We start from the raw sequence: 144,179 nt of genomic DNA, 5'->3' as shown, positions 1-144,179 counted from the left end.
CTTGGACTTTCTAGGTTAACGAACGGGCACTTGGAGTATGTAGGTTAACTAGCGGACACTTCGACTATCTAGGTTAGCTAACGGGCAATTGGACTATCTAGGTTACCTAGCGGGCACTTGGACTATGTAGGTTCCCTAGCGGGCACTTGGACTATTTAGGTTACCTAGCAGGCACTTTGACTATCTAGGTTAACTAACGGGCACTTGGACTATGTAGGTTGCCTAGCGAGCACTTGGAGTATGTAGGTTCCCTAGCGGGCAATTGGACTATGTAGGTTCCCAATCGGGTACTTGGACTGTCTCGGTTAACTAGCGGGCAATTGGACTGTCTAGGTTACCTAGTGGGCACTTGGAGTATGTACGTTCCCTAGCGGGCACTTGGGCTTTCTACGTTACCTAGCGGGCACTTGGACTATGTAGGTTAACGAACGGGCACTTGGACTATGTAGGTTAACGAACGGGCACTTGGATTATGTAGTTTACCTAGCAGGTACTTGGACTATGTAGATTAACTAGAGGGCACTTGGACTATCTAGGTTACCTACGGGCACTTGGAATATGTACCTTACCTAGCGGGCACTTGGGGAATCTACGTTACCTAGCGGGCACTTGGACTATATAGGTTAACGAACGGGCACTTGGACTATGTAGGTAACCTAGTGGTCACTTGGACTATGTAGGTAATCTAGCGGACACTTGGACTATCTGGGTTACCTAGCAGGCACTTTGACTATCTAGGTTAACTAACGGGCACTTGGACTATGTAGGGTAACTAGCGGGCACTTGGACTGTCTAGGTTACCTAACGGGCACTTGGATTATCTAGGTTAACGAACGTGCACTTGGACTATGTAGGTAACCTACGGGCAATTGGACTGTCTAGGTTACCTAGCGGGCACTTGGACTATCTAGGTTAACGAACGGGCACTTGGACTATGTAGGTTAACTAGCGGACACTTCGACTATCTAGGTTAGCTAACGGGCAATTGGACAATCTAGGTTAACTAACGGGCACTTGGACTATGTAGGTTGCCTAGCGAGCACTTGGACTATGTAGGTTCCCTAGAGGGCACTTGGACTATGTAGGTTCCCTATCGGGTACTTGGACTGTCTAGGTTAACTAGGGGGCAATTGGACTGTCTAGGTTACCTAGTGGGCACTTGGAGTATGTACGTTCCCTAGCGGGCACTTGGACTGTCTAGGTTACCTATCGGGCACTTGGACTTTCTAGGTTAACGAACGGGCACTTGGAGTATGTAGGTTAACTAGCGGACACTTCGACTATCTAGGTTAGCTAACGGGCAATTGGACTATCTAGGTTACCTAGCGGGCACATCGACTATGTAGGTTCCCTAGCGGGCACTTGGACTATTTAGGTTACCTAGCAGGCACTTTGACTATCTAGGTTAACTAACGGGCACTTGGACTATGTAGGTTGCCTAGCGAGCACTTGGAGTATGTAGGTTCCCTAGCGGGCAATTGGACTATGTAGGTTCCCAATCGGGTACTTGGACTGTCTCGGTTAACTAGCGGGCAATTGGACTGTCTAGGTTACCTAGTGGGCACTTGGAGTATGTACGTTCCCTAGCGGGCACTTGGGCTTTCTACGTTACCTAGCGGGCACTTGGACTATGTAGGTTAACGAACGGGCACTTGGACTATGTAGGTTAACGAACGGGCACTTGGATTATGTAGTTTACCTAGCAGGTACTTGGACTATGTAGGTTAACTAGCGGGCACTTGGACTATCTAGGTTACCTACGGGCACTTGGAATATGTACCTTACCTAGCGGGCACTTGGGGAATCTACGTTACCTAGCGGGCACTTGACTATATAGGTTAACGAACGGGCACTTGGACTATGTAGGTAACCTAGTGGTCACTTGGACTATGTAGGTTATCTAGCGGACACTTGGACTATCTAGGTTACCTAGCAGGCACTTTGACTATCTAGGTTAACTAACGGGCACTTGGACTATGTAGGGTAACTAGCGGGCACTTGGACTGTCTAGGTTACCTAACGGGCACTTGGATTATCTAGGTTAACGAACGTGCACTTGGACTATGTAGGTAACCTACGGGCAATTGGACTGTCTAGGTTACCTAGCGGGCACTTGGACTATCTAGGTTAACGAACGGGCACTTGGACTATGTAGGTTAACTAGCGGACACTTCGACTATCTAGGTTAGCTAACGGGCAATTGGACAATCTAGGTTAACTAACGGGCACTTGGACTATGTAGGTTGCCTAGCGAGCACTTGGACTATGTAGGTTCCCTAGAGGGCACTTGGACTATGTAGGTTCCCTATCGGGTACTTGGACTGTCTAGGTTAACTAGGGGGCAATTGGACTGTCTAGGTTACCTAGTGGGCACTTGGACTATGTACGTTCCCTAGCGGGCACTTGGGATATCTACGTTACCTAGCAGGCACTTGGACAATGTAAGTTAACGAACGGGCACTTGGACTATGTAGGTTAAATAGCGGACATTTGGACTATCTAGGATAGCTAACGGGCAATTGGACTATCAAGGTTACCTAACGGGCACTTGGACTATGAAGGTTACCTAGCGGGTACTTGGACTATCTAGGTTACCTAGCAGGCACTTTGACTATCTAGGTTAACTAACGGGCACTTGGACTATGTAGGTTGCCTAGCGAGCCCCTGGACTATGTAGGTTCCCTAGTGGGCGCTTGGACTATGTAGTTTACCTAGCAGGAACTTGGACTATGTAGGTTTACTACCAGGCACTTTAACTATCCAGGTTACCTAGCGGGCACTTGGACTATGTAAGTTCCCTAGCGGGCACTTGGGCTATCTACGTTACCTAGCGGGCACTTGGACTATGTAGGTTAACGAATGGGCACTTGGACTATGTAGGTAACCTAGTGTTCACTTGGACTGTCTAGGTTACCTAGCGGGCACTTGGACTATGTAGGTTAACTAGCGGGCACTTGGACTATCTAGGTTAACTAGCGGGCACTAGGACTATCTAGGTTAACTAGCGGGCACTTGGACTATCTAGGTTAACTAGCGGACCCTTGCACTATGTAGGTTAACTAGCGGGCCCATGGATTATGTAGATTTAATAGGGGGCACTTGGACTATCTAGGTTAACTAGCGGGCACTTGGACTATGTAGTTTCCCTAGCGGACATTTGGACTATTTAGGTTACCTAGCGGGCACTTGGACTATGTAGGTTATGTAGCGGGCACTTGGAGTATCTAGGTTACCTAGCAGGCACTTTGACTATCTAGGTTAACTAACGGGCACTTGGACTATGTAGGGCAACTAGCGGGCACTTGGACTGTCTAGGTTACCTAACGGGCACTTGGATTATCTAGGTTAACGGACGGGCACTTGGACTATGTAGGTTACCTAGCCACCACTTGGACTATCTAGGTTAGCTAACAGGCACTTGGACTATCTAGGTTCCCAAGGGGGCACTTGTACTATCTAGGTTACCTAGCTGGCACTTGGACTATTTAGGTCAACTAGCGGGCCCTTGGACTATCTAGGTTAGCTAATGGGCACGTGGACTATGTATGTTCCAGAGTGGGCACTTGGATTATGTAGGTTGCCTAGCGGACATTTAGACTATATAGGTTTCCTTGCGGGCATTTGGACTCTGTAGGTTACCAGCGGGCACTTGGAAAATCTAGGTTAATGAACGTGCACTTGGACTATGTAGGTAACCTAGCAGGCACTTGGACTGTCTAGGTTACCTAGCGGGCACTTGGACTTTCTAGGTTAACGAACGGGCACTTGGACTATGTAGGTTAACTTGCGGACACTTCGACTATCTAGATTAGCTATCGGGCAATTGGACTATCTAGGTTACCTATCGGGCACTTGGACTTTGTAGGTTCCCTAGCGGGCACTTGTACTATTTAGGTTACCTAGCAGGCACTTTGACTATCTAGGTTAACTAACGGGCACTTGGACTATGTAGGTTGCCTAGCGAGCACTTGGAGTATGTAGGTTCCCTAGCGGGCAATTGGACTATGTAGGTTCCCTATCGGGTACTTGGACTGTCTAGGTTAACTAGCGGCAATTGGACTCACTAGATTACCTATTGGGCACTTGGAGTATGTACGTTCCCTAGCGGGCACTTGGGCTTTCTATGTTACCTAGCGGGCACTTGGACTATGTAGGTTAACGAACGGGCACCTTGACTATGTAGGTTAACGAACGGGCACTTGGATTATGTAGTTTACCTAGCAGGTATTTGGACAATGTAGGTTAACTAGCGGGCACTTGGACTATCTAGGTTACCTACGGGCACTTGGACTATGTACCTTCCCTAGCGGGCACTTGGGCTATCTACGTTACCTAGCGGGCACTTGGACTATGTAGGTTAACGAACGGGCACTTGGACTATGTAGGTAACCTAGTGGTCACTTGGACTATGTAGGTTATCTAGCGGACACTTGGACTATCTAGGTTACCTAGCAGGCACTTTGACTATCTAGGTTAACTAACGGGCACTTGGACTATGTAGGGTAACTAGCGGGCACTTGGACTGTCTAGGTTACCTAACGGGCACTTGGATTATCTAGGTTAACGAATATGCACTTGGACTATGTAGGTAACCTAGCGGGCACTTCGACTATCTAGGTTAGCTAACGGACAATTGGACAATCTAGGTTAACGAACGGGCACTTGGACTATGTAGGTTGCCTAGCGAGCACTTGGACTATGTAGGTTCCCTAGAAGGCACTTGGACTATGTAGGTTCCCTATCGGGTACTTGGACTGTCTAGGTTAACTAGGGAGCAATTGGACTGTCTAGGTTACCTAGTGGGCACTTGGACTATGTACGTTCCCTAGCGGGCACTTGGGCTATCTACGTTACCTAGCGGGCACTTGGACAATGTAAGTTAACGAACGGGCACTTGGACTATGTAGGTTAACTAGCGGACACTTGGACTATCTAGGATAGCTAACGGGCAATTGGACTATCAAGGTTACCTAACGGGCACTTGGACTATGAAGGGTACCTAGCGGGCACTTGTACTATCTAGGTTACCTAGCAGGCACTTTGACTATCTAGGTTAACTAACGGGCACTTGGACTATGTAGGTTGCCTAGCGAGCACCTGGACTATGTAGGTTCCCTAGCGCGCGCTTGGACTATGTACATTCCCTAGCGGTACTTGGACTGTCTAGGTTAACTAGCGGGCAATTGGACTGTCTAGGTTACCTAGTGGGCACTTGGACAATGTAGTTTACCTAGCAGGCACTTGGACTATGTAGGTTTACTACCAGGCACTTAGACTATCCAGGTTACCTAGCGGGCACTTGGACTATGTACGTTCCCTAGCGGACACTTGGGCTATCTACGTTACCTAGCGGGCACTTGTACTATGTAGGTTAATGAATGGGCACTTGTACTATGTAGGTAACCTAGTGGTCACTTGGACTGTCCAGGTTACCTAGCGGGCACTTGGACTATGTAGGTTAACTAGCGGGCACTTGGACTATCTAGGTTAACTAGCGGGCACTTGGACTATCTAGGTTACCTACGGGCACTTGGAATATGTACCTTAACTAGCGGGCACTTGGGGTATCTACGTTACCTAGCGGGCACTTGGACTATATAGGTTAACGAACGGGCACTTGGACTATGTAGGTAACCTAGTGGTCACTTGGACTATGTAGGTTATCTAGCGGACACTTGGACTATCTAGGTTACCTAGCAGGCACTTTGACTATCTAGGTTAACTAACGGGCACTTGGACTATGTAGGGTAACTAGCGGGCACTTGGACTGTCTAGGTTACCTAACGGGCACTTGGATTATCTAGGTTAACGAACGTGCACTTGGACTATTTAGGTAACCTACGGGCAATTGGACTGTCTAGGTTACCTAGCGGGCACTTGGACTATCTAGGTTAACGAACGGGCACATGGACTATGTAGGTTAACTAGCGGACACTTCGACTATCTAGGTTAGCTAAAGGGCAATTGGACAATCTAGGTTAACTAACGGGCACTTGGACTATGTAGGTTGCCTAGCGAGCACTTGGACTATGTAGGTTCCCTAGAGGGCACTTGGACTATGTAGGTTCCCTATCGGGTACTTGGACTGTCTAGGTTAACTAGGGGGCAATTGGACTGTCTAGGTTACCTAGTGGGCACTTGGACTATGTACGTTCCCTAGCGGGCACTTGGGATATCTACGTTACCTAGCGGGCACTTGGACAATGTAAGTTAACGAACGGGCACTTGGACTATGTAGGTTAACTAGCGGACACTTGGACTATCTAGGATAGCTAACGGGCAATTGGACTATCAAGGTTACCTAACGGGCACTTGGACTATGAAGGGTACCTAGCGGGCACTTGTACTATCTAGGTTACCTAGCAGGCACTTTGACTATCTAGGTTAACTAACGGGCACTTGGACTATGTAGGTTCCCTAGCGGGCGCTTGGACTATGTACATTCCCTAGCGGTACTTGGACTGTCTAGGTTAACTAGCGGGCAATTGGACTGTCTAGGTTACCTAGTGGGCACTTGGAGTATGTACGTTCCCTAGCGGGCACTTGGACTGTCTAGGTTACCTATCGGGCACTTGGACTTTCTAGGTTAACGAACGGGCACTTGGAGTATGTAGGTTAACTAGCGGACACTTCGACTATCTAGGTTAGCTAACGGGCAATTGGACTATCTAGGTTACCTAGCGGGCACATCGACTATGTAGGTTCCCTAGCGGGCACTTGGACTATTTAGGTTACCTAGCAGGCACTTTGACTATCTAGGTTAACTAACGGGCACTTGGACTATGTAGGTTGCCTAGCGAGCACTTGGAGTATGTAGGTTCCCTAGCGGGCAATTGGACTATGTAGGTTCCCAATCGGGTACTTGGACTGTCTCGGTTAACTAGCGGGCAATTGGACTGTCTAGGTTACCTAGTGGGCACTTGGAGTATGTACGTTCCCTAGCGGGCACTTGGGCTTTCTACGTTACCTAGCGGGCACTTGGACTATGTAGGTTAACGAACGGGCACTTGGACTATGTAGGTTAACGAACGGGCACTTGGATTATGTAGTTTACCTAGCAGGTACTTGGACTATGTAGGTTAACTAGCGGGCACTTGGACTATCTAGGTTACCTACGGGCACTTGGAATATGTACCTTACCTAGCGGGCACTTGGGGAATCTACGTTACCTAGCGGGCACTTGGACTATATAGGTTAACGAACGGGCACTTGGACTATGTAGGTAACCTAGTGGTCACTTGGACTATGTAGGTTATCTAGCGGACACTTGGACTATCTAGGTTACCTAGCAGGCACTTTGACTATCTAGGTTAACTAACGGGCACTTGGACTATGTAGGGTAACTAGCGGGCACTTGGACTGTCTAGGTTACCTAACGGGCACTTGGATTATCTAGGTTAACGAACGTGCACTTGGACTATGTAGGTAACCTACGGGCAATTGGACTGTCTAGGTTACCTAGCGGGCACTTGGACTATCTAGGTTAACGAACGGGCACTTGGACTATGTAGGTTAACTAGCGGACACTTCGACTATCTAGGTTAGCTAACGGGCAATTGGACAATCTAGGTTAACTAACGGGCACTTGGACTATGTAGGTTGCCTAGCGAGCACTTGGACTATGTAGGTTCCCTAGAGGGCACTTGGACTATGTAGGTTCCCTATCGGGTACTTGGACTGTCTAGGTTAACTAGGGGGCAATTGGACTGTCTAGGTTACCTAGTGGGCACTTGGACTATGTACGTTCCCTAGCGGGCACTTGGGATATCTACGTTACCTAGCAGGCACTTGGACAATGTAAGTTAACGAACGGGCACTTGGACTATGTAGGTTAACTAGCGGACATTTGGACTATCTAGGATAGCTAACGGGCAATTGGGCTATCAAGGTTACCTAACGGGCACTTGGACTATGAAGGTTACCTAGCGGGTACTTGGACTATCTAGGTTACCTAGCAGGCACTTTGACTATCTAGGTTAACTAACGGGCACTTGGACTATGTAGGTTGCCTAGCGAGCCCCTGGACTATGTAGGTTCCCTAGTGGGCGCTTGGACTATGTAGTTTACCTAGCAGGAACTTGGACTATGTAGGTTTACTACCAGGCACTTTAACTATCCAGGTTACCTAGCGGGCACTTGGACTATGTAAGTTCCCTAGCGGGCACTTGGGCTATCTACGTTACCTAGCGGGCACTTGGACTATGTAGGTTAACGAATGGGCACTTGGACTATGTAGGTAACCTAGTGTTCACTTGGACTGTCTAGGTTACCTAGCGGGCACTTGGACTATGTAGGTTAACTAGCGGGCACTTGGACTATCTAGGTTAACTAGCGGGCACTAGGACTATCTAGGTTAACTAGCGGGCACTTGGACTATCTAGGTTAACTAGCGGACCCTTGCACTATGTAGGTTAACTAGCGGGCCCATGGATTATGTAGATTTAATAGGGGGCACTTGGACTATCTAGGTTAACTAGCGGGCACTTGGACTATGTAGTTTCCCTAGCGGACATTTGGACTATTTAGGTTACCTAGCGGGCACTTGGACTATGTAGGTTATCTAGCGGGCACTTGGAGTATCTAGGTTACCTAGCAGGCACTTTGACTATCTAGGTTAACTAACGGGCACTTGGACTATGTAGGGCAACTAGCGGGCACTTGGACTGTCTAGGTTACCTAACGGGCACTTGGATTATCTAGGTTAACGGACGGGCACTTGGACTATGTAGGTTACCTAGCCACCACTTGGACTATCTAGGTTAGCTAACAGGCACTTGGACTATCTAGGTTCCCAAGGGGGCACTTGTACTATCTAGGTTACCTAGCTGGCACTTGGACTATTTAGGTCAACTAGCGGGCCCTTGGACTATCTAGGTTAGCTAATGGGCACGTGGACTATGTATGTTCCAGAGTGGGCACTTGGATTATGTAGGTTGCCTAGCGGACATTTAGACTATATAGGTTTCCTTGCGGGCATTTGGACTCTGTAGGTTACCAGCGGGCACTTGGAAAATCTAGGTTAATGAACGTGCACTTGGACTATGTAGGTAACCTAGCAGGCACTTGGACTGTCTAGGTTACCTAGCGGGCACTTGGACTTTCTAGGTTAACGAACGGGCACTTGGACTATGTAGGTTAACTTGCGGACACTTCGACTATCTAGATTAGCTATCGGGCAATTGGACTATCTAGGTTACCTATCGGGCACTTGGACTTTGTAGGTTCCCTAGCGGGCACTTGTACTATTTAGGTTACCTAGCAGGCACTTTGACTATCTAGGTTAACTAACGGGCACTTGGACTATGTAGGTTGCCTAGCGAGCACTTGGAGTATGTAGGTTCCCTAGCGGGCAATTGGACTATGTAGGTTCCCTATCGGGTACTTGGACTGTCTAGGTTAACTAGCGGCAATTGGACTCACTAGATTACCTATTGGGCACTTGGAGTATGTACGTTCCCTAGCGGGCACTTGGGCTTTCTATGTTACCTAGCGGGCACTTGGACTATGTAGGTTAACGAACGGGCACCTTGACTATGTAGGTTAACGAACGGGCACTTGGATTATGTAGTTTACCTAGCAGGTATTTGGACAATGTAGGTTAACTAGCGGGCACTTGGATTATCTAGGTTACCTACGGGCACTTGGACTATGTACCTTCCCTAGCGGGCACTTGGGCTATCTACGTTACCTAGCGGGCACTTGGACTATGTAGGTTAACGAACGGGCACTTGGACTATGTAGGTAACCTAGTGGTCACTTGGACTATGTAGGTTATCTAGCGGACACTTGGACTATCTAGGTTACCTAGCAGGCACTTTGACTATCTAGGTTAACTAACGGGCACTTGGACTATGTAGGGTAACTAGCGGTCACTTGGACTGTCTAGGTTACCTAACGGGCACTTTGATTATCTAGGTTAACGAATGTGCACTTGGACTATGTAGGTAACCTAGCGGGCACTTCGACTATCTAGGTTAGCTAACGGACAATTGGACAATCTAGGTTAACGAACGGGCACTTGGACTATGTAGGTTGCCTAGCGAGCACTTGGACTATGTAGGTTCCCTAGAGGGCACTTGGACTATGTAGGTTCCCTATCGGGTACTTGGACTGTCTAGGTTAACTAGGGAGCAATTGGACTGTCTAGGTTACCTAGTGGGCACTTGGACTATGTACGTTCCCTAGCGGGCACTTGGGCTATCTACGTTACCTAGCGGGCACTTGGACAATGTAAGTTAACGAACGGGCACTTGGACTATGTAGGTTAACTAGCGGACACTTGGACTATCTAGGATAGCTAACGGGCAATTGGACTATCAAGGTTACCTAACGGGCACTTGGACTATGAAGGGTACCTAGCGGGCACTTGTACTATCTAGGTTACCTAGCAGGCACTTTGACTATCTAGGTTAACTAACGGGCACTTGGACTATGTAGGTTGCCTAGCGAGCACCTGGACTATGTAGGTTCCCTAGCGCGCGCTTGGACTATGTACATTCCCTAGCGGTACTTGGACTGTCTAGGTTAACTAGCGGGCAATTGGACTGTCTAGGTTACCTAGTGGGCACTTGGACAATGTAGTTTACCTAGCAGGCACTTGGACTATGTAGGTTTACTACCAGGCACTTAGACTATCCAGGTTACCTAGCGGGCACTTGGACTATGTACGTTCCCTAGCGGGCACTTGGGCTATCTACGTTACCTAGCGGGCACTTGTACTATGTAGGTTAATGAATGGGCACTTGTACTATGTAGGTAACCTAGTGGTCACTTGGACTGTCCAGGTTACCTAGCGGGCACTTGGACTATGTAGGTTAACTAGCGGGCACTTGGACTATCTAGGTTAACTAGCGGGCACTTGGACTATCTAGGTTACCTACGGGCACTTGGAATATGTACCTTAACTAGCGGGCACTTGGGGTATCTACGTTACCTAGCGGGCACTTGGACTATATAGGTTAACGAACGGGCACTTGGACTATGTAGGTAACCTAGTGGTCACTTGGACTATGTAGGTTATCTAGCGGACACTTGGACTATCTAGGTTACCTAGCAGGCACTTTGACTATCTAGGTTAACTAACGGGCACTTGGACTATGTAGGGTAACTAGCGGGCACTTGGACTGTCTAGGTTACCTAACGGGCACTTGGATTATCTAGGTTAACGAACGTGCACTTGGACTATTTAGGTAACCTACGGGCAATTGGACTGTCTAGGTTACCTAGCGGGCACTTGGACTATCTAGGTTAACGAACGGGCACTTGGACTATGTAGGTTAACTAGCGGACACTTCGACTATCTAGGTTAGCTAAAGGGCAATTGGACAATCTAGGTTAACTAACGGGCACTTGGACTATGTAGGTTGCCTAGCGAGCACTTGGACTATGTAGGTTCCCTAGAGGGCACTTGGACTATGTAGGTTCCCTATCGGGTACTTGGACTGTCTAGGTTAACTAGGGGGCAATTGGACTGTCTAGGTTACCTAGTGGGCACTTGGACTATGTACGTTCCCTAGCGGGCACTTGGGATATCTACGTTACCTAGCGGGCACTTGGACAATGTAAGTTAACGAACGGGCACTTGGACAATGTAGGTTAACTAGCGGACACTTGGACTATCTAGGATAGCTAACGGGCAATTGGACTATCAAGGTTACCTAACGGGCACTTGGACTATGAAGGTTGCCTAGCGAGCACTTGGACTATGTAGGTTCCCTAGAGGGCACTTGGACTATGTAGGTTCCCTATTGGGTACTTGGACTGTCTAGGTTAACTAGGGAGCAATTGGACTGTCTAGGTTACCTAGTGGGCACTTGGACTATGTACGTTCCCTAGCGGGCACTTGGGCTATCTACGTTACCTAGCGGGCACTTGGACAATGTAAGTTAACGAACGGGCACTTGGACTATGTAGGTTAACTAGCGGACACTTGGACTATCTAGGATAGCTACCGGGCAATTGGACTATCAAGGTTACCTAACGGGCACTTGGACTATGAAGGGTACCTAGCGGGCACTTGTACTATCTAGGTTACCTAGCAGGCACTTTGACTATCTAGGTTAACTAACGGGCACTTGGACTATGTAGGTTCCCTAGCGGGCGCTTGGACTATGTACATTCCCTAGCGGTACTTGGACTGTCTAGGTTAACTAGCGGGCAATTGGACTGTCTAGGTTACCTAGTGGGCACTTGGACAATGTAGTTTACCTAGCAGGCACTTGGACTATGTAGATTTACTACCAGGCACTTAGACTATCCAGGTTACCTAGCGGGCACTTGGACTATGTACGTTCCCTAGCGGGCACTTGGGCTATCTACGTTACCTAGCGGGCACTTGGACTATGTAGGTTAATGAATGGGCACTTGGACTATGTAGGTAACCTAGTGGTCACTTGGACTGTCCAGGTTACCTAGCGGGCACTTGGACTATGTAGGTTAACTAGCGGGCACTTGGACTATCTAGGTTAACTAGCGGGCACTTGGACTATCTAGGTTAACTAGCGGGCACTTGGACTATCTAGGTTAACTAGCGGGCCCTTGCACTATGTAGGTTAACTAGCGGGCCCATGGATTATGTAGGTTTACTAGGGGGCCCTTGGACTATCTAGGTTAACTAGCGGGCACTTGGACTATGTAGTTTCCCTAGCGGACATTTGGACTATTTAGGTTACGTAGCAGGCACTTGGACTATGTAGGTTATCTAGCGGGCACTTGGACTATCTAGGTTACCTAGCAGGCACTTTGACTATCTAGGTTAACTAACGGGCACTTAGACTATGTAGGGCAACTAGCGGGCACTTGGACTGTCTAGGTTACCTAACGGGCACTTGGATTATCTAGGTTAACGAATGGGCACTTGGACTATGTAGGTTACCTAGCCACCACTTGGACTATCTAGGTTAGCTAACAGGCACTTGGACTATCTAAGTTCCCTAGCGGGCACTTGTACTATCTAGGTTACCTAGCTGGCACTTGGACTATGTAGGTCAACTAGCGGGCCCTTGGACTGTCTAGGTTAGCTAACGGGCACTTGGACTATGTATGTTTCAGAGTGGGTACTTGGATTATGTAGGTTGCCTAGCGGACATTTAGACTATGTAGGTTTCCTTGCGGGCATTTGGACTATGTAGGTTACCAGCGGGCACTTGGACAATCTAGGTTAACGAACGTGTACTTGGACTATGTAGGTAACCTAACGGGCACTTGGACTGTCTAGGTTACCTAGCGGGCACTTGGACTTTCTAGGTTAACGAACGGGCACTTGGACTATGTATTTTAACTATCGGACACTTCGACTATCTCGTTTAGCTAACGGGCAATTGGACTATCTAGGTTACCTAGCGGGCACTTGGACTTTGTAGGTTCCCTAGCGGGCAGTTGGACTATTTAGGTTACCTAGCAGGCACTTTGACTATCTAGGTTAACTAACGGGCACTTGGACTATGTAGGTTGCCTAGCGAGCACTTGGAGTATGTAGGTTCCCTAGCGGGCAATTGGACTATGTAGGTTCCCTATCGGGTACTTGGAATGTCTAGGTTAACTAGCGGGCAATTGGACTGTCTAGGTTACCTAGTGGGCACTTGGAGTATGTACGTTCCCTAGCGGGCACTTGGGCTTTCTACGTTACCTAGCGGGCACTTGGACTATGTAGGTTAACGAACGGGCACTTGGACTATGTAGGTTAACGAACGGGCACTTGGATTATGTAGTTTACCTAGCAGGTACTTGGACTATATAGGTTAACTAGCGGGCACTTGGACTATCTAGGTTACCTACGGGCACTTGGAATATGTACCTTCCCTAGCGGGCACTTGGGCTATCTACGTTACCTAGTGGGCACTTGGACAATGTAGTTTAACGAACGGGCACTTGGACTATGTAGGTAACCTAGTGGTCACTTGGACTATGTAGGTTATCTAGCGGACACTTGGACTATCTAGGTTACCTAGCAGGCACTTTGACTATCTAGGTTAACTAACGGGCACTTGGACTATGTAGGGTAACTAGCGGGCACTTGGACTGTCTAGGTTACCTAACTGGCACTTGGATTATCTAGGTTAACTAACGCGCACTTGGACTATGTAAGTAACCTAGCGGGCACTTGGACTGTCTAGGTTACCTAGCGGGCACTTGGACTATCTAGATTAACGAACGGGCACTTGGACTATGTATGTTAACTAGCGGACACTTCGACTATCTAGGTTAGCTAACGGGAATTGGACAATCTAGGTTAACTAACGGGCACTTGGACTATGTAGGTTGCCTAGCGAGCACTTGGACTATGTAGGTTCCCTAGTGGGCACTTGGACTATGTAGGTTCCCTATCGGGTACTTGGACTGTCTAGGTTAACTAGGGGGCAATTGGACTGTCTAGGTTACCTAGTGGGCACTTGGACTATGTACGTTCCCTAGCGGGCACTTGGGCTATCTACGTTACCTAGCGGGCACTTGGACAATGTAAGTTAACGAACGGGCACTTTGACTATGTAGGTTAACTAGCGGACACTTGGACTATCTAGGATAGCTAACGGGCAATTGGACTATCAAGGTTACCTAACGGGCACTTGGACTATGAAGGGTACCTAGCGGGCACTTGGACTATCTAGGTTACCTAGCAGGCACTTTGACTATCTAGGTTAACTATTGGCACTTGGACTATGTAGGTTGCCTAGCAAGCACCTGGACTATGTAGGTCCCCTAGCGGGCGCTTGGACTATATAGATTCCCTAGCGGTACTTGGACTGTCTAGGTTAACTAGCGGGCAATTGGACTGTCTAGGTTACCTAGTGGGCACTTGGACTATGTAGTTTACCTAGCAGGCACTTGGACTATGTAGGTTTACTAGCAGGGACTTAGGCTATCTAGGTTACCTAGCGGGCACTTGGACTATGTACGTTCCGTAGCGGGCACTTGGGCTATCTACGTTACCTAGCGGGCACTAGACTATGTAGGTTAACGAATGGGCACTTGGACTATGTAGGTAACCTAGTGGTCACTTGGACTGTCTAGGTTACCTAGCGAGCACTTGGACTATGTAGGTTAACTAGCGGGCACTTGGACTATCTAGGTTAACTAGCGGGCCCTTGCACTATGTATGTTAACTAGCGGACATTTGGACTATTTAGGATACCTAGCGGGCACATGGACTATGTAGGTAACCTAGTGGTCACTTGGACTGTCTAGGTTACCTAGCGGGCACTTGGACTATGTAGGTTAACTAGCGGGCACTTGGACTATCTAGGTTAACTAGCGGGCACTTGGACTATCTAGGCTAACTAGCGGGCACTTGGACTATCTAGGTTAACTACCGGGCCCTTGCACTATGTAGGTTAACTAGCGGGCCCATGGATTATGTAGGTTTACTAGGGGGAACTTGGACTATCTAGGTTAACTAGCGGGCACTTGGACTATGTAGTTTCCCTAGCGGACATTTGGACTATTTAGGTTACGTAGCAGGCACTTGGACTATGTAGGTTATCTAGCGGGCACTTGGACTATATAGGTTACCTAGCAGGCACTTTGACTATCTAGGTTAACTAACGGGCACTTAGACTATGTAGGGCAACTAGCGGGCACTTGGACTGTCTAGGTTACCTAACGGGCACTTGGATTATCTAGGTTAACGAACGGGCACTTGGACTATGTAGGTTACCTAGCCACCACTTGGACTATCTAGGTTAGCTAACAGGCACTTGGACTATCTAGATTCCCTAGCGGGCACTTGTACTATCTAGGTTACCTAGCTGGCACTTGGACTATGTAGGTCAACTAGCGGGCCCTTGGACTATCTAGGTTAGCTAACGGGCACTTGGACTATGTATGTTCCAGAGTGGGCACTTGGAGTATGTAGGTTGCCTAGCGGACATTTAGACTATGTAGGTTTCCTTGCGGGCATTTGGACTATGTAGGTTACCAGCGGGCACTTGGAAAATCTAGGTTAACGAACGTGCACTTGGACTATGTAGGTAACCTAGCGGGCACTTGGACTGTCTAGGTTACCTAACGGGCACTTGGATTATCTAGGTTAACGAACGGGCACTTGGACTATGTAGGTTACCTAGCCACCACTTGGACTATCTAGGTTAGCTAACAGGCATTTGGACTATCGAGGTTCCCTAGCGGGCACTTGTACTATCTAGGTTACCTAGCTGGCACTTGGACCATTTAGGTCAACTAGCGGGCCCTTGGACTATCTAGGTTAGCTAACGGGCACTTGGACTATGTATGTTCCAGAGTGGGCACTTGGATTATGTAGGTTGCCTAGCGGACATTTAGACTATGTAGGTTTCCTTGTGGGCATTTGGACTATGTAGGTTACCAGCGGGCACTTGGACAATCTAGGTTAACGAACGTGCACGTGGACTATGTAGGTAACCTAGCGGGCACTTGGACTGTCTAGGTTACCTAGCGGGCACTTGGACTATGTACGTTCCCTAGCGGGCACTTGGGCTATCTCGTTACCTAGCGGGCACTTGGACTATGTAGGTTAACGAATGGGCACTTGGACTATGTAGGTAACCTAGTGGTCACATGGACTGTCTAGGTTAGCTAGCGGGCACTTGGACTATGTAGGTTAACTAGCGGGCACTTGGACTATATAGGTTAACTAGCGGGCACTTGGACTATCTAGGCTAACTAGCGGGCACTTGGACTATCTAGGTTAACTAGCGGGCCCTTGCACTATGTAGGTTAACTAGCGGGCCCATGTATTATGTAGGTTTACTAGGGGGCACTTGGACTATCTAGGTTAACTAGCGGGCACTTGAACTATGTAGTTTCCCTAGCGGACATTTGGACTATTTAGGTTACGTAGCGGGCACTTGGACTATGTAGGTTATCTAGCGGGCACTTGGATTATCTAGGTTACCTAGCAGGCACTTTGACTATCTAGGTTAACTAACGGGCACTTGGACTATGTAGGCCAACTAGCGGGCACTTGGACTGTCTAGGTTACCTAACGGGCACTTTGACTATCTAGGTTAACTAACGGGCACTTGGACTATGTAGGTTGCCTAGCGAGCCCCTGGACTATGTAGGTTCCCTAGTGGGCGCTTGGACTATGTAGTTTACCTAGCAGGAACTTGGACTATGTAGGTTTACTACCAGGCACTTTAACTATCCAGGTTACCTAGCGGGCACTTGGACTATGTAAGTTCCCTAGCGGGCACTTGGGCTATCTACGTTACCTAGCGGGCACTTGGACTATGTAGGTTAACGAATGGGCACTTGGACTATGTAGGTAACCTAGTGTTCACTTGGACTGTCTAGGTTACCTAGCGGGCACTTGGACTATGTAGGTTAACTAGCGGGCACTTGGACTATCTAGGTTAACTAGCGGGCACTAGGACTATCTAGGTTAACTAGCGGGCACTTGGACTATCTAGGTTAACTAGCGGACCCTTGCACTATGTAGGTTAACTAGCGGGCCCATGGATTATGTAGATTTAATAGGGGGCACTTGGACTATCTAGGTTAACTAGCGGGCACTTGGACTATGTAGTTTCCCTAGCGGACATTTGGACTATTTAGGTTACCTAGCGGGCACTTGGACTATGTAGGTTATCTAGCGGGCACTTGGAGTATCTAGGTTACCTAGCAGGCACTTTGACTATCTAGGTTAACTAACGGGCACTTGGACTATGTAGGGCAACTAGCGGGCACTTGGACTGTCTAGGTTACCTAACGGGCACTTGGATTATCTAGGTTAACGGACGGGCACTTGGACTATGTAGGTTACCTAGCCACCACTTGGACTATCTAGGTTAGCTAACAGGCACTTGGACTATCTAGGTTCCCAAGGGGGCACTTGTACTATCTAGGTTACCTAGCTGGCACTTGGACTATTTAGGTCAACTAGCGGGCCCTTGGACTATCTAGGTTAGCTAATGGGCACGTGGACTATGTATGTTCCAGAGTGGGCACTTGGATTATGTAGGTTGCCTAGCGGACATTTAGACTATATAGGTTTCCTTGCGGGCATTTGGACTCTGTAGGTTACCAGCGGGCACTTGGAAAATCTAGGTTAATGAACGTGCACTTGGACTATGTAGGTAACCTAGCAGGCACTTGGACTGTCTAGGTTACCTAGCGGGCACTTGGACTTTCTAGGTTAACGAACGGGCACTTGGACTATGTAGGTTAACTTGCGGACACTTCGACTATCTAGATTAGCTATCGGGCAATTGGACTATCTAGGTTACCTATCGGGCACTTGGACTTTGTAGGTTCCCTAGCGGGCACTTGTACTATTTAGGTTACCTAGCAGGCACTTTGACTATCTAGGTTAACTAACGGGCACTTGGACTATGTAGGTTGCCTAGCGAGCACTTGGAGTATGTAGGTTCCCTAGCGGGCAATTGGACTATGTAGGTTCCCTATCGGGTACTTGGACTGTCTAGGTTAACTAGCGGCAATTGGACTCACTAGATTACCTATTGGGCACTTGGAGTATGTACGTTCCCTAGCGGGCACTTGGGCTTTCTATGTTACCTAGCGGGCACTTGGACTATGTAGGTTAACGAACGGGCACCTTGACTATGTAGGTTAACGAACGGGCACTTGGATTATGTAGTTTACCTAGCAGGTATTTGGACAATGTAGGTTAACTAGCGGGCACTTGGATTATCTAGGTTACCTACGGGCACTTGGACTATGTACCTTCCCTAGCGGGCACTTGGGCTATCTACGTTACCTAGCGGGCACTTGGACTATGTAGGTTAACGAACGGGCACTTGGACTATGTAGGTAACCTAGTGGTCACTTGGACTATGTAGGTTATCTAGCGGACACTTGGACTATCTAGGTTACCTAGCAGGCACTTTGACTATCTAGGTTAACTAACGGGCACTTGGACTATGTAGGGTAACTAGCGGTCACTTGGACTGTCTAGGTTACCTAACGGGCACTTTGATTATCTAGGTTAACGAATGTGCACTTGGACTATGTAGGTAACCTAGCGGGCACTTCGACTATCTAGGTTAGCTAACGGACAATTGGACAATCTAGGTTAACGAACGGGCACTTGGACTATGTAGGTTGCCTAGCGAGCACTTGGACTATGTAGGTTCCCTAGAGGGCACTTGGACTATGTAGGTTCCCTATCGGGTACTTGGACTGTCTAGGTTAACTAGGGAGCAATTGGACTGTCTAGGTTACCTAGTGGGCACTTGGACTATGTACGTTCCCTAGCGGGCACTTGGGCTATCTACGTTACCTAGCGGGCACTTGGACAATGTAAGTTAACGAACGGGCACTTGGACTATGTAGGTTAACTAGCGGACACTTGGACTATCTAGGATAGCTAACGGGCAATTGGACTATCAAGGTTACCTAACGGGCACTTGGACTATGAAGGGTACCTAGCGGGCACTTGTACTATCTAGGTTACCTAGCAGGCACTTTGACTATCTAGGTTAACTAACGGGCACTTGGACTATGTAGGTTGCCTAGCGAGCACCTGGACTATGTAGGTTCCCTAGCGCGCGCTTGGACTATGTACATTCCCTAGCGGTACTTGGACTGTCTAGGTTAACTAGCGGGCAATTGGACTGTCTAGGTTACCTAGTGGGCACTTGGACAATGTAGTTTACCTAGCAGGCACTTGGACTATGTAGGTTTACTACCAGGCACTTAGACTATCCAGGTTACCTAGCGGGCACTTGGACTATGTACGTTCCCTAGCGGGCACTTGGGCTATCTACGTTACCTAGCGGGCACTTGTACTATGTAGGTTAATGAATGGGCACTTGTACTATGTAGGTAACCTAGTGGTCACTTGGACTGTCCAGGTTACCTAGCGGGCACTTGGACTATGTAGGTTAACTAGCGGGCACTTGGACTATCTAGGTTAACTAGCGGGCACTTGGACTATCTAGGTTACCTACGGGCACTTGGAATATGTACCTTAACTAGCGGGCACTTGGGGTATCTACGTTACCTAGCGGGCACTTGGACTATATAGGTTAACGAACGGGCACTTGGACTATGTAGGTAACCTAGTGGTCACTTGGACTATGTAGGTTATCTAGCGGACACTTGGACTATCTAGGTTACCTAGCAGGCACTTTGACTATCTAGGTTAACTAACGGGCACTTGGACTATGTAGGGTAACTAGCGGGCACTTGGACTGTCTAGGTTACCTAACGGGCACTTGGATTATCTAGGTTAACGAACGTGCACTTGGACTATTTAGGTAACCTACGGGCAATTGGACTGTCTAGGTTACCTAGCGGGCACTTGGACTATCTAGGTTAACGAACGGGCACTTGGACTATGTAGGTTAACTAGCGGACACTTCGACTATCTAGGTTAGCTAAAGGGCAATTGGACAATCTAGGTTAACTAACGGGCACTTGGACTATGTAGGTTGCCTAGCGAGCACTTGGACTATGTAGGTTCCCTAGAGGGCACTTGGACTATGTAGGTTCCCTATCGGGTACTTGGACTGTCTAGGTTAACTAGGGGGCAATTGGACTGTCTAGGTTACCTAGTGGGCACTTGGACTATGTACGTTCCCTAGCGGGCACTTGGGATATCTACGTTACCTAGCGGGCACTTGGACAATGTAAGTTAACGAACGGGCACTTGGACAATGTAGGTTAACTAGCGGACACTTGGACTATCTAGGATAGCTAACGGGCAATTGGACTATCAAGGTTACCTAACGGGCACTTGGACTATGAAGGTTGCCTAGCGAGCACTTGGACTATGTAGGTTCCCTAGAGGGCACTTGGACTATGTAGGTTCCCTATTGGGTACTTGGACTGTCTAGGTTAACTAGGGAGCAATTGGACTGTCTAGGTTACCTAGTGGGCACTTGGACTATGTACGTTCCCTAGCGGGCACTTGGGCTATCTACGTTACCTAGCGGGCACTTGGACAATGTAAGTTAACGAACGGGCACTTGGACTATGTAGGTTAACTAGCGGACACTTGGACTATCTAGGATAGCTACCGGGCAATTGGACTATCAAGGTTACCTAACGGGCACTTGGACTATGAAGGGTACCTAGCGGGCACTTGTACTATCTAGGTTACCTAGCAGGCACTTTGACTATCTAGGTTAACTAACGGGCACTTGGACTATGTAGGTTCCCTAGCGGGCGCTTGGACTATGTACATTCCCTAGCGGTACTTGGACTGTCTAGGTTAACTAGCGGGCAATTGGACTGTCTAGGTTACCTAGTGGGCACTTGGACAATGTAGTTTACCTAGCAGGCACTTGGACTATGTAGATTTACTACCAGGCACTTAGACTATCCAGGTTACCTAGCGGGCACTTGGACTATGTACGTTCCCTAGCGGGCACTTGGGCTATCTACGTTACCTAGCGGGCACTTGGACTATGTAGGTTAATGAATGGGCACTTGGACTATGTAGGTAACCTAGTGGTCACTTGGACTGTCCAGGTTACCTAGCGGGCACTTGGACTATGTAGGTTAACTAGCGGGCACTTGGACTATCTAGGTTAACTAGCGGGCACTTGGACTATCTAGGTTAACTAGCGGGCACTTGGACTATCTAGGTTAACTAGCGGGCCCTTGCACTATGTAGGTTAACTAGCGGGCCCATGGATTATGTAGGTTTACTAGGGGGCCCTTGGACTATCTAGGTTAACTAGCGGGCACTTGGACTATGTAGTTTCCCTAGCGGACATTTGGACTATTTAGGTTACGTAGCAGGCACTTGGACTATGTAGGTTATCTAGCGGGCACTTGGACTATCTAGGTTACCTAGCAGGCACTTTGACTATCTAGGTTAACTAACGGGCACTTAGACTATGTAGGGCAACTAGCGGGCACTTGGACTGTCTAGGTTACCTAACGGGCACTTGGATTATCTAGGTTAACGAATGGGCACTTGGACTATGTAGGTTACCTAGCCACCACTTGGACTATCTAGGTTAGCTAACAGGCACTTGGACTATCTAGGTTCCCTAGCGGGCACTTGTACTATCTAGGTTACCTAGCTGGCACTTGGACTATGTAGGTCAACTAGCGGGCCCTTGGACTGTCTAGGTTAGCTAACGGGCACTTGGACTATGTATGTTTCAGAGTGGGTACTTGGATTATGTAGGTTGCCTAGCGGACATTTAGACTATGTAGGTTTCCTTGCGGGCATTTGGACTATGTAGGTTACCAGCGGGCACTTGGACAATCTAGGTTAACGAACGTGTACTTGGACTATGTAGGTAACCTAACGGGCACTTGGACTGTCTAGGTTACCTAGCGGGCACTTGGACTTTCTAGGTTAACGAACGGGCACTTGGACTATGTATTTTAACTATCGGACACTTCGACTATCTCGTTTAGCTAACGGGCAATTGGACTATCTAGGTTACCTAGCGGGCACTTGGACTTTGTAGGTTCCCTAGCGGGCAGTTGGACTATTTAGGTTACCTAGCAGGCACTTTGACTATCTAGGTTAACTAACGGGCACTTGGACTATGTAGGTTGCCTAGCGAGCACTTGGAGTATGTAGGTTCCCTAGCGGGCAATTGGACTATGTAGGTTCCCTATCGGGTACTTGGAATGTCTAGGTTAACTAGCGGGCAATTGGACTGTCTAGGTTACCTAGTGGGCACTTGGAGTATGTACGTTCCCTAGCGGGCACTTGGGCTTTCTACGTTACCTAGCGGGCACTTGGACTATGTAGGTTAACGAACGGGCACTTGGACTATGTAGGTTAACGAACGGGCACTTGGATTATGTAGTTTACCTAGCAGGTACTTGGACTATATAGGTTAACTAGCGGGCACTTGGACTATCTAGGTTACCTACGGGCACTTGGAATATGTACCTTCCCTAGCGGGCACTTGGGCTATCTACGTTACCTAGTGGGCACTTGGACAATGTAGGTTAACGAACGGGCACTTGGACTATGTAGGTAACCTAGTGGTCACTTGGACTATGTAGGTTATCTAGCGGACACTTGGACTATCTAGGTTACCTAGCAGGCACTTTGACTATCTAGGTTAACTAACGGGCACTTGGACTATGTAGGGTAACTAGCGGGCACTTGGACTGTCTAGGTTACCTAACTGGCACTTGGATTATCTAGGTTAACTAACGCGCACTTGGACTATGTAAGTAACCTAGCGGGCACTTGGACTGTCTAGGTTACCTAGCGGGCACTTGGACTATCTAGATTAACGAACGGGCACTTGGACTATGTATGTTAACTAGCGGACACTTCGACTATCTAGGTTAGCTAACGGGAATTGGACAATCTAGGTTAACTAACGGGCACTTGGACTATGTAGGTTGCCTAGCGAGCACTTGGACTATGTAGGTTCCCTAGTGGGCACTTGGACTATGTAGGTTCCCTATCGGGTACTTGGACTGTCTAGGTTAACTAGGGGGCAATTGGACTGTCTAGGTTACCTAGTGGGCACTTGGACTATGTACGTTCCCTAGCGGGCACTTGGGCTATCTACGTTACCTAGCGGGCACTTGGACAATGTAAGTTAACGAACGGGCACTTTGACTATGTAGGTTAACTAGCGGACACTTGGACTATCTAGGATAGCTAACGGGCAATTGGACTATCAAGGTTACCTAACGGGCACTTGGACTATGAAGGGTACCTAGCGGGCACTTGGACTATCTAGGTTACCTAGCAGGCACTTTGACTATCTAGGTTAACTATTGGCACTTGGACTATGTAGGTTGCCTAGCAAGCACCTGGACTATGTAGGTCCCCTAGCGGGCGCTTGGACTATATAGATTCCCTAGCGGTACTTGGACTGTCTAGGTTAACTAGCGGGCAATTGGACTGTCTAGGTTACCTAGTGGGCACTTGGACTATGTAGTTTACCTAGCAGGCACTTGGACTATGTAGGTTTACTAGCAGGGACTTAGGCTATCTAGGTTACCTAGCGGGCACTTGGACTATGTACGTTCCGTAGCGGGCACTTGGGCTATCTACGTTACCTAGCGGGCACTAGACTATGTAGGTTAACGAATGGGCACTTGGACTATGTAGGTAACCTAGTGGTCACTTGGACTGTCTAGGTTACCTAGCGAGCACTTGGACTATGTAGGTTAACTAGCGGGCACTTGGACTATCTAGGTTAACTAGCGGGCCCTTGCACTATGTATGTTAACTAGCGGACATTTGGACTATTTAGGATACCTAGCGGGCACATGGACTATGTAGGTAACCTAGTGGTCACTTGGACTGTCTAGGTTACCTAGCGGGCACTTGGACTATGTAGGTTAACTAGCGGGCACTTGGACTATCTAGGTTAACTAGCGGGCACTTGGACTATCTAGGCTAACTAGCGGGCACTTGGACTATCTAGGTTAACTACCGGGCCCTTGCACTATGTAGGTTAACTAGCGGGCCCATGGATTATGTAGGTTTACTAGGGGGAACTTGGACTATCTAGGTTAACTAGCGGGCACTTGGACTATGTAGTTTCCCTAGCGGACATTTGGACTATTTAGGTTACGTAGCAGGCACTTGGACTATGTAGGTTATCTAGCGGGCACTTGGACTATATAGGTTACCTAGCAGGCACTTTGACTATCTAGGTTAACTAACGGGCACTTAGACTATGTAGGGCAACTAGCGGGCACTTGGACTGTCTAGGTTACCTAACGGGCACTTGGATTATCTAGGTTAACGAACGGGCACTTGGACTATGTAGGTTACCTAGCCACCACTTGGACTATCTAGGTTAGCTAACAGGCACTTGGACTATCTAGATTCCCTAGCGGGCACTTGTACTATCTAGGTTACCTAGCTGGCACTTGGACTATGTAGGTCAACTAGCGGGCCCTTGGACTGTCTAGGTTAGCTAACGGGCACTTGGACTATGTATGTTCCAGAGTGGGCACTTGGAGTATGTAGGTTGCCTAGCGGACATTTAGACTATGTAGGTTTCCTTGCGGGCATTTGGACTATGTAGGTTACCAGCGGGCACTTGGAAAATCTAGGTTAACGAACGTGCACTTGGACTATGTAGGTAACCTAGCGGGCACTTGGACTGTCTAGGTTACCTAACGGGCACTTGGATTATCTAGGTTAACGAACGGGCACTTGGACTATGTAGGTTACCTAGCCACCACTTGGACTATCTAGGTTAGCTAACAGGCATTTGGACTATCGAGGTTCCCTAGCGGGCACTTGTACTATCTAGGTTACCTAGCTGGCACTTGGACCATTTAGGTCAACTAGCGGGCCCTTGGACTATCTAGGTTAGCTAACGGGCACTTGGACTATGTATGTTCCAGAGTGGGCACTTGGATTATGTAGGTTGCCTAGCGGACATTTAGACTATGTAGGTTTCCTTGTGGGCATTTGGACTATGTAGGTTACCAGCGGGCACTTGGACAATCTAGGTTAACGAACGTGCACGTGGACTATGTAGGTAACCTAGCGGGCACTTGGACTGTCTAGGTTACCTAGCGGGCACTTGGACTATGTACGTTCCCTAGCGGGCACTTGGGCTATCTCGTTACCTAGCGGGCACTTGGACTATGTAGGTTAACGAATGGGCACTTGGACTATGTAGGTAACCTAGTGGTCACATGGACTGTCTAGGTTAGCTAGCGGGCACTTGGACTATGTAGGTTAACTAGCGGGCACTTGGACTATATAGGTTAACTAGCGGGCACTTGGACTATCTAGGCTAACTAGCGGGCACTTGGACTATCTAGGTTAACTAGCGGGCCCTTGCACTATGTAGGTTAACTAGCGGGCCCATGTATTATGTAGGTTTACTAGGGGGCACTTGGACTATCTAGGTTAACTAGCGGGCACTTGAACTATGTAGTTTCCCTAGCGGACATTTGGACTATTTAGGTTACGTAGCGGGCACTTGGACTATGTAGGTTATCTAGCGGGCACTTGGATTATCTAGGTTACCTAGCAGGCACTTTGACTATCTAGGTTAACTAACGGGCACTTGGACTATGTAGGCCAACTAGCGGGCACTTGGACTGTCTAGGTTACCTAACGGGCACTTGGATTATCTAGGTTAACGAACGGGCACTTGGACTATGTAGGTTACCTAGCCACCACTTGGACTATCTAGGGTAGCTAACAGGCACTTGGACTATCTAGGTTCCCTAGCGGGCACTTGTAATCTCTAGGTTACCTAGCTGGCACTTGGACTATGTAGGTCAACTAGCGGGCCCTTTGACTATCTAGGTTAGCTAACGGGCACTTGGACTATGTATGTTCCAGTGTGGGCACTTGGATTATGTAGGTTGCCTAGCGGACATTTAGACTATGTAGGTTTCCTTTCGGGCATTTGGACTATGTAGGTTACCAGCGGGCACTTGGACAATCTAGGTTAACGAACGTGCACTTGGACTATGTAGGTAACCTAGCGGGCACTTGGACTGTCTAGGTTACCTAACGGGCACTTGGATTATCTAGGTTAACGAACGGGAACTTGGACTATGTAGGTTAACTAGCGGACACTTCGACTATCTAGGTTAGCTAATGGGCAATTGGACTATCTAGGTTACCTAGCGGGCACTTGGACTATGTAGGTTCCCTAACGGGCACTTGGACTATTTAGGTTACCTAGCAGGCACTTTGACTATCTAGGTTAACTAACGGGCACTTGGACTATGTAGGTTGCCTCGCGAGCACTTGGAGTATGTAGGTTCCCCAGCGGGCAATTGGACTATGTAGGTTCCCTATCGGGTACTTGGACTGTCTAGGTTAACTAGCGGGCAATTGGACTGTCTAGGTTACCTAGTGGGCACTTGGAGTATGTACGTTCCCTAGCGGGCACTTGGGCTTTCTACGTTACCTAGCGGGCACTTGGACTATGTAGGTTAACGAACGGGTACTTGGACTATGTAGGTTAACGAACGGGCACTTGGATTATGTAGTTTACCTAGCAGGTACTTGGACTATGTAGGTTAACTAGCGGGCACTTGGACTATCTAGGTTACCTACGGGTACTTGGATTATGTACCTTCCCTAACGGGCACTTGGGCTATCTACGTTACCTAGCGGGCACTTGGACTATGTAGGTTAACGAACGGGCACTTGGACTATGTAGGTAACCTAGTGGTCACTTGGACTATGTAGGTTATCTAGCGGACACTTGGACTATCTAGGTTACCTAGCAGGCACTTTGACTATCTAGGTTAACTAACGGGCACTTGGACTATGTAGGGTAACTAGCGGGCACTTGGACTGTCTAGGTTACCTAACGGGCACTTGGATTATCTAGGTTAACGAACGTGCACATGGACTATGTAGGTAACCTAGCGGGCACTTGGACTGTCTAGGTTACCTAGCGGGCACTTGGACTATCTAGGTTAACGAACGGGCACTTGGACTATGTAGGTTAACTAGCGGACACTTCGACTATCTAGGTTAGCTAACGGGCAATTGGACAATCTAGGTTAACTAACGGGCACTTGGACTATGTAGGTTGCCTAGCGAGCACTTGGACTATGTAGGTCGCTAGTGGGCACTTGGACTATGTAGGTTCCCTATCAGGTACTTGGACTGTCTAGGTTAACTAGGGGGCAATTGGACTGTCTAGGTTACCTGGTGGGCACTTGGACTATGTACGTTCCCTAGCGGGCACTTGGGCTATCTACGTTACCTAGCGGGCACTTGGAGAATGTAAGTTAACGAACGGGCACTTGGACTATGTAGGTTAACTAGCGGACACTAGGACTATCTAGGATAGCTAATGGGCAATTGGACTATCAAGGTTACCTAACGGGCACTTGGACTATGTAGGTTACCTAGCGGGCACTTGGACTATCTAGGTTACCTAGCCACCACTTGGACTATCTAGGGTAGCTAACAGGCACTTGGACTATCTAGGTTCCCTAGCGGGCACTTGTACTATCTAGGTTACCTAGCTGGCACTTGGACAATGTAGGTCAACTAGCGGGCCCTTGGACTATCTAGGTTAGCTAACGGGCACTTGGACTATGTATGTTCCAGGGTGGGCACTTGTATTATGTAGGTTGCCTAGCGGACATTTAGACTATGTAGGTTTCCTTGCGGGCATTAGGACTATGTAGGTTACCTAGCGGTCCCTTGGACTATGTAGGTTCCCTAGCGGTCACGTGGACTATGTAGGCTCTCTAGAAGGCACTTGGACTATGTAGGTTAACTAGCGGGCACTTGGACTAACCAGGTTACCAGGCGGGCACTTGGACTATGTAGGTTACCCAATGGGCACTTGGACTATCTAGGTTAACGAACGGACACTTGGACTATGTAGGTTAGGTATCAGGCACTTGGACTATCTAGGTTACCTAGCAGGCACTTGGACTATGTAGGTTACCTAGCGGACATTTGGACGTTTTAGGTTAACTAGCGGGCACTTGGACTATCTAGGTTAACTAGCAGGCCCTTGGACTATCTAGGTTTAGTAGCGGGCACTTGGACTATGTAGGTTAACTAGCGGGCACTTGAACTCTCTAGGTTACCTAGCGGACACTTGGACTATGTACCTTCCCTAGCGGGCACTTGGACTATCTAGGTTACCTAGCAGGCACTTGGATTATGAAGAATCCCTAGCGGGCAATTGGACTGTCTAGGTTACCTAGCTGGCACTTGGACTATCTAGGTTAACTAACGGGCACTTGGACTATGTAGGGTAACTAGCGGGCACTTGGACTGTCTAGGTTACCTAACGGGCACTTGGATTATCTAGGTTAACGAACGTGCAGTTGGACTATGTAGGTAACCTAGCGGGCACTTGGACTGTCTAAGTTACCTAGCGGGCACTTGGACTATCTAGGTTAACGAACGGGCACTTGGACTATGTAGGTTAACTAGCGGACACTTCGAATATCTAGGTTAGCGAACGGGCAATTGGACAATCTAGGTTAACTAGCGGGCACTTGGACTATGTAGGTTGCCTAGCGAGCACTTGGACTATGTAGGTTCGCTAGTGGGCACTTGGACTATGTAGGTTCCAGATCGGGTACTTGGACTGTCTAGGTTAACTAGGGGGCAATTGTACTGTCTAGGTTACCTAGTGGGCACTTGGACTATGTACGTTCCCTAGCGGGCACTTGGGCTATCTACGTTACCTAGCGGGCACTTGGACAATGTAAGTTAACGAACGGGCACTTGGACAATGTAGGTTACCTAGTGGACACTTGGACGATTTAGGTTAACTAGCGGGCACTTTGACTATCTAGGTTAACTAGCAGGCCCTTGGACTATCTAGGCTTACTAGCGGGCACTTGGACTATCTAGGTTAACTAGCGGGCACTTGGACTATGTTGGTTAACTAGCGGGCACTTGAACTCTCTAGGTTACCTAGCGGACACTTGGACTATGTACCTTCCCTAGCGGGCACTTGGACTATCTAGGTTACCTAGCAGGCACTTCGATTATGAAGGATCCCTAGCGGGCAATTGGACTATCTAGGTTACCTAGCTGGCACTTTGACTATCTAGGTTAACTAACGGGCACTTGGACTATGTAGGGTAACTAGCGGGCACTTGGACTGTCTAGGATACCTAACGGGCACTTGGATTATCTAGGTTAACGAACGTGCACTTGGACTATGTAGGTAACCTAGCGGGCACTTGGACTGTCTAGGTTACCTAGCGGGCACTTGGACTATCTAGGTTAACGAACGGGCACTTGGACTATGTAGGTTAACTAGCGGGCCCTTGGACTATCTACGTTAGCTAACGGGCACTTGGACTATGTATGTTCCAGAGTGGGCACTTGTATTATGTAGGTTGCCTAGCGGACACTTAGACTATGTATGTTTCCTTGCGGGCATTTGGACTATGTAGGTTACCTAGCGGGCACTTGGACAATGTAGGTTCCCTAGCGGTCACGTGGACTATGTAGGCTCCCTAGAAGGCATTTGGACTATGTAGGTTAACTAGCGGGCACTTGGACTAACCAGGTTACCAGGCGGGCACTAGGACTATCTAGGTTAACGAACGGACACTTGGACTATGTAGGTTAGGTATCAGGCACTTGGACTATCTAGGTTACCTAGCAGGCACTTGGACTATGTAGGTTACCTAGCGGACACTTGGACGATTTAGGTTAACTAGCGGGCACTTGGACTATCTAGGTTAACTAGCAGGCCCTTGGACTATCTAGGTTTACTAGTGGGCACTTGGACTATATAGGTTAACTAGCGGGCACTTGAACTCTCTAGGTTACCTAGCGGACACTTGGACTATGTACCTTCCCTAGCGGGCACTTGGACTATCTAGGTTACCTAGCAGGCACTTGAATTATGAAGGATCCCTAGCGGGCAATTGGACTCTCTAGGTTACCTAGCTGGCACTTGGACTATGTAGGTTAACTAGCGGACACTTGCACGATCTAGGTTAACTAGCGGGCCCTTGCACTATGTAGGTTAACTAGCGCGCCCATGGATTATGTAGGTTTACTAGGGGGCACTTGGGACATCTAGGTTAACTAGCGGGCACTTGGACTATGTAGTTTCCCTAGCGGGAATTTGGACTATTTAGGTTGCCTAGCGGGCACTTGGACTATGTAGGTTAACTAGCGGGAACTTGGACTATCTAGGTTAACTAACGGGCACTTGGACTATATAGGGTAACTAGCGGGCACTTGGACTGTCTAGGTTACCTAACGGGCACTTGGATTATCTAGGTTAACGAACGGGCACTTGGACTATGTAGGTTACCTAGCCACCACTTGGACTATCTAGGTTCCCTAGCGGGCACTTGTACTATCTAGGTTACCTAGCTGGCACTTGGACTATGTAGGTCAACTAGCGGGCCCTTGGACTATCTAGGTTAGCTAACGGGCACTTGGACTATGTATGTTCCAGAGCGGGCACTTGGATTATGTAGGTTGCCTAGCGGACATTTAGACTATGTAGGTTTCCTTGCGGGCATTTGGACTATGTAGGTTACCTAGCGGGCACTTGGACTATGTAGGTTCCCTAACGGGCACTTGGACTATGTAGGTTCCCTAGGGGTCACGTGGACTATGTAGGCTCCCTAGAAGGCACTTGGACTATGTAGGTCAACTAGCGGGCACTTGGACTATGTAGGTTACCCAATGGGAACTTGGACTATCTAGGTTAACGAACGGACACTTGGACTATGTAGGTTAGCTATCAGGCACTTGGATTATCTAGGTTACCTAGCGGACACTTGGATGATTTAGGATAACTAGCGGGCACTTGGACTATCTAGGTTAACTAGCAGGCCCTTGGACTATCTAGATTTACTAGCGGGCACTTGGACTATCTAGGTTAACTAACGGGCACTTGGACTATGTAGTTTCCCTAGCGGGCATTTGGATTATTTAGGTTACCTAGTGGGCACTTGGACTATGTAGGTTATCTAGCGGGCACTTGGACTACGTAGGTTAACTAGAAGGCACTTGGACTATCAAGGTTACCTAGCGGGCCCTTGGACTATGTAGGTTACCAGCGGGCACATGGACTATCTAGGTTAACGAACGTGCACTTGGACTATGTAGGTAACCTAGCGGGCACTTGGACTGTCTAGGTTACCTAGCGGGCACTTGGACTATCTAGGTTAACGAACGGGCACTTGGACTATGTAGGTTAACTAGCGGACACTTCGACTATCTAGGTTAGCTAACGGGCAATTTGACAATCTAGGTTAACTAACGGGCACTTGGACTATGTAGGTTGCCTAGCGAGCACTTGGACTATGTAGGTTCCCTATTGGGTACTTGGACTGTCTAGGTTAACTAGGGGGCAATTGGACTGTCTAGGTTACCTAGTGGGCACTTGGACTATGTACGTTCCCTAGCGGGCACTTGGGTTATCTACGTTACCTAGCGGGCACTTGGAGAATGTAAGTTAACGAACGGGCACTTGGACTATGTAGGTTAACTAGCGGACACTTGGACTATCTAGGATAGCTAACGGGCAATTGGACTATTAAGGTTACCTAACGGGCACTTCGATTATGTAGGTTACCTAGCGGGCACTTGGACTATCTAGGTTACCTAGCAGGCACTTTGACTATCTAGGTTAACTAACGGGCACGTGGACTATGTAGGTTGCCTAGCGTGCACCTGGAATATGTAGGTTCCCTAGCGGTACTTGGACTGTCTAGGTTAACTAGCGGGCAATTGGACTGTCTAGGTTACCTAGTGGGCACTTGGACTATGTAGTTTACCTAGCAGGCACTTGGACTATGTAGGTTTACTAGCGGGCACTTAGACTATCTAGGTTACCTAGCGGGCACTTGGATTATGTACGTTCCCTAGCGGGCACTTGGGCTATCTACGTTACCTAGCGGGCACTTGGACTATGTAGGTTAACGAATGGGCACTTGGACTATGTAGGTAACCTAGTGGTCACTTGGACTGTCTAGGTTACCTAGCGGGCACTTGGACTATGTAGGTTAACTAGCGGGCACTTGGACTATCTAGGTTAACTAGCGGGCACTTGGCCTATCTAGGTTAACTTGCGAGTACTTGGACTATGTAGTTTCCCTAGTGGACATTTGGACTATTTAGGTTACCTAGCGGGCACTTGGATATGTAGGTTATCTAGCGGGCACTTGGACTATCTAGGTTACGTAGCAGGCACTTTGACAATCTAGGTTAACTAACGGGCATTTGGACTATGTAGGGCAACTAGCGGGCACTTGGACTGTCTAGGTTACCTAACGGGCACTTGGATTATCTAGGTTACCTAGCAGGCACTATGACTATCTAGGTTAACTAACGGGCATTTGGACTATGTAGGGCAACTAGCAGGCACTTGGACTGTCTAGGTTACCTAACGGGCACTTGGATTATCTAGGTTAACGAACGGGCACTTGGACTATGTAGGTTACCTAGCCACCACTTGGACTATCTAGGTTAGCTAACAGGCACTTGGACTATCTAGGTTCCCTAGCGGGCACTTGTACTATCTAGGTTACCTAGCTGGCACTTGGACTATGTAGGTCAACTAGCGGGCCCTTGGACTATCTAGGTTAGCTAACGGGCACTTGGACTATGTATGTTCCAGAGTGGGCACTTGGAGTATGTAGGTTGCCTAGCGGACATTTAGACTATGTAGGTTTCCTTGCGGGCATTTGGACTATGTAGATTACCAGCGGGCACTTGGACAATCTAGGTTAACGAACGTGCACTTGGACTATGTAGGTAACCTAGCGGGCACTTGGACTGTCTAGGTTACCTAGCGGGCACTTGGACTTTCTAGGTTAACGAACGGGCACTTGGACTATGTAGGTTAACTAGCGGACACTTCGAGTATCTAGGTTAGCTAACGGGCAATTGGACTATCTAGGTTACCTAGCGGGCACTTGGACTATGTAGGTTCCCTAGCGGGCACTTGGACTATTTAGGTTACCTAGCAGGCACTTTGAATATCTAGGTTAACTAACGGGCACTTGGACTCTGTAGGATGCCTAGCGAGCACTTGGAGTATGTAGGTTCCCTAGCGGGCAATTGGACTATGTAGGTTCCCTATCGGGTACTTGGACTGTCTAGGTTAACTAGCGGGCAATTGGACTGTCTAGGTTACCTAGTGGGCACTTGGAGTATGTACGTTCCCTAGCGGGCACTTGGGCTTTCTACGTTACTTAACGGGCACTTGGACTATATAGGTTAACGAACGGGCACTTGGACTATGTAGGTTAACGAACGGGCACTTGGATTATGTAGTTTACCTAGCAGGTACTTGGACTATGTAGGTTAACTAGCGGGCACTTGGACTATCTAGGTTACCTACGGGCACTTGGACTATGTACCTTCCCAGCGGGCACTTGGGCTATCTACGTTACCTAGCTGGCACTTGGACTATGTAGGTTAACGAACGGGCATATGGACTATGTAGGTAACCTAGTGGTCACTTGGACTATGTAGGTTATCTAGCGGACACTTGGACTCTCTAGGTTACCTAGCAGGCACTTTGACTATCTAGGTTAACTAACGGGCACTTGGACTATGTAGGGTAACTAGCGGGCACTTGGACTATGTAGGTTACCCAATGGGCACTTGGACTATCTAGGTTAACGAACGGACACTTGGACTATGTAGGTTAGGTATCAGGCACTTGGATTATCTAGGTTACCTAGCAGGCACTTGGACTATGTAGGTTACCTAGCGGACACTTGGACTATTTAGGTTAACTAGCGGGCACTTGGACTATCTAGGTTAACTAGCAGGCCCTTGGACTATCTAGGTTTACTAGCGGGCACTTGGACTATCTAGGTTAACTAGCGGGCACTTGGACTATATAGGTTAACTAGCGGGCACTTGAACTCTCTAGGTTACCTAGCGGACACTTGGACTATGTACCTTCCCTAGCGGGCACTTGGACTATCTAGGTTACCTAGCAGGCACGTGGATTATGAAGGATCCCTAGCGGGCAATTGGACTCTTAGGTTACCTAGCTGGCACTTGGACTATGTAGGTTAACTAGCGGACACTTGCACGATCTAGGTTAACTAGCGGGCCCTTGCACTATGTAGGTTAACTAGCGGGCCCATGGATTATGTAGGTTTACTAGGGGGCACTTGGGACATCTAGGTTAACTAGCGGGCACTTGGACTATGTAGTTTCCCTAGCGGGCATTTGGACTATTTAGGTTGCCAAGCGGGCACTTGGACTATGTAGGTTAACTAGCGGGAACTTGGACTATCTAGGTTAACTAACGGGCACTTGGACTATGTAGGGTAACTAGCGGGCACTTGGACTGTCTAGGTTACCTAACGGGCACTTGGATTATCTAGGTTAACGAACGGGCACATGGACTATGTAGGTTACCTAGCCACCACTTGGACTATCTAGGTTCCCTAGCGGGCACTTGTACTATCTAGGTTACCTAGCTGGCACTTGGACTATGTAGGTCAACTAGCGGGCCCTTGGACTATCTAGGTTAGCTAACGGGCACTTGGACTATGTATGTTCCAGAGCGGGCACTTGGATTATGTAGGTTGCCTAGCGGACATTTAGACTATGTAGGTTTCCTTGCGGGCATTTGGACTATGTAGGTTACCTAGCGGGCACTTGGACTATGTAGGTTCCCTAACGGGCACTTGGACTACGTAGGTTCCCTAGGGGTCACGTGGACTATGTAGGCACCCTAGAAGGCACTTGGACTATGTAGGTCAACTAGCGGGCACTTGGACTATGTAGGTTACCCAATGGGCACTTGGACTATCTAGGTTAACGAACGGACACTTGGACTATGTAGGTTAGCTATCAGGCACTTGGATTATCTAGGTTACCTAGCGGACACTTGGACGATTTAGGATAACTAGCGGGCACTTGGACTATCTAGGTTAACTAGCAGGCCCTTGGACTATCTAGGTTTACTAGCGGGCACTTGGACTATCTAGGTTAACTAAAGGGCACTTGGACTATGTAGTTTCCCTAGCGGGCATTTGGATTATTTAGGTTACCTAGTGGGCACTTGGACTATGTAGGTTATCTAGCGGGCACTTGGACTACGTAGGTTAACTAGAAGGCACTTGGACTATCAAGGTTACCTAGCGGGCCCTTGGACTATGTAGGTTACCAGCGGGCACATGGACTATCTAGGTTAACGAACGTGCACTTGGACTATGTAGGTAACCTAGCGGGCACTTGGACTGTCTAGGTTACCTAGCGGGCACTTGGACTATCTAGGTTAACGAACGGGCACTTGGACTATGTAGGTTAACTAGCGGACACTTCGACTATCTAGGTTAGCTAACGGGCAATTGGACAATCTAGGTTAACTAACGGGCACTTGGACTATGTAGGTTGCCTAGCGAGCACTTGGACTATGTAGGTTCCCTATTGGGTACTTGGACTGCCTAGGTTAACTAGGGGGAAATTGGACTGTCTAGGTTACCTAGTGGGCACTTGGACTATGTACGTTCCCTAGCGGGCACTTGGGTTATCTACGTTACCTAGCGGGCACTTGGACAATGTAAGTTAACGAACGGGCACTTGGACTATGTAGGTTAACTAGCGGACACTTGGACTATCTAGGATAGCTAACGGGCAATTGGACTATCAAGGTTACCTAACGGGCACTTCGATTATGTAGGTTACCTAGCGGGCACTTGGACTATCTAGGTTACCTAGCAGGCACTTTGACTATCTAGGTTAACTAACGGGCACGTGGACTATGTAGGTTGCCTAGCGAGCACCTGGACTATGTAGGTTCCCTAGCGGTACTTGGACTGTCTAGGTTAACTAGCGGGCAATTGGACTGTCTAGGTTACCTAGTGGGCACTTGGACTATGTAGTTTACCTAGCAGGCACTTGGACTATGTAGGTTTACTAGCAGGCACTTAGACTATCTAGGTTACCTAGCGGGCACTTGGATTATGTACGTTCCCTAGCGGGCACTTGGGCTATCTACGTTACCTAGCGGGCACTTGGACTATGTAGGTTAACGAATGGGCACTTGGACTATGTAGGTAACCTAGTGGTCACTTGGACTGTCTAGGTTACCTAGCGGGCACTTGGACTATGTAGGTTAACTAGCAGGCACTTGGACTATCTAGGTTAACTAGCGGGCACTTGGCCAATCTAGGTTAACTTGCGAGCACTTGGACTATGTAGTTTCCCTAGTGGACATTTGGACTATTTAGGTTACCTAGCGGGCACTTGGATATGTAGGTTATCTAGCGGGCACTTGGTCTATCTAGGTTACCTAGCAGGCACTTTGACTATCTAGGTTAACTAACGGGCATTTGGACTATGTAGGGCAACTAGCGGGCACTTGGACTGTCTAGGTTACCTAACGGGCACTTGGATTATCTAGGTTAACGAACGGGCACTTGGACTATGTAGGTTACCTAGCCACCACTTGGACTATCTAGGTTAGCTAACAGGCACTTGGACTATCTAGGTTCCCTAGCGGGCACTTGTACTATCTAGGTTACCTAGCTGGCACTTGGACTATGTAGGTCAACTAGCGGGCCCTTGGACTATCTAGGTTAGCTAACGGGCACTTGGACTATGTATTTTCCAGAGTGGGCACTTGGAGTATGTAGGTTGCCTAGCGGACATTTAGACTATGTAGGTTTCCTTGCGGGCATTTGGACTATGTAGGTTACCAGCGGGCACTTAGACAATCTAGGTTAACGAACGTGCACTTGGACTATGTAGGTACCCTAGCGGGCACTTGGACTGTCTAGGTTACCTAGCGGGCACTTGGACTTTCTAGGTTAACGAACGGGCACTTGGACTATGTAGGTTAACTAGCGGACACTTCGACTATCTAGGTTAGCTAACGGGCAATTGGACTATGTAGGTTCCCTAGCGGGCACATGGACTATTTAGGTTACCTAGCAGGCACTTTGAATATCTAGGTTAACTAACGGGCACTTGGACTCTGTAGGATGCCTAGCGAGCACTTGTAGTATGTAGGTTCCCTAGCGGGCAATTGGACTATGTAGGTTCCCTATCGGGTATTTGGACTGTCTAGGTTAACTAGCGGGCAATTGGACTGTCTAGGTTACCTAGTGGGCACTTGGAGTATGTACGTTCCCTAGCGGGCACTTGTGCTTTCTACGTTACTTAACGGGCACTTGGACTATGTAGGTTAACGAACGGGCACTTGGACTATGTAGGTTAACGAACGGGCACTTGGATTATGTAGTTTACCTAGCAGGTACTTGGACTATGTAGGTTAACTAGCGGGCACTTGGACTATCTAGGTTACCTACGGGCACTTGGACTATGTACTTTCCCAGCGGGCACTTGGGCTATCTACGTTACCTAGCTGGCACTTGGACTATGTAGGTTAACGAACGGGCATATGGACTATGTAGGTAACCTAGTGGTCACTTGGACTATGTAGGTTATCTAGCGGACACTTGGACTCTCTAGGTTACCTAGCAGGCACTTTGACTATCTAGGTTAACTAACGGGCACTTGGACTATATAGGGTAACTAGCGGGCACTTGGACTGTCTAGGTTACCTAACGGGCACTTGGATTATCTAGGTTAACGAACGTGCACTTGGACTATGTAGGTAACCTAGCGGGCACTTGGACTGTCTAGGTTACCTAGCGGGCACTTGGACTATCTAGGTTAACGAACGGGCACTTGGACTATGTAGGTTAACTAGCGGACACTTCGACTATCTAGGTTTGCTAATGGGCAGTTGGACAATCTAGGTTAACTAACGGGCACTTGGACTATGTAGGTTGCCTAGCGAGCACTTGGACTATGTAGGTTCCCTAGTGGGCACTTGGACTATGTAGGTTCCCTATCGGGTACTTGGACTGTCTAGGTTAACTAGGGGGCAATTGGACTGTCTAGGTTACCTAGTGGGCACTTGGACTATGTATGTTCCCTAGCGGGCACTTGGTCTATCTACGTTACCTAGCGGGCACTTGGACAATGTAAGTTAACGAACGGGCACTTGGACTATGTAGGTTAACTAGCGGACACTTGGACTATCTAGGATAGCTAACGGGCAATTGGACTATCAAAGTTACCTAACGGGCCCTTGGACTATGTAGGTTACCTAGCGGGCACTTGGACTATCTAGGTTACCTAGCAGGCACTTTGACTATCTAGGTTAACTAACGGGCACTTGGACTATGTAGGTTGCCTATCGAGCACCTGGACTATATAGGTTCCCTAGCGGGCGCTTGGACTATATAGATTCCCTAGCGGTACTTGGACTGTCTAGGTTAACTAGCGGGCAATTGGACTGTCTAGGTTACCTAGTGGGCACTTGGACTATGTAGTTTACCTAGCAGGCACTTGGACTATGTAGGTTTACTAGCAGGCACTTAGACTATCTAGGTTACCTAGCGGGCACTTGGACTATGTACGTTCCCTAGCGGGCACTTGGGCTATCTTCGTTACCTAGCGGGCACTTGGACTATGTAGGTTAACGAATGGGCACTTGGACTATGTAGGTAACCTAGTGGTCACTTGGACTGTCTAGGTTACCTAGCGGGCACTTGGGCTATGTAGGTTAACTAGCGGGCACTTGGACTATCTAGGTTAACTAGCAGGCACTTGGACTATCTAGGTTAACTAGCGGGCCCTTGCACTATGTAGGTTAATTAGCGGGGCCATGGATTATGTAAGTTTACTAGGGGGCACTTGGACTATCTAGGTTAACTAGCGGGCACTTGGACTATGTAGTTTCCCTAGCGGACATTTGGACTATTTAGGTTACCTAGCGGGCACTTGGACTATGTAGGTTATCTAGCGGGCACTTGGACTATCTAGGTTACCTAGCAGGCACTTTGACTATCAAGGTTAACTAACGGGCACTTGGACTATGTAGGGCAACTAGCGGGCACTTGGACTGTGTAGGTTACCTAACGGGCACTTGGATTATCTAGGTTAACGAACGGGCACTTGGACTATCTAGGTTCCCTAGCGGGCACTTGTACTATCTAGGTTACCTAGCTGGCACTTGGACTATGTAGGTCAACTAGCGGGCCCTTTGACTATATAGGTTAGCTAATGGGCACGTGGACTATGTATGTTCCAGAGTGGGCACTTGGATTATGTAGGTTGCCTAGCGGACATTTAGACTATGTAGGTTTCCTTACGGGCATTTGGACTATGAAGGTTACCAGCGGGCACTTGGACAATCTAGGTTAATGAACGTGCACTTGGACTATGTAGGTAACCTAACGGGCACTTGGACTGTCTAGGTTATCTAGCGGGCACTTGGACATTCTAGGTTAACGAACGGGCACTTAGACTATATAGGTTAACTAGCGGACACTTCGACTATCTAGGTTAGCTAAGGGGCAATTGGACTATCTAGGTTACCTAGCGGGCACTTGGACTATGTAGGTTCCAGAGTGGGCACTTGGATTATGTAGGTTGCCTAGCGGACATTTAGACTATGTAGGTTTCCTTGCGGGCATTTGGACTATGTAGGTTACCAGCGGGCACTTGGACAATCTAGGTTAACGAACGTGCACTTGGACTATGTAGGTAAACTAGCGGGCACTTGGACTGTCTAGGTTACCTAGCGGGCACTTGGACTTTCTAGGTTAACGAACGGGAACTTGGACTATGTAGGTTAATTAGCGGACACTTCGACTATATAGGTTAGCTAACGGGCAATTGGACTATCCAGGTTACCTAGCGGGCACTTGGACTATGTAGGTTACCTAGCGGGCACTTGGACTATGTACGTTCCTTAGCGGGCACTTGGGCTATCTACTTTCACTAGCGGGCACTTGGACTATGTAGGTTAACGAATGGGCACTTGGACTATGTAGGTAACCTAGTGGTCACTTGGACTGTCTAGGTTACCTAGCGGGCACTTGGACTATGTAGGTTTACTAGCGGGCACTTGGACTATGTACGTTCCCTAGCGGGCACTTGGGCTATCTACGTTACCTAGCGGGCACCTGGGCTGTCTACGTTACCTAGCGGGCACTTGGACTATGTAGGTTAACGAATTGGCACTTGGACTATGTAGGTAACCTAGTGGTCACTTGGACTGTCTAGGTTACCTAGAGGGCACTTGGACTATGTAGGTTAACTAGCGGGAACTGGACTATCTAGGTTTACTAGCAGGCACTTAGACTATCTAGGTTATCTAGCGGGCACTTGGACTATGTACGTTCCCTAGCGGGCACTTGGGCTATCTACGTTACCTAGCGGGCACTTGGACTATGTAGGTCAACTAGCGGGCCCTTGGACTATCTAGGTTAGCTAACGGGCACTTGGACTATGTATGTTCCAGAGTGGGCACTTGGAGTATGTAGGTTGCCTAGCGGACATTTAGACTATGTAGGTCTCCTTGCGGGCATTTGGACTATGTAGGTTACCAGCGGGCACTTGGACAATCTAGGTTAACGAACGTGCACTTGGACTATGTAGGTAACCTAGCGGGCACTTGGACTGTCTAGGTTACCTAGCGGGCACTTGGACTTTCTAGGTTAACGAACGGGCACTTGTACTATGTAGGTTAACTAGCGGACACTTCGACTATCTAGGTTAGCTAACGGGCAATTGGACTATGTAGGTTCCCTAGTGGGCTCATGGACTATTTAGGTTACCTAGCAGGCACTTTGAATATCTAGGTTAACTAACGGGCACTTGGACTCTGTAGGATGCCTAGCGAGCACTTGTAGTATGTAGGTTCCCTAGCGGGCAATTGGACTATGTAGGTTCCCTATCGGGTACTTGGACTGTCTAGGTTAACTAGCGGGCAATTGGACTGTCTAGGTTACCTAGTGGGCACTTGGAGTATGTACGTTCCCTAACGGGCACTTGGGCTTTCTACGTTACTTAACGGGCACTTGGACTATGTAGGTTAACGAACGGGCACTTGGACTATGTAGGTTAACGAACGGGCACTTGGATTATGTAGTTTACCTAGCAGGTACTTGGACTATGTAGGTTAACTAGCGGGCACTTGGACTATCTAGGTTACCTACGGGCACTTGGACTATGTACTTTCCCAGCGGGCACTTGGGCTATCTACGTTACCTAGCTGGCACTTGGACTATGTAGGTTAACGAACGGGCATATGGACTATGTAGGTAACCTAGTGGTCACTTGGACTATGTAGGTTATCTAGCGGACACTTGGACTCTCTAGGTTACCTAGCAGGCACTTTGACTATCTAGGTTAACTAACGGGCACTTGGACTATGTAGGGTAACTAGCGGGCACTTGGACTGTCTAGGTTACCTAACGGGCACTTGGATTATCTAGGTTAACGAACGTGCACTTGGACTATGTAGGTAACCTAGCGGGCACTTGGACTGTCTAGGTTACCTAGCGGGCACTTGGACTATCTAGGTTAACGAACGGGCACTTGGACTATGTAGGTTAACTAGCGGACACTTCGACTATCTAGGTTTGCTAACGGGCAATTGGACAATCTAGGTTAACTAACGGGCACTTGGACTATGTAGGTTGCCTAGCGAGCACTTGGACTATGTAGGTTCCCTAGTGGGCACTTGGACTATGTAGGTTCCCTATCGGGTACTTGGACTGTCTAGGTTAACTAGGGGGCAATTGGACTGTCTAGGTTAACTAGTGGGCACTTGGACTATGTATGTTCCCTAGCGGGCACTTGGTCTATCTACGTTACCTAGCGGGCACTTGGACAATGTAAGTTAACGAACGGGCACTTGGACTATGTAGGTTAACTAGCGGACACTTGGACTATCTAGGATAGCTAACGGGCAATTGGACTATCAAAGTTACCTAACGGGCACTTGGACTATGTAGGTTACCTAGCGGGCACTTGGACTATCTAGGTTACCTAGCAGGCACTTTGACTATCTAGGTTAACTAACGGGCACTTGGACTATGTAGGTTGCCTATCGAGCACCTGGACTATATAGGTTCCCTAGCGGGCGCTTGGACTATGTAGATTCCCTAGCGGTACTTGGACTGTCTAGGTTAACTAGCGGGCAATTGGACTGTCTAGGTTACCTAGTGGGAACTTGGACTATGTAGTTTACCTAGCAGGCACTTGGACTATGTAGGTTTACTAGCAGGCACTTAGACTATCTAGGTTACCTAGCGGGCACTTGGACTATGTACGTTCCCTAGCGGGCACTTGGGCTATCTTCGTTACCTAGCGGGCACTTGGACTATGTAGGTTAACGAATGGGCACTTGGACTATGTAGGTAACCTAGTGGTCACTTGGACTGTCTAGGTTACCTAGCGGGCACTTGGGCTATGTAGGTTAACTAGCGGGCACTTGGACTATCTAGGTTAACTAGCAGGCATTTGGACTATCTAGGTTAACTAGCGGGCCCTTGCACTATGTAGGTTAATTAGCGGGGCCATGGATTATGTAAGTTAACTAGGGGGCACTTGGACTATCTAAGTTAACTAGCGGGCACTTGGACTATGTAGTTTCCCTAGCGGACATTTGGACTATTTAGGTTACCTAGCGGGCACTTGGACTATGTAGGTTATCTAGCGGGCACTTGGACTATCTAGGTTACCTAGCAGGCACTTTGACTATCAAGGTTAACTAACGGGCACTGGGACTATGTAGGGCAACTAGCGGGCACTTGGACTGTGTAGGTTACCTAACGGGCACTTGGATTATCTAGGTTAACGAACGGGCACTTGGACTATCTAGGTTCCCTAGCGGGCACTTGTACTATCTAGGTTACCTAGCTGGCACTTGGACTATGTAGGTCAACTAGCGGGCCCTTTGACTATCTAGGTTAGCTAACGGGCACTTGGACTATGTATGTTCCATAGTGGGCACTTGGATTATGTAGGTTGCCTAGCGGACATTTAGACTATGTGGGTTTCCTTACGGGCATTTGGACTATGAAGGTTACCAGAGGGCACTTGGACAATCTAGGTTAACGAACGTGCACTTGGACTATGTAGGTAACCTAACGGGCACTTGGACTGTCTAGGTTATCTAGCGGGCACTTGGACATTCTAGGTTAACGAACGGGCACTTAGACTATGTAGGTTAACTAGCGGACACTTCGACTATCTAGGTTAGCTAACGGGCAATTGGACTATCTAGGTTACCTAGCGGGCACTTGGACTATGTAGGTTCCAGAGTGGGCACTTGGATTATGTAGGTTGCCTAGCGGACATTTAGACTATGTAGGTTTCCTTGCGGGCATTTGGACTATGTAGGTTACCAGCGGGCACTTGGACAATCTAGGTTAACGAACGTGCACTTGGACTATGTAGGTAAACTAGCGGGCACTTGGACTGTCTAGGTTACCTAGCGGGCACTTGGACTTTCTAGGTTAACGAACGGGAACTTGGACTATGTAGGTTAATTAGCGGACACTTCGACTATATAGGTTAGCTAACGGGCAATTGGACTATCCAGGTTACCTAGCGGGCACTTGGACTATGTAGGTTACCTAGCGGGCACTTGGACTATGTACGTTCCTTAGCGGGCACTTGGGCTATCTACTTTCACTAGCGGGCACTTGGACTATGTAGGTTAACGAATGGGCACTTGGACTATGTAGGTAACCTAGTGGTCACTTGGACTGTCTAGGTTACCTAGCGGGCACTTGGACTATGTAGGTTTACTAGCGGGCACTTGGACTATGTACGTTCCCTAGCGGGCACTTGGGCTATCTACGTTACCTAGCGGGCACCTGGGCTGTCTACGTTACCTAGCGGGCACTTGGACTATGTAGGTTAACGAATTGGTACTTGGACTATGTAGGTAACCTAGTGGTCACTTGGACTGTCTAGGTTACCTAGCGGGCACTTGGACTATGTAGGTTAACTAGCGGGAACTGGACTATCTAGGTTTACTAGCAGGCACTTAGACTATCTAGGTTATCTAGCGGGCACTTGGACTATGTACGTTCCCTAGCGGGCACTTGGGCTATCTACGTTACCTAGCGGGCACTTGGACTATGTAGGTTAACGAATGGGCACTTGGACTATGTAGGAAACCTAGTGGTCACTTGGACTGTCTAGGTTACCTAGCGGGTACTTGGACTATGTAGGTTAACTAGCGGGCACTTGGACTATCTAGGTTAACTAGCGGGCACTTGGACTATCTAGGTTAACTAGAGGGCACTTGGACTATCTAGGTTAACTAGCGGGCCCTTGCCCTATGTAGGTTAACTAGCGGGCCCATGGATTATGTAGCTTTACTAGGGGGCACTTGGACTATCTAGGTTAACTAACGGGTACTTGGACTATGTAGGTTGCCTAGCGAGCACTTGGACTATGTAGGTTCCCTAGTGGGCACTTGGACTATGTAGGTTCCCTATCGGGTACTTGGACTATCTAGGTTAACTAGGGGGCAATTGGACTGTCTAGGTTACCTAGTGGGCACTTGGACTATGTACATTCCCTAGCGGGCACTTGGGCTATCTACGTTACCTAGCGGGCACTTGGACAATGTAAGTTAACGAACGGGCACTTGGACTATGTAGGTTAACTTGCGGACACTTGGACTATCTAGGATAGCTAACGGGCAATTGGACTATCTAGGTTACCTAGCAGGCACTTTGACTATCTAGGTTAACTAACGGGCACTTGGACTATGTAGTTTGCCTAGCGAGCACCTGGACTATGTAGGTCCCCTAGCGGGCGCTTGGACTATGTAGATTCCCTAGCGGTACTTGGACTGTCTAGGTTAACTAGCGGGCAATTGGACTGTCTAGGTTACCTAGTGGGCACTTGGACTATGTAGTTTACGTAGCAGGCACGTGGAGTATGTAGGTTTACTAGCAGGCACTTAGACTATCTAGGTTACCTAGCGGGCACTTGGACTATGTACGTTCCCTAGCGGGCACTTGGGCTATCTACGTTACCTAGCGGGCACTTGGACTATGTAGGTTAACGAATGGGCACTTGGATTATGTAGGTAACCTAGTGGTCACTTGGACTGTCTAGTTTACCTAGCGGGCACTTGGATTATGTAGGTTAACTAGGGGGCACTTGGACTATCTAGGTTAACTCGCGGGCACGTGGACTATCTAGGTTAACTAGCGGGCACTTGGACTATCTAGGTTAACTAGCGGGCCCTTGCACTATGTAGGTTAACTAGCGGACATTTGGACTATTTAGGATACCTAGCGGGCACTTGGACTATGTAGGTTATCTAGCGGGCACTTGGACTATCTAGGTTACCTAGCAGGCACTTTGACTATCTAAGTTAACTAACGGGCACTTGGACTATGTAGGGCAACTAGCGGGCACTTGGACTGACTAGGTTACCTCACGGGCACTTGGATTATCTAGGTTAACGAACGGGCACTTGGACTATGTAGGTTACCTAGCCACCACTTGGACTATCTACGTTAGCTAACAGGCACTCGGACTATCTAGGTTCCCTAGCCGGCACTTGTACTATCTAGGTTACCTCGCTGGCCCTTGGACTATGTAGGTCAACTAGCGGGCCCTTGCACTATCTAGGTTAGCTAACGGGCACTTGGACTATGTATGTTCCAGTGTGGGCACTTGTATTATGTAGGTTGCCTAGCGGACATTTAGACTATGTAGTTTTCCTTGCGGGCATTTGGATTATGTAGGTTACCTAGCGGGCACTTGGACTATGTAGGTTCCCTAGCGGTCACGTGGACTATGTAGGCTCCCTAGAAGGCACTTGCACTATGTAGGTTAACTAGCGGGCACTTGGACTAACCAGGTTACCAGGCGGGCACATGGACTATGTAGGTGACTCAATGGGCACTTGGACTATCTAGGTTAACGAACGGACACTTGGACTATGTAGGTTAGGTATCAGGCACTTGGACTATCTAGGATACCTAGCAGGCACTTGGACTATGTAGGTTACCTAGCGGACACTTGGACGATTTAGGTTAACTAGCGGGCACTTGGACTATCTAGTTTAACTAGCAGGCCCTTGGACTATCTAGGTTTACTAGCGGGCACTTGGACTATCTAGGTTAACTAGCGGGCACTTGGACTATTTAGGTTAACTAGCGGGCACTTGAACTCTCTAGGTTACCTAGCGGACACTTGGACTATGTACCTTCCCTAGCGGGCACTTGGACTATCTAGGTTACCTAGCAGGCACTTGGATTATGAAGGATCCCTAGCGGGCAATTGGACTATCTAGGTTACCTAGCTGGCACTTGGACTATGTAGGTTAACTAGCGGACACTTGCACGATCTAGGTTAACTAGCGGGCCCTTGCACAATGTAGGTTAACTAGCGGGCCCATGGATTATGTAGGTTTACTAGGGGGCACTTGGGACATCTAGGTTAACTAGCGGGCTCTTGGACTATGTAGTTTCCCTAGCGGGCATTTGGACTATTTAGGTTGCCTAGCGGGCACTTGGACTATGTAGGTTACCTAGCAGGCACTTTGACTATCTAGGTTAACTAACGGGCACTTGGACTATGTAGGGTAACTAGCGGGCACTTGGACTGTCTAGGTTACCTAGCCACCACTTGGACTATCTAGGATCCCTAGCGGGCACTTGTACTATCTAGGTTACCTAGCTGGAACTTGGACTATGTAGGTCAACTAGCGGGCCCTTGGACTATCTAGGTTAGCTAACGGGCACTTGGATTATGTAGGTTGCCTAGCGGACATTTAGACTATGTAGGTTTCCTTGCGGGCATTTGGACTATGTAGGTACCCTAGCGGGCACTTGGACTATGTAGGCTCCCTAGAAGGCACTTGGACTATGTAGGTTAACTAGCGGGCACTTGGACTATGTAGGTTACCCAATGGGCACTGGGACTATGTAGGTTAACGAACGGACACTTGGACTATGTAGGTTAGCTATCAGTCACTTGGACTATCTAGGTTACCTAGCGGACACTTGGACGATTTAGGATAACTAGCGGGCACTTGGACTATCTAGGTTAACTAGCAGGCCCTTGGACTATCTAGGTTTACTAGCGGGCACTTGGACTATCTAGGTTAACTAACGGGCACTTGGACTATGTAGGTTAACTAGAAGGCACTTGGACTATCAAGGTTACCTAGCGGGCCCTTGGACTATGTAGGTTACCAGCGGGCACTTGGACTATCTAGGTTAACGACCGTGCACTTGGACTATGTAGGTAACCTAGCGGGCACTTGGACTGTCTAGGTTACCTAGCGGGCACTTGGACTATCTAGGTTAACGAACGGGCACTTGGACTATGTAGGTTAACTAGCGGACACTTCGACTATCTAGGTTAGCTAACGGGCAATTGGACAATCTAGGTTAACTAACGGGCACTTGGACTATGTAGGTTGCCTAGCGAGCACTTGGACTATGTAGGTTCCCTAGGGGGCACTTGGACTATGTAGGTTCCCTATCGGGTACTTGGACTGTCTAGGTTAACTAGGGGGCAATTGGACTGTCTAGGTTACCTAGTGGGCACTTGGACTATGTACGTTCCCTAGCGGGCACTTGGGATATCTACGTTACCTAGCGGGCACTTGGACAATGTAAGTTAACGAACGGGCACTTGGACTATGTAGGTTAACTAGCGGACACTTGGACTATCTAGGATAGCTAACGGGCAATTGGACTATCAAGGTTACCTAACGGGCACTTGGACTATGTAGGTTACCTAGCGGGCACTTGGATTATCTAGGTTACCTAGCAGGCACTTTGATTTTCTAGGTTAACTAACGGGCATTTGGACTATGTAGGGCAACTAGCGGGCACTTGGACTGTCTAGGTTATCTAGCGGGCACTTGGACTTTCTAGGTTCCCTAGCGGGCACTTGTACTATCTAGGTTACCTCGCTGGCACTTGGACTATGTAGGTCAACTAGCGGGCCCTTGCACTATCTAGGTTAGCTAACGGGCACTTGGACTATGTATGTTCCAGAGTGGGCACTTGTATTATGTAGGTTGCCTAGCGGACATTTAGACTATGTAGGTTTCCTTGCGGGCATTTGGATTATGTAGGTTACCTAGCGGGCACTTGGACTATGTAGGTTCCCTAGCGGTCACGTGGATTATCTAGGCTCCCTAGAAGGCACTTGGACTATGTAGGTTAACTAGCGGGCACTTGGACTAACCAGGTTACCAGGCGGGCACATGGACTATGTAGGTTACTCAATGGGCACTTGGACTATCTAGGTTAACGAACGGACACTTGGACTATGTAGGTTAGGTATCAGGCACTTGGACTATCTAGGATACCTAGCAGGCACTTGGACTATGTAGGTTACCTAGCGGACACTTGGACGATTTAGGTTAACTAGCGGGCACTTGGACTATCTAGTTTAACTAGCAGGCCCTTGGACTATCTAGGTTTACTAGCGGGCACTTGGACTATCTAGGTTAACTAGCGGGCACTTGGACTATTTAGGTTAACTAGCGGGCACTTGAACTCTCTAGGTTACCTAGCGGACACTTGGACTATGTACCTTCCCTAGCGGGCACTTGGACTATCTAGGTTACCTAGCAGGCACTTGGATTATGAAGGATCCCTAGCGGGCAATTGGACTATCTAGGTTACCTAGCTGGCACTTGGACTATGTAGGTTAACTAGCGGACACTTGCACGATCTAGGTTAACTAGCGGGCCCTTGCACTATGTAGGTTAACTAGCGGGCCAATGGATTATGTAGGTTTACTAGGGGGCACTTGAGACATCTAGGTTAACTAGCGGGCACTTGGACTATGTAGTTTCCCTAGCGGGCATTTGGACTATTTAGGTTGCCTAGCGGGCACTTGGACTATGTAGGTTACCTAGCAGGCACTTTGACTATCTAGGTTAACTAACGGGCACTTGGACTATGTAGGGTAACTAGCGGGCACTTGGACTGTCTAGGTTACCTAACGGGCACTTGGATTATCTAGGTTAACGAACGGGCACTTGGACTATGTAGGTTACCTAGCCACCACTTGGACTATCTAGGATCCCTAGCGGGCACTTGTACTATCTAGGTTACCTAGCTGGAACTTGGACTATGTAGGTCAACTAGCGGGCCCTTGGACTATCTAGGTTAGCTAACGGGCAATTGGACTATGTATGTTCCAGAGCGGGCACTTGGATTATGTAGGTTGCCTAGCGGACATTTAGACTATGTAGGTTTCCTTGCGGGCATTTGGACTATGTAGGTTCCCTAGCGGGCACTTGGACTATGTAGGCTCCCTAGAAGGCACTTGGACTATGTAGGTTAACTAGCGGGCACTTGGACTATGTAGGTTACCCAATGGGCACTGGGACTATGTAGGTTAACGAACGGACACTTGGACTATGTAGGTTAGCTATCAGTCACTTGGACTATCTAGGTTACCTAGCGGACACTTGGACGATTTAGGATAACTAGCGGGCACTTGGACTATCTAGGTTAACTAGCAGGCCCTTGGACTATCTAGGTTTACCAGCGGGCACTTGGACTATCTAGGTTAACTAACGGGCACTTGGACTATGTAGATTAATTAGAAGGCACTTGGACTATCAAGGTTACCTAGCGGGCTCTTGGACTATATAGGTTACCAGCGGGCACTTGGACTATCTCGGTTAACGACCGTGCACTTGGACTATGTAGGTAACCTAGCGGGCACTTGGACTGTCTAGGTTACCTAGCGGGCACTTGGACTATCTAGGTTAACGAACGGGCACTTGGACTATGTAGGTTAACTAGCGGACACTTCGACTATCTAGGTTAGCTAACGGGCAATTGGACAATCTAGGTTAACTAACGGGCACTTGGACTATGTAGGTTGTCTAGCGAGCACTTGGACTATGTAGGTTCCCTAGTGGGCACTTGGACTATGTAGGTTCCCTATCGGGTACTTGGACTATCTAGGTTAACTAGGGGGCAATTGGACTGTCTAGGTTACCTGGTGGGCACTTGGACTATGTACGTTCCCTAGCGGGCACTTGGGTTATCTACGTTACCTAGCGGGCACTTGGACAATGTAAGTTAACGAACGGGCACTTGGACTATGTAGGTTAACTAGCGGACACTTGGACTATCTAGGATAGCTAACGGGCAATTGGACTATCAAGGTTACCTAACGGGCACTTGGACTATGTAGGTTACCTAGCGGGCACTTGGACTATCTAGGTTACCTAGCAGGCACTTTGACTATTTAGGTTACCTAGCGAGCAATTGGACTATGTAGGTTGCCTAGCGAGCACCTGGACTATGTAGGTTCCATAGCGGGCGCTTGGACTATGTAGATTCCCTAGCGGTACTTGGACTGTCTAGGTTAACTAGCGGGCAATTGGACTGTCTAGGTTACCTAGTGGGCACTTGGACTATGTAGTTTACCTAGCAGGCACTTGCACTATGTAGGTTTACTAGCAGGCACTTAGACTATCTAGGTTACCTAGCGGGCACTTGGACTATGTAGGTTAACTAGCGGGCACTTGGACTATCTAGGTTTACTAGCAGGCACGTAGACTATCTAGGTTACCTAGCGGGCACTTGGACTATGTACGTTCCCTAGCGGGCACTTGGGCTATCTACGTTACCTAGCGGGCACTTGGACTATGTAGGTTAATGAATGGGCACTTGGACTATGTAGGTAACCTAGTGGTCACTTGGAATGTCTAGGTTACCTAGCGGGCACTTGGACTATGTAGGTTAACTAGCGGGCACTTGGACTATCTAGGTCAACTAGCGGGCACTTGGACTATCTAGGTTAACTAGCGGGCCCTTGCACTATGTAGGTTAACTAGCGGGCCCATGGATTATGTAGGTTTACTAGGGGGCACTTGGACTATCTAGGTTAACTTGCGGGCACTTGGACTATGTAGTTTCCCTAGCGGACATTTGGACTATTTAGGTTACCTAGCGGGCACTTAGACTATGTAGGTTATCTAGCGGGCACTTGGACTATCTATGTTACCTAGCAGGCACTTTGATTTTCTAGGTTAACTAACGGGCATTTGGACTATGTAGGGCAACTAGCGGGCACTTGGACTGTCTAGGTTATCTAGCGGGCACTTGGACTTTCTTGGTTAACGAACGGGCACTTGGACTATGTAGGTTAACTAGCGGACACTTCGACTATCTAGGTTAGCTAACGGGCAATTGGACTATCTAGGTTACCTAGCGGGCACTTGGACTATGTAGGTTCCCTATCGGGCACTTGGACTATTTAGGTTACCTAGCAGACACTTTGACTATCTAGGTTAACTAACGGGCACTTGGACTATGTAGGTTTCCTAGCGAGCACTTTGAGTATGTAGGTTCCCTATCGGGTACTTGGACTGTCTAGGTTAACTAGCGGGCAATTGGACTGTCTAGGTTACCTAGTGGGCATTTGGAGTATGTACGTTTCCTAGCGGGCACTTGGGCTTTCTACGTTACTTAGCGGGCACTTGGACTATGTAGGTTAACGAACGGGCACTTGGACTATGTAGGTTAACGAACGGGCACTTGGATTATGTAGTTTACCTAGCAGGTACTTGGACTATGTAGGTTAACTAGCGGGCACTTGGACTATCTAGGTTACCTACGGGCACTTGGACTATGTACCTTCCCTAGCGGGCACTTGGGCTATCTACGTTACCTAGCTGGCACTTGGACTATGTAGGTTAACGAACGGGCACTTGGACTATGTAGGTAACCTAGTCGTCACTTGGACTATGTAGGTTATCTAGCGGACACTTGGACTCTCTAGGTTACCTAGCAGGCACTTTTACTATCTAGGTTAACTAACGGGCACTTGGACTATGTAGGGTAACTAGCGGGCACTTGGACTGTCTAGGTTACCTAACGGGCACTTGGATTATCTAGGTTAACGAACGTGCACTTGGACTATGTAGGTAACCTAGCGGGCACTTGGACTGTCTAGGTTACCTAGCGGGCACTTGGACTATCTAGGTTAACGAACGGGCACTTGGACTATGTAGGTTAACTAGCGGACACTTCGACTATCTAGGTTAGCTAACGGGCAATTGGACAATCTAGGTTAAATAACGGGCACTTGGACTATGTAGGTTGCCTAGCGAACACTTGGACTATGTAGGTTCCCTAGTGGGCACTTGGACTATGTAGGTTCCCTATCGGGTACTTGGACTGTCTAGGTTAACTAGGGGGCAATTGGACTGTCTAGGTTACCTAGTGGGCACTTGGACTATGTACGTTCCCTAGCGGGCACTTGGGTTATCTACGTTACCTAGCGGGCACTTGGACAATGTAAGTTAACGAACGGGCACTTGGACTATGTAGGTTAACTAGCGGACACTTGGACTATCTAGGGTAGCTAACGGGCAATTGGACTATCAAGGTTACCTAACGGGCACTTGGACTATCTAGGTTACCTAGCTGGCACTTTGACTATCTAGGTTAACTAACGGGCACGTGGACTATGTAGGTTGCCTAGCGAGCACCTGGACTATGTAGGTTCCCAAGCGGGCGCTTGGAATATGTAGTTTCCCTAGCGGTACTTGGACTGTCTAGGTTAACTGGCGGGCAATTGGACTGTCTAGGTTACCTAGTGGGCACTTGGACTATGTAGTTTACCTAGCAGGCACTTGGACTATGTAGGTTTACTAGCAGGCACTTAGACTATCTAGGTTACCTAGCGGGCACTTGGACTATGTATGTTCCCTAGCGGGCACTTGAGCTATCTACATTACCTAGCGGGCACTTGGACTATGTAGGTTAACGAATGGGCACTTGGACTATGTAGGTAACCTAGTGGTCACTTGGACTGTCTAGGTTACCTAGCGGGCACTTGGACTATGTAGGTTACCTAGCGGGCACTTGGACTATCTAGGTTAACTAGCGGGCACTTGGACTATCTAGGTTAACTAGTGGGCCCTTGCACTATGTAGGTTAACTAGCGGGCCCATGGATTATGTAGGTTTACTAGGGGGCACTTGGACTCTCTAGGTTAACTTGCGGGCACTTGGACTATGTAGTTTCCCTAGCGGACATTTGAGCTATTTAGGTTACCTAGCGGGCACTTGGACTATGTAGGTTATCTAGCGGGCACTTGGACTATCTAGGTTACCTAGCAGGCACTTTGACTATATAGGTTAACTAACGGGCATTTGGACTATGTAGGGCAACTAGCGGGCACTTGGACTGTCTAGGTTACCTAACGGGCACTTGGATTATCTTGGTTACCTAGCAGGCACTATGACTATCTAGGTTAACTAACGGGCATTTGGACTATGTAGGGCAACTAGCGGGCACTTGGACTGTCTAGGTTACCTAACGGGCACTTGGATTATCTAGGTTAACGAACGGGCACTTGGACTATGTAGGTTACCTAGCCACCACTTGGACTATCTAGGTTAGCTAAAAGGCACTTGGACTATCTAGGTTCCATAGCGGGCAAATGTACTATCTAGGTTACCTAGCTGGCACTTGGACTATGTAGGTCAACTAGCGGGGCATTGGACTATCTAGGTTAACTAGCGGGCACTTGGACTATGTAGGTTAACGAAGGGGAACTTGGACTATGTAGGTTAACGAATGGGCATTTGGATTATGTAGTTTACCTAGCAGGTACTTGGACTATATAGGTTAACTAGCGGGCACTTGGACTATCTAGGTTACCTACGGGCACTTGGACTATATACCTTCCCTAGCGGGCACTTGGCCTATCTACGTTACCTAGCGGGCACTTGGACTATGTAGGTTAACGAACGGGCACTTGGACTATGTAGGTTATCTAGCGGACACTTGGACTCTCTAGGTTACCTAGCAGGCACTTTGACTATCTAGGTTAACTAACGGGCACTTGGACTATGTAGGGTAACTTGCGGGCACTTGGACTGTCTAGGTTACCTAACGGGCACTTGGATTATCTAGGTTAACGAACGTGCACTTGGACTATGTAGGTTACCTAGCCACCACTTGGACTATCTACGTTAGCTAACAGGCACTCGGACTATCTAGGTTCCCTAGCCGGCACTTGTACTATCTAGGTTACCTCGCTGGCCCTTGGACTATGTAGGTCAACTAGCGGGCCCTTGCACTATCTAGGTTAGCTAACGGGCACTTGGACTATGTATGTTCCAGTGTGGGCACTTGTATTATGTAGGTTGCCTAGCGGACATTTAGACTATGTAGTTTTCCTTGCGGGCATTTGGATTATGTAGGTTACCTAGCGGGCACTTGGACTATGTAGGTTCCCTAGCGGTCACGTGGACTATGTAGGCTCCCTAGAAGGCACTTGCACTATGTAGGTTAACTAGCGGGCACTTGGACTAACCAGGTTACCAGGCGGGCACATGGACTATGTAGGTGACTCAATGGGCACTTGGACTATCTAGGTTAACGAACGGACACTTGGACTATGTAGGTTAGGTATCAGGCACTTGGACTATCTAGGATACCTAGCAGGCACTTGGACTATGTAGGTTACCTAGCGGACACTTGGACGATTTAGGTTAACTAGCGGGCACTTGGACTATCTAGTTTAACTAGCAGGCCCTTGGACTATCTAGGTTTACTAGCGCGCACTTGGACTATCTAGGTTAACTAGCGGGCACTTGGACTATTTAGGTTAACTAGCGGGCACTTGAACTCTCTAGGTTACCTAGCGGACACTTGGACTATGTACCTTCCCTAGCGGGCACTTGGACTATCTAGGTTACCTAGCAGGCACTTGGATTATGAAGGATCCCTAGCGGGCAATTGGACTATCTAGGTTACCTAGCTGGCACTTGGACTATGTAGGTTAACTAGCGGACACTTGCACGATCTAGGTTAACTAGCGGGCCCTTGCACAATGTAGGTTAACTAGCGGGCCCATGGATTATGTAGGTTTACTAGGGGGCACTTGGGACATCTAGGTTAACTAGCGGGCTCTTGGACTATGTAGTTTCCCTAGCGGGCATTTGGACTATTTAGGTTGCCTAGCGGGCACTTGGACTATGTAGGTTACCTAGCAGGCACTTTGACTATCTAGGTTAACTAACGGGCACTTGGACTATGTAGGGTAACTAGCGGGCACTTGGACTGTCTAGGTTACCTAGCCACCACTTGGACTATCTAGGATCCCTAGCGGGCACTTGTACTATCTAGGTTACCTAGCTGGAACTTGGACTATGTAGGTCAACTAGCGGGCCCTTGGACTATCTAGGTTAGCTAACGGGCACTTGGATTATGTAGGTTGCCTAGCGGACATTTAGACTATGTAGGTTTCCTTGCGGGCATTTGGACTATGTAGGTTCCCTAGCGGGCACTTGGACTATGTAGGCTCCCTAGAAGGCACTTGGACTATGTAGGTTAACTAGCGGGCACTTGGACTATGTAGGTTACCCAATGGGCACTGGGACTATGTAGGTTAACGAACGGACACTTGGACTATGTAGGTTAGCTATCAGTCACTTGGACTATCTAGGTTACCTAGCGGACACTTGGACGATTTAGGATAACTAGCGGGCACTTGGACTATCTAGGTTAACTAGCAGGCCCTTGGACTATCTAGGTTTACTAGCGGGCACTTGGACTATCTAGGTTAACTAACGGGCACTTGGACTATGTAGGTTAACTAGAAGGCACTTGGACTATCAAGGTTACCTAGCGGGCCCTTGGACTATGTAGGTTACCAGCGGGCACTTGGACTATCTAGGTTAACGACCGTGCACTTGGACTATGTAGGTAACCTAGCGGGCACTTGGACTGTCTAGGTTACCTAGCGGGCACTTGGACTATCTAGGTTAACGAACGGGCACTTGGACTATGTAGGTTAACTAGCGGACACTTCGACTATCTAGGTTAGCTAACGGGCAATTGGACAATCTAGGTTAACTAACGGGCACTTGGACTATGTAGGTTGCCTAGCGAGCACTTGGACTATGTAGGTTCCCTAGGGGGCACTTGGACTATGTAGGTTCCCTATCGGGTACTTGGACTGTCTAGGTTAACTAGGGGGCAATTGGACTGTCTAGGTTACCTAGTGGGCACTTGGACTATGTACGTTCCCTAGCGGGCACTTGGGATATCTACGTTACCTAGCGGGCACTTGGACAATGTAAGTTAACGAACGGGCACTTGGACTATGTAGGTTAACTAGCGGACACTTGGACTATCTAGGATAGCTAACGGGCAATTGGACTATCAAGGTTACCTAACGGGCACTTGGACTATGTAGGTTACCTAGCGGGCACTTGGACTATCTAGGTTACCTAGCAGGCACTTTGATTTTCTAGGTTAACTAACGGGCATTTGGACTATGTAGGGCAACTAGCGGGCACTTGGACTGTCTAGGTTATCTAGCGGGCACTTGGACTTTCTAGGTTCCCTAGCGGGCACTTGTACTATCTAGGTTACCTCGCTGGCACTTGGACTATGTAGGTCAACTAGCGGGCCCTTGCACTATCTAGGTTAGCTAACGGGCACTTGGACTATGTATGTTCCAGAGTGGGCACTTGTATTATGTAGGTTGCCTAGCGGACATTTAGACTATGTAGGTTTCCTTGCGGGCATTTGGATTATGTAGGTTACCTAGCGGGCACTTGGACTATGTAGGTTCCCTAGCGGTCACGTGGATTATCTAGGCTCCCTAGAAGGCACTTGGACTATGTAGGTTAACTAGCGGGCACTTGGACTAACCAGGTTACCAGGCGGGCACATGGACTATGTAGGTTACTCAATGGGCACTTGGACTATCTAGGTTAACGAACGGACACTTGGACTATGTAGGTTAGGTATCAGGCACTTGGACTATCTAGGATACCTAGCAGGCACTTGGACTATGTAGGTTACCTAGCGGACACTTGGACGATTTAGGTTAACTAGCGGGCACTTGGACTATCTAGTTTAACTAGCAGGCCCTTGGACTATCTAGGTTTACTAGCGGGCACTTGGACTATCTAGGTTAACTAGCGGGCACTTGGACTATTTAGGTTAACTAGCGGGCACTTGAACTCTCTAGGTTACCTAGCGGACACTTGGACTATGTACCTTCCCTAGCGGGCACTTGGACTATCTAGGTTACCTAGCAGGCACTTGGATTATGAAGGATCCCTAGCGGGCAATTGGACTATCTAGGTTACCTAGCTGGCACTTGGACTATGTAGGTTAACTAGCGGACACTTGCACGATCTAGGTTAACTAGCGGGCCCTTGCACTATGTAGGTTAACTAGCGGGCCCATGGATTATGTAGGTTTACTAGGGGGCACTTGAGACATCTAGGTTAACTAGCGGGCACTTGGACTATGTAGTTTCCCTAGCGGGCATTTGGACTATTTAGGTTGCCTAGCGGGCACTTGGACTATGTAGGTTACCTAGCAGGCACTTTGACTATCTAGGTTAACTAACGGGCACTTGGACTATGTAGGGTAACTAGCGGGCACTTGGACTGTCTAGGTTACCTAACGGGCACTTGGATTATCTAGGTTAACGAACGGGCACTTGGACTATGTAGGTTACCTAGCCACCACTTGGACTATCTAGGATCCCTAGCGGGCACTTGTACTATCTAGGTTACCTAGCTGGAACTTGGACTATGTAGGTCAACTAGCGGGCCCTTGGACTATCTAGGTTAGCTAACGGGCAATTGGACTATGTATGTTCCAGAGCGGGCACTTGGATTATGTAGGTTGCCTAGCGGACATTTAGACTATGTAGGTTTCCTTGCGGGCATTTGGACTATGTAGGTTCCCTAGCGGGCACTTGGACTATGTAGGCTCCCTAGAAGGCACTTGGACTATGTAGGTTAACTAGCGGGCACTTGGACTATGTAGGTTACCCAATGGGCACTGGGACTATGTAGGTTAACGAACGGACACTTGGACTATGTAGGTTAGCTATCAGTCACTTGGACTATCTAGGTTACCTAGCGGACACTTGGACGATTTAGGATAACTAGCGGGCACTTGGACTATCTAGGTTAACTAGCAGGCCCTTGGACTATCTAGGTTTACTAGCGGGCACTTGGACTATCTAGGTTAACTAACGGGCACTTGGACTATGTAGGTTAATTAGAAGGCACTTGGACTATCAAGGTTACCTAGCGGGCCCTTGGACTATGTAGGTTACCAGCGGGCACTTGGACTATCTAGGTTAACGACCGTGCACTTGGACTATGTAGGTAACCTAGCGGGCACTTGGACTGTCTAGGTTACCTAGCGGGCACTTGGACTATCTAGGTTAACGAACGGGCACTTGGACTATGTAGGTTAACTAGCGGACACTTCGACTATCTAGGTTAGCTAACGGGCAATTGGACAATCTAGGTTAACTAACGGGCACTTGGACTATGTAGGTTGCCTAGCGAGCACTTGGACTATGTAGGTTCCCTAGTGGGCACTTGGACTATGTAGGTTCCCTATCGGGTACTTGGACTATCTAGGTTAACTAGGGGGCAATTGGACTGTCTAGGTTACCTGGTGGGCACTTGGACTATGTACGTTCCCTAGCGGGCACTTGGGTTATCTACGTTACCTAGCGGGCACTTGGACAATGTAAGTTAACGAACGGGCACTTGGACTATGTAGGTTAACTAGCGGACACTTGGACTATCTAGGATAGCTAACGGGCAATTGGACTATCAAGGTTACCTAACGGGCACTTGGACTATGTAGGTTACCTAGCGGGCACTTGGACTATCTAGGTTACCTAGCAGGCACTTTGACTATTTAGGTTACCTAGCGAGCAATTGGACTATGTAGGTTGCCTAGCGAGCACCTGGACTATGTAGGTTCCATAGCGGGCGCTTGGACTATGTAGATTCCCTAGCGGTACTTGGACTGTCTAGGTTAACTAGCGGGCAATTGGACTGTCTAGGTTACCTAGTGGGCACTTGGACTATGTAGTTTACCTAGCAGGCACTTGCACTATGTAGGTTTACTAGCAGGCACTTAGACTATCTAGGTTACCTAGCGGGCACTTGGACTATGTAGGTTAACTAGCGGGCACTTGGACTATCTAGGTTTACTAGCAGGCACGTAGACTATCTAGGTTACCTAGCGGGCACTTGGACTATGTACGTTCCCTAGCGGGCACTTGGGCTATCTACGTTACATAGCGGGCACTTGGACTATGTAGGTTAATGAATGGGCACTTGGACTATGTAGGTAACCTAGTGGTCACTTGGAATGTCTAGGTTACCTAGCGGGCACTTGGACTATGTAGGTTAACTAGCGGGCACTTGGACTATCTAGGTCAACTAGCGGGCACTTGGACTATCTAGGTTAACTAGCGGGCCCTTGCACTATGTAGGTTAACTAGCGGGCCCATGGATTATGTAGGTTTACTAGGGGGCACTTGGACTATCTAGGTTAACTTGCGGGCACTTGGACTATGTAGTTTCCCTAGCGGACATTTGGACTATTTAGGTTACCTAGCGGGCACTTAGACTATGTAGGTTATCTAGCGGGCACTTGGACTATCTATGTTACCTAGCAGGCACTTTGATTTTCTAGGTTAACTAACGGGCATTTGGACTATGTAGGGCAACTAGCGGGCACTTGGACTGTCTAGGTTATCTAGCGGGCACTTGGACTTTCTTGGTTAACGAACGGGCACTTGGACTATGTAGGTTAACTAGCGGACACTTCGACTATCTAGGTTAGCTAACGGGCAATTGGACTATCTAGGTTACCTAGCGGGCACTTGGACTATGTAGGTTCCCTATCGGGCACTTGGACTATTTAGGTTACCTAGCAGACACTTTGACTATCTAGGTTAACTAACGGGCACTTGGACTATGTAGGTTTCCTAGCGAGCACTTGGAGTATGTAGGTTCCCTATCGGGTACTTGGACTGTCTAGGTTAACTAGCGGGCAATTGGACTGTCTAGGTTACCTAGTGGGCATTTGGAGTATGTACGTTTCCTAGCGGGCACTTGGGCTTTCTACGTTACTTAGCGGGCACTTGGACTATGTAGGTTAACGAACGGGCACTTGGACTATGTAGGTTAACGAACGGGCACTTGGATTATGTAGTTTACCTAGCAGGTACTTGGACTATGTAGGTTAACTAGCGGGCACTTGGACTATCTAGGTTACCTACGGGCACTTGGACTATGTACCTTCCCTAGCGGGCACTTGGGCTATCTACGTTACCTAGCTGGCACTTGGACTATGTAGGTTAACGAACGGGCACTTGGACTATGTAGGTAACCTAGTCGTCACTTGGACTATGTAGGTTATCTAGCGGACACTTGGACTCTCTAGGTTACCTAGCAGGCACTTTGACTATCTAGGTTAACTAACGGGCACTTGGACTATGTAGGGTAACTAGCGGGCACTTGGACTGTCTAGGTTACCTAACGGGCACTTGGATTATCTAGGTTAACGAACGTGCACTTGGACTATGTAGGTAACCTAGCGGGCACTTGGACTGTCTAGGTTACCTAGCGGGCACTTGGACTATCTAGGTTAACGAACGGGCACTTGGACTATGTAGGTTAACTAGCGGACACTTCGACTATCTAGGTTAGCTAACGGGCAATTGGACAATCTAGGTTAAATAACGGGCACTTGGACTATGTAGGTTGCCTAGCGAACACTTGGACTATGTAGGTTCCCTAGTGGGCACTTGGACTATGTAGGTTCCCTATCGGGTACTTGGACTGTCTAGGTTAACTAGGGGGCAATTGGACTGTCTAGGTTACCTAGTGGGCACTTGGACTATGTACGTTCCCTAGCGGGCACTTGGGTTATCTACGTTACCTAGCGGGCACTTGGACAATGTAAGTTAACGAACGGGCACTTGGACTATGTAGGTTAACTAGCGGACACTTGGACTATCTAGGGTAGCTAACGGGCAATTGGACTATCAAGGTTACCTAACGGGCACTTGGACTATCTAGGTTACCTAGCTGGCACTTTGACTATCTAGGTTAACTAACGGGCACGTGGACTATGTAGGTTGCCTAGCGAGCACCTGGACTATGTAGGTTCCCAAGCGGGCGCTTGGAATATGTAGTTTCCCTAGCGGTACTTGGACTGTCTAGGTTAACTGGCGGGCAATTGGACTGTCTAGGTTACCTAGTGGGCACTTGGACTATGTAGTTTACCTAGCAGGCACTTGGACTATGTAGGTTTACTAGCAGGCACTTAGACTATCTAGGTTACCTAGCGGGCACTTGGACTATGTATGTTCCCTAGCGGGCACTTGAGCTATCTACATTACCTAGCGGGCACTTGGACTATGTAGGTTAACGAATGGGCACTTGGACTATGTAGGTAACCTAGTGGTCACTTGGACTGTCTAGGTTACCTAGCGGGCACTTGGACTATGTAGGTTACCTAGCGGGCACTTGGACTATCTAGGTTAACTAGCGGGCACTTGGACTATCTAGGTTAACTAGTGGGCCCTTGCACTATGTAGGTTAACTAGCGGGCCCATGGATTATGTAGGTTTACTAGGGGGCACTTGGACTCTCTAGGTTAACTTGCGGGCACTTGGACTATGTAGTTTCCCTAGCGGACATTTGAGCTATTTAGGTTACCTAGCGGGCACTTGGACTATGTAGGTTATCTAGCGGGCACTTGGACTATCTAGGTTACCTAGCAGGCACTTTGACTATATAGGTTAACTAACGGGCATTTGGACTATGTAGGGCAACTAGCGGGCACTTGGACTGTCTAGGTTACCTAACGGGCACTTGGATTATCTTGGTTACCTAGCAGGCACTATGACTATCTAGGTTAACTAACGGGCATTTGGACTATGTAGGGCAACTAGCGGGCACTTGGACTGTCTAGGTTACCTAACGGGCACTTGGATTATCTAGGTTAACGAACGGGCACTTGGACTATGTAGGTTACCTAGCCACCACTTGGACTATCTAGGTTAGCTAAAAGGCACTTGGACTATCTAGGTTCCATAGCGGGCAAATGTACTATCTAGGTTACCTAGCTGGCACTTGGACTATGTAGGTCAACTAGCGGGGCATTGGACTATCTAGGTTAACTAGCGGGCACTTGGACTATGTAGGTTAACGAAGGGGAACTTGGACTATGTAGGTTAACGAATGGGCATTTGGATTATGTAGTTTACCTAGCAGGTACTTGGACTATATAGGTTAACTAGCGGGCACTTGGACTATCTAGGTTACCTACGGGCACTTGGACTATATACCTTCCCTAGCGGGCACTTGGCCTATCTACGTTACCTAGCGGGCACTTGGACTATGTAGGTTAACGAACGGGCACTTGGACTATGTAGGTTATCTAGCGGACACTTGGACTCTCTAGGTTACCTAGCAGGCACTTTGACTATCTAGGTTAACTAACGGGCACTTGGACTATGTAGGGTAACTTGCGGGCACTTGGACTGTCTAGGTTACCTAACGGGCACTTGGATTATCTAGGTTAACGAACGTGCACTTGGACTATGTAGGTAACCTATCGGGCACTTGGACTGTCTAGGTTACCTAGCGGGCACTTGGACTATCTAGGTTAACGAACGGGCACTTGGACTATGTAGGTTAACTAGCGGACACTTCGACTATCTAGGTTAGCTAACGGGCAATTGGACAATCTAGGTTAACTAACGGGCACGTGGACTATGTAGGTTGCCTAGCGAGCGCTTGGTCTATGTAGGTTCCCTAGTGGGCACTTGGACTATGTAGGTTCCCTATCGGGTACTTGGACTGTCTAGGTTAACTAGGGGACAATTGGACTGTCTAGGTTACCTAGTGGGCACTTGGCCTATGTACGTTCCCTAGCGGGCACTTGGGCTATCTACGTTACCTAGCGGGCACTTGGACAATGTAAGTTAACGAACGGGCACTTGGACTATGTAGGTTAACTAGCGGACACTTGGACTATCTATGATAGCTAACGGGCAATTGGACTATCAAGGTTACCTAACGGGCACTTGGACTATGTAGGTTACCTAGCGGGCACTTGGACTATCTAGGTTACCTAGCAGGCACTTTGACTATCTAGGTTAACTAACGGGCACTTGGACTATGTAGGTTGCCTATCGAGCACCTGGACTATGTAGGTTCCCTAGCGGGCGCTTGGACTATATAGATTCCCTAGCGGTACTTGGACTGTCTAGGTTAACTAGCGGGCAATTGGACTGTCTAGGTTACCTAGTGGGCACTTGGACTATGTAGTTTACCTAGCAGGCACTTGGACTATGTAGGTTTACTAGCAGGCACTTAGACTATCTAGGTTACCTAGCGGGCACTTGGACTATGTACGTTCCCTAGCGGGCACTTGGGCTATCTACGTTACCTAGCGGGCACTTGGACTATGTAGGTTAACGAATGGGCACTTGGACTATGTAGGTAACCTAGTGGTCACTTGGACTGTCTAGGTTACCTAGCGGGCACTTGGACTGTCTAGGTTACCTAACGGGCACTTGGATTATCTAGGTTAACGAACGGGCACTTGGACTATGTAGGTTACCTAGCCACCACTTGGACTATCTAGGTTAGCTAACAGGCACTTGGACTATCTAGGTTCCCTAGCGGGCACTTGTACTATCTAGGTTACCTACCTAACACTTGGACTATGTAGGTCAACTAGCGGGCCCTTGGACTATCTAGGTTAGCTAACGGGCACTTGGACAATGTATGTTCCAGAGTGGGCACTTGGAGTCTATAGGTTGCCTAGCGGACATTTAGACTATGTAGGTTTCCTTGCGGGCATTTGGACTATGTAGGTTACCAGCGGGCACTTGGACAATCTAGGTTAACGAACGTGCACTTGGACTATGTAGGTAACCTAGCGGGCACTTGGACTGTCTAGGTTACCTAGAGGGCACTTGGACTTTCTAGGTTAACGAACGGGCACTTGGACTATGTAGGTTAACTAGCGGACACTTAGACTATCTAGGTTAGCTAACGGGCAATTGAACTATCTAGGTTACCTAGCGGGCACTTGGACTATGTAGGTTCCCTAGCTGGCACTTGGACTATTTAGGTTACCTAGCAGGCACTTTGACTATCTAGGTTAACTAACGGGCACTTGGACTATGTAGGTTGCCTAGCGAGCACTTGGAGTATGTAGGTTCCCTAGCGGGCAATTGGACTATGTAGGTTCCCTATCGGGTACTTGGACTGTCTAGGTTAACTAGCGGGCAATTGGACTGTCTAGATTACCTAGTGGGCACTTGGAGTATGTACGTTCCCTAGCGGGCACTTGGGCTTTCTACGTTACCTAGCGGGCACTAGGACTATGTAGGTTAACGAACGGGCACTTGGACTATGTAGGTTAACGAACGGGCACTTGGATTATGTAGTTTACCTAGCAGGTACTTGGACTATGTAGGTTAACTAGCGAGCACTTGGAGTATGTAGGTTCCCTAGCGGGCAATTGGACTATGTAGGTTCCCTATCGGGTACTTGGACTGTCTAGGTTAACTAGCGGGCAATTGGACTGTCTAGGTTACCTAGTGGGCACTTGGACTATGTAGTTTACCTAGCAGGCACTTGGACTATGTAGGTTTACTAGCAGGCACTTAGACTATCTAGGTTACCTAGCGGGCACTTGGACTATGTATGTTCCCTAGCGGGCACTTGGGCTATCTTCGTTACCTAGCGGGCACTTGGACTATGTAGGTTAACGAATGGGCACTTGGACTATGTAGGTAACCTAGTGGTCACTTGGACTGTCTAGGTTACCTAGCGGGCACTTGGACTATGTAGGTTAACTAGCGGGCACTTGGACTATCTAGGTTAACTAGCGGGCACTTGGACTATCTAGGTTAACTAGAGGGGCCTTGCACTATTTAGGTTAACTAGCGGGCCCATGGATTATGTAGGTTTACTAGGGGGCACTTGGACTATATTAGGTTAACTTGCGGGCACTTGGACTATGTAGTTTCCCTAGCGGACATTTGGACTATTTAGGTTACCTAGCGGGCACTTGGACTATCTAGGTTATCTAGCGGGCACTTGGACTATCTAGGTTACCTAGCAGGCACTTTGACTATCTAGGTTAACTAACGGGCATTTGGACTATGTAGGGCAACTAGCGGGCACTTGGACTGTCTAGGTTACCTAACGGGCACTTGGATTATCTAGGTTACCTAGCAGGCACTATGACTATCTAGGTTAACTAACGGGCATTTGGACTATGTAGGGCAACTAGCGAGCACTAGGACTGTCTAGGTTACCTAACGGGCACTTGGATTATCTAGGTTAACGAACGGGCACTTGGACTATGTAGGTTACCTAGCCACCACTAGGACTATCTAGGTTAGCTAAAAGGCACTTGGACTATCTAGGTTCCCTAGCGGGCACTTGTACTATCTAGGTTACCTAGCTGGCACTTGGACTATGTAGGTCAACTAGCGGGGCCTTGGACTATCTAGGTTACCTAGCGGGCACTTGGACTATGTAGGTTAACGAAGGGGAACTTGGACTATGTAGGTTAACGAATGGGCACTTGGATTATGTAGTTTACCTAGCAGGTACTTGGACTATGTAGGTTAACTAGCGGGCACTTGGACTATCTAGGTTACCTACGGGCACTTGGACTATATACATTCCCTAGCGGGCACTTGGGCTATCTACGTTACCTAGCGGGCACTTGGACTATGTAGGGTAACTAGCGGGCACTTGGACGGTCTAGGTTACCTAACGGGCACTTGGACTATCTAGGTTAACGAACGGGCACTTGGACTATGTAGGTTAACTAGCGGACACTTCGACTATCTAGGTTAGCTAACGGGCAATTGGACAATCTAGGTTAACTAACGGGCACTTGGACTATGTAGGTTGCCTAGTGGGCACTTGGACTATGTAGGTTCCCTATCGGGTACTTGGACTGTCTAGGTTAACTAGGGGACAATTGGACTGTCTAGGTTACCTAGTGGGCACTTGGACTATGTACGTTCCCTAGCGGGCACTTGGGCTATCTACGTTACCTAGCGGGCACTTGGACAATGTAAGTGAAAGAACGGGCACTTGGACTATGTAGGTTAACTAGCGGACCCTTGGACTATCTAGGATAGCTAACGGGCAATTGGACTATCAAGGTTACCTAACGGGCACTTGGACTATGTAGGTTACCTAGCGGGCACTTGGACTATCTAGGTTACCTAGCAGGCACTTTCACTATCTAGGCTAACTAACGGGCACTTGGACTATGTAGGTTGCCTATCGAGCACCTGGACTATGTAGGTTCCCTAGCGGGCGCTTGGACTATGTAGATTCCCTAGCGGTACTTGGACTGTCTAGGTTAACTAGCGGGCAATTGGACTGTCTAGGTTACCTAGTGGGCACTTGGACTATGTAGTTTACCTAGCAGGCAGTTGGACTATGTAGGTTTACTAGCAGGCACTTAGACTATCTAGGTTACCTAGCGGGCACTTGGACTATGTACGTTCCCTAGCGGGCACTTGGGCTATCTACGTTACCTAGCGGGCACTTGGACTATATAGGTTAACGAATGGGCAATTGGACTATGTAGGTAACCTAGTGGTCACTTGGACTGTCTAGGTTACCTAGCGGGCACTTGGACTGTCTAGGTTACCTAACGGGCACTTGGATTATCTAGGTTAACGAACGGGCACTTGGACTATGTAGGTTACCTAGCCACCACTTGGACTATCTAGGTTAGCTAACAGGCACTTGGACTATCTAGGTTCCCTAGCGGGTACTTGTACTATCTAGGTTACCTAGCTGGCACTTGGACTATGTAGGTCAACTAGCGGGCCCTTGGACTATCTAGGTTAGCTAACGGGCACTTGGACTATGTATGTTCCAGAGTGGGCACTTGGAGTATGTAGTTTGCCTAGCGGACATTTAGACTATGTAGGTTTCCTTGCGGGCATTTGGACTATGTAGGTTACCAGCGGGCACTTGGACAATCTAGGTTAACGAACATGCACTTGGACTATGTAGGTAACCTAGCGGGCACTTGGACTGTCTAGGTTACCTAGCGGGCACTTGGACTTTCTAGGTTAACGAATGGGCACTTGGACTATGTAGGTTAACTAGCGGACACTTCGACTATCTAGGTTAGCTAACGGGCAATTGGACTATCTAGGTTACCTAGCGGGCACTTGGACTATGTAGGTTCCCTAGCGGGCACTTGGACTATTTCGGTTACCTAGCAGGCACTTTGACTATCTAGGTTAACTAACGGGCACTTGGACTATGTAGGTTGCCTAGCGAGCACTTGGAGTATGTAGGTTCCCTAGCGGGCAATTGGACTATGTAGGTTCCCTATCGGGTACTTGGACTGTCTAGGTTAACTAGCGGGCAATTGGACTGTGCAGGTTACCTAGTGGGCACTTGGAGTATGTACGTTCCCTAGCTTGCACTTGGGCTTTTTACGTTACCTAGCGGGCACTAGGACTATGTAGGTTAACGAACGGGCCCTTGGATTATGTAGTTTACCTAGCAGGTACTTGGACTATGTAGGTTAACTAGCGGGCACTTGGACTATCTAGGTTACCTACGGGCACTTGGACTATGTACCTTCCCTAGCGGGCACTTGGGCTATCTACGTTACCTAGCGGGCACTTGGACTATGTAGGTTAACGAACGGACACTTGGACTATGTAGGTAACCTAGTGGTCACTTGGACTATGTAGGTTATCTAGCAGACACTTGGACTATCTAGGTTACCTAGCAGGCACTTTGACTATCTGGGTTAACTAACGGGCACTTGGACTATGTAGGGTAACTAGCGGGCACTTGGACTGTCTAGGTTTACTAGCGGGCACTTGGACTATCTAGGTTAACTAGCGGTCACTTGGACTATGTAGGTTAACTCGCGGGCACTTGAACTCTCTAGGTTCCCTAGCGGACACTTGGACTATGTACCTTCCCTAGCGGGCACTTGGACTATCTAGGTTACCTAGCAGGCACTTGGATTATGAAGGATCCCTAGCGGGCAATTGGACTATCTAGGTTACCTAGCTGGCACTTGGACTATGTAGGTTAACTAGCGGACACTTGCACGATCTAGGTTAACTAGCGGGCCCTTGCACTATGTAGGTTAACTAGCGGGCCCATGGATTATGTAGGTTTACTAGGGGGCACTTGGGACATCTAGGTTAACTAGCGGGCACTTGGACTATGTAGTTTCCCTAGCGGGCATTTGGACTATTTAGGTTGCCTAGCGGGCACTTGGACTATGTAGGTTACCTAGCAGGCACTTTGACTATCTAGGTTAACTAACGGGCACTTGGACTATGTAGGGTAACTAGCGGGCACTTGGACTGTCTAGGTTACCTAACGGGCACTTGGATTATCTAGGTTAACGAACGGGCACTTGGACTATGTAGGTTTCCTAGCCACCACTTGGAGTATCTAGGTTCCCTAGCGGGCACTTGTACTATCTAGGTTACCTAGCTGGCACTTGGACTATGTAGGTCAACTAGCGGGCCCTTGGACTATCTAGGTTAGCTAACGGGCATTTGGACTATGTATGTTCCAGAGCGGGCACTTGGATTATGTAGGTTGCCTAGCGGACATTTAGACTATGTAGGTTTCCTTGCGGGCATTTGGACTATGTAGGTTCCCTAGCGGGCACTTGGACTATATAGGTTCCCTAACGGGCACTTGGACTATGTAGGTTCCCTAGGTGTCACGTGGACTATGTAGGCTCCCTAGAAGGCACTTGGACTATGTAGGTTAACTAGCGGGCACTTGGACTATGTAGGTTACCCAATGGGCACTTGGACTATCTAGGTTAACGAACGGACACTTGGACTATGTAGGTTAGCTATCAGGCACTTGGATTATCTAGGTTACCTAGCGGACACTTGGACGATTTAGGATAACTAGCGGGCACTTGGACTATCTAGGTTAACTAGCAGGCCCATGGACTATCTAGGTTTACTAGCGGGCACTTGGACTATCTAGGTTAACTAACGGGCACTTGGACTGTGTAGTTTCCCTAGCGGGCATTAGGATTATTTAGGTTACCTAGTGGGCACTTGGACTATGTAGGTTATCTAGCGGGCACTTGGACTACGTAGGTTAACCAGAAGGCACTTGGACTATCAAGGTTACCTAGCGGGCCCTTGGACTATGTAGGTTACCAGCGGGCACTTGGACTATCTAGGTTAACGAACGGGCACTTGGACTATGTACGTTCCCTAGCGGGCACTTGGGCTATCTACGTTACCTAGCGGGCACTTGGACAATGTAAGTTAACGAACGGGCACTTGGACTATGTAGGTTAACTAGCGGACACTTGGACTATCTAGGATAGCTAACGGGCAATTGGATTATCAAGGTTACCTAACGGGCACTTGGACTATGGAGGTTACCTAGCGGGCACTTGGACTATCTAGGTTACCTAGCAGGCACTTTCACTATCTAGGCTAACTAACGGGCACTTGGACTATGTAGGTTGCCTATCGAGCACCTGGACTATGTAGGTTCCCTAGCGGGCGCTTGGACTATGTAGATTCCCTAGCGGTACTTGGACTGTCTAGGTTAACTAGCGGGCAATTGGACTGTCTAGGTTACCTAGTGGGCACTTGGACTATGTAGTTTACCTAGCAGGCAGTTGGACTATGTAGGTTTACTAGCAGGCACTTAGACTATCTAGGTTACCTAGCGGGCACTTGGACTATGTACGTTCCCTAGCGGGCACTTGGGCTATCTACGTTACCTAGCGGGCACTTGGACTATGTAGGTTAACGAATGGGCAATTGGACTATGTAGGTAACCTAGTGGTCACTTGGACTGTCTAGGTTACCTAGCGGGCACTTGGACTGTCTAGGTTACCTAACGGGCACTTGGATTATCTAGGTTAACGAACGGGTACTTGGACTATGTAGGTTACCTAGCCACCACTTGGACTATCTAGGTTAGCTAACAGGCACTTGGACTATCTAGGTTCCCTAGCGGGCACTTGTACTATCTAGGTTACCTAGCTGGCACTTGGACTATGTAGGTCAACTAGCGGGCCCTTGGACTATCTAGGTTAGCTAACGGGCACTTGGACTATGTATGTTCCTGAGTGGGCACTTGGAGTATATAGGTTGCCTAGCGGACATTTAGACTATGTAGGTTTCCTTGCGGGCATTTGGACTATGTAGGTTACCAGCGGGCACTTGGACAATCTAGGTTAACGAACGTGCACTTGGACTATGTAGGTAACCTAGCGGGCACTTGGACTGTCTAGGTTACCTAGCGGGCACTTGGACTTTCTAGGTTAACGAACGGGCACTTGGACTATGTAGGTTAACTAGCGGACACTTTGACTATCTAGGTTAGCTAACGGGCAATTGAACTATCTAGGTTACCTAGCGGGCACATGGACTATGTAGGTTCCCTAGCGGGCACTTGGACTATTTAGGTTACCTAGCAGGCACTTTGACTATCTAGGTTAACTAACGGGCACTTGGACTATGTAGGTTGCCTAGCGAGCACTTGGAGTATGTAGGTTCCCTAGCGGGCAATTGGACTATGTAGGTTCCCTATCGGGTACTTGGACTGTCTAGGTTAACTAGCGGGCAATTGGACTGTCTAGGTTACCTAGTGGGCACTTGGAGTATGTACGTTCCCTAGCGGGCACTTGGGCTTTCTACGTTACCTAGCGGCCACTAGGACTATGTAGGTTAACGAACGGGCACTTGTACTATGTAGTTTAACGAACGGGCACATGGATTATGTAGTTTACCTAGCAGGTACTTGGACTATGTAGGTTAACTAGCGAGCACTTGGACTATGTAGGTTCCCTAGTGGGCACTTGGACTATGTAGGTTCCCTATCGGGTACTTGGACTGTCTAGGTTAACTAGGGGGCAATTGGACAGTCTAGGTTACCTAGTGGGCACTTGGACTATGTACGTTCCCTAGCGGGCACTTGGGTTATCTACGTTACCTAGTGGGCACTTGGACAATGTAAGTTAACGAACGGGCACTTGGACTATGTAGGTTAACTAGCGGACACTTGGACTATCTATGTTACCTAGCAGGCACTTTGACCATCTAGGTTAACTAACGGGAACGTGGACTATGTAGGTTGCCTAGCGAGCACCTGGACTATGTAGGTTCCCTAGCGGGCGCTTGGACTATGTAGATTCCCTAGCGGTACTTGGACTGTCTAGGTTAACTAGCGGGCAATTGGACTGTCTAGGTTACCTAGTGGGCACTTGGACTATGTAGTTTACCTTGCAGGCACTTGGACTATGTAGGTTTACTAGCAGGCACTTAGACTATCTAGGTTACCTAGCGGGCACTTGGACTATGTATGTTCCCTAGCGGGCACTTGGGCTATCTACGTTACCTAGCGGGCACTTGGACTATGTAGGTTAACGAATGGGCACTTGGACTATGTAGGTAACCTAGTGGTAACTTGGACTGTCTAGGTTACCTAGCGGGCACTTGGACTATGTAGGTTAACTAGCGGGCACTTGGACTATCTAGGTTAACTAGCGGGCACTTGGACTATCTAGGTTAACTAGCGGGCACTTGTACTATCTAGGTTACCTAGCTGGCACTTGGACTATGTAGGTCAACTAGCGGGCCCTTGGACTATCTAGGTTAGCTAACGGGCACTTGGACTATGTATGTTCCAGAGCGGGCACTTGGATTATGTAGGTTGTCTAGCGGACATTTAGACTATGTAGGTTTCCTTGCGGGCATTTGGACTATGTAGGTTCCCTAGCGGGCACTTGGACTATGTAGGTTTCCTAACGGGCACTTGGACTATGTAGGTTCCCTAGGGGTCACGTGGACTATGTAGGCTCCCTAGAAGGCACTTGGACTATGTAGGTTAACTGGCGGGCACTTGGACTATGTAGGTTACCCGATGGGCACTTGGACTATCTAGGTTAACGAACGGACACTTGGACTATGTAGGTTAGCTATTAGGCACTTGGACTATCTAGGTTACCTAGCGGACACTTGGACGATTTAGGATAACTAGCGGGCACTTGGACTATCTAGGTTAACTAGCAGGCCCTTGGACTATCTAGGTTTACTAGCGGGCACTTGGACTATCTAGGTTAACTAACGGGCACTTGGACTATGTAGTTTCCTTAGCGGGCATTTGGATTATTTAGGTTACCTAGTGGGCACTTGGACTATGTAGGTTATCTAGCGGGCACTTGGACTACGTAGGTTAACTAGAAGGCACTTGGACTATCAAGGTTACCTAGCGGGCCCTTGGACTATGTAGGTTACCAGCGGGCACATGGACTATCTAGGTTAACGAACGTGCACTTGGACTATGTAGGTAACCTAGCGGGCACTTGGACTGTCTAGGTTACGTAGCGGGCACTTGGAATATCTAGGTTAACGAACGGGCACTTGGACTATGTAGGTTAACTAGCGGACACTTCGACTATCTAGGTTAGCTAACGGGCAATTGGACAATCTAGGTTAACTAACGGGCACGTGGACTATGTAGGTTGCCTAGCGAGCACCTGGACTATGTAGGTTCCCTAGCGGGCGCTTGGACTATGTAGATTCCCTAGCGGTACTTGGACTGTCTAGGTTAACTAGCGGGCAATTGGGCTGTCTAGGTTACCTAGTGTGCTCTTGGACTATGTAGTTTACCTAGCAGGCACTTGGACTATGTAGTTTTACTAGCAGGTACTTAGACTATCTAGGTTACCTAGCGGGCACTTGGACTATGTACGTTCCCTAGAGGGCACTTGGGCTATCTACGTTACCTAGTGGGCACTTGGACTATGTAGGTTAACGAATGGGCACTTGGACTATGTAGGTAACCTAGTGGTCACTTGGACTGTCTAGGTTACCTAGCGGGCACTTGGACTATGTAGGTTAACGAGCGGGCACTTGGAATATCTAGGTTAACTAGCGGGCCCATGGATTATGTAGGTTTACTAGGGAGCACTTGGGACATCTAGGTTAACTAGCGGGCACTCGGACTATGTAGTTTCCCTAGCGGGCATTTGGACTATTTAGGTTGCCTAGCGGGCACTTGGACTATGTAGGTTACCTAGCAGGCACTTTGACTATCTAGGTTAACTAACGGGCACTTGGACTATGTAGGGCAACTAGCGGGCACTTGGACTGTCTAGGTTACCTAACGGGCACTTGGATTATCTAGGTTAACGAACGGGCACTTGGACTATGTAGGTTACCTAGCCACCACTTGGACTGTCTAGGTTAACTAGCGGGCACTTGGACTATCTAGGTTAACTAGAAGGCACTTGGACTATCTAGGTTAACTAGCGGGCCCTTGCACTATGTAGGTTAACTAGCGGGCCCATGGATTATGTAGGTTTACTAGGGGGCACTTGGGCTATCTAGGTTAACTAGCGGGCACTTGGACTATGTAGTTTCCCTAGCGGACATTTGGACTATTTAGGTTACGTAGCGGGCACTTGGACTATGTAGGTTATATAGCGGGCACTTGGACTATCTAGGTTACCTAGCAGGCACTTTGACTATCAAGGTTAACTAACGGGCACTTGGACTATGTAGGGCAACTAGCGGGCACTTGGACTGTCTAGGTTACCTAACGGGCACTTGGATTATCTAGGTTAACGAACGGGCACTTGGACTATGTAGGTTACCTAGCCACCACTTGGACTATCTAGGTTACCTAACAGGCACTTGGACTATCTAGGTTCCCTAGCGGGCACTTCTACTATCTAGGTTGCCTAGCTGGCACTTGGACTATGTAGGTCAACTAGCGGTCCCTTTGTCTATCTAGGTTAGCTAACGGACACTTGGACTATGTATGTTCCAGAGTGGGCACTTGGATTATGTAGGTTGCCTAGCGGACATTTAGACTATGTAGGTTTCCTTGCGGGCATTTGGACTATGTAGGTTACCTAGCGGGCATTTGGACTATGTAGGTTCCCTAGCGGTCACGTGGACTATATAGGCTCCCTAGAAGGCACTTGGACTATGTAGGTTAACTAGCGGGCACTTGGACTAACCAGGTTACCAGGCGGGCACTTGGACTATGTAGGTTACTCAATGGGCACTTGGACTATCTAGGTTAACGAACGGACACTTGGACTATGTAGGTTAGGTATCAGGCACTTGAACTATCTAGGTTACCTAGCAGGCACTTGGACTATGTAGGTTACCTAGCGGACACTTGGACGATTTAGGTTAACTAGCGGGCACTTGGACTATCTAGGTTAACTAGCAGGCCCTTGGACAATCTAGCTTTACTAGCGGGCACTTGGACTATCTAGGTTAACTAGCGGGCACTTGGACTATGTAGGTTAACTAGCGGGCACTTGAACTCTCTAGGTTACCTAGCGGACACTTGGACTATGTACCTTCCCTAGAGGGCACTTGGACTATCTAGGTTACCAAGCAGACACTTGGATTATGAAGGATCCCTAGCGGGCAATTGGACTATCTAGGTTACCTAGCTGGCACTTGGACTATGTAGGTTAACTAGCGGACACTTGCACGATCTAGGTTAACTAGCGGGCCCTTGCACTATGTAGGTTAACTAGCGGGCCCATGGATTATGTAGGTTTACTTGGGGGCACTTGGAACATCTAGGTTAACTAGCGGGCACTTGGACTATGTAGTTTCCCTAGCGGGCATTTGGACTATTTAGGTTACCTAGCAGGCACTTTGACTATCTAGGTTAACTAACAGGCACTGGGACTTTGTAGGGTAACTAGCGGGCATTTGGACTGTCTAGGTTACCTAACGGGCACTTGGATTATCTAGGTTAACCAACGGGCACTTGGACTATGTAGGTTACCTAGTCACCACTTGGACTATCTAGGTTCCCTAGCGGACCCTTGTACTATCTAGGTTACCTAGCCGGCACTTGGACTATGTAGGTGAACTAGCGGGCCCTTGGACTATCTAGGTTAGCTAACGGGCACTTGGACTATGTATGTTCCAGAGCGGGCACTTGGATTATGTAGGTTGCCTAGCGGACATTTAGACTATGTAGGTTTCCTTGCGGGCATTTGGAATATGTAGGTTACCTAGCGGGCACTTGGACTATGTAGGTTCCCTAGCGGTCACGTGGACTATGTAGGCTCCCTAGAAGGCACTTGGACTATGTAGGTTAACTAGCGGGCACTTGGACTATGTAGGTTACCCAATGGGCACTTGGACTATCTAGGTTAACGAACGGACACTTGGACTATGTAGGTTAGCTATCAGGCACTTGGACTATCTAGGTTACCTAGCGCACACGTGGACGATTTAGCTTAACTAGCGGGCACTTGGACTATCTAGGTTAACTAGCAGGCCGTTGGACTATCTAGGTTTACTAGCGGGCACTTGGACTATCTAGGTTAACTAACGGGCACTTGGACAATGTAGTTTCCCTAGCGGGCATTTGGATTATTTAGGTTACCTAGTGGGCACTTGGATATGTAGGTTATCTAGCGGGCACTTGGACTACGTAGGTTAACTAGAAGGCACTTGGACTATCAAGTTACCTAGCGGGCCCTTGGACTATGTAGGTTACCAGCGGGCACTTGGACTCTCTAGGTTAACGAACGTGCACTTGGACTATGTAGGTAACCTAGCGGGCACTTGGAGTGTCAAGGTACCTAGCGGGCACTTGGACTATCTAGGTTAACGAACGGGCACTTGGACAATGTAGGTTAACTAGCGGACACTTCGACTATCTAGGTTAGCTAACGGGCAATTGGACAATCTAGGTTAACTAACGGGCACTTGGACTATGTAGGTTGCCTAGCGAGCACTTGGACTATGTAGGTTCCCTAGTGGGCACTTGGACTATGTAGGTTCCCTATCGGGTACTTGGACTGTCTAGGTTAACTAGGGGGCAATTGGACTGTCTAGGTTACCTAGTGGGCACTTGGACTATGTACGTTCCCTAGCGGGCACTTGGGTTATCTACGTTACCTAGCGGGCACTTGGACAATGTAAGTTAACAAACGGGCACTTGGACTATGTAGGTTAACTAGCGGACACTTGGACTATCTAGGGTAGCTAACGGGCAATTGGACTATCAAGGTTACCTAACGGGCACTTGGACTATCTAGGTTACCTAGCTGGCACTTTGACTATCTAGGTTAACTAACGGGCACGTGGACTATGTAGGTTGCCTAGCGAGCACCTGGACTATGTAGGTTCCCAAGCGGGCGCTTGGAATATGTAGATTCCCTAGCGGTACTTGGACTGTCTAGGTTAACTAGCGGGCAATTGGACTGTCTAGGTTACCTAGTGGGCACTTGGACTATGTAGTTTACCTAGCAGGCACTTGGACTATGTAAGTTTACTAGCAGGCACTTAGACTATCTAGGTTACCTAGCGGGCACTTGGACTATGTATGTTCCCTAGCGGGCACTTGAGCTATCTACGTTACCTAGCGGGCACTTGGACTATGTAGGTTAACGAATGGGCACTTGGACTATGTAGGTAACCTAGTGGTCACTTGGACTGTCTAGGTTACCTAGCGGGCACTTGGACTATGTAGGTTACCTAGCGGGCACTTGGACTATCTAGGTTAACTAGTGGGCCCTTGCACTATGTAGGTTAACTAGCGGGCCCATGGATTATGTAGGTTTACTAGGGGGCACTTGGACTATCTAGGTTAACTTGCGGGCACTTGGACTATGTAGTTTCCCTAGCGGACATTTGAGCTATTTAGGTTACCTAGCGGGCACTTGGACTATGTAGGTTATCTAGCGGGCACTTGGACTATCTAGGTTACCTAGCAGGCACTTTGACTATCTAGGTTAACTAACGGGCATTTGGACTATGTAGGGCAACTAGCGGGCACTTGGACTGTCTAGGTTACCTAACGGGCACTTGGATTATCTTGGTTACCTAGCAGGCACTATGACTATCTAGGTTAACTAACGGGCATTTGGACTATGTAGGGCAACTAGCGGGCACTTGGAATGTCTAGGTTACCTAACGGGCACTTGGATTATCTAGGTTAACGAACGGGCACTTGGACTATGTAGGTTACCTAGCCACCACTTGGACTATCTAGGTTAGCTAAAAGGCACTTGGACTATCTAGGTTCCCTAGCGGGCAAATGTACTATCTAGGTTACCTAGCTGGCACTTGGACTATGTAGGTCAACTAGCGGGGCATTGGACTATCTAGGTTAACTAGCGGGCACATGGACTATGTAGGTTAACGAAGGGGAACTTGGACTATGTAGGTTAACGAATGGGCACTTGGATTATGTAGTTTACCTAGCAGGTACTTGGACTATATAGGTTAACTAGCGGGCACTTGGACTATCTAGGTTACCTACGGGCACTTGGACTATATACCTTCCCTAGCGGGCACTTGGGCTATCTACGTTACCTAGCGGGCACTTGGACTATGTAGGTTAACTAACGGGCACTTGGACTATGTAGGTTATCTAGCGGACACTTGGACTCTCTAGGTTACCTAGCAGGCACTTTGACTATCTAGGTTAACTAACGGGCACTTGGACTATGTAGGGTAACTTGCGGGCACTTGGACTGTCTAGGTTACCTAACGGGCACTTGGATTATCTAGGTTAACGAACGTGCACTTGGACTATGTAGGTAACCTATCGGGCACTTGGACTGTCTAGGTTACCTAGCGGGCACTTGGACTATCTAGGTTAACGAACGGGCACTTGGACTATGTAGGTTAACTAGCGGACACTTCGACTATCTAGGTTAGCTAACGGGCAATTGGACAATCTAGGTTAACTAACGGGCACGTGGACTATGTAGGTTGCCTAGCGAGCGCTTGGACTATGTAGGTTCCCTAGTGGGCACTTGGACTATGTAGGTTCCCTATCGGGTACTTGGACTGTCTAGGTTAACTAGGGGACAATTGGACTGTCTAGGTTACCTAGTGGGCACTTGGCCTATGTACGTTCCCTAGCGGGCACTTGGGCTATCTACGTTACCTAGCGGGCACTTGGACAATGTAAGTTAACGAACGGGCACTTGGACTATGTAGGTCAACTAGCGGGCCCTTGGACTATCTAGGTTAGCTAACGGGCACTTTGACTATGTATGTTCCAGAGTGGGCACTTGGAGTCTATAGGTTGCCTAGCGGACATTTAGACTATGTAGGTTTCCTTGCGGGCATTTGGACTATGTAGGTTACCAGCGGGCACTTGGACAATCTAGGTTAACGAACGTGCACTTGGACTATGTAGGTAACCTAGCGGGCACTTGGACTGTCTAGGTTACCTAGCGGGCACTTGGACTTTCTAGGTTAACGAACGGGCACTTGGACTATGTAGGTTAACTAGCGGACACTTAGACTATCTAGGTTAGCTAACGGGCAATTGAACTATCTAGGTTACCTAGCGGGCACTTGGACTATGTAGGTTCCCTAGCGGGCACTTGGACTATTTAGGTTACCTAGCAGGCACTTTGACTATCTAGGTAAACTAACGGGCACTTGGACTATGTAGGTTGCCTAGCGAGCACTTGGAGTATGTAGGTTCCCTAGCGGGCAATTGGACTATGTAGGTTCCCTATCGGGTACTTGGACTGTCTAGGTTAACTAGCGGGCAATTGGACTGTCTAGATTACCTAGTGGGCACTTGGAGTATGTACATTCCCTAGCGGGCACTTGGGCTTTCTACGTTACCTAGCGGGCACTAGGACTATGTAGGTTAACGAACGGGCACTTGGACTATGTAGGTTAACGAACGGGCACTTGGATTATGTAGTTTACCTAGCAGGTACTTGGACTATGTAGGTTAACTAGCGAGCACTTGGAGTATGTAGGTTCCCTAGCGGGCAATTGGACTATGTAGGTTCCCTATCGGGTACTTGGACTGTCTAGGTTAACTAGCGGGCAATTGGACTGTCTAGGTTACCTAGTGGGCACTTGGACTATGTAGTTTACCTAGCAGGCACTTGGACTATGTAGGTTACCTAGCGGGCACTTGGACTATGTATGTTCCCTAGCGGGCACTTGGGCTATCTACGTTACCTAGCGGGCACTTGGACTATGTAGGTTAACGAATGGGCACTTGGACTATGTAGGTAACCTAGTGGTCACTTGGACTGTCTAGGTTACCTAGCGGGCACTTGGACTATGTAGTTTAACTAGCGGGCACTTGGACTATCTAGGTTAACTAGCGGGCACTTGGACTATCTAGGTTAACTAGAGGGGCCTTGCACTATGTAGGTTAACTAGCAGGCCCATGGATTATGTAGGTTTACTAGGGGGCACTTGGACTATCTAGGTTAACTTGCGGGCACTTGGACTATGTAGTTTCCCTAGCGGACATTTGGACTATTTAGGTTACCTAGCGGGCACTTGGACTATGTAGGATATCTAGCGGGCACTTGGACTATCTAGGTTACCTAGCAGACACTTTGACTATCTAGGTTAACTAACGGGCATTTGGACTATGTAGGGCAACTAGCGGGCACTTGGACTGTCTAGGTTACCTAACGGGCACTTGGATTATCTAGGTTACCTAGCAGGCACTATGACTATCTAGGTTAACTAACGGGCATTTGGACTATGTAGGGCAACTAGCGGGCACTTGGACTGTCTAGGTTACCTAACGGGCACTTGGATTATCTAGGTTAACGAACGGGCACTTGGACTATGTAGGTTACCTAGCCACCACTAGGACTATCTAGGTTAGCTAAAAGGCACTTGGACTATGTAGGTTCCCTAGCGGGCACTTGTACTATCTAGGTTACCTAGCTGGCACTTGGACTATGTAGGTCAACTAGCGGGGCCTTGGACTATCTAGGTTACCTAGCGGGCACTTGGACTATGTAGGTTAACGAAGGGGAACTTGGACTATGTAGGTTAACGAATGGGCACTTGGATTATGTAGTTTACCTAGCAGGTACTTGGAATATGTAGGTTAACTAGCGGGCACTTGGACTATCTAGGTTACCTACGGGCACTTGGACTATATACATTCCCTAGCGGGCACTTGGGCTATCTACGTTACCTAGCGGGCACTTGGACTATGTAGGTTAACGAACGGGCACTTGGACTATGTAGGTTATCTAGCGGACACTTGGACTCTCTAGGTTACCTAGCAGGCACTTTGACTATCTAGGTTAACTAACGGGCACTTGGACTATGTAGGGTAACTAGCGGGCACTTGGACGGTCTAGGTTACCTAACGGGCACTTGGATTATCTAGGTTAACGAACGTGCACTTGGACTATGTAGGTAACCTAGCGGGCACTTGGACTGTCTAGGTTACCTAGCGGGCACTTGGACTATCTAGGTTAACGAACGGGCACTTGGACTATGTAGGTTAACTAGCGGACACTTCGACTATCTAGGTTAGCTAACGGGCAATTGGACAATCTAAGTTAACTAACGGGCACTTGGACTATGTAGGTTGCCTAGTGGGCACTTGGACTATGTAGGTTCCCTATCGGGTACTTGGACTGTCTAGGTTAACTAGGGGACAATTGGACTGTCTAGGTTACCTAGTGGGCACTTGGACTATGTACGTTCCCTAGCGGGCACTTGGGCTATCTACGTTACCTAGCGGGCACTTGGACAATGGAAGTTAACGAACGGGCACTTGGACTATGTAGGTTAACTAGCGGACCCTTGGACTATCTAGGATAGCTAACGGGCAATTGGATTATCAAGGTTACCTAACGGGCACTTGGACTATGTAGGTTACCTAGCGGGCACTTGGACTATCTAGGTTACCTAGCAGGCACTTTCACTCTCTAGGCTAACTAACGGGCACTTGGACTATGTAGGTTGCCTATCGAGCACCTGGACTATGTAGGTTCCCTAGCGGGCGCTTGGACTATGTAGATTCCCTAGCGGTACTTGGACTGTCTAGGTTAACTAGCGGGCAATTGGACTGTCTAGGTTACCTAGTGGGCACTTGGACTATGTAGTTTACCTAGCAGGCAGTTGGACTATGTAGGTTTACTAGCAGGCACTTAGACTATCTAGGTTACCTAGCGGGCACTTGGACTATGTACGTTCCCTAGCGGGCACTTGGGCTATCTAAGTTACCTAGCGGGCACTTGGACTATGTAGGTTAACGAATGGGCAATTGGACTATGTAGGTAACCTAGTGGTCACTTGGACTGTCTAGGTTACCTAGCGGGCACTTGGACTGTCTAGGTTACCTAACGGGCACTTGGATTATCTAGGTTAACGAACGGGCACTTGGACTATGTAGGTTACCTAGCCACCACTTGGACTATCTAGGTTAGCTAACAGGCACTTGGACTATCTAGGTTCCCTAGCGGGTACTTGTACTATCTAGGTTACCTAGCTGGCACTTGGACTATGTAGGTCAACTAGCGGGCCCTTGGACTATCTAGGTTAGCTAACGGGCACTTGGACTATGTATGTTCCAGAGTGGGCACTTGGAGTATGTAGTTTGCCTAGCGGACATTTAGACTATGTAGGTTTCCTTGCGGGCATTTGGACTATGTAGGTTACCAGCGGGCACTTGGACAATCTAGGTTAACGAACGTGCACTTGGACTATGTAGGTAACCTAGCGGGCACTTGGACTGTCTAGGTTACCTAGCGGGCACTTGGACTTTCTAGGTTTACGAATGGGCACTTGGACTATGTAGGTTAACTAACGGACACTTCGACTATCTAGGTTAGCTAACGGGCAATTGGACTATCTAGGTTACCTAGCGGGCACTTGTACTATGTAGGTTCCCTAGCGGGCACTTGGACTATTTCGGTTACCTAGCAGGCACTTTGACTATCTAGGTTAACTAACGGGCACTTGGACTATGTAGGTTGCCTAGCGAGCACTTGGAGTATGTAGGTTCCCTAGCGGGCAATTGGACTATGTAGGTTCCCTATCGGGTACTTGGACTGTCTAGGTTAACTAGCGGGCAATTGGACTGTCCAGGTTACCTAGTGGGCACTTGGAGTATGTACGTTCCCTAGCTTGCACTTGGGCTTTTTACGTTACCTAGCGGGCACTAGGACTATGTAGGTTAACGAACGGGCCCTTGGACTATGTAGGTTAACGAAAGGGCACTTGGATTATGTAGTTTACCTAGCAGGTACTTGGACTATGTAGGTTAACTAGCGGGCACTTGGACTATCTAGGTTACCTACGGGCACTTGGACTATGTACCTTCCCTAGCGGGCACTTGGGCTATCTACGTTACCTAGCGGGCACTTGGACTATGTAGGTTAACGAACGGACACTTGGAATATGTAGGTAACCTAGTGGTCACTTGGACTATGTAGGTTATCTAGCAGACACTTGGACTATCTAGGTTACCTAGCAGGCACTTTGACTATCTGGGTTAACTAACGGGCACTTGGACTATGTAGGGTAACTAGCGGGCACTTGGACTGTCTAGGTTTACTAGCGGGCACTTGGACTATCTAGGTTAACTAGCGGTCACTTGGACTATGTAGGTTAACTCGCGGGCACTTGAACTCTCTAGGTTACCTAGCGGACACTTGGACTATGTACCTTCCCTAGCGGGCACTTGGACTATCTAGGTTACCTAGCCGACACTTGGATTATGAAGGATCCCTAGCGGGCAATTGGACTATCTAGGTTACCTAGCTGGCACTTGGACTATGTAGGTTAACTAGCGGACACTTGCACGATCTAGGTTAACTAGCGGGCCCTTGCACTATGTAGGTTAACTAGCGGGCCCATGGAGTATGTAGGTTTACTAGGGGGCACTTGGGACATCTAGGTTAACTAGCGGGCACTTGGACTATGTAGTTTCCCTAGCGGGCATTTGGACTATTTAGGTTGCCTAGCGGGCACTTGGACTATGTAGGTTACCTAGCAGGCACTTTGACTATCTAGGTTAACTAACGGGCACTTGGACTATGTAGGGTAACTAGCGGGCACTTGGACTGTCTAGGTTACCTAACGGGCACTTGGATTATCTAGGTTAACGAACGGGCACTTGGACTATGTAGGTTTCCTAGCCACCACTTGGAGTATCTAGGTTCCCTAGCGGGCACTTGTACTATCTAGGTTACCTAGCTGGCACTTGGACTATGTAGGTCAACTAGCGGGCCCTTGGACTATCTAGGTTAGCTAACGGGCACTTGGACTATGTATGTTCCAGAGCGGGCACTTGGATTATGTAGGTTGCCTAGCGGACATTTAGACTATGTAGGTTTCCTTGCGGGCATTTGGACTATGTAGGTTCCCTAGCGGGCACTTGGACTATGTAGGTTCCCTAACGGGCACTTGGACTATGTAGGTTCCCTAGGTGTCACGTGGACTATGTAGGCTCCCTAGAAGGCACTTGGACTATGTAGGTTAACTAGCGGGCACTTGGACTATGTAGGTTACCCAATGGGCACTTGGACTATCTAGGTTAACGAAAGGACACTTGGACTATGTAGGTTAGCTATCAGGCACTTGGATTATCTAGGTTACCTAGCGGACACTTGGACGATTTAGGATAACTAGCGGGCACTTGGACTATCTAGGTTAACTAGCAGGCCCTTGGACTATCTAGGTTTACTAGCGGGCACTTGGACTATCTAGGTTAACTAACGGGCACTTGGACTATGCAGTTTCCCTAGCGGGCATTTGGATTATTTAGGTTACCTAGTGGGCACTTGGACTATGTAGGTTATCTAGCGGGCACTTGGACTACGTAGGTTAACCAGAAGGCACTTGGACTATCAAGGTTACCTAGCGGGCCCTTGGACTATGTAGGTTACCAGCGGGCACTTGGACTATCTAGGTTAACGAACGGGCACTCGGACTATGTAGGTTAACTAGCGGACACTTCGACTATCTAGGTTAGCTAACGGGCAATTGGAAAATCTAGGTTAACTAACGGGCACTTGGACTATGTAGGTTGCCTAGCGAGCACTTGGACTATGTAGGTTCCCTAGTGGGCACTTGGAGTATGTAGGTTCCCTATCGGGTACTTGGACTGTCTAGGTTAACTAGGGGGCAATTGGACTGTCTAGGTTACCTAGTGGGCAATTGGACAATGAACGTTACCTAGCGGGCACTTGGGTCATCTACGTTACCTAGCGGGCACTTGGTCAATGTAAGTTAACGAACGGGCACTTGGACTATGTAGGATAACTAGCGGACACTTGGACTATCTAGGATAGCTAACGGGCTATTGAAGTATCAAGTTTACCTAACGGGCACTTGGACTATCTAGGTTACCTAGCAGGCACTTTGATTATTTAGGTTAACTAACGGGCACGTGGACTATGTAGGTTGCCTAGCGAGCACCTGGACTATGTAGGTTCCCTATCGGGCGCTTGGACTATGTAGATTCCCTAGCGGTACTTGGACTGTCTAGGTTAACTAGCGGGCACTTGGACTATCTAGGTTAACGAACGGGCACTTGGACTATGTACGTTCCCTAGCGGGCACTTGGGCTATCTACGTTACCTAGCGGGCACTTGGACAATGTAAGTTAACGAACGGGCACTTGGACTATGTAGGTTAACTAGCGGACACTTGGACTATCTAGGATAGCTAACGGGCAATTGGACTATCAAGGTTACCTAACGGGCACTTGGACTATGTAGGTTACCTAGCGGGCACTTGGACTATCTAGGTTACCTAGCAGGCACTTTCACTATCTAGGCTAACTAACGGGCACTTGGACTATGTAGGTTGCCTATCGAGCACCTGGACTATGTAGGTTCCCTAGCGGGCGCTTGGACTATGTAGATTCCCTAGCGGTACTTGGACTGTCTAGGTTAACTAGCGGGCAATTGGACTGTCTAGGTTACCTAGTGGGCACTTGGACTATGTAGTTTACCTAGCAGGCAGTTGGACTATGTAGGTTTACTAGCAGGCACTTAGACTATCTAGGTTACCTAGCGGGCACTTGGACTATGTACGTTCCCTAGCGGGCACTTGGGCTATCTACGTTACCTAGCGGGCACTTGGACTATGTAGGTTAACGAATGGGCAATTGGACTATGTAGGTAACCTAGTGGTCACTTGGACTGTCTAGGTTACCTAGCGGCACTTGGACTGTCTAGGTTACCTAACGGGCACTTGGATTATCTAGGTTAACGAACGGGCACTTGGACTATGTAGGTTACCTAGCCACCACTTGGACTATCTAGGTTAGCTAACAGGCACTTGGACTATCTAGGTTCCCTAGCGGGCACTTGTACTATCTAGGTTACCTAGCTGGCACTTGGACTATGTAGGTCAACTAGCGGGCCCTTGGACTATCTAGGTTAGCTAACGGGCACTTGGACTATGTATGTTCCAGAGTGGGCACTTGGAGTATATAGGTTGCCTAGCGGACATTTAGACTATGTAGGTTTCCTTGCGGGCATTTGGACTATGTAGGTTACCAGCGGGCACTTGGACAATCTAGGTTAACGAACGTGCACTTGGACTATGTAGGTAACCTAGCGGGCACTTGGACTGTCTAGGTTACCTAGCGGGCACTTGGACTTTCTAGGTTAACGAACGGGCACTTGGACTATGTAGGTTAACTAGCGGACACTTAGACTATCTAGGTTAGCTAACGGGCAATTGAACTATCTAGGTTACTTAGCGGGCACTTGGACTATGTAGGTTCCCTAGCGGGCACTTGGACTATTTAGGTTACCTAGCAGGCACTTTGACTATCTAGGTTAACTAACGGGCACTTGGACTATGTAGGATGCCTAGCGAGCACTTGGAGTATGTAGGTTCCCTAGCGGGCAATTGGACTATGTAGGTTCCCTATCGGGTACTTGGACTGTCTAGGTTAACTAGCGGGCAATTGGACTGTCTAGGTTACCTAGTGGGCACTTGGAGTATGTACGTTCCCTAGCGGGCACTTGGGCTTTCTACGTTACCTAGCGGCCACTAGGACTATGTAGGTTAACGAACGGGCACTTGTACTATGTAGTTTAACGAACGGGCACATGGATTATGTAGTTTACCTAGCAGGTACTTGGACTATGTAGGTTAACTAGCGAGCACTTGGAGTATGTAGGTTCCCTAGCGGGCAATTGGACTATGTAGGTTCCCTATCGGGTACTTGGACTGTCTAGGTTAACTAGCGGGCAATTGGACTGTCTAGGTTACCTAACGGGCACTAGGATTATCTAGGTTACCTAGCAGGCACTATGACTATCTAGGTTAACTAACGGGCATTTGGACTATGTAGGGCAACTAGCGGGCACTTGGACTGTCAAGGTTACCTAACGGGCACTTGGATTATCTAGGTTAACGAACGGGCACTTGGACTATGTAGGTTACCTAGCCACCACTTGGACTATCTAGGTTAGCTAACAGGCACTTGGACTATCTAGGTTCCCTAGCGGGTACTTGTACTATCTAGGTTACCTAGCTGGCACTTGGACTATGTAGGTCAACTAGCGGGCCCTTGGACTATCTAGGTTAGCTAACGGGCACTTGGACTATGTATGTTCCAGAGTGGGCACTTGGAGTATGTAGTTTGCCTAGCGGACATTTAGACTATGTAGGTTTCCTTGCGGGCATTTGGACTATGTAGGTTACCAGCGGGCACTTGGACAATCTAGGTTAACGAACGTGCACTTGGACTATGTAGGTAACCTAGCGGGCACTTGGACTGTCTAGGTTACCTAGCGGGCACTTGGACTTTCTAGGTTAACGAATGGGCACTTGGACTATGTAGGTTAACTAGCGGACACTTCGACTATCTAGGTTAGCTAACGGGCAATTGGACTATCTAGGTTACCTAGCGGGCATTTGGACTATGTAGGTTCCCTAGCGGGCACTTGGACTATTTCGGTTCCCTAGCAGGCACTTTGACTATCTAGGTTAACTAACGGGCACTTGGACTATGTAGGTTGCCTAGCGAGCACTTGGAGTATGTAGGTTCCCTAGCGGGCAATTGGACTATGTAGGTTCCCTATCGGGTACTTGGACTGTCTAGGTTAACTAGCGGGCAATTGGACTGTCCAGGTTACCTAGTGGGCACTTGGAGTATGTACGTTCCCTAGCTTGCACTTGGGCTTTTTACGTTACCTAGCGGGCACTAGGACTATGTAGGTTAACGAACGGGCCCTTGGACTATGTAGGTTAACGAACGGGCACTTGGATTATGTAGTTTACCTAGCAGGTACTTGGACTATGTAGGTTAACTAGCGGGCACTTGGAGTATCTAGGTTACCTACGGGCACTTGGACTATGTACCTTCCCTAGCGGGCACTTGGGCTATCTACGTTACCTAGAGGGCACTTGGACTATGTAGGTTAACGAACGGGCACTTGGACTATGTAGGTAACCTAGTGGTCACATGGACTATGTAGGTTATCTAGCAGACACTTGGACTATCTAGGTTACCTAGCAGGCACTTTGACTATCTGGGTTAACTAACGGGCACTTGGACTATGTAGGGTAACTAGCGGGCACTTGGACTGTCTAGGTTTACTAGCGGGCACTTGGACTATCTAGGTTAACTAGCGGTCACTTGGACTATGTAGGTTAACTCTCGGGCAATTGAACTCTCTAGGTTACCTAGCGGACACTTGGACTATGTACCTTCCCTAGCGGGCACTTGGACTATCTAGGTTACCTAGCAGGTACTTGGATTATGAAGGATCCCTAGAGGGCAATTGGACTATCTAGGTTACCTAGCTGGCACTTGGACTATGTAGGTTAACTAGCGGACACTTGCACGATCTAGGTTAACTAGCGGGCCCTTGCACTATGTAGGTTAACTAGCGGGCCCATGGATTATGTAGGTTTACTAGGGGGCACTTGGGACATCTAGGTTAACTAGCGGGCACTTGGACTATGTAGTTTCCCTAGCGGGCATTTGGACTATTTAGGTTGCCTAGCGGGCACTTGGACTATGTAGGTTACCTAGCAGGCACTTTGACTATCTAGGTTAACTAACGGGCACTTGGACTATGTAGGGTAACTAGCGGGCACTTGGACTGTCTAGGTTACCTAACGGGCACTTGGATTATCTAGGTTAACGAACGGGCACTTGGACTATGTAGGTTTCCTAGCCACCACTTGGAGTATCTAGGTTCCCTAGCGGGCACTTGTACTATCTAGGTTACCTAGCTGGCACTTGGACTATGTAGGTCAACTAGCGGGCCCTTGGACTATCTAGGTTAGCTAACGGGCACTTGGACTATGTATGTTCCAGAGCGGGCACTTGGATTATGTAGGTTGCCTAGCGGACATTTAGACTATGTAGGTTTCCTTGCGGGCATTTGGACTATGTAGGTTCCCTAGCGGGCACTTGGACTATGTAGGTTCCCTAACGGGCACTTGGACTATGTAGGTTCCCTAGGTGTCACGTGGACTATGTAGGCTCCCTAGAAGGCACTTGGACTATGTAGGTTAACTAGCGGGCACTTGGACTATGTAGGTTACCCAATGGGCACTTGGACTATCTAGGTTAACGAAAGGACACTTGGACTATGTAGGTTAGCTATCAGGCACTTGGATTATCTAGGTTACCTAGCGGACACTTGGACGATTTAGGATAACTAGCGGGCACTTGGACTATCTAGGTTAACTAGCAGGCCCTTGGACTATCTAGGTTTACTAGCGGGCACTTGGACTATCTAGGTTAACTAACGGGCACTTGGACTATGCAGTTTCCCTAGCGGGCATTTGGATTATTTAGGTTACCTAGTGGGCACTTGGACTATGTAGGTTATCTAGCGGGCACTTGGACTACGTAGGTTAACCAGAAGGCACTTGGACTATCAAGGTTACCTAGCGGGCCCTTGGACTATGTAGGTTACCAGCGGGCACTTGGACTATCTAGGTTAACGAACGGGCACTCGGACTATGTAGGTTAACTAGCGGACACTTCGACTATCTAGGTTAGCTAACGGGCAATTGGAAAATCTAGGTTAACTAACGGGCACTTGGACTATGTAGGTTGCCTAGCGAGCACTTGGACTATGTAGGTTCCCTAGTGGGCACTTGGAGTATGTAGGTTCCCTATCGGGTACTTGGACTGTCTAGGTTAACTAGGGGGCAATTGGACTGTCTAGGTTACCTAGTGGGCAATTGGACAATGAACGTTACCTAGCGGGCACTTGGGTCATCTACGTTACCTAGCGGGCACTTGGTCAATGTAAGTTAACGAACGGGCACTTGGACTATGTAGGATAACTAGCGGACACTTGGACTATCTAGGATAGCTAACGGGCTATTGAAGTATCAAGTTTACCTAACGGGCACTTGGACTATCTAGGTTACCTAGCAGGCACTTTGATTATTTAGGTTAACTAACGGGCACGTGGACTATGTAGGTTGCCTAGCGAGCACCTGGACTATGTAGGTTCCCTATCGGGCGCTTGGACTATGTAGATTCCCTAGCGGTACTTGGACTGTCTAGGTTAACTAGCGGGCAATTGGACTGTCTAGGTTACCTAGTGGGCACTTGGACTATGTAGTTTACCTAGCAGGCACTTGGACTATGTAGGTTTACTAGCAGGCACTTAGACTATCTAGGTTACCTAGCGGGCACGTGGACTATGTACGTTCACTAGCGGGCACTTGGGCTATCTACGTTACCTAGCAGGCACTTGGACTATGTAGGTTAACGAATGGGCACTTGGACTATGTAGGTAACCTAGTGGTCACTTGGACTGTCTAGGTTACCTAGCAGGCACTTGGACTATGTAGGTTAACTAGCGGGCACTTGGACTATCTAGGTTAACTAGCGGGCACTTGGACTATCTAGGTTAGCTAACAGGCACTTGGACTATCTAGGTTCCCTAGCGGGTACTTGTACTATCTAGGTTACCTAGCTGGCACTTGGACTATGTAGGTCAACTAGCGGGCCCTTGGACTATCTAGGTTAGCTAACGGGCACTTGGACTATGTATGTTCCAGAGTGGGCACTTGGAGTATGTAGTTTGCCTAGCGGACATTTAGACTATGTAGGTTTCCTTGCGGGCATTTGGACTATGTAGGTTACCAGCGGGCACTTGGACAATCTAGGTTAACGAACGTGCACTTGGACAATGTAGGTAACCTAGAGTGCACTTGGACTGTCTAGGTTACCTAGCGGGCACTTGGACTTTCTAGGTTAACGAACGGGCACTTGGACTATGTAGGTTAACTAGCGGACACTTAGACTATCTAGGTTAGCTAACGGGCAATTGAACTATCTAGGTTACCTAGCGGGCACTTGGACTATGTAGGTTCCCTAGCGGGCACTTGGACTATTTAGGTTACCTAGCAGGCACTTTGAATATCTAGGTTAACTAACGGGCACTTGGACTATGTAGGTTGCCTAGCGAGCACTTGGAGTATGTAGGTTCCCTAGCGGGCAATTGGACTATGTAGGTTCCCTATCGGGTACTTGGACTGTCTAGGTTAACTAGCGGGCAATTGGACTGTCTAGGTTACCTAGTGGGCACTTGGAGTATGTACGTTCCCTAGCGGGCACTTGGGCTTTCTACGTTACTTAGCGGGCACTTGGACTATGTAGGTTAACGAACGGGCTCTTGGACTATGTAGGTTAACGAACGGGCACTTGGATTATGTAGTTTACCTAGCAGGTACTTGGACTATGTAGGTTAACTAGCGGGCACTTGGACTATCTAGGTTACCTACGGGCACTTGGACTATATACCTTCCCTAGCGGGCACGTGGGCTATCTACGTTACCTAGCGGGCACTTGGAGTATGTAGGTTAACGAACGGGCACTTGGACTATGTAGGTAACCTAGTGGTCACTTGGACTATGTAATTTATCTAGCGGACACTTGGACTCTCTAGGTTACCTAGCAGGCACTTTGACTATCTAGGTTAACTAACGGGCACTTGGACTATGTAGGCTAACTAGCGGGCACTTGGACTGTCTAGGTTACCTAACGGGCACTTGGATTATCTAGGTTAACCAACGTGCACTTGGACTATGTAGGTAACCTAGCGGGCACTTGGACTGTCTAGGTTACCTAGCGGGCACTTGGACTATCTAGGTTAACGAACGGGCACTTGGACTATGTAGGTTAACTAGCAGACACTTCGACTATCTAGGTTAGCTAACGGGCAATTGGACCATCTAGGTTAACTAACGGGCACTTGGACTATGTAGGTTCCCTATCGGGTACTTGGACTGTCTAGGTTAACTAGGGGGCAATTGGACTGTCTAGGTTACCTAGTGGGCACTTGGACTATGTACGTTCCCTAGCGGGCACATGGGCTATCTACGTTACCTAGCGGGCACTTGGACAATGTAAGTTAACGAACGGGCACTTGGACTATGTAGGTTAACTAGCGGACACTTGGACTATCTAGGATAGCTAACGGGCAATTGGACTATCAAGGTTACCTAACGGGCACATGGACTATGTAGGTTACCTAGCGGGCACTTTGACTATCTAGGTTAACTAACGGGCACTTGGACTATGTAGGTTGCCTATCGAGCACCTGGACTATGTAGGTTCCCTAGCAGGCGCTTGGACTATGTAGATTCCCTAGCGGTACTTGGACTGTCTAGGTTATCTAGCGGGCAATTGGACTGTCTAGGTTACCTAGTGGGCACTTGGACTATGTAGTTTACCTAGCAGGCACTTGGACTATGTAGGTTTACTAGCAGGCACTTAGACTATCTAGGTTACCTAGCGGGCACTTGGACTATGTACGTTCCCTAGCGGGCACTTGGGCTATCTACGTTACCTAGCGGGCACTTGGACTATGTAGGTTAACGAATGGGCACTTGGACTATGTAGGTAACCTAGTGGTCACTTGGACTGTCTAGGTTACCTAGCAGGCACTTGGACTATGTAGGTTAACTAGCAGGCACTTGGACTATCTAGGTTAACTAGCGGGCACTTGGACTATCTAGGATAACTAGCGGGCACTTGGACTATCTAGGTTAACTAGCGGGCCCTTGCCCTATGTAGGTTAATTAGCGGGGCCATGGATTATGTAGGTTTACTAGGGGGCACTTGGACTATCTAGGTTAACTAGCGGGCACTTGGACTATCTAGGTTAACTAGCGGGCACTTGGACTATCTAGGTTAACTAGCGGGCCCTTGCACTATGTAGGTTAACTAGCGGGCCCATGGATTATGTAGGTTTACTAGGGGGCACTTGGACTATCTAGGTTAACTAGCGGGCACTTGGACTATGTAGTTTTCCTAGCGGACATTTGGACTATTTAGGTTACCTAGCGGGCATTTGGACTATGTAGGGCAACTAGCGGGCACTTGGACTGTCTAGGTTACCTAACGGGCACTTGGATTATCTAGGTTATTGAACGGGCACTTGGACTATGTAGGTTACCTAGCTAGCACTTGGACTATCTAGGTTAGCTAACAGGCACTTGGACTATCTAGGTTCCTTCCCTAGCGGGCACTTGTACTATCTAGGTTACCTAGCTGGCACTTGGACTATGTAGGTCAACTAGCGGGCCCTTGGACTATCTAGGTTAGCTAACGGGCACTTGGACTATGTATGTTCCAGAGTGGGCACTTGGATTATGTAGGTTGCCTAGCGGACATTTAGACTATGTAGGTTTCCTTGCGGGCATTTGGACTATGTAGGTTACCAGCGGGCACATGGACAATCTAGGTTAACGAACGTGCACTTGGACTATGTAGGTAACCTAGCGGGCACTTAGACTGTCTAGGCTACCTAGCGGGCACTTGGACTATCTAGGTTAACTAACGGGCACTTGGACTATGTAGGTTGCCTAGCGAGCACCTGGACTATGTAGGTTCCCTAGCGGGCGCTTGGATTGTATAGATTCCCTAGCGGTACTTGGACTGTCTAGGTTAACTAGCGGGCAATTGGACTGTCTAGGTTACCTAGTGGGCACTTGGACAATGTAGTTTACCTAGCAGGCACTTGGACTATGTAGGTTTACTAGCAGGCACTTAGACTATCTAGGTTACCTAGCGGGCACTTGGACTATGTACGTTCCCTAGCGGGCACTTGGGCTATCTACGTTACCTAGCGGGCACTTGGACTATGTAGGTTAACGAATGGGCACTTGGACAATGTAGGTAACCTAGTGGTCACTTGGACTGTCTAGGTTACCTAGCGGGCACTTGGACTATGTAGGTTAACTAGCGGGCACTTAGACTATCTAGGTTAACTAGCGGACACTTGGACTATCTAGGTTAACTAGCGGGCACTTGGACTATCTAGATTAACTAGCGGGCCCTTGCACTATGTAGGTTAACTAGCGGGCCCATGGATTATGTAGGTTTACTAGGGGGCACTTGGACTATCTAGGTTAACTAGCGGGCAATTGGACTATGTAGTTTCCCTAGCGGACATTTGGACTATTTAGGTTACGTAGCGGGCACTTGGACTATGTAGGTTATATAGCGGGCACTTGGACTATCTAGGTTAACTAACGGGCACTTGGACTATGTAGGGTAACTAGCGGGCACTAGGACTATGTAGGGTAACCAGCGGGCACTTGGACTGTCTAGGTTACCTAACGGGCACTTGGATTATCTAGGTTAACGAACGTGCACTTAGACTATGTAGGTAACCTAGCGGGCACTTGGACTGTCTAGGTTACCTAGCGGGCACTTGGACTATCTAGGTTAACGAACGGGCACTTGGAGTATGTAGGTTAACCAGCGGACACTTCGACTATCTAGGTTAGCTAACATGCAATTGGACAATCTAGGTTAACTAACGGTCACTTGGACTATTTAGGTTGCCTAGCGAGCACTTGGACTATGTAGGTTCCCTAGTGGTCACTTGGACTATGTAGGTTCCCTATCAGGTACTGGGACTGTCTAGGTTACCTAGTGGGCACTTGGACTATGTACGTTCCCTAGCGGGCACTTGGGCTATCTACGTTACCTAGCAGGCACTTGGACAATGTAAGTTAACGAACGGGCACCTGGACTATGTAGGTTAACTAGCGGACACTTGGACTATCTAGGATAGTTAACGGGCAATTGGACTATCAAGGTTACCTAGAGGGCATTTGGACTATCTAGGTTAACTAACGGGCACTTTGACTATCTAGGTTAACTAACGGTCAATTGGACTATCTAGGTTACCTAGCGGTCACTTGGACTATGTAGGTTCCCTAGCGGGCACTTGGACTATTTAGGTTGCCTAGCAGGAACTTTGACTATCTAGGTTAACTAACGGGCACTTGGACTATGTAGGTTGCCTAGCGAGCACTTGGAGTATGTAGGTTCCCTAGCGGGCAATTGGACTATGTAGGTTCCCTATCGGGTACTTGGACTGTCTAGGTTAACTAGCGTTCAATTGGACTGTCTAGGTTACCTAGTGGGCACTTGGAGTATGTACGTTCCCTAGCGGGCACTTGGGCTTTCTACGTTACCTAGCGGGCACTTGGACAATGTAGGTTAACGAACGGGCACTTGGACTATGTAGGTTAACAAACGGGCACTTGCATTATGTAGTTTACCTAGCAGGTACTTGGACTACGTAGGTTAACTAGCGGGCACTTGGACTATCTAGGTTACCTACGGGCACTTGGACTATGTACCTTCCCTAGCGGGCACTTGGGCTATCTACGTAACCTAGCGGGCACTTGGACTATGTAGGTTAACGAACGGGCACTTGGACTATGTTGGTAACCTAGTGGTCACTTTGACTATGTACGTTATCTAGCGGACACTTGGACTATCTAGGTTACCTAGCAGGCACTTTGACTATCTAGGTTAACTAACGGGCACATGGACTATGTAGGGTAACTAGCGGGCACTTGGACTGTCTAGGTTACCTAACGGGCACTTGGATTATCTAGGTTAACGAACGTGCACTTGGACTATGTATGTAACCTAGTGGGCACTTGGACTGTCTAGATTACCTAGCGGGCACTTGGCCTATCTAGGTTAACGAACGGGCACTTGGACTATGTAGGTTAACTAGCGGACACTTCGACTATCTAGGTTAGCTAATGGGCAATTGGACAATCTAGGTTAACTAACGGGCACTTGGACTATGTAGGTTGCCTAGCGAGCACTTGGACTATGTAGGTTCCCTAGTGGGCACTTGGACTATGTAGGTTCCCTATCGGGTACTTGGACTGTCTAGGTTAACTAGGGGGCAATTGGACTGTCTAGGTTACCTAGTTTCCACTTGGACTATGTACGTTCCCTAGCGGGCACTTGGGCTATCTATGTTACCTAGCGGGCACTTGGACAATGTAAGTTAACGAACGGGCACTTGGACTATGTAGGTTAACTAGCGGACACTTGGACTATCTAGGATAGCTAACGGGCAATTGGACTATCAAGTTTACCTAACGGGCACTTGGACTATGTAGGTTACCTAGCGGGCACTTGGACTATCTAGGTTACCTAGCAGGCACTTTGACTATCTAGGTTAACTAACGGGCACTTGGACTATGTAGGTTGCCTAGCGAGCACCTGGACTATGTAGGTTCCCTAGCCGGCGCTTGGACTATGTAGATTCCCTAGCGGTACTTGGACTGTCTAGGTTAACTAGCGGGCAATTGGACTGTCTAGGTTACCTAGTGGGCACTTGGACTATGTAGTTTACCTAGCAGGCACTTGGACTATGTAGGTTTACTAGCAGGCACTTAGACTATCTAGGTTACCTAGCGGGCACTTGGACTATGTACGTTCCCAAGCGGGCACTTGGGCTATCTACGTTACCTAGCGGGCACTTGGACAATGTAGGTTAATGAATGGGCACTTGGACCATGTAGGTAACCTAGTGGTCACTTGGACTGTCTAGGTTACCTAGCGGGCACTTGGACTATGTAGGTTAACTAGCGGGCAATTGGACTATCTAGGTTAACTAGCGGGCACTTGGACTATCTAGATTAATTAGCGGGCACTTGGACTATCTAGGTTAACTAGCGGGCCCTTGCACTATGTAGGTTAACTAGCGGGCCCATGGATTATGTAGGTTTACTAGGGGGCATTTGGACTATCTAGGTTAACTAGCGGACACTTGGACTACGTAGTTTCCCTAGCGGACATTTGGACTATTTAGGTTACCTAGCGGGCACTTGGACTATGTAGGTTATCTAGCGGGCACTTGGACTATCTAGGTTACCTAGCAGGCACTTTGACTATCTGGGTTAACTAACGGGCACTTGGACTATGTAGGGCAACTAGCGGGCACTTGGACTGTCTAGGTTACCTAACGGGCACTTGGATTATCTAGGTTAACGAACGGGCACTTGGACTATGTAGGTTACCTAGCCACCACTTGGACTATCTAGGTTAGCTAACAGGCACTTGGACTATCTAGGTTCCCTAGCGGGCACTTGTACTATCTAGGTTACCTAGCTGGCACTTGGACTATGTAGGTCAACTAGCGGGCCCTTGGACTATCCAGGTTAGCTAACGGGCACTTGGACTATGTATGTTCCAGAGTGGGCACTTGGATTATGTAGGTTGCCTAGCGGACATTTAGACTATGTAGGTTTCCTTGCGAGCATTTGGACTATGTAGGTTACCAGCGGGCACTTGGACAATCTAGGTTAACGAACGTGCACTTGGACTATGTACGTAACCTAGCGTGCAGTTGGACTATCTAGGTTACCTAGCGGGCACTTGGACTTTCTAGGTTAACGAACGGGCACTTGGACTATGTAGGTTAACTAGCGGACACTTCGACTATGTAGGTTAGCTAACGGGCAATTGGACTATCTAGGTTACCTAGCGGGCACTTGGACTATGTAGGTACCCTAGCGGGCACTTGGACTATTTAGGTTACCTAGCAGGCACTTTGACTATCTAGGTTAACTTACGGGCACTTGGACTATGTAGGTTAACTAACGGGCACTAGGACTATCTAGGTTTACTAGCGGGCAATTGGAATATGTAGGTTCCCTATCGGGTACTTCGACTGTCTATGTTAACTAGCGGGCAATTGGACTGTCTAGGTTACCTAGTGGGCACTTGGACTATGTACGTTCCCTAGTGGGCACTTGGGCTATCTACGTTACCTAGTGGGCACTTGGACTATGTACGTTACCTAGCGGGCACTTGGACAATGTAAGTTAACGAACGGGCACTTGGACTATGGAGGTTAGCTAGCAGGTACTTGGACTATGTAGGTTAACTAGCGGGCACTTGGACTATCTAGGTTACCTACGGGCACTTGGACTATGTACCTTCCCTAGTGGGCACTTGGGCTATCTACGTTACCTAGCGGGCACTTGGACTATGTAGGTTAACGAACGGGCACTTGGACTATGTAGGTAACCTAGTGGTCCCTTGGACTATGTAGGTTATCTAGCGGACACTTGGACTATCTAGGTTACCTAGCAGGCACTTAGACTATCTAGGTTACCTAGCGGGCACGTGGACTATGTACGTTCACTAGCGGGCACTTGGGCTATCTACGTTACCTAGCAGGCACTTGGACTATGTAGGTTAACGAATGGGCACTTGGACTATGTAGGTAACCTAGTGGTCACTTGGACTGTCTAGGTTACCTAGCAGGCACTTGGACTATGTAGGTTAACTAGCGGGCACTTGGACTATCTAGGTTAACTAGCGGGCACTTGGACTATCTAGGTTAGCTAACAGGCACTTGGACTATCTAGGTTCCCTAGCGGGTACTTGTACTATCTAGGTTACCTAGCTGGCACTTGGACTATGTAGGTCAACTAGCGGGCCCTTGGACTATCTAGGTTAGCTAACGGGCACTTGGACTATGTATGTTCCAGAGTGGGCACTTGGAGTATGTAGTTTGCCTAGCGGACATTTAGACTATGTAGGTTTCCTTGCGGGCATTTGGACTATGTAGGTTACCAGCGGGCACTTGGACAATCTAGGTTAACGAACGTGCACTTGGACAATGTAGGTAACCTAGAGTGCACTTGGACTGTCTAGGTTACCTAGCGGGCACTTGGACTTTCTAGGTTAACGAACGGGCACTTGGACTATGTAGGTTAACTAGCGGACACTTAGACTATCTAGGTTAGCTAACGGGCAATTGAACTATCTAGGTTACCTAGCGGGCACTTGGACTATGTAGGTTCCCTAGCGGGCACTTGGACTATTTAGGTTACCTAGCAGGCACTTTGAATATCTAGGTTAACTAACGGGCACTTGGACTATGTAGGTTGCCTAGCGAGCACTTGGAGTATGTAGGTTCCCTAGCGGGCAATTGGACTATGTAGGTTCCCTATCGGGTACTTGGACTGTCTAGGTTAACTAGCGGGCAATTGGACTGTCTAGGTTACCTAGTGGGCACTTGGAGTATGTACGTTCCCTAGCGGGCACTTGGGCTTTCTACGTTACTTAGCGGGCACTTGGACTATGTAGGTTAACGAACGGGCTCTTGGACTATGTAGGTTAACGAACGGGCACTTGGATTATGTAGTTTACCTAGCAGGTACTTGGACTATGTAGGTTAACTAGCGGGCACTTGGACTATCTAGGTTACCTACGGGCACTTGGACTATATACCTTCCCTAGCGGGCACGTGGGCTATCTACGTTACCTAGCGGGCACTTGGAGTATGTAGGTTAACGAACGGGCACTTGGACTATGTAGGTAACCTAGTGGTCACTTGGACTATGTAATTTATCTAGCGGACACTTGGACTCTCTAGGTTACCTAGCAGGCACTTTGACTATCTAGGTTAACTAACGGGCACTTGGACTATGTAGGCTAACTAGCGGGCACTTGGACTGTCTAGGTTACCTAACGGGCACTTGGATTATCTAGGTTAACCAACGTGCACTTGGACTATGTAGGTAACCTAGCGGGCACTTGGACTGTCTAGGTTACCTAGCGGGCACTTGGACTATCTAGGTTAACGAACGGGCACTTGGACTATGTAGGTTAACTAGCAGACACTTCGACTATCTAGGTTAGCTAACGGGCAATTGGACCATCTAGGTTAACTAACGGGCACTTGGACTATGTAGGTTCCCTATCGGGTACTTGGACTGTCTAGGTTAACTAGGGGGCAATTGGACTGTCTAGGTTACCTAGTGGGCACTTGGACTATGTACGTTCCCTAGCGGGCACATGGGCTATCTACGTTACCTAGCGGGCACTTGGACAATGTAAGTTAACGAACGGGCACTTGGACTATGTAGGTTAACTAGCGGACACTTGGACTATCTAGGATAGCTAACGGGCAATTGGACTATCAAGGTTACCTAACGGGCACATGGACTATGTAGGTTACCTAGCGGGCACTTTGACTATCTAGGTTAACTAACGGGCACTTGGACTATGTAGGTTGCCTATCGAGCACCTGGACTATGTAGGTTCCCTAGCAGGCGCTTGGACTATGTAGATTCCCTAGCGGTACTTGGACTGTCTAGGTTATCTAGCGGGCAATTGGACTGTCTAGGTTACCTAGTGGGCACTTGGACTATGTAGTTTACCTAGCAGGCACTTGGACTATGTAGGTTTACTAGCAGGCACTTAGACTATCTAGGTTACCTAGCGGGCACTTGGACTATGTACGTTCCCTAGCGGGCACTTGGGCTATCTACGTTACCTAGCGGGCACTTGGACTATGTAGGTTAACGAATGGGCACTTGGACTATGTAGGTAACCTAGTGGTCACTTGGACTGTCTAGGTTACCTAGCAGGCACTTGGACTATGTAGGTTAACTAGCAGGCACTTGGACTATCTAGGTTAACTAGCGGGCACTTGGACTATCTAGGATAACTAGCGGGCACTTGGATTATCTAGGTTAACGAACGGGCACTTGGACTATGTAGGTTACCTAGCCACCACTTGGACTATCTAGGTTAGCTAACAGGCACTTGGACTATCTAGGTTCCCTAGCGGGCACTTGTACTATCTAGGTTACCTAGCTGGCACTTGGACTATGTAGGTCAACTAGCGGGCCCTTGGACTATCCAGGTTAGCTAACGGGCACTTGGACTATGTATGTTCCAGAGTGGGCACTTGGATTATGTAGGTTGCCTAGCGGACATTTAGACTATGTAGGTTTCCTTGCGAGCATTTGGACTATGTAGGTTACCAGCGGGCACTTGGACAATCTAGGTTAACGAACGTGCACTTGGACTATGTACGTAACCTAGCGTGCAGTTGGACTATCTAGGTTACCTAGCGGGCACTTGGACTTTCTAGGTTAACGAACGGGCACTTGGACTATGTAGGTTAACTAGCGGACACTTCGACTATGTAGGTTAGCTAACGGGCAATTGGACTATCTAGGTTACCTAGCGGGCACTTGGACTATGTAGGTACCCTAGCGGGCACTTGGACTATTTAGGTTACCTAGCAGGCACTTTGACTATCTAGGTTAACTTACGGGCACTTGGACTATGTAGGTTAACTAACGGGCACTAGGACTATCTAGGTTTACTAGCGGGCAATTGGAATATGTAGGTTCCCTATCGGGTACTTCGACTGTCTATGTTAACTAGCGGGCAATTGGACTGTCTAGGTTACCTAGTGGGCACTTGGACTATGTACGTTCCCTAGTGGGCACTTGGGCTATCTACGTTACCTAGTGGGCACTTGGACTATGTACGTTACCTAGCGGGCACTTGGACAATGTAAGTTAACGAACGGGCACTTGGACTATGGAGGTTAGCTAGCAGGTACTTGGACTATGTAGGTTAACTAGCGGGCACTTGGACTATCTAGGTTACCTACGGGCACTTGGACTATGTACCTTCCCTAGTGGGCACTTGGGCTATCTACGTTACCTAGCGGGCACTTGGACTATGTAGGTTAACGAACGGGCACTTGGACTATGTAGGTAACCTAGTGGTCCCTTGGACTATGTAGGTTATCTAGCGGACACTTGGACTATCTAGGTTACCTAGCAGGCACTTAGACTATCTAGGTTACCTAGCGGGCACGTGGACTATGTACGTTCACTAGCGGGCACTTGGGCTATCTACGTTACCTAGCAGGCACTTGGACTATGTAGGTTAACGAATGGGCACTTGGACTATGTAGGTAACCTAGTGGTCACTTGGACTGTCTAGGTTACCTAGCAGGCACTTGGACTATGTAGGTTAACTAGCGGGCACTTGGACTATCTAGGTTAACTAGCGGGCACTTGGACTATCTAGGTTAGCTAACAGGCACTTGGACTATCTAGGTTCCCTAGCGGGTACTTGTACTATCTAGGTTACCTAGCTGGCACTTGGACTATGTAGGTCAACTAGCGGGCCCTTGGACTATCTAGGTTAGCTAACGGGCACTTGGACTATGTATGTTCCAGAGTGGGCACTTGGAGTATGTAGTTTGCCTAGCGGACATTTAGACTATGTAGGTTTCCTTGCGGGCATTTGGACTATGTAGGTTACCAGCGGGCACTTGGACAATCTAGGTTAACGAACGTGCACTTGGACAATGTAGGTAACCTAGAGTGCACTTGGACTGTCTAGGTTACCTAGCGGGCACTTGGACTTTCTAGGTTAACGAACGGGCACTTGGACTATGTAGGTTAACTAGCGGACACTTAGACTATCTAGGTTAGCTAACGGGCAATTGAACTATCTAGGTTACCTAGCGGGCACTTGGACTATGTAGGTTCCCTAGCGGGCACTTGGACTATTTAGGTTACCTAGCAGGCACTTTGAATATCTAGGTTAACTAACGGGCACTTGGACTATGTAGGTTGCCTAGCGAGCACTTGGAGTATGTAGGTTCCCTAGCGGGCAATTGGACTATGTAGGTTCCCTATCGGGTACTTGGACTGTCTAGGTTAACTAGCGGGCAATTGGACTGTCTAGGTTACCTAGTGGGCACTTGGAGTATGTACGTTCCCTAGCGGGCACTTGGGCTTTCTACGTTACTTAGCGGGCACTTGGACTATGTAGGTTAACGAACGGGCTCTTGGACTATGTAGGTTAACGAACGGGCACTTGGATTATGTAGTTTACCTAGCAGGTACTTGGACTATGTAGGTTAACTAGCGGGCACTTGGACTATCTAGGTTACCTACGGGCACTTGGACTATATACCTTCCCTAGCGGGCACGTGGGCTATCTACGTTACCTAGCGGGCACTTGGAGTATGTAGGTTAACGAACGGGCACTTGGACTATGTAGGTAACCTAGTGGTCACTTGGACTATGTAATTTATCTAGCGGACACTTGGACTCTCTAGGTTACCTAGCAGGCACTTTGACTATCTAGGTTAACTAACGGGCACTTGGACTATGTAGGCTAACTAGCGGGCACTTGGACTGTCTAGGTTACCTAACGGGCACTTGGATTATCTAGGTTAACCAACGTGCACTTGGACTATGTAGGTAACCTAGCGGGCACTTGGACTGTCTAGGTTACCTAGCGGGCACTTGGACTATCTAGGTTAACGAACGGGCACTTGGACTATGTAGGTTAACTAGCAGACACTTCGACTATCTAGGTTAGCTAACGGGCAATTGGACCATCTAGGTTAACTAACGGGCACTTGGACTATGTAGGTTCCCTATCGGGTACTTGGACTGTCTAGGTTAACTAGGGGGCAATTGGACTGTCTAGGTTACCTAGTGGGCACTTGGACTATGTACGTTCCCTAGCGGGCACATGGGCTATCTACGTTACCTAGCGGGCACTTGGACAATGTAAGTTAACGAACGGGCACTTGGACTATGTAGGTTAACTAGCGGACACTTGGACTATCTAGGATAGCTAACGGGCAATTGGACTATCAAGGTTACCTAACGGGCACATGGACTATGTAGGTTACCTAGCGGGCACTTTGACTATCTAGGTTAACTAACGGGCACTTGGACTATGTAGGTTGCCTATCGAGCACCTGGACTATGTAGGTTCCCTAGCAGGCGCTTGGACTATGTAGATTCCCTAGCGGTACTTGGACTGTCTAGGTTATCTAGCGGGCAATTGGACTGTCTAGGTTACCTAGTGGGCACTTGGACTATGTAGTTTACCTAGCAGGCACTTGGACTATGTAGGTTTACTAGCAGGCACTTAGACTATCTAGGTTACCTAGCGGGCACTTGGACTATGTACGTTCCCTAGCGGGCACTTGGGCTATCTACGTTACCTAGCGGGCACTTGGACTATGTAGGTTAACGAATGGGCACTTGGACTATGTAGGTAACCTAGTGGTCACTTGGACTGTCTAGGTTACCTAGCAGGCACTTGGACTATGTAGGTTAACTAGCAGGCACTTGGACTATCTAGGTTAACTAGCGGGCACTTGGACTATCTAGGATAACTAGCGGGCACTTGGACTATCTAGGTTAACTAGCGGGCCCTTGCCCTATGTAGGTTAATTAGCGGGGCCATGGATTATGTAGGTTTACTAGGGGGCACTTGGACTATCTAGGTTAACTAGCGGGCACTTGGACTATCTAGGTTAACTAGCGGGCACTTGGACTATCTAGGTTAACTAGCGGGCCCTTGCACTATGTAGGTTAACTAGCGGGCCCATGGATTATGTAGGTTTACTAGGGGGCACTTGGACTATCTAGGTTAACTAGCGGGCACTTGGACTATGTAGTTTTCCTAGCGGACATTTGGACTATTTAGGTTACCTAGCGGGCATTTGGACTATGTAGGGCAACTAGCGGGCACTTGGACTGTCTAGGTTACCTAACGGGCACTTGGATTATCTAGGTTATTGAACGGGCACTTGGACTATGTAGGTTACCTAGCTAGCACTTGGACTATCTAGGTTAGCTAACAGGCACTTGGACTATCTAGGTTCCTTCCCTAGCGGGCACTTGTACTATCTAGGTTACCTAGCTGGCACTTGGACTATGTAGGTCAACTAGCGGGCCCTTGGACTATCTAGGTTAGCTAACGGGCACTTGGACTATGTATGTTCCAGAGTGGGCACTTGGATTATGTAGGTTGCCTAGCGGACATTTAGACTATGTAGGTTTCCTTGCGGGCATTTGGACTATGTAGGTTACCAGCGGGCACATGGACAATCTAGGTTAACGAACGTGCACTTGGACTATGTAGGTAACCTAGCGGGCACTTAGACTGTCTAGGCTACCTAGCGGGCACTTGGACTATCTAGGTTAACTAACGGGCACTTGGACTATGTAGGTTGCCTAGCGAGCACCTGGACTATGTAGGTTCCCTAGCGGGCGCTTGGATTGTATAGATTCCCTAGCGGTACTTGGACTGTCTAGGTTAACTAGCGGGCAATTGGACTGTCTAGGTTACCTAGTGGGCACTTGGACAATGTAGTTTACCTAGCAGGCACTTGGACTATGTAGGTTTACTAGCAGGCACTTAGACTATCTAGGTTACCTAGCGGGCACTTGGACTATGTACGTTCCCTAGCGGGCACTTGGGCTATCTACGTTACCTAGCGGGCACTTGGACTATGTAGGTTAACGAATGGGCACTTGGACAATGTAGGTAACCTAGTGGTCACTTGGACTGTCTAGGTTACCTAGCGGGCACTTGGACTATGTAGGTTAACTAGCGGGCACTTAGACTATCTAGGTTAACTAGCGGACACTTGGACTATCTAGGTTAACTAGCGGGCACTTGGACTATCTAGATTAACTAGCGGGCCCTTGCACTATGTAGGTTAACTAGCGGGCCCATGGATTATGTAGGTTTACTAGGGGGCACTTGGACTATCTAGGTTAACTAGCGGGCAATTGGACTATGTAGTTTCCCTAGCGGACATTTGGACTATTTAGGTTACGTAGCGGGCACTTGGACTATGTAGGTTATATAGCGGGCACTTGGACTATCTAGGTTAACTAACGGGCACTTGGACTATGTAGGGTAACTAGCGGGCACTAGGACTATGTAGGGTAACCAGCGGGCACTTGGACTGTCTAGGTTACCTAACGGGCACTTGGATTATCTAGGTTAACGAACGTGCACTTAGACTATGTAGGTAACCTAGCGGGCACTTGGACTGTCTAGGTTACCTAGCGGGCACTTGGACTATCTAGGTTAACGAACGGGCACTTGGAGTATGTAGGTTAACCAGCGGACACTTCGACTATCTAGGTTAGCTAACATGCAATTGGACAATCTAGGTTAACTAACGGTCACTTGGACTATTTAGGTTGCCTAGCGAGCACTTGGACTATGTAGGTTCCCTAGTGGTCACTTGGACTATGTAGGTTCCCTATCAGGTACTGGGACTGTCTAGGTTAACTAGGGGGCAATTGGACTGTCTAGGTTACCTAGTGGGCACTTGGACTATGTACGTTCCCTAGCGGGCACTTGGGCTATCTACGTTACCTAGCAGGCACTTGGACAATGTAAGTTAACGAACGGGCACCTGGACTATGTAGGTTAACTAGCGGACACTTGGACTATCTAGGATAGTTAACGGGCAATTGGACTATCAAGGTTACCTAGAGGGCATTTGGACTATCTAGGTTAACTAACGGGCACTTTGACTATCTAGGTTAACTAACGGTCAATTGGACTATCTAGGTTACCTAGCGGTCACTTGGACTATGTAGGTTCCCTAGCGGGCACTTGGACTATTTAGGTTGCCTAGCAGGAACTTTGACTATCTAGGTTAACTAACGGGCACTTGGACTATGTAGGTTGCCTAGCGAGCACTTGGAGTATGTAGGTTCCCTAGCGGGCAATTGGACTATGTAGGTTCCCTATCGGGTACTTGGACTGTCTAGGTTAACTAGCGTTCAATTGGACTGTCTAGGTTACCTAGTGGGCACTTGGAGTATGTACGTTCCCTAGCGGGCACTTGGGCTTTCTACGTTACCTAGCGGGCACTTGGACAATGTAGGTTAACGAACGGGCACTTGGACTATGTAGGTTAACAAACGGGCACTTGCATTATGTAGTTTACCTAGCAGGTACTTGGACTACGTAGGTTAACTAGCGGGCACTTGGACTATCTAGGTTACCTACGGGCACTTGGACTATGTACCTTCCCTAGCGGGCACTTGGGCTATCTACGTAACCTAGCGGGCACTTGGACTATGTAGGTTAACGAACGGGCACTTGGACTATGTTGGTAACCTAGTGGTCACTTTGACTATGTACGTTATCTAGCGGACACTTGGACTATCTAGGTTACCTAGCAGGCACTTTGACTATCTAGGTTAACTAACGGGCACATGGACTATGTAGGGTAACTAGCGGGCACTTGGACTGTCTAGGTTACCTAACGGGCACTTGGATTATCTAGGTTAACGAACGTGCACTTGGACTATGTATGTAACCTAGTGGGCACTTGGACTGTCTAGATTACCTAGCGGGCACTTGGCCTATCTAGGTTAACGAACGGGCACTTGGACTATGTAGGTTAACTAGCGGACACTTCGACTATCTAGGTTAGCTAATGGGCAATTGGACAATCTAGGTTAACTAACGGGCACTTGGACTATGTAGGTTGCCTAGCGAGCACTTGGACTATGTAGGTTCCCTAGTGGGCACTTGGACTATGTAGGTTCCCTATCGGGTACTTGGACTGTCTAGGTTAACTAGGGGGCAATTGGACTGTCTAGGTTACCTAGTTTCCACTTGGACTATGTACGTTCCCTAGCGGGCACTTGGGCTATCTATGTTACCTAGCGGGCACTTGGACAATGTAAGTTAACGAACGGGCACTTGGACTATGTAGGTTAACTAGCGGACACTTGGACTATCTAGGATAGCTAACGGGCAATTGGACTATCAAGTTTACCTAACGGGCACTTGGACTATGTAGGTTACCTAGCGGGCACTTGGACTATCTAGGTTACCTAGCAGGCACTTTGACTATCTAGGTTAACTAACGGGCACTTGGACTATGTAGGTTGCCTAGCGAGCACCTGGACTATGTAGGTTCCCTAGCCGGCGCTTGGACTATGTAGATTCCCTAGCGGTACTTGGACTGTCTAGGTTAACTAGCGGGCAATTGGACTGTCTAGGTTACCTAGTGGGCACTTGGACTATGTAGTTTACCTAGCAGGCACTTGGACTATGTAGGTTTACTAGCAGGCACTTAGACTATCTAGGTTACCTAGCGGGCACTTGGACTATGTACGTTCCCAAGCGGGCACTTGGGCTATCTACGTTACCTAGCGGGCACTTGGACAATGTAGGTTAATGAATGGGCACTTGGACCATGTAGGTAACCTAGTGGTCACTTGGACTGTCTAGGTTACCTAGCGGGCACTTGGACTATGTAGGTTAACTAGCGGGCAATTGGACTATCTAGGTTAACTAGCGGGCACTTGGACTATCTAGATTAATTAGCGGGCACTTGGACTATCTAGGTTAACTAGCGGGCCCTTGCACTATGTAGGTTAACTAGCGGGCCCATGGATTATGTAGGTTTACTAGGGGGCATTTGGACTATCTAGGTTAACTAGCGGACACTTGGACTACGTAGTTTCCCTAGCGGACATTTGGACTATTTAGGTTACCTAGCGGGCACTTGGACTATGTAGGTTATCTAGCGGGCACTTGGACTATCTAGGTTACCTAGCAGGCACTTTGACTATCTGGGTTAACTAACGGGCACTTGGACTATGTAGGGCAACTAGCGGGCACTTGGACTGTCTAGGTTACCTAACGGGCACTTGGATTATCTAGGTTAACGAACGGGCACTTGGACTATGTAGGTTACCTAGCCACCACTTGGACTATCTAGGTTAGCTAACAGGCACTTGGACTATCTAGGTTCCCTAGCGGGCACTTGTACTATCTAGGTTACCTAGCTGGCACTTGGACTATGTAGGTCAACTAGCGGGCCCTTGGACTATCCAGGTTAGCTAACGGGCACTTGGACTATGTATGTTCCAGAGTGGGCACTTGGATTATGTAGGTTGCCTAGCGGACATTTAGACTATGTAGGTTTCCTTGCGAGCATTTGGACTATGTAGGTTACCAGCGGGCACTTGGACAATCTAGGTTAACGAACGTGCACTTGGACTATGTACGTAACCTAGCGTGCAGTTGGACTATCTAGGTTACCTAGCGGGCACTTGGACTTTCTAGGTTAACGAACGGGCACTTGGACTATGTAGGTTAACTAGCGGACACTTCGACTATGTAGGTTAGCTAACGGGCAATTGGACTATCTAGGTTACCTAGCGGGCACTTGGACTATGTAGGTACCCTAGCGGGCACTTGGACTATTTAGGTTACCTAGCAGGCACTTTGACTATCTAGGTTAACTTACGGGCACTTGGACTATGTAGGTTAACTAACGGGCACTAGGACTATCTAGGTTTACTAGCGGGCAATTGGAATATGTAGGTTCCCTATCGGGTACTTCGACTGTCTATGTTAACTAGCGGGCAATTGGACTGTCTAGGTTACCTAGTGGGCACTTGGACTATGTACGTTCCCTAGTGGGCACTTGGGCTATCTACGTTACCTAGTGGGCACTTGGACTATGTACGTTACCTAGCGGGCACTTGGACAATGTAAGTTAACGAACGGGCACTTGGACTATGGAGGTTAGCTAGCAGGTACTTGGACTATGTAGGTTAACTAGCGGGCACTTGGACTATCTAGGTTACCTACGGGCACTTGGACTATGTACCTTCCCTAGTGGGCACTTGGGCTATCTACGTTACCTAGCGGGCACTTGGACTATGTAGGTTAACGAACGGGCACTTGGACTATGTAGGTAACCTAGTGGTCCCTTGGACTATGTAGGTTATCTAGCGGACACTTGGACTATCTAGGTTACCTAGCAGGCACTTTGACTATCTAGGTTAACTAACGGGCACTTGGACTATGTAGGGTAACTAGCGGACACTTGGACTGTCTAGCTTATCTAACGGGCACTTGGATTATCTAGGTTAACGAACGGGCACTTGGACTATGTAGGTTACCTAGCCACCACTTGGACTATCTAGGTTAGCTAAAAGGCACTTGGACTATCTAGGTTCCCTAGCGGGCACTTGTACTATCTAGGTTACCTAGCTGGCACTTGGACTATGTAGGTCAACTAGCGGGCCCTTGGACTATCTAGGTTAGCTAACGGGCACTTGGACTATGTATGTTCCAGAGTGGGCACTTGGATTATGTAGGTTGCCTAGCGGACATTTAGACTATGTAGGTTTCCTTGCGGGCATTTGGACTATGTAGGTTACCTAGCGGGCACTTGGACTATGTAGGTTCCCTAACGGGCACTTGGACTATGTCGGTTCCCTAGCGGTCACGTGGACTATGAAGGCTCCCTAGAAGGCACTTGGACTATGTAGGTTAACAGGCGGGAACTTGGACTAACCAGGTTACCAAGCGGGCACTTGGACTATGTAGGTTACCCAATGGGCACTTGGACTATCTAGGTTAACGAACGGACACTTGGACTATGTAGGTTAGCTATCAGGCACTTGGACTATCTAGGTTACCTAGCAGGCACTTGGACTATGTAGGTTACCTAGCGGACACTTGGACGATTTAGGTTAACTAGCGGGCACTTGGACTATGTAGGTTAACTAGCGGGCACTGGCACTCTCTAGGTTACCTCGCGGACACTTGGACTATGTACCTTCCCTAGCAGGCACTTGGACTATCTACGTTACCTAGCAGGCACTTGGATTATGAAGGATCCCTAGGGGCAATTGGACTATCTAGGTTACCTAGCTGGCACTTGGACTATGTAGGTTAACTTACGGACACTTGCACGATCTAGGTTAACTAGCGGGCCCTTGCACTATGTAGGTTAACTAGCGGGCCCATGGATTATGTAGGTTTACTAGGGGGCAGTTGGACTATCTAAGTTAACTAGCGGGCACTTGGACTATGTAGTTTCCCTAGCGGACATTTGGACTATTTAGGTTGCCTAGCGGGCACTTGGACTATGTAGGTTACCCAGCGGGCACTTGGACTATCTAGGTTACCTAGCAGGCACTTTGACTATCTAGGTTAACTAATGGGCACTTGGAATATGTAGGGTAACTAGCGGGCAATTGGACTGTCTAGGTTACCTAACGGGCACTTGGATTATCTAGGTTAACGAACGGGCACTTGGACTATGTAGGTTACCCAGCCACCACTTGGACTATCTAGGTTAGCTAAAAGGCACTTGGACTATCTAGGTTCCCTAGCGGGCACTTGTACTATCTAGGTTACCTAGCTGGCACTTGGACTATGTAGGTCAACTAGCGGGCCCTTGGACTATCTAGGTTAGCTAACGGGCACTTGGACTATGTATGTTCCAGAGCGGGCACTTGGATTATGTAGGTTGCCTAGCGGACATTTAGACTATGTAGGTTTCCTTGCGGGCATTTGGACTATGTAGGTTACCTAGCGGGCACTTGGACTATGTAGGTTCCCTAACGGGCACTTGGACTATGTACCTTCCCTAGCGGGCAGTTGGACTATCTAGGTTACCTAGCAGGCACTTGGATTATGAAGGATCCCTAGCGTTCACTTGGACTATCTAGGTTACCTAGCTGGCACTTGGACTATGTAGGTTAACTAGCGGACACTTGCACGATCTAGGTTAACTAGCGGGCCCTTGCACTATGTAGGTTAACTAGCGGGCCCATGGATTATGTAGGTTTACTAGGGGGCACTTGGACTATCTAGGTTAACTAGCGGGCACTTGGACTATGTAGTTTCCCTAGCGGGCATTTGGACTATTTAGGTTGCCTAGCGGGCACTTGGACTATGTAGGTTACCTAGCGGGCACTTGGACTATCTAGGTTACCTAGCAGGCACTTTGACTATCTAGGTTAACTAATGGGCACTTGGACTCTGTAGGGTAACTAGCGGGCACTTGGACTGTCTAGGTTACCTAACGGGCACTTGGATTATCTAGGTTAACGAACGGGCACTTGGACTATGTAGGTTACCTAGCCACCACTTGGACTATCTAGGTTAGCTAAAAGGCACTTGGACTATCTAGGTTCCCTAGCGGGCACTTGTACTATCTAGGTTACCTAGCTGGCACTTGGACTATGTAGGTCAACTAGCGGGCCCTTGGAGTATCTAGGTTAGCTAACGGGCACTTGAACTATGTATGTTCCAGAGCGGGCACTTGGATTATGTAGGTTGCCTAGCTGACATTTAGACTATGTAGGTTTCCTTGCGGGCATTTGGACTATGTAGGTTACCTAGCGGGTACTTGGACTATGTAGGTTCCCTAACGGGCACTTGGACTATGTAGGTTCCCTAGCGGTCACGTGGACTATGTAGGCTCCCTAGAAGGCACTTGGACTATGTAGGTTAACTAGCGGGCACTTGGACTATGTAGGTTACCCAATGGGCGCTTGGACTATCTAGGTTAACGAACGGACACTTGGACTATGTAGGTTAGCTATCAGGCACTTGGACTATCTAGGTTTACTAGCGGGCACTTGGACTATCTTGGTTAACTAACGGGCACTTGGACTATCTAGGTTAACGAACGGGCACTTGATATGTGCAGGTAACCTAGCGGGTACTTGGACTGTCTAGGTTACCTAGCGGGCACTTGGACTTTTAGGTTAACGACGGGCACTTGGACTATGTAAGTTGCTTAGCGGGCACTTGGACTATCTAGGTTAGGTAACGGGCTAACCTAGATAGTCGAATTGTCCGCTAGTTAACCTACATAGTCCACGTGCCCGTTCGTTAACCTAGAAAGTCCAAGTGCCCGCTAGGTAACCTAGACAGTAAAAGTGCTCGCTAGGTTACCTACATAGTCCAAGAACCCGCTAGGCAACAAAGTTAGTTCAAGTGTCAGCTAGGTAACCTAGATAGTCCAAGTGCCCGCTAGGTAACCTAGACAGTCCAAGTGCCCGCTAGGTTACCTACATAGTCCAAGTGCACGTTCGTTAACCTAGATTGTCCAAGTGCCCGCTGGTAACCTACATAGTCCAAGGGCCCACTAGGTAACCTAGATAGTCCAAGTGCCTGCTAGGTAACCAAAGTAGTCCAAGTGCCCGCTAGGTAACCTAAAAAGTCTAAGTGCCCGCTAAGGAATCTATATAGTCCAAATGCCCGCTAGGGAGCCTGCATAATCCAAATGCCCGCTTAATAATCTAGATAGTCCAAGGGCCCTCCACGTAACCTACATAGTCCTAGTGCCCCCTAGTTAACCTACATTCTCCATGTGCCCGCTAGGGAACTTACATAGTCCAAGGGCCCGCTAGGGAACCTACATAGTCCAAGTGCCAGTTACTTAACCTAGATAGTCTAAATGCCCGCTAGGTAACCTAGATAGTCCAACAGCCCTCTAGGTAATCTACATACTCCAAGAACCCGCTAGGCAACGTAGATAGTTCAAGTGTCAGCTAGGTAACCTACAAAATCTAAGTGCCCGGTAGGTTATCTATATAGTCCAAATGCCCGCCTGGGAAACTACATGGTCCAAATGCCTGCTAGGTAACCTAGATAGTCCAAGTGCCCTCTAGTTAACCTAGATCGTCCAGGTGCCCGCTAGTTAACCCACAAAGTCCAAGGTCCGCTAGTTAACCTAGATAGTCCAAGTGCTCGCTAGATAACCTACATAGTACAAGGGCCCGCTAGTTGACCTAGATAGTCCAAGTGCCCGCTAGTTAACCTAGATAGTCCAAGTGCCCGCTAGGTAGGTAACCAAAGTAGTCCAAATGTCCAATCGGGATCCTACATAGTCCAAGTGCCCGCTAGGGAACCTACTTAGTCCAAGTGCCCGTTAGTTAACCTAGATAGTCCATGTGCCTGCGAGGTAACCTAGATAGTCCAACAGCCCTCTAGGTAACCTACATACTCCTAGAACCCGCTAGGCAACATAGATAGTTAAAGTGCCAGCTAGGTAACCTAGATAGTCCAAGTGCCTGCTAGGTAACCTACAAAGTCTAAGTGCCCACTAGGTTATCTACATAGTCCAAATGCCCGCCTGGGAACCTACATAGTCCAAGTGCCCGCTAGGTAACCTAGATAGTCCAAGTGCCCTCTAGTTAACCTAGATCGTCCAAGTGCCCGCTAGTTAACCCACATAGTCCAAGGTCCGCTAGTTAACCTAGATAGTCCAAGTGCTCGCTAGTTAACCTACATAGTACAAGGGCCCGCTAGTTGACCTAGATAGTCCAAGTGCCCGCTAGTTAACCTAGATAGTCCAAGTGCCCGCTAGGTAACCAAAGTAGTCCAAATGTCCAATAGGGATCCTACATAGTCCAAGTGCCCGCTAGGTAACCTACTTAGTCCAAGTGCCCGTTCGTTAACCTAGATAGTCCAAGTGCCTGCTAGGTAACCTATACTGTCGAAGTGCCCGCAAGGTTACCTACATAGTCCAAGTGCCCGTTCGTTAACCTAGATAGTGCAAGTGCCCGCTAGGAAACCTACATAGTCCAAGGGCCCGCTAGGTAACCTTGATAGTCCAAGTGCCCGCTAGGTAACCTAGAGTCCAAATGGTCGCTATTTAACCTACATAATCCAAGTGCCCGCTATGTAACCTAGATAGTCAAAGTGCCCATTAGGTAACCTAGATAGTCCAAGTGCCCGTTACCTAACCTAGATAGTCCAAGTGCCCACTAGGCAACCTACATTGTCCAAGAGCCCGTTCGTTAACCTAGAAGTCCAAGTGCCCGCTAGGTAACCTAGACAGTCCAAGTGCCCGCTAGGTTACCTGAATATTCCAAGTGCCCTTTCGTCAACCTAGATAGTCCAATTGCCCACTAGGTAACCTACATAGTCCAAGTGCCCGCTAGGTAACCTATATAGTCCAAGTGCCCGCTAGGTAACCTAGATAGTCCAAGGGCCCGCTAGTTAACCTACATAGTCCAAGGGCTCACTTGTTAACTTTGATAGTCCAAGTGCCCGCTAGTTAACCTATATTGTCCAAATGCCTGCTCGTTAACCTACATAGTCCAAGAGTCCACTAGTTAACCTAGATAGTCCACGTGTCCTCTAGTTAACCTACATAGTCCAAGTGCCCGCTAGTTAACCTATATACCAAGTGCCCGCTACGTAACCTAGATAATCCAAGGGCACGCTAGTTAACCTACATAGTCCAAGAGCCTGCTAGGCAACCTAGATAGTCCAAGTGCCCGCTAAGGAACCTACATAGTCCAAGTGCACACTAGTTAACCTAGATAGTCCAAGTGCCCGCTAGTTAACCTAGATAGTCCAAGTGCCTGCTAGGTAATCTACATAGTGCAAGTGTCCGCTAGTTAAACTAGATAGTTCAAGTACCCGCTAGGTAACCTAGATCGTCCTAGGGCACCCTAGTTAGCCTACATAGTCCAAGTGCCCGCTAGGTAACCTAGATAGTCCAAGTGCCCGTTCGGTAACCTAGATAGTCCAAGTGCCCTTTAGGGATCCTAGATATTCCAAGGGCCCGCTAGTAAACCTACATAGTCCATGGGCCCGCTAGTTAACCTACATAGTGCAAGTGTCCGCTAGTTATCCTACATATTCCAAGTGCCCCCTAATTAACCTACATAATCTAAGTTCCCGTTAGGTAACCTAGGTAGTCCAAGGGCCTGCTAGTTGACCTATATAGTCCAAGTGCCAGCTAGGTAACTTAGATAGTACAAGTGCCCGCTAGGGAATCTAGATAGTCCAAGTGCACGCTAGTTAACCTAGATAGTCCAAGTGTCCGCTAGTTAACCTACACAGTCCAAGTGCCCGCTAGTTAACCTATATACCAAATGCCCGCTATGTAACCTAGATAGTCCAAGGGCACTCTAGTTAACCTACATAGTACAAGTGCACGCTAGGCAACCTAGATTGTCCCAGTGCCCGCTAAGGAACCTACATAGTCCAAGTGCACGCTAGTTAACTTAGATAGTCCAAGTGCCCGCTAGTTAACCTAGATAGTCCAAGTGCCTGCTAGGTAACCTACATAGTGCAAGTGTCCGCTAGTTAACCTAGATAGTTCTAGTACCCGCTATGTAACCTAGATCGTCCAAGGGCCCCCATAGTTAGCCTACATAGTCCAAGTGCCCGCTAGGTAACCTAGATAGTCCAAGTGCCCTTTAGGGAACCTAGATAGTCCAAGGGCCCGCTAGTAAACCTACATAATCCATGGGCCCGCTAGTTAACCTACATAGTGCAAGTGTCCCCTAGTTAACCTACATATTCCAAGTGCCCCCTAGTTAACCTACATAATCTAAGTTCCCGTTAGCTAACCTAGGTAGTCCAAGGGCCCGCTAGTTGACCTACATAGTCCAAGTAGCAGCTAGGTAACCTAGATAGTACAAGTGTCCGCTAGGGAACCTAGATAGTCCAAGTGCCTGTTAGCTAACCTCGATAGTCCAAGTGGCGGCTAGGTAACCTACATAGTCCAAGTGCCCGTTCGTTAATCTAGATAATCCAAGTGACCGCGAGGTAACCTAGACAGTCTAAGTGCCCGCTAGTTAACCTACATAGTCCAAGTGCCCGATAGGGAACCTACATAGTCCAAGTGCCCGCTAGGCAACCTACATAGTCCAAGTGCCCGTTAGTAAACCTAGATAATCAAAGTGCCTGCTAGGTAACTTAGATAGTCCAAGTGCCCACTAGGTAACCTACATAGTCCAAGTTCCTGCTTGGTAACCTTAATAGCCCAAATGCCCGCTAGGGAAACTACATATTCCAAGTGCCCGCTAGTTAACCTAGATAGTCCAAGTGCCTGCTAGTAAACCTACATAATCCATGGGCCCACTAGTTAACCTACATAGTGCAAGGGCCCGCTATTTAACCTAGATCGTGCAAGTGTCCACTAGTTAACCTACATAGTCCAAGTGCCTGCTAGTTAACCTAGATAGTCCAAGTGCCCGCTAGGTAACCAAAGTAGTCCAAATGTCCAATAGGGATCCTACATAGTCCAAGTGCCCGCTAGGGAACCTACATAGTCCAAGTGCCCGTTAGTTAACCTAGATAGTCCAAGTGCCTGCGAGGTAACCTAGATAGTCCAACAGCCCTCTAGGTAACCTACATACTCCAACAACCCGCTAGGAAACATAGATAGTTAAAGTGCCAGCTAGGTAACCTCATAGTCCAAGTGCCTGCTAGGTATCCTACAAAGTCTAAGTGCCCACTAGGTTATCTATATAGTCCAAATGCCCGCCTGGGAACCTACATAGTGCAAGTGCCCTCTAGGTAACCTAGATAGTCCAAGTGCCCTCTAGTTAACCTAGATCGTCCAAGTGCCCGCTAGTTAACCCACATAGTCCAAGGTCCGCTAGTTAACCTAGATAGTCCAAGTGCTCGCTAGTTAACCTACATAGTACAAGGGCCCGCTAGTTGACCTAGATAGTCCAAGTGCCCGCTAGTTAACCTAGATAGTCCAAGTGCCCGCTAGGTAACCAAAGTAGTCCAAATGTCCAATAGGGATCCTACATAGTCCAAGTGCCCGCAAGGTTACCTACTTAGTCCAAGTGCCCGTTCGTTAACCTAGATAGTCCAAGTGCCTGCTAGGTAACCTAGACTGTCCAAGTGCCCGCAAGGTTGCCTACATAGTCCAAGTGCCCGTTCGTTAACCTAGATAGTCCAAGTGCCCGCTAGGAAACCTACAGAGTCCAAGGGCCCGCTAGGTAACCTTGATAGTCCAAGTGCCCGCTAGGTAACCTAGAGTCCAAGTGCTCGCTATTTAACCTACATAGTCCGAGTGCCCGCTATGTAACCTAGATAGTCAAAGTGCCCATTAGGTAACCTAGATAGTCCAAGTGCCCGTTACCTAACCTAGATAGTCCAAGTGCCCACTAGGCAACCTACATTGTCCAAGAGCCCGTTCGTTAACCTAGAAGTCCAAGTGCCCGCTAGGTAACCTAGACAGTCCAAGTGCCCGCTAGGTTACCTGCATATTCCAAGTGCCCGTTCGTCAACCTAGATAGTCCAATTGCCCACTAGGTAACCTACATAGTCCAAGTGCCCGCTAGGTAACCTATATAGTCCAAGTGCCTGCTAGGTAACCTAGATAGTCCAAGGGCCCGCTAGTTAACCTATACAGTCCAAGGGCTCACTTGTTAACTTTGATAGTCCAAGTGCCCGCTAGTTAACCTAGATTGTCCAAGTGCCTGCTCGTTAACCTACATAGTCCAAGGGTCCACTAGTTAACCTAGATAGTCCAAGTGTCCTCTAGTTAACCTACATAGTCCAAGTGCCCGCTAGTTAACCTATATACCAAGTGCCCGCTAGTTAACCTATATACCAAGTGCCCGCTACGTAACCTAGATAATCCAAAGGCACGCTAGTTAACCTACATAGTCCAAGAGCCCGCTAGGCAACCTAGATAGTCCAAGTGCCCGCTAAGGAACCTACATAGTCCAAGTGCACGCTACTTAACCTAGATAGTCCAAGTGCCTGCTAGGTAACCTACATAGTGCAAGTGTCTGCTAGTTAAGCTAGATAGTTCAAGTACCCGCTACGTAACCTAGATCGTCCAAGGGCCCCCTAGTTAGCCTACATAGTCCAAGTGCCCACTAGGCAACCTACATTGTCCAAGAGCCCGTTCGTTAACCTTGAAGTCCAAGTGCCCGCTAGGTAACCTAGATAGTCCAAGTGCCCTTTAGGGAACCTAGATAATCCAAGGGCCCGCTAGTAAACCTACATAGTCCATGGGCCGGCTAGTTAACCTACATAGTGCAAGTGTCCGCTAGTTAACCTATATATTCCAAGTGCCCCCTAATTAACCTACATTATCTAAGTTCCCTTTAGGTAACCTAGGTAGTACAAGGGCCCGCTAGTTGACCTATATAGTCCAAGTGCCAGCTAGGTAACCTAGATATTCCAAGTGCACGCTAGTTAACCTAGATAGCCCAAGTGTCCGCTAGTTAACCTACATAATTCAAGTGCCCGCTAGTTAACCTATATACCAAGTGCCCGCTACGTAACCTAGATAGTCCAAGGGCACTCTAGTTAACCTACATAGTACAAGTGCCTGCTAGGCAACCTAGATAGTCCCAGTGCCCGCTAAGGAACCTACATTGTCCAAGTGCACGCTAGTTAACTTAGATAGTCCAAGTGCCCGCTAGTTAACCTAGATAGTCCAAGTGCCTGCTAGGTAACCTACATAGTGCAAGTGTCCGCTAGATAACCTACATATTCCAAGTGCCCGCTAGTTAACATAGAAAGTGCAACTGCCCGCTAGGGAATGTACATAGTCCATGTGCCCGCTAGGTAACTTAGATAGTGCAACTGACCGCTAGTTAACCTAGATAGTCCTAATACCCGCTACGTAACCTAGATCGTCCAAGGGCCCCCATAGTTAGTCTACATAGTTCAAGTGCCCGCTAGGTAACCTAGATAGTCCAAGTGCCCGTTCGGTAACCTAGATAGTCCAAGTGCCCTTTAGGGAACCTAGATAGTCCAAGGGCCCGCTAGTAAACCTACATAGTCCATGGGCCCGCTAGTTAACCTACATAGTGCAAGTGTCCGCTAGTTAACCTACATATTCCAAATGCCCCCTAATTAACCTACATAATCTAAGTTCCTGTTAGCTAACCTAGGTAGTCCAAGGGCCCGCTAGTTGACCTACATAGTCCAAGTGCCAGCTAGGTAACCTAGATAGTACAAGTGCCCGCTAGGGAACCTAGATAGTCCAAGTGCCTGTTAGCTAACCTAGATAGTCCAAGTGGCGGCTAGGTAACCTACATAGTCCAAGTGCCCGTTCGTTAACCTAGATAATCCAAGTGCCCGCTAGGTAACCTAGATAGTCCAAATGCCCGCTAGTTAACTTACATAGTCCAAGTGCCCGAAAGGGAACCTACATAATCCAAGTGCCCGCTAGGCAACCTACATAGTCCAAGTGCCCGTTAGTTAACCTAGATAATCAAGGTGCCTGCTAAGTAACTTAGATAGTCCAAGTGACCACTAGGCAACCTACATAGTCCAAGTTCCCGCTTGGTAACCTTAATAGTCCAAATGCCCGCTAGGGAAACTACATAGTCCAAGTGCCCGCTAGTTAACCTAGATAGTCCAAGTGCCTGCTTTTAAACCTACATAATCCATGGGCCCGCTAGTTAACCTACATAGTGCAAGGGCCCGCTAGTTAACCTAGATCGTGCAAGTGTTCGCTAGTTAACCTACATAGTCCATGTGCCCGCTAGTTAACCTAGATAGTCCAAGGGCCCGCTAGGGATCCTTCATAATCCAAGTGCCTGCTAGGTAACCTAATAGTCCAAGTGCCCGCTAGTTAACCTAGATAGGCCACGTGCCCACTAGGGGAAGTACATAGTCCAAGTGCCTGCTAGGTAAGCTAGATAGTCCAAGTGCGCGCTAGGGTATGTACATAGTCCAAGGGCCTGCCCGGAAACCTAGATAGTCCAAGTGCCCACTAGTTAACCTACATAGTCCAAGGGCCCGCTAGTTAACCTACATAGTCCAAGGTCTGCTAGTTAACCTAGATAGTAAAAGTGCCCGCTAGGTAACCTACACAGTGCACGTGCCCGCTAGGTTACCTATATAGTCCAAGTGCCCGTACGTTAACCTAGATAGTCCAAGTGCCCGCTAGGTAACCTACATAGTCCAGGGGACCGCTAGGTAACCTAGATAATCCAAGTGCCCGCTAGGTAACCTAGATAGTCTAAGTTCCCGCTAGTTAACCTAGATAGTCCAAGTGCCCGCTAGGTAACCTAGATAGTCAAAGTGCCCTTTAGGTAACCTACATATTCCAAGTGCCAGCTAGGTAACCTAGATAGTCAAAGTGCCCGTTAGGTAACCAAGATAGTCCAAGTGCCTGCTAGGTAACCTACATTGTCCAAGTTCCCGCTAGGTAACCTAGATAGTCCAAGTGCCCGTAACCTAACCTAGATAGTCCAAGTGCCCGCTAGGCAACATACATAGTCCAAGTGCCCGTTCGTTAACCTAGAAGTCCAAGTGCCCGCTATGTAACCTAGACAGTCCAAGTGCCGCTAGGTTACCTGCATAGTCCAAGTGCCCGTTCGTTAACCTAGATAGTCCAAGTGCCCGCTAGGGAACCTATATAGTCCAAGTGCTATCTAGGTAACCTAGATAGTCCAAGTGCCTGCTAGGTAACCTACATAGTCCAAGTGCCCGTTCGTTAACCTCGATAGTCCAAGTGCCCGCTACGTAACCTATATAGTCCAAGTGCCCGCTAGTTAACCTAGATCGTCCAAGTGCCCACTAGTTAACCTACATAGTCCAAGTGCCAGCTAGGTAACCTAGATAGTGAAAGTGCCCGTTAGGTAACCTAGATAGTCCAAGTGCCTGCTATGTAACCTACATTGTCCAAGTTCCCGCTAGGTTACTTAGATAGTCCAAGTGCCCGTTAGCTAACCTAGATAGTCGAAGTGCCCGCTAGGCAACATAAATAGTCCACGTGCCCGTTCTTTAACCTAGAAGTCCAAGTGCCCGCTATGTAACCTAGACAGTCCAAGTGCCCGTTCGTTAACCTTGATAGTCCAAGTGCCCGCTAGGGAACCTACATAATCCAAGTGCCCGCTAGGCAACCTACATAGTCCAAGTGCCCGTTAGTTAACCTAGATAGTCAAAGGGCCTGCTAGGAAACTTAGATAGTCCAAGTGCTCGCTAGGTAAGCTAGATAGTCCAAGTGCCCGCTAGGTAACCTAGATAGTCCAAATGCCCGCCAGGGAAGCTACATAGTCCAAGTGCCCGCTAGTTTGCCTAGATAGTCCAAGTGCCTGCTAGTAAACCTACATAATCCATGGCCCGCTACTTAACCTATATAGTACAAGGGCCCGCTAGTTAACCTAGATCGTGTAAGTGTCCGCTAGTTAACCTACATAGTCCAAATGCCCGCTAGTTAACCTATATACCAAGTGCCCACTACGTAACCTAGATAGTCCAAGGGCACGCTAGTTAACCTACATAGTACAAGTGCCCGCTAGGAAACCTAGATTGTCCTTGTGCCCGCTAAGGAACCTACATAGTCCAAGTGCCCGCTAGTTAACCTAGATAGTCCAAGTGCCTGCTAGGTAACCGACATAGTGCAAGTGTCCGCTAGTTAACCTACATATTCCAAGTGCCCGCCAGTTAACATAGATAGTCCAAGTGCCCGCTAGGGAACGTACATAATCCAAGTTCCCGCTAGGGAACGTACTTATTCCAAGTGCCCGCTAGGTAACTTAGATAGTGCAAGTGCCCGCTAGTTAACCTAGATAGTTCTAGTACCCGCTAGGTAAGCCCGATTGTTCAAGGGCCCCCTAGTTAGCCTACATAGTCCAAGTGCCCGCTAGATAGCCTAGATATTTCAAGTGCCCCTTCGGTAACCAAGATACCCCAAGTGCCCTTGAGGGAACCTAGATAGTCCAAAGGCCCGCTAGTAAACCTACATAGTCCATGGGCCCGCTAGTTAACCTACATAGTGCAAGTGTCCGCTAGTTAACCTACAAATTCCAAGTGCCCCCTAGTTAAACTACATAATCTAAGTGCCTGTTAGCTAACCTAGGTAGTATAAGGGCCCGCTAGTTGACCTACATAGTCCAAGTGCCAGCTAGGTAACCTAGATAGTACAAGTGCCCGTTAGGGATCCTAGATAGTCCAAGTGCCTGTTAGCTAACCTAGATAATCCAAGTGCCCGCTAGGTAACCTAGACAGTCCAAGTACCCACTAGTTAACCTACATAGTCCAAGTGCCTGATAGGGAACCTACATAATCCAAGTGCCCGCTAGGGAACCTACATAGTCCAAGTGCCCGCTAGGCAACCTACATAGTCCAAGTGCCCGTTATTTAACCTAGATAGTCAAAGTGCCTGCTAGGTAACCTACATAGTCCAAGTGCCCGATAGGGAAACTACATAATCCAAGTGCCCGCTAGGGAACCTACATAGTCCAAGTTCCCGCTTGCTAACCTTAATAGTCCAAGTGCCCGCTAGGGAAACTACATAGTCCAAGGGCCCGCTAGTTAACCTAGATAGTCCAAGTGCCTGCTAGTAAACCTACATAATCCATGGGCCCGCTAGTTAACCTATATAGTGCAAGGGCCCGCTAGTTAACCTAGATCGTGCAAGTGTCCGCTAGTTAGCCTACATAGTCCAAATGCCCGCTAGTTAACCTAGATAGTCCAAGTGCCCGCTAGGGATCCTTCATAATCCAAGTGCCTGCTAGGTAACCTAGATAGTCCAAGTGCCCGCTAGTTAACCTAGATAGTCCTCGTGCCCGTTAGTTCACCTAGATAGTCCAAGTGCCCACTAGGGGACGTACATAGTCCAAGTGCCCGCTAGGTAACCTAGATAGTCCAAGTGCGCGCTAGTTAACTTACATAGTCCAAGTGCCCGATAGGGAACCTACATAATCCAAGAGCCCGCTAGTTAACCTACATAGTCCAAGTGCCCGCTAGGCAACATACATAGTCCAAGTGCCCGTTAGTTAACCTAGATAATCAAAGTGCCTGCTAGGTAACTTAGATAGTCCAAGTGCCCACTAGGTAACCTACATAGTCCAAGTTCCCGCTTGGTAACCTAATTAGTCCAAATGACCGCTAGGGAAACTACATAGTCCAAGTGTCCGCTAGTTAACCTAGATAGTCCAAGTGCCTGCTAGTAAACCTACATAATCCGTGGGCCCGCTAGTTAACCTACATAGTGCAAGCGCCCGCTAGTTAACCTAGATCGTGCAAGTGTCCGCTAGTTAACCTACATAGTCCAAGTGCCCGCTAGATAACCTAGATAGTCCAAGGGCCCGCTAGGGATCCTTCATAATCCAAGTGCCTGCTAGGTAACCTAGATAGTCCAAGTGCCCGCTAGTTAACCTAGATAGTCCGCGTGCCCAATAGGGGAAGTACATGGTCCAAGTGCCCGCTAGGTAAGCTAGATAGTCCAAGTGCGCGCTAGGGTATGTTCATAGTCCAAGGGCCTGCCAGGAAACCTAGTTAGTCCAAGTGCCCGCTAGTTAACCTACATAGTCCAAGGGCCCGCTAGTTAACCTACATAGTCCAAGGTCTGCTAGTTAACCTAGATAGTAAAAGTGCCCGCTAGGTAACCTAGACAGTCCAAGTGCCCGCTAGGTACCTACATAGTCCAAGTGCCCGTTCGTTAACCTAGATAGTCCAAGTGCCCGCTAGGTAACCTACATAGTCCAGGGGACCGCTAGGTAACCTAGATAATCCAAGTGCCCGCTAGGTAACCTAGATAGTCTAAGTTCCCGCTAGTTAACCTAGATAGTCCAAGTGCCCGCTAGGTAACCTAGATAGTCAAAGTGCCCTTTAGGTCACCTACATAGTCCAAGTGCCATCTAGGTAACCTAGATAGTGAAAGTGCCCGTTAGGTAACCTAGATAGTCCAAGTGCCTGCTAGGTAACCTAGATAGTCCAAGTTCCCGCTAGGTAACCTAGATAGTCCAAGTGCCCGTAACCTAACCTAACTAGTCCAAGTGCCCGCTAGGCAACATACATAGTCCAAGTGTCCGTTCGTTAACCTAGAAGTCCAAGTGCCCGCTATGTAACCTAGACAGTCCAAGTGCCGCTAGGTTACCTGCATAGTCCAAGTGCCCTTTCGTTAACCTAGATAGTCCAAGTGCCCGCTAGGGAACCTATATAGTCCAAGTGCCCGCTAGTTAACCTAGATCGTCCAAGTGCCTGCTAGTTAACCTACATAGTCCAAGTGCCAGCTAGGTAACCTAGATAGTGAAAGTGCCCGTTAGGTAACCTAGATAGTCCAAGTGCCTGCTAGGTAACCTACATTGTCCAAGTTCCCGCTAGGTTACTTAGATAGTCCAAGTGCCCGTTAGCTAACCTAAATAGTCCAAGTGCCCGCTAGGGAAGCTACATAGTCCAAGTGCCCGCTAGTTTGCCTAGATAGTCCAAGTGCCTGCTAGTAAACCTACATAATCCATGGCCCGCTAGTTAACCTATATAGTACAAGGGCCCACTAATTAACCTAGATCGTGTAAGTGTCCGCTAGTTATCCTACATAGTCCAAAGGCCCGCTAGTTAACCTATATACCAAGGGCCCGCTACGTAACCTAGATAGTCCTCGTGCCCGTTAGTTCACCTAGATAGTCCAAGTGCCCACTAGGGGACGTACATAGTCCAAGTGCCCGCTAGGTAACCTAGATAGTCCAAGTGCGCGCTAGTTAACTTACATAGTCCAAGTGCCCGATAGGGAACCTACATAATCCAAGTGCCCACTAGGTAACCTCCATAGTCCAAGTGCCCGCTAGGCAACCTACATAGTTCAAGTGCCTGTTAGTTAACCTAGATAATCAAAGTGCCTGCTAGGTAAATTAGATAGTCCAAGTGCCCTCTAGGTAACCTACATAGTCCAAGTTCCCGCTTGGTAACCTAATTGGTCCAAATGCCCGCTAGGGAAACTACATAATCCAAGTGTCCGCTAGTTAACCTAGATAGTCCAAGTGCCTGCTAGTAAACCTACATAATCCATGGGCCCGCTAGTTAACCTACATAGTGCAAGGGCCCGCTAGTTAACCTAGATCGTGCAAGTGTCCGCTAGTTAACCTACATAGTCCAAGTGCCCGCTAGTTAACCTAGATATTCCAAGGGCCCGCTAGGGATCCTTCATAATCCAAGTGCCTGCTAGGTAACCTAGATAGTCCAAGTGCCCGCTAGTTAACCTAGATAGTCCGCGTGCCCACTAGGGGAAGTACATAGTCCAAGTGCCCGCTAGGTAAGCTAGATAGTCCAAGTGCGCGCTAGGGTATGTTCATAGTCCAAGGGCCTGCCAGGAAACCTAGTTAGTCCAAGTGCCCGCTAGTTAACCTACATAGTCCAAGGGCCCGCTAGTTAACCTACATAGTGCAAGGGCCCGCTAGTTAACCTAGATCGTGTAAGTGTCCGCTAGTTAACCTACATAGTCCAAATGCCCGCTAGTTAACCTATATACCAAGTGCCCACTACGTAACCTAGATAGTCCAAGGGCACGCTAGTTAACCTACATAGTACAAGTGCCCGCTAGGAAACCTAGATTGTCCTTGTGCCCGCTAAGGAACCTACATAGTCCAAGTGCCCGCTAGTTAACCTAGATAGTCCAAGTGCCTGCTAGGTAACCGACATAGTGCAAGTGTCCGCTAGTTAACCTACATATTCCAAGTGCCCGCCAGTTAACATAGATAGTCCAAGTGCCCGCTAGGGAACGTACATAATCCAAGTTCCCGCTAGGGAACGTACTTATTCCAAGTGCCCGCTAGGTAACTTAGATAGTGCAAGTGCCCGCTAGTTAACCTAGATAGTTCTAGTACCCGCTAGGTAAGCCCGATTGTTCAAGGGCCCCCTAGTTAGCCTACATAGTCCAAGTGCCCGCTAGATAGCCTAGATATTTCAAGTGCCCCTTCGGTAACCAAGATACCCCAAGTGCCCTTGAGGGAACCTAGATAGTCCAAAGGCCCGCTAGTAAACCTACATAGTCCATGGGCCCGCTAGTTAACCTACATAGTGCAAGTGTCCGCTAGTTAACCTACAAATTCCAAGTGCCCCCTAGTTAAACTACATAATCTAAGTGCCTGTTAGCTAACCTAGGTAGTATAAGGGCCCGCTAGTTGACCTACATAGTCCAAGTGCCAGCTAGGTAACCTAGATAGTACAAGTGCCCGTTAGGGATCCTAGATAGTCCAAGTGCCTGTTAGCTAACCTAGATAATCCAAGTGCCCGCTAGGTAACCTAGACAGTCCAAGTACCCGCTAGTTAACCTACATAGTCCAAGTGCCTGATAGGGAACCTACATAATCCAAGTGCCCGCTAGGGAACCTACATAGTCCAAGTGCCCGCTAGGCAACCTACATAGTCCAAGTGCCCGTTATTTAACCTAGATAGTCAAAGTGCCTGCTAGGTAACCTACATAGTCCAAGTGCCCGATAGGGAAACTACATAATCCAAGTGCCCGCTAGGGAACCTACATAGTCCAAGTTCCCGCTTGCTAACCTTAATAGTCCAAGTGCCCGCTAGGGAAACTACATAGTCCAAGGGCCCGCTAGTTAACCTAGATAGTCCAAGTGCCTGCTAGTAAACCTACATAATCCATGGGCCCGCTAGTTAACCTACATAGTGCAAGGGCCCGCTAGTTAACCTAGATCGTGCAAGTGTCCGCTAGTTAGCCTACATAGTCCAAATGCCCGCTAGTTAACCTAGATAGTCCAAGTGCCCGCTAGGGATCCTTCATAATCCAAGTGCCTGCTAGGTAACCTAGATAGTCCAAGTGCCCGCTAGTTAACCTAGATAGTCCTCGTGCCCGTTAGTTCACCTAGATAGTCCAAGTGCCCACTAGGGGACGTACATAGTCCAAGTGCCCGCTAGGTAACCTAGATAGTCCAAGTGCGCGCTAGTTAACTTACATAGTCCAAGTGCCCGATAGGGAACCTACATAATCCAAGAGCCCGCTAGTTAACCTACATAGTCCAAGTGCCCGCTAGGCAACATACATAGTCCAAGTGCCCGTTAGTTAACCTAGATAATCAAAGTGCCTGCTAGGTAACTTAGATAGTCCAAGTGCCCACTAGGTAACCTACATAGTCCAAGTTCCCGCTTGGTAACCTAATTAGTCCAAATGACCGCTAGGGAAACTACATAGTCCAAGTGTCCGCTAGTTAACCTAGATAGTCCAAGTGCCTGCTAGTAAACCTACATAATCCGTGGGCCCGCTAGTTAACCTACATAGTGCAAGCGCCCGCTAGTTAACCTAGATCGTGCAAGTGTCCGCTAGTTAACCTACATAGTCCAAGTGCCCGCTAGTTAACCTAGATAGTCCAAGGGCCCGCTAGGGATCCTTCATAATCCAAGTGCCTGCTAGGTAACCTAGATAGTCCAAGTGCCCGCTAGTTAACCTAGATAGTCCGCGTGCCCAATAGGGGAAGTACATGGTCCAAGTGCCCGCTAGGTAAGCTAGATAGTCCAAGTGCGCGCTAGGGTATGTTCATAGTCCAAGGGCCTGCCAGGAAACCTAGTTAGTCCAAGTGCCCGCTAGTTAACCTACATAGTCCAAGGGCCCGCTAGTTAACCTACATAGTCCAAGGTCTGCTAGTTAACCTAGATAGTAAAAGTGCCCGCTAGGTAACCTAGACAGTCCAAGTGCCCGCTAGGTACCTACATAGTCCATGTGCCCGTTCGTTAACCTAGATAGTCCAAGTGCCCGCTAGGTAACCTACATAGTCCAGGGGACCGCTAGGTAACCTAGATAATCCAAGTGCCCGCTAGGTAACCTAGATAGTCTAAGTTCCCGCTAGTTAACCTAGATAGTCCAAGTGCCCGCTAGGTAACCTAGATAGTCAAAGTGCCCTTTAGGTAACCTACATAGTCCAAGTGCCATCTAGGTAACCTAGATAGTGAAAGTGCCCGTTAGGTAACCTAGATAGTCCAAGTGCCTGCTAGGTAACCTAGATAGTCCAAGTTCCCGCTAGGTAACCTAGATAGTCCAAGTGCCCGTAACCTAACCTAACTAGTCCAAGTGCCCGCTAGGCAACATACATAGTCCAAGTGTCCGTTCGTTAACCTAGAAGTCCAAGTGCCCGCTATGTAACCTAGACAGTCCAAGTGCCGCTAGGTTACCTGCATAGTCCAAGTGCCCGTTCGTTAACCTAGATAGTCCAAGTGCCCGCTAGGGAACCTATATAGTCCAAGTGCCCGCTAGTTAACCTAGATCGTCCAAGTGCCTGCTAGTTAACCTACATAGTCCAAGTGCCATCTAGGTAACCTAGATAGTGAAAGTGCCCGTTAGGTAACCTAGATAGTCCAAGTGCCTGCTAGGTAACCTACATTGTCCAAGTTCCCGCTAGGTTACTTAGATAGTCCAAGTGCCCGTTAGCTAACCTAAATAGTCCAAGTGCCCGCTAGGGAAGCTACATAGTCCAAGTGCCCGCTAGTTTGCCTAGATAGTCCAAGTGCCTGCTAGTAAACCTACATAATCCATGGCCCGCTAGTTAACCTATATAGTACAAGGGCCCACTAATTAACCTAGATCGTGTAAGTGTCCGCTAGTTATCCTACATAGTCCAAAGGCCCGCTAGTTAACCTATATACCAAGGGCCCGCTACGTAACCTAGATAGTCCTCGTGCCCGTTAGTTCACCTAGATAGTCCAAGTGCCCACTAGGGGACGTACATAGTCCAAGTGCCCGCTAGGTAACCTAGATAGTCCAAGTGCGCGCTAGTTAACTTACATAGTCCAAGTGCCCGATAGGGAACCTACATAATCCAAGTGCCCACTAGGTAACCTCCATAGTCCAAGTGCCCGCTAGGCAACCTACATAGTTCAAGTGCCTGTTAGTTAACCTAGATAATCAAAGTGCCTGCTAGGTAAATTAGATAGTCCAAGTGCCCTCTAGGTAACCTACATAGTCCAAGTTCCCGCTTGGTAACCTAATTGGTCCAAATGCCCGCTAGGGAAACTACATAATCCAAGTGTCCGCTAGTTAACCTAGATAGTCCAAGTGCCTGCTAGTAAACCTACATAATCCATGGGCCCGCTAGTTAACCTACATAGTGCAAGGGCCCGCTAGTTAACCTAGATCGTGCAAGTGTCCGCTAGTTAACCTACATAGTCCAAGTGCCCGCTAGTTAACCTAGATATTCCAAGGGCCCGCTAGGGATCCTTCATAATCCAAGTGCCTGCTAGGTAACCTAGATAGTCCAAGTGCCCGCTAGTTAACCTAGATAGTCCGCGTGCCCACTAGGGGAAGTACATAGTCCAAGTGCCCGCTAGGTAAGCTAGATAGTCCAAGTGCGCGCTAGGGTATGTTCATAGTCCAAGGGCCTGCCAGGAAACCTAGTTAGTCCAAGTGCCCGCTAGTTAACCTACATAGTCCAAGGGCCCGCTAGTTAACCTACATAGTGCAAGGGCCCGCTAGTTAACCTAGATCGTGCAAGTGTCCGCTAGTTAACCTACATAGTCCAAGTGCCCGCTAGTTAACCTAGATATTCCAAGGGCGCGCTAGGGATCCTTCATAATCCAAGTGCCTGCTAGGTAACCTAGATAGTCCAAGTGCCCGCTAGTTAACCTAGATAGTCCGCGTGCCCACTAGGGGAAGTACATAGTCCAAGTGCCCGCTAGGTAAGCTAGATAGTCCAAGTGCTCGCTAGGGTATGTTCATAGTCCAAGGGCCTGCCAGGAAACCTAGTTAGTCCAAGTGCCCGCTAGTTAACCTACATAGTCCAAGGGCCCGCTAGTTAACCTACATAGTCCAAGGTCTGCTAGTTAACCTAGATAGTAAAAGTGCCCGCTACGTAACCTAGACAGTCCAAGTGCCCGCTAGGTAACCTACATAGTCCAGGGGACCGCTTGGTAACCTAGATAATCCAAGTGCCCGCTAGGTAACCTAGATAGTCTAAGTTCCTGCTAGTTAACCTAGATAATCCAAGTGCCCGCTAGGTAACCTAGATAGTCTAAGTTCCCGCTAGTTAACCTAGATAGTCCAAGTGCCCGCTGGTAACCTAGATAGTCAAAGTGCCCTTTAGGTAACCTACATAGTCCAAGTGCCAGCTAGGTAACCTAGATAGTGAAAGTGCCCGTTAGGTAACCTAGATAGTCCAAGTGCCTGCTAGGAAACCTAGATAGTCCAAGTTCCCGCTAGGTAACCTAGATAGTCCAAGTGCCCGTAACCTAACCTAGATAGTCCAAATGCCGGCTAGGCAACATACATAGTCCAAGTGCCCGTTCGTTAACCTAGAAGTCCAAGTGCCCGCTATGTAACCTAGACAGTCCAAGTGCCGCTAGGTTACCTGCATAGTCCAAGTGCCCGTTCGTTAACCTAGATAGTCCAAGTGCCCGCTAGGGAACCTATATAGTCCAAGTGCTAAATAGGTAACCTAGATAGTCCAAGTGCCTGCTAGGTAACCTACATAGTCCAAGTGCCCATTCGTTAACCTCGATTGTCCAAGTGCCCGCTAGGTAACCTATATAGTCCAAGTGCTCGCTAGTTAACCTAGATCGTCCAATTGCCCGCTAGTTAACCTACATAGTCCAAGTGCCAGCTAGGTAACCTAGATAGTGAAAGTGCCCGTTAGGTAACCTAGATAGTCCAAGTGCCTGCTAGGTAACCTACATTGTCCCAGTTCCCGCTAGGTTACTTAGATAGTCCAAGTGCCCGTTAGCTAACCTAGATAGTCGAAGTGCCCGCTAGGCAACATACATAGTCCAAGTGCCCGTTCGTTAACCTGGAAGTCCAAGTGCCTGCTATGTAACCTAGACAGTCCAAGTGCCCGCTCTTTAACCTAGATAGTTCAAGTGCCCGCTAGGGAACCTACATAATCCAAGTGCCTGCTAGGCAACCTACATAGTCCAAGTGCCCGTTAGTTAACCTAGATAGTCAAAGGGCCTGCTAGGTAACTTAGATAGTCCAAGTGCTCGCTAGGTAACCTAGATAGTCCAAATGCCCGCTAGGGAAGCTACATAGTCCAAGTGCCCGCTAGTTTGCCTAGATAGTCCAAGTGCCTACTAGTAAACCTACATAATCCATGGCCCGCTAGTTAACCTATATAGTACAAGGGCCCACTAGTTAACCTAGATCGTGTAAGTGTCCGCTAGTTAACCTACATAGTCCAAATGCCCGCTAGTTAACCTATATACCAAGTGCCCGCTACGTAACCTAGATAGTCCAAGGGCACGCTAGTTAACCTACATAGTACAAGTGCCCGCTAGGCAACCTAGATTGTCCAAGTGCCCGCTAAGGAACCTACATAGTCCAAGCGCACGATAGTTAACCTAGATAGTCCAAGTGCCCGCTAGTTAACCTAGATAGTCCAAGTGCCTGCTAGGTAACCGACATAGTGCAAGTGTCCGCTAGTTAACCTACATATTCCAAGTGCCCGCCAGTTAACATAGATAGGCCAAGTGCCCGCTAGGGAACGTACATAATCCAAGTTCCCGCTAGGGAACGTACTTATTCCAAGTGCCCGCTAGGTAACTTAGATAGTGCAAGTGCCCGCTAGTTAACCTAGATAGTTCTAGTACCCGCTAAGTAACCTCGATCGTTCAAGGGCCCCCTAGTTAGCCTACATAGTCCAAGTGCCCACTAGATAACCTAGATAGTTCAAGTGCCCGTTCGGTAACCAAGATACCCCAAGTGCCCTTGAGGGCACCTAGATAGTCCAAAGGCCCGCTAGTAAACCTACATAGTCCATTGGCCCGCTAGTTAACCTACATAGTGCAAGTGTCCGCTAGTTAACCTACAAATTCCAAGTGCCCCCTAGTTAAACTACATAATCTAAGTGCCCGTTAGCTAACCTAGGTAGTATAAGGGCCCGCTAGTTGACCTACATAGTCCAAGTGCCAGCTAGGTAACCTAGATAGTACAAGTGCCCGCTAGGGATCCTAGATAGTCCAAGTGCCTGTTAGCTAACCTAGATAATCCAAGTGCCCGCTAGGTAACCTAGACAGTCCAAGTACCCGCTAGTTAACCTACATAGTCCAAGTGCCCGATAGGGAACCTACATAGTCCAAGTGCCCGCTAGGGAACCTATATAGTCCAAGTGCCCGCTAGGCAACCTACATAGTCCAAGTGCCCGTTATTTAACCTAAATAGTCAAAGTGCCTGCTAGGTAACATACATAGTCCAAGTGCCTGATAGGGAACCTACATAATCCAAGTGCCCGCTAGGGAACCTACATAGTCCAAGTTCCCGCTTGGTAACCTTAATAGTCCAAATGCCCGCTAGGGAAACTACATAGTCCAAGGGCCCGCTAGTTAACCTAGATAGTCCAAGTGCCTGCTAATAAACCTACATAATCCATGGGCCCGCTAGTTAACCTACATAGTGCAAGGGCCCGCAAGTTAACCTAGATCGTGCAAGTGTCCGCTAGTTAACCTACATAATCTAAGTGCCCGCTAGTTAACCTAGATAGTCCAAGTGCCCGCTAGGGATCCTTCATAATCCAAGTGCCTGCTAGGTAACCTAGATAGTCCAAGTGCCCGCTAGTTAACCTAGATTGTCCTCGTGCTCGTTAGTTCACCTAGATAGTCCAAGTGCCCACTAGGGGACGTACATAGTCCAAGTGCCCGCTAGGTAACCTAGATAGTCCAAGTGCGCGCTAGGGTATGTACATAGTCCAAGTGCCTGCTAGGAAACCTAGATAGTCCAAGAGCCCGCTAGTTAACCTACATAGTCCAAGGTCTGCTAGTTAACCTAGATAGTCAAAGTGCCCGCTGGATAACCTAGAGAGTCCAAGTGCCCGTTAGGTTACCTACATATTCCAAGTGCCCGTTCGTTAACCTAGATAGTCCAAGTGCCCGCTAGGTAACCTACATAGTCCAAGGGTCCGCTAGGTAACCTAGATAGTCCAAGTGCCCGCTAGTTAACGTAGATAGTCCAAGTGCCTGCTAGGTAACCTACATTGTCCAAGTTCCCGCTAGGTAACCTAGATAGGCCAAGTGCCCGTTACCTAACCTAGATTGTCCAAGTGCCCGCTAGGCAACATACATATTCCAAGTGCCCGTTCGTTAACCTAGAAGTCCAAGTGCCCGCTATGTAACCTAGACAGTCCAAGTGCCCGCTAGGTTACTTGCATAGTCCAAGTGCCCGTTCGTTAACCTAGATAGTCCAAGTGTCCGCTAGGAAACCTATATATTCCAATTGCTATCTAGGTAACCTAGATAGTCCAAGGGCCCTCTAGTTAACCTAGATAGTCCAAGGGCTCGCTGTTAACTTTGATAGTCCAAGTGCCCGTTAGTTAACCTAGACCATCCAAGTGCCCGCTAGTTAACCTAGATCGTCCAAATGTCCTCTAGTTAACCTACATAGTCCAAGTGCACGCTAGGTAACCTACATAGTCCAAGTGCCCTCTAGTTAACATAGATAGTCCAAGTGCCCGCTAGGGAAGGTACATAGTCCAAGTGCCGCTAGGTAACCTAGAGAGTGCAAGTGCCCGCTAGTTAACCTACATAGTTCAAGTGCCTGCTAGGTAAACTACATAGTCCAAGTGCCCGTTTGTTAACCTACATAGTCCTAGTGCCCGTTCATTAACCTAGATAGTCCAAGTGCCTGCTAGGTAACCTAGACAGTCCAAGTGCCGGCTAGGTTACCTACATAGTCCAAGTGCACGTTCGTTAACCTAGATAGTCCAAGTGCCCGCAGGTAACCTACATAGTCCAAGTGCCCGCAGGTAACCTACATAGTCCAAGGGCCTGCTAGGTAACCTTGATAGTCCAAGTGCCTTGTAGTTAACCTACATAGTCCAAGTGCCCGCTAGGTAACCTACATAGTCCAAGTGCCCACTAGGTAACCTATATAATCCAAATGCCCGCTAGGGAAACTACATAGTTCAAGTGCCCGCTAGTTAACCTAGATAGTCCAAGTGCCCGATAGTTAACCTAAATCGTCCAAGTGTCCGCTAGGTAACCTACATAGTCCAAGTGCCTGCTAGGTAAGCTAGATAGTCCAAGTGCCTGATAGCTAACCTACATAGTCCAAGTGTCCGTTCGTTAACCTAGATAGTCCAAGTGCCCATTGGGTAACCTACATAGTCCAAGTGCCCGCTTGGTAACCTGGATAGTCCAAGTGCCCGCCTGTTAACCTACATAGTCCAAGTGCCTTCTATGAAGTCTACATAGTCCACGTGACCGCTAGGGAACCTACATAGTCCAAGTGCCCGCTAGTTAACATAGATAGTCCAAGTGCCCGCTAGGGAAGGTACATAGTCCAAGTGCCCGCTAGGTAACGTAGATAGCCCAAGTGCCGGCTAGGGAACGTACATAGTCCAAGTGCCCAATAGGTAACCTAGACAGTCCAATTGCCCACTAGTTAACCTAGACAGTCCAAGTACCCGATAGGGAACCTACATAGTCCAAATGCCCGCTAGGGAACCTACATACTCCAAGTGCTCGCTAGACAACCTTCATATTCCAAGTGCCCGTTAGTTAACCTAGATAGTCAAAGTGCCTGCTAGGTAACCTAAATAGTCCAAGTGCCCGCTAGGGAACCTACATAGTCCAAGTGCCCGCTAGGTAACCTAGATACTCCAATTGCCCGTTAGCTAACCTAGATATTCGAAGTGTTAGCTAGTTAACCTACATAGTCCAAGTGCCCGTTCATTAACCTAGATAGTCCAAGTGCCCGCTAGGTAACCTAGACAGTCCAAATGCCAGCTACGTTACCTACATAGTCCAAGTGCACGTTCGTTAACCTAGATAGTCCAAGTGCCCGCTGGTAACCTACATAGTCAAGGGTCCGCTAGGTAACCTAAATAATCCAAATGCCCGCTAGGGAAAGTACATAGTTCAAGTGCCCGCTAGTTAACCTAGATAGTCCAAGGGCCCGCTAGATAACCTAGATCGTCCAAGTGCCCGCTAGTTAACCTAGATAGTCCAAGTGTCCGATAGTTAACCTAAATCGTCCAAGTGTCCGCTAGGTAACCTACATAGTCCAAGTGCCTGCTAGGTAACCTATATAGTCAAAGTGCCTGATAGCTAACCTACATAGTCCAAGTGTCCGTTTGTTAACCTAGATAGTCCAAGTGCCCATTGGGTAACCTACATAGTCCAAGTGCCCGCTTGGTAACCTGGATAGTCCAAGTGCCCGCCTGTTAACCTACATAGTCCAAGTGCCTTCTATGAAGTCTACATAGTCCACGTGACCGCTAGGGAACCTACATAGTCCAAGTGCCCGCTAGTTAACATAGATAGTCCAAGTGCCCGCTAGCTAACCTAGAGAGTGCAAGTGCCCGCTAGTTAACCTACATAGTCCAAGTGCCTGCTAGGTAAACTACATAGTCCAAGTGCCCGTTCGTTAACCTACATAGTCCAAGTGCCCGCTAGGTAACGTAGATAGCCCAAGTGCTCGCTAGGGAACGTACATAGTCCAAGTGCCCACTAGGTAACCTAGACAGTCCAATTGCCCACTAGTTAACCTAGACAGTCCAAGAACCCGATAGGGAACCTACATAGTCCAAGTGCCCGCTAGGGAACCTACATACTCCAAGTGCTCGCTAGGCAACCTTCATAGTCCAAGTGCCCGTTAGTTAACCTAGATAATCAAAGTGCCTGCCAGGTAACCTAAATAGTCCAAGTGCTCGCTAGGGAACCTACATAGTCCAAGTGCCCGCTAGGTAACCTAGATAGTCCAATTGCCCGTTAGCTAACCTAGATATTCGAAGTGTCCGCTAGTTAACCTACATAGTCCAAGTGCCCGTTCATTAACCTAGATAGTCCAAGTGCCCGCTAGGTAACCTAGACAGTCCAAGTGCCGGCTAGCTTACCTACATAGTCCAAGTGCACGTTCGTTAACCTAGATAGTCCAAGTGCCCGCTGGTAACCTACATAGTCCAAGGGCCCGCTAGGTAACCTTGATAGTCCAAGTGCCTTGTAGTTAACCTACATAGTCCAAGTGCCCGCTAGGTAACCTACATAGTCCAAGTGCCCACTAGGTAACCTAAATAATCCAAATGCCCGCTAGGGAAACTACATAGTTCAAGTGCCCGCTAGTTAACCTAGATAGTCCAAGGGCCCGCTAGTTAACCTAGATAGTCCAAGGGCCCGCTAGTTAACCTAGATAGTCCAAGTGCCCGATAGTTAACCTAAATCGTCCAAGTGTCCGCTAGGTAACCTACATAGTCCAAGTGCCTGCTAGGTAACCTAGATAGTTAAAATGCCTGATAGCTAACCTACATAGTCCAAGTGTCCGTTTGTTAACCTAGATAGTCCAAGTGCCCATTGGGTAACCTACCTAGTCCAAGTGCTCGCTTGGTAACCTGGATAGTCCAAGTGCCCGCCTGTTAACCTACATAGTCCAAGTGCCTTCTATGAAGTCTACATAGTCCACGTGACCGCTAGGGAACCTACATAGTCCAAGTGCCCGCTAGTTAACATAGATAGTCCAAGTGCCCGCTAGCTAACCTAGAGAGTGCAAGTGCCCGCTAGTTAACCTACATAGTCCAAGTGCCTGCTAGGTAAACTACATAGTCCAAGTGCCCGTTCGTTAACCTACATAGTCCAAGTGCCCGCTAGGTAACGTAGATAGCCCAAGTGCTCGCTAGGGAACGTACATAGTCCAAGTGCCCACTAGGTAACCTAGACAGTCCAATTGCCCACTAGTTAACCTAGACAGTCCAAGAACCCGATAGGGAACCTACATAGTCCAAGTGCCCGCTAGGGAACCTACATACTCCAAGTGCTCGCTAGGCAACCTTCATAGTCCAAGTGCCCGTTAGTTAACCTAGATAATCAAAGTGCCTGCCAGGTAACCTAAATAGTCCAAGTGCTCGCTAGGGAACCTACATAGTCCAAGTGCCCGCTAGGTAACCTAGATAGTCCAATTGCCCGTTAGCTAACCTAGATATTCGAAGTGTCCGCTAGTTAACCTACATAGTCCAAGTGCCCGTTCATTAACCTAGATAGTCCAAGTGCCCGCTAGGTAACCTAGACAGTCCAAGTGCCGGCTAGCTTACCTACATAGTCCAAGTGCACGTTCGTTAACCTAGATAGTCCAAGTGCCCGCTGGTAACCTACATAGTCCAAGGGCCCGCTAGGTAACCTTGATAGTCCAAGTGCCTTGTAGTTAACCTACATAGTCCAAGTGCCCGCTAGGTAACCTACATAGTCCAAGTGCCCACTAGGTAACCTAAATAATCCAAATGCCCGCTAGGGAAACTACATAGTTCAAGTGCCCGCTAGTTAACCTAGATAGTCCAAGGGCCCGCTAGTTAACCTAGATAGTCCAAGGGCCCGCTAGTTAACCTAGATAGTCCAAGTGCCCGATAGTTAACCTAAATCGTCCAAGTGTCCGCTAGGTAACCTACATAGTCCAAGTGCCTGCTAGGTAACCTAGATAGTTAAAATGCCTGATAGCTAACCTACATAGTCCAAGTGTCCGTTTGTTAACCTAGATAGTCCAAGTGCCCATTGGGTAACCTACCTAGTCCAAGTGCTCGCTTGGTAACCTGGATAGTCCAAGTGCCCGCCTGTTAACCTACATAGTCCAAGTGCCTTCTATGAAGTCTACATAGTCCACGTGACCGCTAGGGAACCTACATAGTCCAAGTGCCCGCTAGTTAACATAGATAGTCCAAGTACCCGCTAGGGAAGGTACATAGTCCAAGTGCCTGCTAGGTAAACTACATAGTCCAAGTGCCCTTTCGTTAACCTACATAGTCCAAGTGCCCGCTAGGTAACGTAGATAGCCCAAGTGTCCGCTAGGGAACGTACATAGTCGAAGTGCCCACTAGGTTACCTAGACAGTCCAATTGCCCACTAGTTAACATAAACAGTCCAAGAACCCGATAGGGAACCTACATAGTCCAAGTGCCCGCTAGGGAACCTACATATTCCAAGTGCTCGCTAGGCAACCTTCATAGTTCAAGTGCCCGTTAGTTAACCTAGATAGTCAAAGTGCCTGCCAGGTAACCTAAATAGTCCAAGTGCTCGCTAGAGAACCTACATAGTCCAAGTGCCCGCTAGGGAACCTACATACTCCAAGTGCTCGCTAGGCAACCTTCATAGTCCAAGTGCCCGTTAGTTAACCTAGATAGTCAAAGTGCCTGCTAGGTAACCTAAATAGTCCAAGTGCCCGCTAGGGAACCTACATAGTCCAAGTGCCCGCTAGGTAACCTAGATACTCCAATTGCCCGTTAGCTAACCTAGATATTCGAAGTGTCCGCTAGTTAACCTACATAGTCCAAGTGCCCGTTCATTAACCTAGATAGTCGAAGTGCCCGCTAGGTAACCTAGACAGTCCAAGTGCCGGCTAGGTTACCTACATAGTCCAAGTGCACGTTCGTTAACCTAGATAGTCCAAGTGCCCGCTGGTAACCTACATAGACAAGGGCCCGCTAGGTAACCTAAATAATCCAAATGCCCGCTAGGGAAAGTACATAGTCCAAGTGCAAGCTACGGAACCTACGTAGTCCAAGTGCCCACTAGGGAATCTACATAGTCCAAGGGCCCGCTGTTTAATGTAGATAGTCCAAGTGCTGCTAGTTAATCTACATAGTCCAAGTGCCCGCTTGGGAATCTACATAGTCCAAGGGCCCGCTAGTTAACCTAGATAGTCCAAGTGCCGCTAGTTAATCTACATAGTCCAAGGGCCCGTTACTTAACCTACATAGTCCAAATACCCGCTAGTTAACCTAGATAGTCCAAGTGCCCGGTAGTTAACCTACATAGTCCCAGTGCCCGCTAGTTATCCTAGATAGTCCAAGTGCTCACTAGTTAACCTAGATAGTCCAAGTGCCCGCTAGTTAACCTAGATAGACCAAGTACCCGCTAGGGAACCTACCTAGTCCACGTGCCCCATAGGGAACCTACATAGTCCAAGTGCCCGCTAGTTAACATAGATAATCCAAGTACCCGCTAGGAAATGTACATAGTCCAAGTGCCCGCTAGTTAACGTACATAGTCCAAGTGCCTGCTAGGGAACGTACATAGTCCAAGTGCCCGCTACGTAACCTAGATAGTCCAAGTGCCCGCTAGCTAACCTACATAGTCCAAGTGCCTGCTAGGTAACCTAGATAGTCCAAGTGCCCACTAGTTAACCTACATAGTCAAAGTTCCCCCTAGGTAACCTAGATCGTCCAAGTGCCCGCTAGTTAACCTATATCGTCCAAGTGCCCGCTAGATAACCTAGATCGTCCAAGTGCCCTCTAGTTAACCTACATAGTCAATGGGCCCGCTAGTTAACCTACATAGCGCAAGAGCCCGCTAGTTAACCTAGATCATGCAAGTGTCCGCTAGTTAACCTACATAGTCCACGTGCCAGTTAGCTAACCTAGATAGTCCAAGGGCCCGCTAGTTGACCTACATAGTCCAAGTGCCCACTAGGGTACGTACTTAGTCCATGTGCCCGTTAGCTAACCAAGATAGTCCAAGTGCCCGCTAGTTAACAATGATCATCCAAGTGCCCGCTAGTTAACCTAGATAGTCCAAGTGCCCTCTAGTTAACCTATATCGTCCAAGTGTCCGCTAGTAAACCTACATAGTCCAAATGCCCGCTAGTTAACCTACATAGTCCTAGTGCCCGATAGGGAACCTAGACAGTCCAAGTGCCCGCTAGGTTACCTGCATATTCCAAGTGCCCGTTCGTTAACCTACATAGTCCAAGTGCCCGCTAGGTAACCAATATAGTCCAAATGCCCGCTAGGGGCCCTAATAGTCCAAATGCCCGCTAGTTAACCTAGATAGTCAGGTGCTCGCTAGTTAACCTAGATAGTCCAAGTGCCCGCTAGTTAACCTAGATAGACCAAGTACCCGCTAGGTAACCTATCTAGTCCAAGTACCCGCTAGGAAACGTACATATTCCAAGTGCCCGCTAGGTAATGTACATAGTCCAAGTGCCCGCTAGGTAACGTAGATAGTCCAAGTGCCCGCTAGGGAACGTACATAGTCCAAGTGCCTGCTAGGTAACGTAGATAGTCCAAGTGCCCGCTAGGGAACGTACATAGTCCAAGTGCCCGCTAGGTAACGTAGATAGTCCAAGTGCCCACTAGTTAACCTACATAATCCAGGTTCCCCCTAAGTAACCTAGATAGTCCAAGGGTACGCTAGGTAACCTGTATTGTCCTAGTGTCCCCTAGTTAACCTACATTCTCCAAGTGCCCGATGGGCAACCTACATAGTACAAGTGCTCGCTAGGTAACCTACATAGTCCAAATGCCCACTAGTTAACCTACATACTCCAAGTGCCCGATAGTGAACCTATATAATCCAAGTGTCCGCTAGTTAACCTACATAGTCCACGTGCCAGTTAGCTAACCTAGATAGTCCAAGTGCCCGCTAGGTAACCTACATAGTGCAAGTGTCCGCTAGTTAACCTAAGTAGTCCAAGGGCCCGCTAGTTAACATACATAGTCCAAGTGCCCGGTAGTTAACTTACATAATTCAAGTGTCCGTAGGGAACATTCATAGTCCAAGTGCCCGCTAGGGAACCTACATAGTCCAAGTGCAAGCTAGGGAACCTACGTAGTCCAAGTGCCCGCTAGGGAATCTACATAGTCCAAAGGCCCGCTGTTTAATGTAGATAGTCCAAGTGCTGCTAGTTAATCTACATAGTCCAAGTGCCCGCTAGGGAATCTACATAGTCCAAGGGCCCGCTAGTTAACGTAGATAGTCCAAGTGCCGCTAGTTAATCTACATAGTCCAAGGGCCCGTTAGTTAGCCTACATAGTCCAAATACCCGCTAGTTAACCTAGATCGTCCAAGGGCCCGCTAGTTAACCTACATCGTCCAAGGTCCTGCTAGTTAACTTAGATAGTCCAAGTGCCCGCTAGTCAACCTACATAATCCAAGTGCCCGCTAGGTAACCTAGACAGGTCAAGTGACCACTAGGTTACCTACATTGTCCAAGTGCCCGCTAGTTATCCTAGATAGTCCAAGTGCTCACTAGTTAACCTAGATAGTCCAAGTGCCCGCTAGTTAACCTAGATAGACCAAGTGTCCGCTAGGGAACCTACCTAGACCACGTGCCCCATAGGGAACCTACATAGTCCAAGTGCCGGCTAGTTAACATAGATAGTCCAAGTACCCGCTAGGAAACGTACATAATCCAAGTGCCCGCTAGTTAACGTACATAGTCCAAGTGCCCGCTAGGTAAGGTAGATAGTCCAAGTGCCTGCTAGGGAACGTACATAGTCCAAGTGCCAGTTACGTAACCTAGATAGTCCAAGTGCCCGCCTGCTAACCTACATAGTCCAAGTGCCCGCTAGTTAACCTACATAGTGCAAGAGCCCGCTAGCTAACCTAGATAATCCAAGTGCCCGCTAGTTAACCTATATCGTCCAAGTGCCCGCTAGTTAACCTAGATCGTCCAAGTGCCCGCTAGTTAACCTACATAGTCAATGGGCCCGCTAGTTAACCTACATAGTGCAAGAGCCCGCTAGTTACATTGGATCGTGCAAGTGTCCGCTAGTTAACCTACATAGTCCACGTGCCAGTTAGCTAACCTAGATAGTCCAAGTGCCCGCTAGTTGACCTACATAGTCCAAGTGCCCGCTAGGGAACCTTTATAGTCCAATTGCCAGCTAGGTAACCTAGATAGTCCAAGTGCCCGCTAGTTAATCTAGATAGTCCTAGTGCCCGTTAGTTAACCTAGATAGTCCAAGTGCCCACTAGGGGACGTACTTAGTCCATGTGTCCGTTAGCTATGCTAGATAGTCCAAGTGCCCACTAGTTAACAATGATCATCCAAGTGCCCGCTAGTTAACCTAGATAGTCCAAAAGACCTCTAGTTAACCTAGATCGTCCAAGTGCCCGCTAGTAAACCTACATAGTCCAAGGGCCCGCTAGTTAACCTACATAGTCCAAGGTCCGCTAGTTAACATAGATAGTCCAAGTGCTCGCTAGTTAACCTACATAGTACAAGGGCCCACTAGTTGACGTAGATAGTCCAAGTGCCCGCTAGTTAACCTACATAGTTCAAGTGCCCGCTAGGTAACCTAAGTAGTCCAAATGTCCCATAGGGATCCTACATAGTCCTAGTGCCCGCTAGGTAACCTACATCGTCCAAGTGCCTGTTAGTTAACCTAGATAGTCCAAGTGCCCGCTAGGTAACCTAGACTGTCCAAGTGCCCACTAGGTTACCTACATATCCACGTGCCCGTTCGTTAACCTAGATAGTCCAAGTGCCTGCTAGGAAACCTACATAGTCCAAGGGCCCGCTAGGTAACCTAGATAGTTCAAGTGCCCGATAGGGAACCTATATAATCCAAGTGCCCGCTAGGCAACCTACATAGTCCAAGTGCCCATTAGGTAATCTAGATAGTCCAAGTGCCCGCTAGGTAACCTACATAGTGCAAGTGTCCGCTAGTTAACCTAAGTAGTCCAAGGGCCCGCTAGTTAACATACATAGTCCAAGTGCCCGGTAGTTAACTTACATAGTTCAAGTGTCCGTAGGGAACATTCATAGTCCAAGTGCCCGCTAGGGAACCTACATAGTCCAAGTGCAAGCTAGGGAACCTACGTAGTCCAAGTGCCCACTAGGGAATCAACATAGTCCAAGGGCCCGCTGTTTAATGTAGATAGTCCAAGTGCTGCTAGTTAATCTACATAGTCCAAGTGCCCGCTTGGGAATCTACATAGTCCAAGGGCCCGCTAGTTAACGTAGATAGTCCAAGTGCCGCTAGTTAATCTACATAGTCCAAGGGTCCGTTACTTAACCTACATAGTCCAAATACCCGCTAGTTAACCTAGATAGTCCAAGTGCCCGGTAGTTAACCTACATAGTCCCAGTGCCCGCTAGTTATCCTAGATAGTCCAAGTGCTCACTAGTTAACCTAGATAGTCCAAGTGCCCGCTAGTTAACCTAGATAGACCAAGTACCCGCTAGGGAACCTACCTAGTCCACGTGCCCCATAGGGAACCTACATAGTCCAAGTGCCCGCTAGTTAACATAGATAATCCAAGTACCCGCTAGGAAATGTACATAGTCCAAGTGCCCGCTAGTTAACGTACATAGTCCAAGTGCCTGCTAGGGAACGTACATAGTCCAAGTGCCCGCTACGTAACCTAGATAGTCCAAGTGCCCGCTAGCTAACCTACATAGTCCAAGTGCCTGCTAGGTAACCTAGATAGTCCAAGTGCCCACTAGTTAACCTACATAGTCAAAGTTCCCCCTAGGTAACCTAGATCGTCCAAGTGCCCGCTAGTTAACCTATATCGTCCAAGTGCCCGCTAGATAACCTAGATCGTCCAAGTGCCCTCTAGTTAACCTACATAGTCAATGGGCCCGCTAGTTAACCTACATAGCGCAAGAGCCCGCTAGTTAACCTAGATCATGCAAGTGTCCGCTAGTTAACCTACATAGTCCACGTGCCAGTTAGCTAACCTAGATAGTCCAAGGGCCCGCTAGTTGACCTACATAGTCCAAGTGCCCACTAGGGTACGTACTTAGTCCATGTGCCCGTTAGCTAACCAAGATAGTCCAAGTGCCCGCTAGTTAACAATGATCATCCAAGTGCCCGCTAGTTAACCTAGATAGTCCAAGTGCCCTCTAGTTAACCTATATCGTCCAAGTGTCCGCTAGTAAACCTACATAGTCCAAATGCCCGCTAGTTAACCTACATAGTCCTAGTGCCCGATAGGGAACCTAGACAGTCCAAGTGCCCGCTAGGTTACCTGCATATTCCAAGTGCCCGTTCGTTAACCTACATAGTCCAAGTGCCCGCTAGGTAACCAATATAGTCCAAATGCCCGCTAGGGGCCCTAATAGTCCAAATGCCCGCTAGTTAACCTAGATAGTCAGGTGCTCGCTAGTTAACCTAGATAGTCCAAGTGCCCGCTAGTTAACCTAGATAGACCAAGTACCCGCTAGGTAACCTATCTAGTCCAAGTACCCGCTAGGAAACGTACATATTCCAAGTGCCCGCTAGGTAATGTACATAGTCCAAGTGCCCGCTAGGTAACGTAGATAGTCCAAGTGCCCGCTAGGGAACGTACATAGTCCAAGTGCCTGCTAGGTAACGTAGATAGTCCAAGTGCCCGCTAGGGAACGTACATAGTCCAAGTGCCCGCTAGGTAACGTAGATAGTCCAAGTGCCCACTAGTTAACCTACATAATCCAGGTTCCCCCTAAGTAACCTAGATAGTCCAAGGGTACGCTAGGTAACCTGCATTGTCCTAGTGTCCCCTAGTTAACCTACATTCTCCAAGTGCCCGATGGGCAACCTACATAGTACAAGTGCTCGCTAGGTAACCTACATAGTCCAAATGCCCACTAGTTAACCTACATACTCCAAGTGCCCGATAGGGAACCTATATAATCCAAGTGTCCGCTAGTTAACCTACATAGTCCACGTGCCAGTTAGCTAACCTAGATAGTCCAAGTGCCCGCTAGGTAACCTACATAGTGCAAGTGTCCGCTAGTTAACCTAAGTAGTCCAAGGGCCCGCTAGTTAACATACATAGTCCAAGTGCCCGGTAGTTAACTTACATAATTCAAGTGTCCGTAGGGAACATTCATAGTCCAAGTGCCCGCTAGGGAACCTACATAGTCCAAGTGCAAGCTAGGGAACCTACGTAGTCCAAGTGCCCGCTAGGGAATCTACATAGTCCAAAGGCCCGCTGTTTAATGTAGATAGTCCAAGTGCCGCTAGTTAATCTACATAGTACAAGGGCCCGTTAGTTAGCCTACATAGTCCAAATACCCGCTAGTTAACCTAGATCGTCCAAGGGCCCGCTAGTTAACCTACATCGTCCAAGGTCCTGCTAGTTAACTTAGATAGTCCAAGTGCCCGCTAGTCAACCTACATAATCCAAGTGCCCGCTAGGTAACCTAGACAGGTCAAGTGACCACTAGGTTACCTACATTGTCCAAGTGCCCGCTAGTTATCCTAGATAGTCCAAGTGCTCACTAGTTAACCTAGATAGTCCAAGTGCCCGCCAGTTAACCTAGATAGACCAAGTGTCCGCTAGGGAACCTACCTAGACCACGTGCCCCATAGGGAACCTACATAGTCCAAGTGCCGGCTAGTTAACATAGATAGTCCAAGTACCCGCTAGGAAACGTACATAATCCAAGTGCCCGCTAGTTAACGTACATAGTCCAAGTGCCCGCTAGGTAAGGTAGATAGTCCAAGTGCCTGCTAGGGAACGTACATAGTCCAAGTGCCAGTTACGTAACCTAGATAGTCCAAGTGCCCGCCTGCTAACCTACATAGTCCAAGTGCCCGCTAGTTAACCTACATAGTGCAAGAGCCCGCTAGCTAACCTAGATAATCCAAGTGCCCGCTAGTTAACCTATATCGTCCAAGTGCCCGCTAGTTAACCTAGATCGTCCAAGTGCCCGCTAGT

This window comes from Tenrec ecaudatus, chromosome 7, assembly GCF_050624435.1.
Source record: "Tenrec ecaudatus isolate mTenEca1 chromosome 7, mTenEca1.hap1, whole genome shotgun sequence".
Lineage (NCBI taxonomy): Eukaryota > Metazoa > Chordata > Mammalia > Afrosoricida > Tenrecidae > Tenrec > Tenrec ecaudatus.
This window is presented reverse-complemented; position numbering follows the sequence as displayed.